This window comes from Solanum stenotomum, chromosome 4, assembly GCF_019186545.1.
Source record: "Solanum stenotomum isolate F172 chromosome 4, ASM1918654v1, whole genome shotgun sequence".
NCBI lineage: Eukaryota > Viridiplantae > Streptophyta > Magnoliopsida > Solanales > Solanaceae > Solanum > Solanum stenotomum.
In genome coordinates, this window is record NC_064285.1 from 3263405 (window position 1) to 3396696 (window position 133292).

At 34.3% G+C, this 133292-nt stretch overlaps 16 protein-coding genes and 1 pseudogene across 21 annotated transcripts in view; 12 read left to right on the forward strand and 5 right to left on the reverse strand.

Annotated features, from left to right (window-relative positions):
- Positions 1-2979: 2979 nt before the first annotated feature.
- Positions 2980-10459, forward strand: LOC125862018 (probable protein phosphatase 2C 55). Of its 4 annotated transcripts, none has more exons than XM_049541985.1 (7): positions 2980-3245; positions 3371-3451; positions 4250-5183; positions 7662-7986; positions 8075-8224; positions 8891-9181; positions 9901-10459. In XM_049541985.1, the coding sequence occupies exons 3-7, from the start codon at positions 4417-4419 to the stop codon at positions 9925-9927; spliced, it is 1560 nt and encodes a 519-aa protein (XP_049397942.1). In that variant the 5' UTR covers positions 2980-3245; positions 3371-3451; positions 4250-4416; the 3' UTR covers positions 9928-10459. The 4 variants fall into 4 exon arrangements, with proteins under 4 accessions (XP_049397942.1, XP_049397944.1, XP_049397941.1 ...); XM_049541987.1 differs by having other exon boundaries at positions 4253-5183; XM_049541984.1 differs by lacking the exon at positions 3371-3451.
- A 931-nt stretch (positions 10460-11390) lies between these two features.
- On the forward strand, positions 11391-14042 carry LOC125862639 (arabinosyltransferase RRA3-like; annotated as a pseudogene).
- Positions 14043-21364: 7322 nt separating this feature from the next.
- LOC125863017 (deSI-like protein At4g17486) lies at positions 21365-27219 on the forward strand. The gene is made up of 4 exons (XM_049543152.1): positions 21365-21702; positions 24537-24802; positions 26080-26367; positions 26844-27219. Exons 2-4 carry the CDS (start codon positions 24592-24594, stop codon positions 27086-27088), a joined length of 744 nt encoding a protein of 247 aa, XP_049399109.1. The 5' UTR covers positions 21365-21702; positions 24537-24591; the 3' UTR covers positions 27089-27219.
- A 1906-nt stretch (positions 27220-29125) lies between these two features.
- On the forward strand, positions 29126-30239 carry LOC125862562 (acyl-CoA--sterol O-acyltransferase 1-like). Its single transcript, XM_049542670.1, has one exon. It carries the CDS (start codon positions 29227-29229, stop codon positions 30217-30219), a length of 993 nt encoding a protein of 330 aa, XP_049398627.1. The 5' UTR covers positions 29126-29226; the 3' UTR covers positions 30220-30239.
- A 713-nt stretch (positions 30240-30952) lies between these two features.
- On the reverse strand, positions 30953-33468 carry LOC125862215 (protein BRASSINAZOLE-RESISTANT 1-like). Its single transcript, XM_049542240.1, has 2 exons — positions 33007-33468; positions 30953-31973 (listed from the first exon to the last, which is right to left on the reverse strand). Exons 1-2 carry the CDS (start codon positions 33319-33321, stop codon positions 31290-31292), a joined length of 999 nt encoding a protein of 332 aa, XP_049398197.1. The 5' UTR covers positions 33322-33468; the 3' UTR covers positions 30953-31289.
- Positions 33469-39411: 5943 nt separating this feature from the next.
- Positions 39412-44546, reverse strand: LOC125862002 (NEDD8-conjugating enzyme Ubc12-like). Its single transcript, XM_049541968.1, has 6 exons — positions 44400-44546; positions 41726-41839; positions 40456-40564; positions 40204-40282; positions 39979-40095; positions 39412-39900 (listed from the first exon to the last, which is right to left on the reverse strand). The coding sequence occupies exons 2-6, from the start codon at positions 41832-41834 to the stop codon at positions 39763-39765; spliced, it is 552 nt and encodes a 183-aa protein (XP_049397925.1). The 5' UTR covers positions 41835-41839; positions 44400-44546; the 3' UTR covers positions 39412-39762.
- Positions 44547-46596: 2050 nt separating this feature from the next.
- LOC125861988 (protein LYK5-like) lies at positions 46597-48658 on the forward strand. The gene has a single exon (XM_049541950.1). It carries the CDS (start codon positions 46689-46691, stop codon positions 48549-48551), a length of 1863 nt encoding a protein of 620 aa, XP_049397907.1. The 5' UTR covers positions 46597-46688; the 3' UTR covers positions 48552-48658.
- A 541-nt stretch (positions 48659-49199) lies between these two features.
- LOC125861984 (pre-mRNA-splicing factor ATP-dependent RNA helicase DEAH7-like) lies at positions 49200-52005 on the reverse strand. Of its 2 annotated transcripts, XM_049541941.1 has the most exons (3): positions 51830-52005; positions 49976-51753; positions 49429-49875 (listed from the first exon to the last, which is right to left on the reverse strand). In XM_049541941.1, exons 2-3 carry the CDS (start codon positions 51515-51517, stop codon positions 49681-49683), a joined length of 1737 nt encoding a protein of 578 aa, XP_049397898.1. In that variant the 5' UTR covers positions 51518-51753; positions 51830-52005; the 3' UTR covers positions 49429-49680. The 2 variants fall into 2 exon arrangements, with proteins under 2 accessions (XP_049397897.1, XP_049397898.1); XM_049541940.1 differs by having other exon boundaries at positions 49200-51753.
- A 1766-nt stretch (positions 52006-53771) lies between these two features.
- LOC125861989 (probable E3 ubiquitin-protein ligase ARI2) lies at positions 53772-58576 on the forward strand. The gene is made up of 6 exons (XM_049541951.1): positions 53772-54098; positions 55084-55116; positions 55208-55487; positions 55930-56413; positions 57205-57753; positions 58142-58576. The coding sequence occupies exons 1-6, from the start codon at positions 53928-53930 to the stop codon at positions 58248-58250; spliced, it is 1626 nt and encodes a 541-aa protein (XP_049397908.1). The 5' UTR covers positions 53772-53927; the 3' UTR covers positions 58251-58576.
- Positions 58577-60430: 1854 nt separating this feature from the next.
- Positions 60431-79092, forward strand: LOC125861981 (exocyst complex component SEC3A). 2 transcript variants are annotated; one of them, XM_049541936.1, is made up of 25 exons: positions 60431-60704; positions 63214-63284; positions 64064-64144; positions 64227-64294; positions 64391-64493; positions 65167-65315; positions 69758-69875; positions 70205-70309; positions 70777-70878; positions 70968-71105; positions 71652-71780; positions 71874-71954; positions 72040-72114; positions 74232-74405; positions 74539-74692; positions 74769-74833; positions 75548-75718; positions 75799-75878; positions 76762-76843; positions 77210-77307; positions 77395-77503; positions 77628-77696; positions 78116-78181; positions 78294-78383; positions 78727-79092. In XM_049541936.1, the coding sequence occupies exons 1-25, from the start codon at positions 60527-60529 to the stop codon at positions 78835-78837; spliced, it is 2667 nt and encodes an 888-aa protein (XP_049397893.1). In that variant the 5' UTR covers positions 60431-60526; the 3' UTR covers positions 78838-79092. The 2 variants fall into 2 exon arrangements, with proteins under 2 accessions (XP_049397893.1, XP_049397894.1); XM_049541937.1 differs by having other exon boundaries at positions 74539-74687; positions 74767-74833.
- A 1339-nt stretch (positions 79093-80431) lies between these two features.
- On the forward strand, positions 80432-82509 carry LOC125861993 (protein JINGUBANG-like). Its single transcript, XM_049541954.1, has 2 exons — positions 80432-80836; positions 81655-82509. Exons 1-2 carry the CDS (start codon positions 80432-80434, stop codon positions 82471-82473), a joined length of 1224 nt encoding a protein of 407 aa, XP_049397911.1. The 3' UTR covers positions 82474-82509.
- A 1177-nt stretch (positions 82510-83686) lies between these two features.
- Positions 83687-86389, reverse strand: LOC125861990 (xanthotoxin 5-hydroxylase CYP82C4-like). Its single transcript, XM_049541952.1, has 3 exons — positions 85864-86389; positions 85263-85704; positions 83687-84347 (listed from the first exon to the last, which is right to left on the reverse strand). Exons 1-3 carry the CDS (start codon positions 86379-86381, stop codon positions 83724-83726), a joined length of 1584 nt encoding a protein of 527 aa, XP_049397909.1. The 5' UTR covers positions 86382-86389; the 3' UTR covers positions 83687-83723.
- A 1280-nt stretch (positions 86390-87669) lies between these two features.
- Positions 87670-97252, forward strand: LOC125862000 (uncharacterized). The gene is made up of 7 exons (XM_049541965.1): positions 87670-87877; positions 92124-92193; positions 92426-92491; positions 93534-93648; positions 94678-94793; positions 95045-95169; positions 96783-97252. Exons 1-7 carry the CDS (start codon positions 87801-87803, stop codon positions 96904-96906), a joined length of 693 nt encoding a protein of 230 aa, XP_049397922.1. The 5' UTR covers positions 87670-87800; the 3' UTR covers positions 96907-97252.
- Positions 97253-98257: 1005 nt separating this feature from the next.
- LOC125861985 (pollen-specific leucine-rich repeat extensin-like protein 3) lies at positions 98258-100815 on the forward strand. Its single transcript, XM_049541942.1, has one exon. It carries the CDS (start codon positions 98536-98538, stop codon positions 100681-100683), a length of 2148 nt encoding a protein of 715 aa, XP_049397899.1. The 5' UTR covers positions 98258-98535; the 3' UTR covers positions 100684-100815.
- A 2718-nt stretch (positions 100816-103533) lies between these two features.
- LOC125861986 (mitogen-activated protein kinase kinase kinase 5-like) lies at positions 103534-109699 on the forward strand. The gene is made up of 11 exons (XM_049541944.1): positions 103534-104233; positions 105899-106510; positions 106586-106673; positions 106805-106867; positions 106961-107124; positions 107352-107427; positions 108029-108088; positions 108171-108296; positions 108547-108768; positions 108895-108965; positions 109138-109699. Exons 1-11 carry the CDS (start codon positions 103842-103844, stop codon positions 109304-109306), a joined length of 2043 nt encoding a protein of 680 aa, XP_049397901.1. The 5' UTR covers positions 103534-103841; the 3' UTR covers positions 109307-109699.
- Positions 109700-110944: 1245 nt separating this feature from the next.
- Positions 110945-111894, reverse strand: LOC125861997 (protein MIZU-KUSSEI 1). The gene has a single exon (XM_049541959.1). The coding sequence runs from the start codon at positions 111823-111825 to the stop codon at positions 111004-111006; it is 822 nt and encodes a 273-aa protein (XP_049397916.1). The 5' UTR covers positions 111826-111894; the 3' UTR covers positions 110945-111003.
- Positions 111895-125553: 13659 nt separating this feature from the next.
- The window catches only part of LOC125861980 (uncharacterized), an 11079-nt gene continuing 3340 nt past the window's right edge, over positions 125554-133292 (forward strand). The window contains exons 1-10 of the mRNA XM_049541935.1: positions 125554-125863; positions 127217-127579; positions 127661-127886; positions 127964-128209; positions 128314-128429; positions 129069-129167; positions 129287-129374; positions 129922-130151; positions 131260-131444; positions 131560-131759. Of these exons, the coding sequence (XP_049397892.1) occupies positions 127290-127579; positions 127661-127886; positions 127964-128209; positions 128314-128429; positions 129069-129167; positions 129287-129374; positions 129922-130151; positions 131260-131444; positions 131560-131759 (1680 nt within the window). The 5' untranslated portion in view covers positions 125554-125863; positions 127217-127289. The remainder of the gene's footprint in view (positions 125864-127216; positions 127580-127660; positions 127887-127963; positions 128210-128313; positions 128430-129068; positions 129168-129286; positions 129375-129921; positions 130152-131259; positions 131445-131559; positions 131760-133292) is intronic.

The following is a 133292-nucleotide window of genomic DNA, read 5'->3' on the forward strand; positions in this document are numbered from 1 at the left end:
TAGCCCCGCAGGCAGTCACATAGCCCTCTTAGGCATCAACATAGCTTATAGACATCTCATAGCCCTCTTAGGCAACAACATGGCCCTGTAAGAAGCACATAACCTTCTTAGGCATCAATATATATCCCTGTAGGCAACTCATAGCCCTTCTAGGCATCAATATAGCCCTGTGGGCAACTCATAGCCCTTCTAGGCATCAATATAGCCCCGTAGGCAACTCATAGCCCTTTTAGGCATCCATACAGCCCTGTAGGCAGAACATAACCCTACTAGGCATAGATCACATTCCTGCAGCTAACAACAATAGCCCAAAGGCAACAATAACAATCCAACAGCTAAAAGTGAGCAATTTAGCTATAGGCAACTTATACAATTAGCCTCTAAGTCGTGTTCAACATACGAATGTTACTGCTGAATAAGAATCCCGATAAGAGAGGATTATACGCACTCGAGCAGCCAACAATCAACAATAATGGCTACAAGTATAACAACAATAACATCTCAATTACATTGCTCCTAAGCTTTAAGGAACATGCCATAGGAAGAGAATAGCCTTAACATACCTTTTTCGCTAAATTCACGTCGCCTAAAGACTTTAACTCGTAACTCCCTCGATACTACAACAAGGTAGGACCGTAATCAACACACAAAATAAAAGATACCATGACAATACAATAAAAGATATGTATTTCCGTCACAAATTGCTATTTGGTGCTTATAAAAGCTAGAGTCGATGGAAGAAGGGTCTTACCTCGATCTTAGGTTCGTAATTCACCTCAAAACCTTTAAATATATTCAAACCCCTGCTGTCCCAACATTAAAATGTGATATGCTACGCAATCGATAAAACAAATTATACCACGATGATGGGCCCAACGCGTAGAACAACTTTCGTCAAGAACTTACGTCGAGAAAATCCATATTTTACTTGATCCTAAAAATGGGTTTCTATATTTTCTCTGTATATTTAGCTTAAAATGAAGAAAAAACTCGAAGAAGAAGATATATACAACTTTCCACCGACCTAGGGCCCCACCTCACGTGCCTGCTTGCGCAGTCCCACGAAAATGCGAATATCTCTCTATTCTGAAGTCGTATGAATGAATGGTTTGATGCGTTGGAAACTAGACTCGTAGACCTTCGATTCAATAGTTTGTGGGCCCCATAACTCTTTATAGATTGGGAGAAAACCTCCAAGACATTTGACCCAAATTTCAGAGAAATCTTTAAGAAGGAACTTACGGTAACTTCCGCCAACTTTTATTTTGTCACTTACCTAACTTCAAAACTTGAGATGCAACACTTGAACACTTAAAGTAGGACATATCACATCATTCTTAATTTATTACCCACCCTCCTTGTCTTTCCATGGAGATACAAGTTAATTTAGACGTTTTGAGAAGTCGGGGTGTTACAGGAATACCCTTGGTAATCCAAGGGAACCACCACTTATATAGTATGATGAATATATATATATATATATATATATATATATATATAGTATGAAGTATGATGATGATATGTAGTAAGTTCGTAGTCCAAGGGAACCACCACTTATATAGTATGATATAGTATGAAGTATGATGATGATATATAGTAAGTTGGTAGTCCAAGGGAACCACCACTTATATAGTATGATGAAGTATGATGATGATATATAGTAAGTAAAAAAAAATAAATAGATAGAAGTAGAATAGAAAATAGAATATAATAGAAAGAAATAGAAAGTAGAAATAGAAAATATTATATAAAAGAAAGAAATATTAATAGAAAGAAATAGAAAGTAGAAATAGAAAATATTATATAAAAGAAAGAAATATTAATTAGTCCCACGTGGCAATTTTTGATTGGTTTAATAGTAGTTGAGGAACCACCACTTATATAGTAAGAAGATAAGAAGTAAGAAGAAGATAAGAAGATATATAGTAAGTAAAAAAATAAAATAAAATAGATAGAAGTAGAATAGAAAATAGAATATAATAGAAAGAAATAGAAAGTAGAAATAGAAAATATTATATAAAAGAAAGAAATATTAATTAGTCCCACGTGACAATTTTTGATTGGTTTGGTAGTAGTTGAGGAACCACCACTTATATAGTAAGAGGTTTGATAGTAGTTAAAGAACCACCACTTATATAGTAAGAAGAAGATATGGATATATAAAATAATATACAAGTATTAATTCAATATGTGAGTGAGGTCACTATTCAATTTTCTTTATATAAGGAGACTCCATCTAGATTGCTTCAAATTACACAACTGTCTCATTTCTATTTATGATTTCAACTTTTTTTAAAAAAAAATCAAATGACACAAAGTTCAAATTTATTTTTATCAAAAAATATGTTATTATTAGAAGAAAATGTCACAACCCATACAATCTGGCATTGACCTAACTTATAACGAACTTTAGGTTACTCCATTTTTTTTAAAGGTTTTGGAATCGAATTTCACCTATATCCATTATAAAATGATATCATGTTATGAACTTGATACATAACTCAATCTGAAAATCAAGTTTAAGAAGTGAAGATTGCCTAAAACCAGATAAAAAAAATAATTCTCCTCATGCCATTGATATGGTAGTCAACACCCATAGCTGAACATCTAGAGCGTGAACAATCTTATGTGGGGTATCAAGAATTGTGATGTGCCTTATTCTGATATCTCATTTCATTAAAAACTTAAATTATTTGATAAAACACACTTTTATTATTTAATTATATTTTCAATATCAATCAACCAATTAAGAAAATTGCTAGATTTTTATAGAAATCATCAATAAATCAATAACGCTTTTCAATTTTGAAGGTGGTACAACTGAACTCAAAAAACCCAAGGGAGTGAAGTCCAATTGCTTTAACAACATGAGGAGCGGTATCCTATAATTTAATCCAAATATGTTTTTTTTTTTACTTCTTCTTTTCTCCGTTTTTAATTGCTAACCATATATGTAAACATTCCAAAATTGAAAAGTCAAAACTCTTCATTGGTGATTATTAGGGTTTGTTGGTTGGGGAAGATTAACTGAGCCCTTTAGCTCAGCTCAAGAGAGAGAAAGAGAGAGGAGAGAGAAGCCTCCAACCTAACAAACTCAAGATTCATATGAAGGCAAATCAAGAAAAACTTGGGCCATTTAAAGAACATATTATTTGGAGCTCATAAGTTTTTCTTTTTGTTTGTTTGTGATTTTATATGAATTTTGTCATCTGTGTGTTTGCTTCCTGTAATTAATATTCATAAAGGTGCAATCTTTGAACCCTTCTTGTTTGTTTTTATAATGGGTAGCTGCTTAAAGCTCTGATCTTTTTCATTTTTTATTGAAAATTGTTGAGTTTGTGTGATTATTGTGTTTGTTGTTCTCTTGTAGTTTGCATATACCTCCACGAGGTAGTGGTAAGGTCTGGTGCACTATACCCTCTCCAGACCTCACCCAGTGTGATTTCACTATGTATGTTGTTGTTGTTCTATAAAGGTGTGAAGTTTGGACCCCTTTATGTTTGTGTTTGCTTTGATTTTCGATGTCCATATTGTATATTGTGATCTCTTTCTTATGTTTAACTTCTGCCTATATGAGATTCACATTGCTGGGGTGCGATGCGTTCCTAAATTATTGAGTATTGGAATGAAACATGCCCAAATAGAGTAGAACGGATATACGAGATTTATATGAGTGATCCAACTAGATTAAGTTTAGAGAAAGAGTTTTGTACGCTGTTGGTGGTGTGGAAGTGTATTATTTGCGTTGATTGAGGACGTGGATATTTGGGATTGACCACACTTAATGAATGATGCATGTTGAGTTTCTTAGTAGTGGGAATGACAATGAGTTGTGGGTGGATTCAGATATGGATCTTGGAATTCTATCAAAGAAAGAAAAAATGTATTTATGGGAATGGATCAAGTTGAACCTGAATAGAGTGGTGTAGACGTATCATGCATATAACCAATTCCAACTAATTTGGAATTGGGGTTATCTGATAATATTATGGTTCTTTATTCTTTTTCTATGAGTGGGCTATGGCTTTAGATGATTAAGCAATAGTTTCTTCGTGCTCCTTTTATTTAATTTAGTTGGTTTTCTATTTGTGTGGCTCTTCTTGATTAGTTTTAACTTTGAGATGAGATCAAATGATACTCTTCCAAACATAAACTACATATGCATTAATGCTTAATACTACTATTGAGTACAGTTAATTAACCAAAATATTCATGGTTTCTTTCTCATAATATTCTCCTTCATGTTCAGTAGGTGTCTGGATTCTCAAAGTTATATTGGAGAAGGGGGGTAGTGCATGAGTTGATGCTTGCTACTAAATGTACTGAGCGTAATGATAGTTTTTGTGTATAGTAGTGGTGGTTGTGTTTTTTCCTATAAAGAGGTCCAAGCTAATCAGCTGTGGTTAGTAAGCCGACATGCCGAGTAACTATCTTTTTAGATTAAGCCAGGCAGCTAGACAGGGACTCCAGAAATCCATTTCTGGGAAAGAAAGTGGGCTCCAGGATTCGGTTGAGATTTTGGTTGCCCAAGGGAGATTGTTGTTTGGCAATTCAAATTGCTTCTATTCAGTACCATTTGCAAGACCAACTGACCTGAATGTGCTTGTCCGGCCTGGAACCTTAGCTGCCGCACAGACGAATTTGCACGTAGTAAACCAGAAAAAGAATATTTCTGTAGTTGGAGCTATTTCTCGTGCAGTTTCAATTCCTTCTGTGTCAGGGCCAGCATTTCACATCTGTGGCTATCACATTGATCGCGTGATATCAGACCCTGCTAAAAGTTTGTCTGACAGCGACTCTCACAAAGCACCTATGGAAATCTGTGGTTCTCGAACTTCTCCTCCTGGCTGTTCCTCAAGCAAAATGACTTCAAGACATCTCAATGGTGTTCTTTCTGTAAATAATCCTATTACCTCTTACAGCAATAAAAGCTTTGATAATTGTAGAAAAGCCAGCATGAGTTTGAGAAATAAAAATCAGCCCAACAACTTTTTACTTTTCGGATATTTCGCATACAATGTAGCAAAGAGACGGGGAAATTCTAATCTATATGCAGGCTTTGGTTTGATGGGGTTCCATACTTCATCAACTGCTTCTTCTTCTACTGGCACTGCTCATGATGTGTCATTTGGTAACTCTACGTGTGGGGTGCAGCTCACAAGTTCAGCGGATTCATCTGAACAGTATGCTTCCTTTCATAACTTTCTATTCTTATTCAACCTTGTATAGCTGAAATTCAGGGAATTCACGTCATTTCATACAATACAAAAAGAGAAATATGCAAACTACATATGTGGAAGTGAAGGAATTATTATTGACTTGAACACTATCCTCAGTAGATAGAAACTTGAAACATCTTGTTGTTAAATAAATTTAAGGAAATTGGTGTGAGTAGTGCTTAAATTTTTTAAAGTATTAGAAGTCCTTGGAATGTAGTGTTATATCCATAGTTTATACCAGAAGAAAATTCAAGAACTCAAGGGTTGAGAAAATTTGCCACCTTATGAATTTCTGCACCTGAAGTAGATTAAGAATTGAAAGAAGTCACGTGTTAGATTGCGTCGGTTGGGATAATATTTTCTTTTATTTGCCTGTGCTTCAAAACCATATATGCCAATATCACAATCTGGAAACTAAAAAAGAAAACACAAAAATGACTTGAGAAGTATTAGAATGTTAGACCTTAGATGCTCCTCAACTATCTTTGGTTGAGGCATCGTTGTCAGTGCTGTCTGTTATGAGAAAATATTAGTTTCTTAATACAATTTATCTACCACGATGAGCAAGCTACTAGCTAATTTCAAAGTTGGAACTTGAGTAAAAATATAGAGAGAGGAAGAGAGACCTACATATGGTGTTCATTGACCTTGAAAAGGCCTATGACAAAGTACCAAGGAGTGTCCTCTGGAGGTGCTTGGAAGCTAAAGGTGTCCCGATGATATATATTAGGGCGATAAAGGACATGTACGGTGGAGCCAAGACTCGGGTTAGAACGGTTGGAGGTGACTCGGAACTTTTCCCAGTTGAGATGGGGTTGCACCAAGGATCTGTCCTTAGCCCTTTTCTATTTGCTTTGGTGATGGATGAGTTGACGCGGTCTATTCAGGAGAAGGTCCCGTGGTGTATGTTATTTGCGGACGACATAGTACTGATTGATGAGACGCGGGACAGAGTTAATGCGAGGTTGGAGGTGTGGAGACAAACGCTTGAGTCCAAAGGGTTCAAGTTGAGTAGGACCAAAACAGAACATTTGGGGTGCAAATTCAGTGATGCGTTGGAGGAGGCAGATGTGGAAGTGAGACTTGCCACACAGATCATCCCTAAGAAAGAAAGTTTTAAGTATCTCGGGTCTGTAATCCAAGGAAGTGGCGACATCGACGATGATGTCACACACCGCATTGGGGTTGCTTGGATGAAATGGAGGAATGCCTCTGGAGTCTTGTGTGATAAGAAAATTCCACCTAGACTTAAAGGTAAGTTCTACAGAGTGGTAGTTAGACCGGCCTTGTTGTACGGAGCGGAGTGTTGGCCAGTCAAGAACTCACATGTTCAGAAAATGCAGGTTGCGGAGATGAGGATGTTGAGATGGATGTGTGGGCACACTAGGAGTGATAAGATTAGGAATGAAGTTATCCGGGAGAAGGTGGGAGTGGCATCTGTGGTGGACAAGCTGAGGGAAGCGAGACTGAGATGGTTTGGACATGTGAAGAGACGGTGCGAAGACGCCCCAGTGAGGAGGTGTGAGGGGCTGGTTGTAGAGGGTACGCGGAGGGGTAGAGGTAGGCCTAAGAAGTATTGGGGAGAGGTGATTAGACAGGACTTGGCTCAGCTTCACATTACCGAAGACATGACTCTAGATAGGAAGGAGTGGAGGTCGCGTATTAAGGTTGAAGGTTAGTAGGGCTAGCGTGCTGTCCTTTCTCGCGAGGGTATGGGTTGCTAGCGTGTGTAGTGGTCGTAGCCTTTCACTTGCAGTTCTTGTCTGTGGTACCTATAGCCTTATGTTGTTTACGGCGTTTCACTTCTCTCATTGTTCTAATGAGGCTACCGTCTCCTCTGTTGATTAATTACTATCTTTCTTATTGGATGGTATGTTTTATGCACTGTTTTCCTCGCCTTAACTTGGTTTTGGGTGTACTTGAGCGGAGGGTCTTTCGGAAACAGCCTCTCTACCTCCACGAGGTAGTGGCAAGGTCTGCGTACACTCTACCCTCCCCAGACCCCACATAGTGGGATTTCACTGGGTATGTTGTTGTTGTTGTTGTTGAACTTGAGTAAAAAAGTACTATGTAAAAGTTAAAATCATCTCGAAAGTTTATCAAGGCTAGCTACTGTGAGGAAAAAAAACAAAGTTCAAAGCTCTGACAAGCTTATCTCTTGTTCGAAATCATTCTTTGAGCTGGCATCCGTCTCTGTGGAAGATTAGTTGGATTTATATCATATCCCACTTATTTGTATAGAGGAAAGTGTGGCTTACCTAATACCTTTTGCTATAGAGTACCAATATTTTTGCATAGTCATTATGTAGATCTCGAACATTTTGTATATTCTCTCCTTCATGTTCTGTAGATTGCTTATCAAAAGAATATATTGCATTTACTTTTACATTGAAGTGAGAAGTCTTTCTATTCATTCCTATAGTTGCTTTGGTCCAATTGCAGGAATATCCGCATTGACAGAACCCTGAAACTAAATTCCGGATCATGTTACCTGCCTCATCCTGATAAAGAAGATACTGGTGGAGAGGATGCTCATTTTATTTGCAGTGATGAACAAGCAATTGGTGTAGCTGATGGTGTTGGTGGTTGGGCTGATCTTGGTATTGATGCTGGGAAGTATGCACGAGAGCTAATGTCGAACTCAGTGGCCGCAATTCAAGATGAGCCTAAAGGTTCAGTGGACCCAGCCAGAGTCCTTGATAAAGCTTATACATGCACAAAAGCCAAGGGTTCCTCAACTGCCTGTATAATTGCCCTCACAGATCAGGTACATGTGCAATTCTCAGCCATTGTTGGAGTATGTATTCTTTTGAGTTTGGCCATTGTTTGACTTATCATTTTTTTTCTCTTCCCAGGGTCTGCATGCTGTTAATTTAGGAGATAGCGGATTCATAGTGGTCAGAGATGGATCTACTGTTTTCAGATCCCCTGTGCAGCAGCATGATTTCAATTTCACATATCAACTAGAGAGTGGTAATGCTGGTGACTTACCAAGTTCTGGAGAGGTTAGTGATGCCCCATTTTCTAAATACTATGTAGAACTTGGTTTAGAGCTTATGTTTATCGGAGTCTGGAAAATTTGTCATACTCAAATCAAAGCGTGTTGCCTTTATTCAGTCTTCTGTTACGACTTTTCTATGTTATTAGGAGAGCACAGTGTTTTGGGTTCATTGTTTTAAGTTGTTCCTGTACAGTTCCTTGTAATTACTTTTTTTAGTTAAACATAATATGGAGAGATGCATTTCTTCATGGTTTAGTCCTCATAGATGTGAATCACGAGAAGTGTACCATGTTTTAGACATATTTTTTCTTTTTCTAGTATCAGCTCAAATTCCCCTCACGGTTCTTGTCCTCTCTTTCTTTTTCTAGTTGTGACAAATGTCATTTCTTTTCAGTTATCGATCAGAACTTCTTGGTAATGTCAATGGCATCCTGTCTTGTGATCACTATATTTCTTTTTAAAGGCATTCATCACCCCTCCTCCAAAAAAAAGAAGAGAAAATCCGTTGCTCATTCTTTTATCGGTTGAGCAGAAATCGCAGTATCAACTGAATTGTTTATGTCGGTTCAGGACTCCAATTGTTCCTTCAACTGGTTCACTGTGGATGCCTCCAATTCATTTAGTTGTAGCACAATTCTCTCTTAATCTGAATGACTTGCCTGTGCTGCAGGTCTTCAAAATACCAGTGGCACAAGGAGATGTTATAATAACTGGTACTGATGGGTTGTTTGACAATTTGTACAACAATGATATTAATGCAATTGTTGTTCATGCAACGAGAGCTGGCTTAGGGCCACAGGTGACAGCTCAGAAGATAGCTGCATTAGCTCGGCAAAGAGCACAGGATAAAAACAGGCAGACCCCTTTCTCTTCTGCAGCTCAAGAAGCTGGGTTCCGTTACTATGGCGGGAAGCTGGACGATATAACTGTGGTTGTGTCCTACATAAGCAGTGACAGAAATGTATGAGCACTCTGTATTTTCGCCACCTCCCCTCCTTTTATTCTCGACAGCTTGTAGGATTTAACTTCTTTATTTGCTTACATTTACAATTTTTTTTCTTGCATGGAAATGACAGGCATCACTTCACTTCTCTGGATGTGCTAAATTGTTCTATCATACTTCTACACAAGAAGGCAGTGCCAAACCTTTCAAACACACACATCCTCCTTTATTTCTCTCTAAATATAAACTTTACTACCTGTGAAGAGTGCTGCATTTTGTATCACTTCATGCTTATGTTGCCCTACTCTTCATTTAAGTTTGTTTTCATTCCGACATCACCTACGGAGCATGTCATCTTAATTCTTTGATGTCATCTTTAGCGCACGTTTGGTATTGTTTTAGAAGGCTCAGTTATTATGATGTGGTTGCTGTTTTGATTGATCTAAGTTTTTCTCTCAATTTTTAATGGTTTTCAATAGATATAGATCTCAATTTTTAATGGTTTTCAATAGATATAGAAAGTCCTAGTTCTTACTGTTTCATATCAGCATTTTACAAAAACTCTCATCATGTTGACTTATCATTCAACATGGATTCACTTATCAAAGCATTGTTATGAAGCACCTTTTCAACGAGTTCTGTGTTGTATTTCAAACAAAGTAGAAGCTGTAGCTTACTCTCGTGTACGGTTTTATAGAAAATGGAAACTGATGCCTCTCTTGTCCCGTGATGTGCAGGAAAGATCTAACAGCTTAAAGATGTAGTTGAGAGCTTTGGTTTCTTGCTTTGGATCGCTTGGCTTTGGTTTACCGCCTACAGGTTTTAAGCTCCATATGAAGGGGATGTCAAATCCTTATATCGTGTGAAATATCTCGAAGATCACTTTTACTTCTGATGCACTAGTCTTGGCAATTTACCCCCTCTGTCCCACTCCATGCCTTACACACACAAGCGAAGAAGGTAGATCGCAAACAACTCCCTCCCGCCCTCTCTCTCCGTCTCTCTCCCTCCCTCCCCCCCTCCTCTCCTGTTAGCGGAAAGATCATACGAGTGCTGATCATGTATATGGAATAGATGTAGACAGAATTGTACTCCTATATATGGTGCTTGATTTAGGAATTATCTTTCTGGAAAGATGTTGGTTTCCCATAGAATTGCTAGTTAGGACATACAGTAACTTGCAGCATTAAGTTTTCTTCAATTCTTGGAAACCAAATTCTGTTATCTTTTTCCAGTGTAATAGTATTCTTGGACATGATTTTCCCACTGGCTGTATATAAATGAGCATTTCTCCTTTGTTCCCTATGTTTATCTTTTTTATTTTCGTTTTCTTTGTTTAGATTCACTTGTCTAAGACTCGATCTTGATACTAGTACATACCAATCATCGCGACCCTTTGTCTCCGCCATTGTAGCATGTGTGTTGTGGTACAAGTCACAATTATGTAAAAAAAAAAAAATCTAGTCTACATTGTATAATAAGTTACCTATCAAATTGCTCAAAAGTATCTCAATTACACACTCAAAATCTACTACATTCTTCATATATTAAGTAGGAGGAGTAATACATGTGATTTTTTGGTGCAAAGTTTGGTAGTCCACCTCTCTCATTACACTTTTTGTTTCTCGGGATTTAAATGGTATGAAATTTAATCAAGTAAAATGATGTTTTGATATTAATATCACACGTTTCGATAAACTAAAAATATCGCATAAATTGAAAGGAAAAAGGTATTATTTTTTTATTTTTTAAAGAAATCATCTATATGAGTTTTCGGGTGTGTTCGATATGAAAGTAACATGTTTTTTTTACACAACTTTTTCATATTTGGTACGTAAACAAAAAATATATACAATCTAGATAAACATTATGAGAAGTGGATATGACGTAGTTGGAATGAGGGTGAGGAGATAGAACACAATGAATGTGAATAAACTATTTAAACAATCTTTACTGAATTTGATCGTATCCGTTCCCAAACTTCTAGCTCCGGCCCTCCCTCCATATAACACAATCTTTTAGTTAAATATATCTCTACAATCATAGTCAAGATAAAATTATTGGACTTTTGCAACATTTTCTTTTGAATGCAATTGCATAGAAATTCAAGTGGATCATTCTCAATCATATAAACAACTTATTTGCAACTCCATAAAAAAATAGTCTTTCCACTACTTGACTTTAACCTTTTCTTTTTTAAATCATCTCAAGAGTCAATAAAATACCACAAAATTTCAACTTTTTATGTGTGCAGTTTTGAAATTTTGCAGCTAAAATTTTACAGAAATCCAAATGGGGTCTCCAACTTCAAGAATTGGTGCAGCAATTGTAATAGGTGTTGTTGTTGGTTGTGTTTTTGCTTTCTTTTATATCTATGGATTCTTTTATCCTAATCCACCACCTAAATCTCATCCTTTGTTTAAATATGATGTTTTGGTAAGTCACTCTGCACTAATTTCTCTGTTACTTGATACACTAAGCTCTCGTTATGCGCGGAATTTGAGAAAGAGTATGACCATAATGGTCTATTGTACCTCATCGTATTATGTAAGAGACTGTTTTCACGACTCTAAATAAGTTTTTCTTTGACCATGTTCTTTTCATGTCTTTTAATTATTGTGAGTTATAGTGTTTTTCACTTTGTTTTTAAATATGTAAATTTACCCTTCGGGATGACCCAGTGGTTTGGCCTTGGGACTTTCATATTGGAGGTCTCAAGTTCGGAACCCCTTGCGAGCGAAAACAAGGGGTTTTGACTTATGGGTTGAGCTTGTCGCATCGGGCTTGCCTAGTGCGGGTTACCTCTCTTGTGTGGTTTGTGAGCTATAGCATAGGAGCGGGGGTTTTACCCTGTGCGCACCCAAAGGGTAGCGGCTGCGGAACGTTGACTCTCGAAATCTAACTGGTATCACATAAACTGGGATAAAGGTCGGAGGGAGTGCTTATTTTACATCAGATGTTTATTATTATTTCCTTTTTTTGTTGTTGAGGTGTGATATGAGATGCAGAGGTACAATACGAGACAGATTATTGAGTATTGTAGTGAAATTGGACTGAGTAGAGTGGATTAGATATAGATGATAAATATAATCGAATCTGAGTAGTTTAGGATTGAGGTCTAGTAGATCATCGATTCATGAGTTGATATGTGATTAGGTGTTGATAGTTTAAGAGTTGAGGAGATTTTGGTTATGATACTATCTCGAGCAACAGTAAAGTTGTCTCCATATAACATTATAGGTCTTGGTTTCGAGATATGGAATCAGCCAGTAATGCTGTTAGCGTAGACATCTTACATAGTACCTTGTTAGGGTGCAAACCTTCCCTGGCTCCCTGTAGGAGCGTGGGATGATTCATGCACCGAGCTATCCTTTTATTGACGGTGCATGTCTGCATTCAGCCCCATTCTCATTTCTCATCTTTCTGAAAGATGAGGCATTTAGGCATTATGTCTATATTCATATGCTGCATACAATTCTGAGTATTGACGATAAACACTCCGTGACTAGTATCTTTTCTACATGTGACATTTGGTATAACGGCCAAAATGTCGTTTGATCAGTGTTGAAGTCTTCTCTATGTATGTACGTTTTAACTTTTGACATCTAATTCACAGGTCGAGTCATGGTCGAATGAATCCACAGAGTGGATGAACATGTTGAGATCATACATTAGGAGGTTGTCGGAGAAGAATGCAGAGTTGCAGAAGCAAGTAAAAGAACTAAATGAAAAGCTTCAGATAGCCGAGCAGGAAAAAAGCCGTGCACAGGAGCAACTTGTATTGTTAGGTGAACCTAAAAAAAAGCTGCTCCGTTTGGCAAAGTCAAGAGTTCAAGAACTAACCGTCCTGTCCTTCCAGACGAATCAGTGAACCCGAGACTAGCTAAGATATTGACAAAGGTTGCGGTAGGGAAAGAGGTCATAGTTGTACTTGCCAATTCAAATGTGAAATCCGTGCTGGAAATGTGGTTAACCAACGTAAAAAGGGCGGGTATACCAAATTATCTGGTCATTGCATTGGATGATGACGTTGTAGATTTCTGCAATGAAAACGGGGAGAGACACTGATGAGACTGTCGATTTTGTTGTTAAAAGTGGAGGTAACCAAGCTATGTCAGGATTAAAGTTCCGAATTCTGAGAGAGTTCTTGCAGCATGGCTACAGTGTCCTCCTTTCTGATGTCGACATTGTGTATCTACAAAATCCTTTTGATCATCTATACCGCAATTCAGACGTGGAGGTCATGTCCAATGGTCACAACAACATGACAGCTTATGGCTACAACGACGTCTCTGATGAAGCTGAGATGGGTTGGGCTCGATACACTCATACAATGAGGATATGGGTTATATCTGTCCAACGATTCCTGCAATTGAACTCTTGGATCGCGTTGCTAACAGGCTCACTCAGGAGCCAAATGCTTGAGATCAGGCTGTTTTCAATGAAGAGCTAGCCTTTCCATCGTACCCCAGGTACATTGGACTCTATGCGTCTAGGAGAGTAATGGATTTCTACTTGTTCATGAATAGCAAGATCCTTTTCAAAATCATACGAAAAAATTCGAATTTGAAGAAGTTGAAGCCAGTTGCAGTTCATATAAATTACCTTCCAGATAAGCTTTATAGAATGAAAGCAGTTGTTGAGTACTATGTTTATAGCAAACAAGATGCTTTAATTTGGATGCATTCCCAGATGGTTCAGATTGATAGGTACTTCTATTTTAAACGACGGTGGTGTCTGGACCAGCATACGTGCACCTGGAATATTCCACTCGGTACCTACTACTTTTTCTTTTTCTTGTAATATCAATTTTGTCACTTACCTACTCGTGGTGGAGGTAGAGTACTAGTATCAGCTTCATCTGAATCTAATACTTTTGATGCACATGTATTGGTGTAAACATTTATAAAAAAGTTTTTGCAAACAAATGGTAGATACATGAATTCATAACTTTTAAAAAAATGGTTAAATACTAAAAACTTAAAAGTTAAACCTACAAAAGCTCAAATCCTGAATCCTACTCTGGTTAGTCGAGTAATACAACATAGACCAAAAGCCATCAAAGTCATACCACTAAACTAAATCTACACTTATTGACGGAAAAAGATTTACTATTACCCAGTAACTTCAAAATCCTGAATCTGTCTCTATCTACTTTGCAACAGAAGTAACAGAATCTCCTTGAGCAACCGGAGTTTCGGGATTGACAAAACTGACACTATCACCATCACCATCACCATTATTGCTATTATTATTATTATCGGGAAGCTTAAAAAATAGGTAAAAATGAGATCCATCTTTTACCCCATACTCCACAAGGGAAATTTCATCGTCATTCAACATGATTGAATCTCCATGTCCTGTATCCAACATGAGAATCAAACGATTCTCTGGAAGTTTCTCTTGATTACTTATTTCTTTTTTCAAATCTGCCACAGATGTATCTTTGGCTACTCGAATATGAAATAGTGTCCCTGTTAATATTTGTATCACTAAATTCATTTTCTTTTGATTTTCATTTCGAATGAGTGTTAAGAGATTAAAAAGAAAGAATGAAAAAAAATAAGCATAGAGATTGCATGGTTGAAGAAGTTTGTTGCATTTGCATTACCTAAAAAATAGGTAGTTGTGAGACATAAGGAGTCATGCTAATTCAAAATCTTTAATAAGTTTATTTGAGTTTAATAGATATTTGTGAAAGGCATAAGTGTTTACTATTTGAGTAAAAATTGATTCAAATTGATAAATCAAATCAAACTGATTAAATAAACTAATTTTATTGGGGTTTGACTTCGTTTGGTTTTTACATTTTTTTTAAATTAGTTAAACTGATTTGATATTGATTTGGATTTTTAGATTTTTGTTTGTCATTATATATATATTTGATACTATTAATATACTTTTGTAGAGTGTAATCAAACCTTTCGCATAATGCATCTTGATCTAGTAATGACATGATTAAGAATATCACACTTTTTTAAAAAAATTATAAAATTGCTTTAATAAGAAAATGTTTCTAATTTAATTTTCATAGGTCACTACAAAAGCGTACATAGTGAAATAATGCCCCTTTAATATTTCCATTACTAAATTCATTTTCTTTCATTTTACTCATGGAAATTATTTGGAAATAATTATTTGAAATGATTTGTCATTTTTGAAGTTTGAGATGAAAATAATTATTATTTTTCATTTACCCTTAGAATAAATCACAACGAACCTAAAAATTTTGGGCAGTTGTTCATTTTTGTTTATCGTTTTCCTTAGTTTCTCTTTGAGTGTAATTTATATATTTTTTTTTAAAGAATACACGACTATGATAAGTTGTACGACTTGATGACTATATCGTTAATTATTTAGCCTAATATTGGTAATTTCTAACTCGTACTCTATGGAAATAATAGTAATAACATCAACGTACATTTTGCGACTTCACTTTGCAGATTTTATTGCGTATATATGCATCGAGGAAGAAATAATAGATAGTTGGGAGAGGTGACAGATACGTAGCTAATTCAAAATCTTTAAGCAAATATGGAATTTAATAGGTTAATTGAGTTTAATAGATAGTTATGTGAGGTGGAGTGTTCAAAGGATAAGAATTGATTCAAATCAAATCGATTAATACTAATTTGATTTAATTTTTTTAATTTAAAACTATTTTTTTTATAGCTATATTATAATTTATTTTTTGTATTTACCAAAAAATATCTATGTTAGATTTTACAAGAACATAAGTAAAAGATAAATTTGGTCATCAAATTAATAAATTCAAATTATTGGTTGAATTAAAAAAGACAATAAAAAAATCACATGTGAAAAAGATCAAATACACTTCTTAACTTTGCGAAAGGATCAAATACCTCTCTGAATGCTATTTTTTTAAAAGGTTTAAAAATAACTCTAAAAATTATTTTCACTTTCATCAGCCAAAACAAATATATATATGATATTTGTGTAACAATAATGGTATTTATGAGCCATTTGTTAAATGATATATCAACTCTATATCGCAAAATTGAAGAGTATGTTATGTCCGTTTTCTTTTTTTTTTTTTAAATTTGAATTGGTTTAATGAAAATTTTGCCAACATTGATCTCGACACTCACATTTAATTTGACAAGTAGATATATATTTTGTTAATTGGTATTTATTTGCTAATAAATAACCATTTCTACATGACCTATCTTAAAATGTTTTAGGTTATTTGAAGATCGCACATTTACTGTATTTGTGTGTATATTAATCCCATATATTCAGTATCAATTTCATTTATTTAGTGTATTTGCAATATCTAGTGTAGTTATGTAAATAGTTACAAATTAATTTTGAGAGCTCACTGATATATTTACTGTATTGTGTGATGTATCTAGTAAATTTATGCATAAATATATCTATATGATACCAAATTTGTGATGTATCAAGTGTATTTATACATAGTTACATACTAAAAAAAGAAGAAGACGGTTATAGTTATCCAAATACATATATTTGTGTACATAGATACATGTGACTAATGTAATTATACCTTAATTAATGACACTTTAATGACTATTCGATATTCATTACATAACAGAAAGACGGAGAGAGAGGAGAGAGTGAGGGAGAGCAGAGAGTATACTTTATAGATTATAAACAAACATTTCACATAATGTATCTGTTAATGACATAACAAAGAACATCACACTTTTAAAAAAATATGAAATTGTTTTAAAAGAAAATGTTTCTAATTCAATTTGCATATTTATGACATGTTCTTTGTTCCCTTTAAAGTTTAAAGCCAAGTAAGTCATTCATCACATTGACAACATAGAAAAATATAAAATTAATTTTACTGATAGCAATTTGAGTTATTTTTTAAGGTCACTGAATATTTAAATATTGTCTTGAAATAAGTTGACATTAACACTATAAACTAATTTAAAAATTAATTATATTTCCAACTAAGAAATTAGAAGTTTTGAGATTTTTTGAATTCTAGATAGTAATAAGGACAACAATTCACAATGATAATCCAAAAAAATATAATTTAGCAATTGCTCAATCCGTTAGCCTCAGTACTATAAGGAAAACTCTATGCGAAGATAAGGTCTGTACGTTCAAATAAAACATTCCAGACCTGTTCAATTTCAATCAGACCTGTTCGATTTCAAACTCCATATCAAAGATAAATTAAAATGATTCGAATTCATTCAAATAATGTTGTACTCATGATCCAAAAGATTCAAAACTAGTAAATCATGTTATCTTTACCTTCTAGTAACCTCAAATTACATTATTCTTACATTTCAACTAACCATTCGATTAAATTTTATAACCGTATATAAGGCTATGACGTCAACTAAAGATGAATTACAAAATAATTTTCTTTACGATTTTTGTGTTTTTTTAAAAATGAAAGAAAAAATCAGCTTTCTACTCCACCCGCAAAAAGAGAAACAAAATTAGAAAAATTGAAGCTAGAGAAATATTTTAGGTCTCTTTCATTGAATTATCACTACAAAAAGTTTATATATACATACATAAACATAATTATGTAGTAATTTTTTCCAGTAATTTTTTGCTTAATTAAAACATAATTATGATAGAATCCAAATATGATGAAAAAATTTAGGACAAATCCTAACAAATGAGAGATTGTTCTCAGAAATATTTTCTTTATTTAATTATTTCAATTTTCTTATTTTTTCCTTTTAAAAAAAGATACTCAAACTTTATTTTATATATATTCCTCCTTTCTTTTAATGAGATTATTAATTACTTGACATTTTTTTTAGAAGAATATTGAATTTTTTTTTTGAAAAAAAGAATGACAATTTATTTACCATGTCTAAAAAAAGAAAAAGAAAGAAGATACTTGTACTTATGTACTGTTGTAACGTAGATCTTGTCAACATTTCACCTTTTTATTTTTCGTTTTTTCATTATCAAGACAGTGACTAAACTTAGAATAGATATATTGCAGAGATTTTTCTTTTCTTTAATTAGTGGAAAATAATGAGTAAAAAAAATAAAATAACAAAGCTAATCATAAAATTTTTCCAAAAAATAAATTCATCCATCCTTTTTATTGCTTTTAAAAAAAAAACTAATTTGGTAATCAATTAAATAGTCGAAGATTTATTAGAAACGACTTCTTTATCTTTCATGGTAGGAATAAAGTTTGTGTACGTTCTATCCTCCTCAAACTCCACTTGTGATATTACACTAGATATATATTGTTGTTGTCGTTTGTTTGGTAATCAACCAATTAATCGAGTGTGTATCGGAAACGATCAATCTTTCTATCTCCCAGAACTACAGGGATAAGGTCTGTGTATACTCCATCCTCTCCAAACTCCCGACCACATTGATGATATTACACTGGGTATTTTGTTATTGTTGTTTGTTGGGTAATCAATCAAATAGTCGAGAGTCTATCGGAAAACTATCTCTCTACTTTACAAAAGTAGAAATAAGATTTCATTACTATATACACCAACATCATACCCTATTCAAAATTTATTTGCGAGATTATACTGAATATATATTTTTGGATAATCAATCAAAAGCAATTTTAACCAAAAAATGAAAAACAGTTTTGATAAAGTATAGATAATATTTCAAGTTTAAATTAGTAGAATCTAACGTCTTTAAACTTTATAATTTTGTCTAAATTGCATTGATTTAGCATCTTTTCAAAAGGAAACGTAAACTTCACTAAACTACAATAATAATTATGCCTTTTAACAAGTTATAATCGACTATACATATAACTATAAAAAATTATCTATATTCCATTTTTGGTTAAATTTACATTAATTAAGAATACGTAGGTATTTCGAAACAACTTATTAATACTATAATATTAAACAAAAAATTAATTTTATTATTTTATTTTATTTTAATAGTATATAATTCCAAATATGCCTACTTTTCTTTTTTAGTCCTTTTCCTTTTGCTCTTGTCATTTCACAAGCTTCAACTTAGCTTGTCCTTTACTCAATTGTAACTTTGCTTTGTCTAATTTAACTTTATTCCAGCTGCAGTAAAAAACCAACAGGAAAAGAATAAGTATAAAAACAAGGCCTCCTTTTTTATTTTTATTTTTAATGTTTAATAATATATGTTAAATTGTAGAAAATGTTTTTCTAAGATGACTATTTTCGATCGAAAGTCATTACCGATGAGAGTAATGTGTACACAAACATTATCCCTATCTGGTTAGTGACTAGCCATCTTGGAAGTTAGAGAAGTTGTTTTTGATAGACTTGATGTTCAAGAAAAAACATAATAAAGTCGTCCCAGAAAAGAAATAGCAGAAGTGAGGAAGCCACGATAAAATATTAAAGATAACATGACAAAGTAAATTGAAAGTCATTATCATTTTTCAAAAGTATTAAGTAATTAATGGTTTTATTAAACTTAATTATTGTAAACATGTAATTCTAAATGATATCATAAAACATATTATTCTCAAACTTCAATTAGGGGTTGTTTGGATGTTGGTTATTCATGTATTAATTATTTTATCTTTTTACTTTGCAAAATATAATAAATAAATTTACTCGTAGCTTAATTATATTTTAGTTATGTGTGGAATTGTAAACTGGTAACCAAACATCGTACTTGATGTGCTAGATTTTATACACAATAGCTAAAATACTACTAAGCATAATGTTAAAAAAAATAAAAAAAATAAATACTAAGTATATGTTAATTATATTAATTCTAATATATGAATAATTCACTTCTTAACCAACAATCAAATCAAAAGGCAGGTGCATAAAGGTTTACTCGGCCATAAAAGGGATGGTATATAAGGAACAAATATGCTTCCAGTGAAAATAAAATAAAATGTATGTGTACATCTTATCTTAATGTATTAAAGAGACCTTTGATTGATCCATACTTTTCTTTATCTCGACAATGAAGCACCTATTCACACCATAATAATGATACACAACTTTGGACATAACTACCGACCTAATAACCTAACACCCCACCTCATACTAAAGGCCCGACATCTAGAGCATGAAAATTTTAATATGGGAGCACATAACCAATAATCAGTAAATGATAATTGAGATGAACATTTCTATGATATCACATAAAGAAATGAATTTTGATTTTGACTCAAGCCAAAAGCTAGCAATGAGAAAAGAACTGTCCAAACATACATAGAAACCACCAATTCTTCTCTTTTTTCGTACATCTGAACTCTCCAAAATATATTTTGACTCAAGCCAAAAGCTAGCAATGAGAAAAGAATTGTCCAAACATACATAAAAACCACCGATTCTTCTCTTTTTTCGTACATCTGAAACTCTCCAAAACATAAGGGAAACAAGAAGTCCCAAATTCAACACAAGCTATGAATTTGGATCTACCAAATGACAAGAATACATGAATAATAAAGTTGGGTGAGAAATGACCCTATTAAGTATAGGCCCTCTCATCTTTGAAAAAGCCATTTATGCACACACAAATGGAGTAACATACCACTTTAAAAAGTATTTTCGAACTAATACCATAATTTTTTACTTAGATAAGATGGAGAACTCAAAAGAAAAACCTTGACCACAATTTTAAAAACATTTCAATTTATTAACCATGTAATTCATAATTCTTTTCTCAATCTATTTAAATACTCGAAGATTCTATCTAATCATTTGATCATGATTTTTTCTTCATTTTTTTTCAGAGTTGAATTTTGAAAATCATATTTCTATAAAATTTTGAAAAATTCCGAAATTTACTTGTTTTTCAAAATTTGAACAACATCAAAAAATTATTCACTCTTTCATTTTAGATCGATTATAAAAGTTAAATAATTATTTCAATTTTATATTCATGATCAAACACAACCCAAAATTCTAATAAATATCATTTTTTTTAATTTTAAAATAAAAATTAATTTTTCAAAATTTACAATTTTCGTGACTAAACTAGCCCGTCCGCCACATAAAATAGAACAGAGGAATGAACTATCATGTTTTATATCCAAAAGTTTTTCACGCGAAGTCGTCTTTGTTAGGAAACACTTTATCCCTAATCTGACATTTTCGACGTGAATCCGAATTTGATTGGGCTCCAATTTGAATACCGAACACCGAATAAGGGAAAAAAATAATTAAAAAAAATCCTTAAAAAATGTTTCTTCTTTCTTCCATTAATCAAAACTCATATTAGAAAATTTTAAGAAAAAAAAAGAAGTGAGGCAGAGGGACAGAGACTTGTGTGGGCGTGTGTGTCCCCCTTCCCTTCTGTCAGTTTCTGCTTTAGCTGCTGAAATCTGTGTTCTCTTCAAAAGAAATTTTACTTGTGAGCAAAATTGTATTAACACTTGTTGCTCAAACAACATTTTCTTGAAGTTTAATTTACTGGGGTTTTGTTTTATTTATGTATGTGTTAATAACACTTGGACAGAGACACAATTAGCCTCATTTCAAGGGTGATCTGTCTTTCTCCCGTCTTCACAGAAGAATTGTTTGTGTATACATGCTTAGAGAAAGCAAACAAGCTGTTGTCTTTGCAATCTTTTTTACTAATGTCTATATGTAAGTCTTTCTTCTTCTTGAATTTTTGTTGTTGTTTCTTGAAAAAGATTTCCCTTTGTTGTTGTTGTGTAAAGATTGGATCTTTTTCTCTTAATTCTTGGCTAAAGTTTGTGTTTGTTCAAGAATTGCTTCAAAGTTTCAATCTTGCTGCAAGATCTGATGTATAACTGGTATTTTTATAAGTTTGGATTTGCTAATTTAGCCTGATTGCTTTAGTTTCCTTTTTTCTTTCATTGGGTTTTCCATAAATATGCAAATTGTGTGTTTAATGAGAAATTTTTGGTGGTTTCCTTATGTGTGTGGGGAAAATAGCATTTTAAGACATGGGGTTTGGATGAAAAGTTTGAAAGAATTGAGTTTTGTTGTAAAACCTTTGAATTTAAGCAGATGAGTTAGAGAAATAGGTTATGGTTTGAGGGGTAAAGTAGTAAATGTAATTAGCTTCGATGTGGCGGCGATTACATGTCTAGAGATGTAGTAGTTGGTTTTTGTTGAATTAGTAGTCATCCTAGAGTAATATATAATTATGTGTTTGTTTGTATAGATGTTGAATTAGTAGTAATTTATTCTGCTTGGCACATCTGGAGCAAAATAGAATTATGTGTTTCTATGGATGTTGACAATTGCATAATGATTGACATTTGATTCAATCTGTTCACTTTCCTTGCTTTTGACTTGGACTTCGAATCCTCTATCGCGGGGTAAGGATTTTATTTTAACTCTTTTTTTTGGAAAAAATTAGGTAAGAGATGTTGTTATTACCCTTTCGAAGTCCTTTCCAAACGAACATTTGTTTGGTTTTCGCATTTTCCATTTGATATCTATATTTGGCAATTTGTTTGGTTTCTTGAATTTATATTCATCTTTTGAACCAGGATTTGTTCGCTATCCAAGAAAGGATGTGAGCAGAAGGCTTCTTATAAAATTTACGTAGATCCTTAGCGTAAAGCATGTACATTTATGAGAAATGATTAATTAGGAACTTAACAGATTTTCTATTGGAACCATTAGCGAGATTGTTAGAGCTGAAGAAGAGTCAACTTAGTTTCCTTTTCTCAACTGAGTTGAATTTGACTTATGTTTCAAGGCAGTAATGGTTTATCTGGAAATATATGTTCAAGTGACAACAGTTATATTAAATGAACAAAACTGTTTTCTCTTTTGATGACAAGGGAACCCGGAGCCGCTACCCTTTGGGTGCGCATAGGGTAAACCCCGAACAGAAAGTGTTTTCTTATGCATATCTCTTCGCAATTGTAGCTGCCAGATAGTTGATTGTGCATATATGTTTCTAAATTAGCAAATTTATCCCTTATATTGGCTGATGAATAGATATTGTATTTCTCCCTTGAAATTGAACTTTGACTTTTTAAAAAACTACAAGTAGATTAAAGAAAAAAACATTACTGGATGCACGCTACAGATTATAGTATACATTAGTTGTTCCCCACTCATACATTTAGTGGACTTCTCTTTGAAGTTGAAAGAGACAAGTATCGTATATTCTATTCTTTTTGTCCCTCTCATCCTCTTTCTCCCTTCTGAAGATTCATTCTTATATTCCTTATAGGAAATTTCCTTGGCGTTGATTACCGACATTTATCCCCTTCTGTCGAGCACTTAATCTATTATTGAACATTTCAAGGTTCGTTGATTACCAACATTTAGCCCCTTCTGTCGAGCACTTAATCTATTATTGAAGATTTCAAGGTTGAGAAGTTAGACTAGGGGCTATTTCACCAGGAAAGCTGCACAAGCAGATTACTCTATATTCTCAAAGGGTCAAGCGGGGTATCACAAACCAGCTAACTTGATAAGTGAAATACACTGTTATCAAAAGAACACTTTTATACCTTACTGCAAAAAGGAAATAGAGTTTTTATATTGCATGATACTTGTTCTCAGCAAGTCAAAAGTGCTGTTGTACAATTAGTGCTGTGTGCTACCTTGCATGTGATGGTGTTGATGATCTGGTGTGAAGTTGGATAGAAAACGTCGTTTGGAAGGCAAGGCATATAATGCGGATGATGATCTCATGCTCATCAAAGTTGTTTTTTGGAGGGATGGGAGTAAAATGACATCAAGCGAATAGTTTATAGTTTAGATACATCATCTCTCTGGTTCTCTACCTTCTTATAGAATGTATCATTAAATCTCTCGCAAGCCTTATTCAAATATAATTCTAATCAACAACACGTGCTCCATTGGGTTTTGCTGATGATTACGCTTCTTCTCAAGTCTCCCTACGTTGTACTCAAAGTTGTTTAGATCAGGAAAGAAATACCAGGGCAATACAATGTCAGTGTAATGCCAAAACTTTACCTGAATAGTTTAAAATTTTGTTTCCTGGCTATCAGTGCTAAGGCACGTGATATAGCTTAGTAGTTAGTACAATAAACCAATTATGGTATGTTGTTGAATGAGAACTATAACTCACTTGTAAAATCTGAAGGAAGCTAGTAATCCAATGGTCAACTACTATGAGTTTTATTAGGTGACAAAAGTAATTTTTTTGGGCTTGTTTTAGTGATAAATGATATGATCTATAGTTGCGGAGATAAAGCACAGTGTTGTAAAGCATGTCACCGATAGTATTACATGCCTAACATTATCTAGTGCAGGGTTTTCACATTCAGCATACGACCATATTGAGATATTGTGATCTAACAGCCATGATTATTGAACTTTCCGTGGTTTCACTTTCTCATTTTCTTGTTCTATGTTCTTTCTTTACTTAATTTTATTCTGATTTTTCATTTTTTAAAAGTTTCTTTCTTCGGTTTTCTGGATTCATAAAGTTCCTGAAGTTTCCTTATGCTGCTTGGTTCATGCAGAGATCAAGAGGCCGGTGGGCCTTGAGTGAACCTTAATTTCAGTAGTGAAAGGAAAATGACCACAAAACCAAAGAAAGGATGGAAATCAATTTCGTCTCTCAATTTGAAGACCAAATCAGCAGCACATTTTTGTTTGCTCCCCAAATCAAAATCAGATCGATATGGTCCTGGTGACACACCTGTTTATCTCAATGTGTATGACTTGACTCCTATGAACGGCTATGTATATTGGGTTGGCCTTGGTATTTTTCATTCTGGTGTGGAAGGTACAGTCTTGTTAGATTTTCCATCTCACTTCTTTTTTTGTTATTCACGGCTATTTGTGTGTCAATGTACACAGCGATATCCATTTTTTGATATCGATATGTTGCTCCTATTTTTGGAGATACAGTTCTTTTGGGATTTTTGCCTTATATATTGCTTTTCCTAGTTTTGTTTGATCCAATATACTGTGGTATGTTTCATCACCCGATGAATTAATTTGTCTATCTTGACTTGTGTTTTAGCTAATTAGTAGTCTTGTGTTCAGATTCAGAAACGAAACTTGTATCTTGGATATATCCATGTAGAATCCAACCTGTAAATGTGGTTTATTTCATTCAAGAACAGATAGATGCATTTAATTAGTATTGGTAGTCTAGCTTAAAGTGGGAAGTCTAGTTCAAGTCTGAAGTTAGTGGAACATAAGTCAAGTTTGCTCTCCGTTCTTTGGTCTTAAACATATAATGTAGCGACACAGGAGCCATTAAGGATTCTAGTGCCTCACAATACATCTCAGGTGCTTTCTGAAATTTCCCATGGTTTGCTGCCGTTAATGTCCCCAAAATGATGCTACCTGGTTACATTTTCTACAAATTCTTTGAGTCGAGTCCAAAGAATTGGTAAAATTCTTCTAAAGTTGTATTGGGTGGAGTGATGAACTTCAAAAGTACTTTAAGCTTTTTGATGGCAAGAGAGATTCCTCTGAACCAAATCATGGACTCATCGAAAACTATCTTGTTATCATTAAATAACTTAACAAGTCTAAGTGCATGTTTCTTTCTTGATTTGTACGGTTGTATCAGTTTCTTTCTTGTGTTTCTTGACGGGAGGTTGTATTGGTTGCCACTAAAGAGAAGCTTTTGATGACTATATAATATCTTGGCTCCAACATGGAAACATGTAGACAATGGTCTTAAATTTGAGGGATTAGAAAGTTATGGAGTGTGTAACAGATATATTAGTTTTCCACATTTTTGTTATTCCAAATTCGTTCATTTACAGAACATCAAAAAAAAGTCTTTTCTGCATCTTATTTTGACTCCTATTTTGGTTCTAATCCCCTTGAGAAAGCCTTATGTGGGACATTCCGACAGGGGAATCCCGAAGAAGTGTTAACGGTTGACCATTGCGTCTTAATAGTTTTATGAGAACTAGTAAGCCCTATGTGAAACTTTACATGGGAAAAGGAGAACTATGAGTGGATCTGTGTCTGAATTAGTTGTATTACTATTTGGCGTCTCATATTTTTATACGTTTAGTAAAACTGACCCATACTTTACAGTTCATGGTGTAGAATATGCATTTGGAGCTCATGACTATTCAAGCAGTGGTGTCTTTGAAGTTGAACCACGACAATGCCCAGGGTTCAAGTTTAGGAAGTCCATATTCATTGGGGTTACAAAGTTGGATCCCTGTCAGGTTAGAGAGTTTATCGAACGTCAAGCTGCTAACTATAATGGTGACACATATCATTTGATTTCGAAGAACTGCAACCATTTTTGCAACGATACATGCTACAAGCTCACTGGGAAAAAGACTCCAAAGTGGGTAAACCGACTTGCAAAATTAGGTAATCCTGTCATTCCACCTCTCTTTAATTAGCAATAACTACAACTAATAGTGCCTACAAACATCTGTCTCTAGATTTATCTATGGACTTGGTCTCGGAGAACTAGCCTCATAATAATGCGCTTCATAATGACCATCCGATTGTGTTTGGTACGGGGGAGAATATTATATGGAAAATGTTTTTCTATTTTTCTATGTTTGGTTGGTCAAAATATTTTCGAGAACATTTTCTCTAGGAAAACAAGTTTCTTACAAATCATGATCTCGTTGTTGGAATAGGAAAACAAGTTCCATAAATGACATTCCACGTTGATTGTCTTCTTCCTACCCTCAATCCCCCACCCCACCCCACCCCATCACGCCCCCTCCTGTATAAAAGTTCTGAAAAGGAAAATTTTGTCTGGTTATCTCATGGTTTTCGAGCTTATTAAGGATTTTGTATGATATGCCTCATTTTCTCCTTTTCCGTGTACATAGGTTCATCATTCAACTGCATGCTACCCGAGGCTCTGAAAGTTGCCGCCATAGAACATGACCCTAATGGCCCAGAATATGTTACTGAAAGAAGAAGGCTAAGAAGTGCATTCAGCTGTCTTTCTTCAATCTCAACAAGACAAAGGCAGTTATCGACATCTTCGTTATTTCTACAATCACCTTTGAAAGGCTGCTTACCATCTTGGGAGTTAAGAAAGTCTAGCAACAGGTCTCTGAAGGAAAGGTAAAAGATAATAGACACTTTTCAATGAATCTGTTGGAACAGAAAATGTTGTTATTAAGGTCATGATGCTTAGGAAGTGGTAGTATTTGTAACATGACATGATTTCAGTGTATGTAATATGGTTTTTTTGAGCAAGTTTGTCAACAATTAGAAGTGAGTTGTTGTATCAACATGAAATGGAGATGCTTGTGGGACTAGTTTTTGAATTTTGATAGTGTCTTTTTAGCTAGAAGGATGAACAACTAAGCTTACATATCAAAGAATGTGGATTCAAAAGGCATATGTATATAATGCTTATGCCAATCACAAGGCAAATGTTTATGCATCACAATATGAATTCAAATTGTTTTGTATCAAGGGGTATGACCTAGTGATCAATGAAGTCGATTAAGAATTATGAGGTCTCAAGTTCAAATTTTAGCAGAGATCAAAACCATGAGGTAATTTTTTTCTCATATGTCCTAGTTGTGGTAAGCGGAGTTGCCTAATAACTATTGCTAGTAAGAGGTGTCAAGTATCCAGTGAAATTAGTCGGGGTGTGCTCAAATTGGTCTGGACACCATGATTAACAAAAGAAAAAAAAAGAATTGAAATTGGTTAGTATATAATGAGGGTGGGGGGGAGGGGACATGCGGTGTTTGAACATTTCATATGACTAAAGTTTAAGCATTTCAACTAGAAATTCATGCACCTATGACTAAAGTTTAAGAATTTTGTTTGTCATGTTAAACTTTGAACATGGTATGTTTGATGTTTATCGAAACTTCAAGCATTTCAACATGAACTCAAGTTCATGTACATATGATTGACGTTCAACTATTTCTAATTGGCATATTAAACTTCACACATTCTTGTAAAAACCTAACTTCAGACATGACATGTTTGAAGTTAATGGAATTTAAGCAGTAACTGGTATCAAAGTTCCGAACTTAGCCTATCGGACCGGGTTAACCCACCAAAAAAGGCCTAGAAGACAAAATTGGGCCTGGCCCCGGGCCGGGGCGCAAATAACGGACCTTAGCTGGTCCATGTTTTTTCAGCCCATTAACTTATTTGAACCAGGCCCGTTGAAGTTTTGACAAGTTACATAATAATAATAGGATAATGATAATAAAAAAGTTGAAGGGCATTTTCGTAATCCAACTTTAGACTAAGCACCTTCCTACTTATAATATAATAATAAATAATAATATTATTATTATTAATAATAATATATATATATACTCTTGATGATATGTTTTTTTTGTTTCAAGTTAAATCTCATTTTATCATAGAGGCAGAATAAGAATCGCGAGTTAATGAGTTGTGAATCATAAAAAGAATAAATTATTGAGTTTTGATAAATTATGTTAAATATATTAAGTGGATTCCTTAACACGAGTTTACGATTTTGACCGAAATTATCGTGTTCTACTAGACGTATAGCTTTTTCTCTAGTCGATTAATTAGATCATATAAAATCATATAATAGAATAAAGCCTGAATTTAAGCTTCTCAACTAACTGGTTTAAATATTCATAAATGTGCTTAGTTAGCTTTTAATACATTGAACTACTGAAATAAATGAAAAAATAGAAGTTTGGTAAGGTTATTAAACATTGTAGGATATTTATGTGTTACAATAATGAAAATATATCTAGTGTAGTTTTATAAGTTGAATCTCAAAAAATAGGACGTACATATACCGTCCTTAGTCTCTATCTTTGTGGGCGTAGAGTGGGTGTTTCTAATAGATCCTTAGCTCAAAAGAAGTGTAATCAAATCTGAATTGAAAAGAAAATAACAATGGTAGAATAACAAGATAAACGGGGAAAATAAAATTACATGTATAACAATATAATAGTGAAAAAATGAATAATAAGGTATATTATGTAAATATTAACTAATACTAGATTAGGAGACCAAGCACTGCCTCTCCAACATTAAAAAAAAATGACAACATGTAAGATAATTTCCTTAAGACGTAATAAAGATATTTGTCTGGATTATATACAAAGACTTTAATAATAATAATTTTTATTTATGTACCGAACATAAGAAATTCAACTATTTTTCCTTCCTACCAACCACACCCTTAATGCTAGAAACCCTAAACGTTGAATTCTATATAACTTCAAGTAGAATTCTCTATTAAACCAAAAAATGGAATATTACAACATTATGATCATCAAATTCTTGGAAAATCCTTTCATAGTGCTTTTCGTTCTACTTTTATCATTAAATTATTCTTATTTCTTAATTCCAAAATTCCCAAAAGGCATTCCAAGAATACTTGCACTTTCACCAATTTTTTACATTTTGTATTTTTTCCCTTGGTGTTTCTCATTTGCATTTCTTAGAGGCATTTTGTCTTTTTTCATTACATGGATTACTTCTTTCAAACTCATTCTCTTTTGTTTCAACAAAGGCCCTCTTTCCCTTTGCAAAAATCCTATTGACTTTATACTCATTTCCATTTTCCCACTCAAAATTTCGAAATATGAGATTTTCAATGAAAAATCTGTCAGAAATACTTTCAATAAACCAATTTATGACGTAAAAATTGTGGATCGAGAATATGAGATTTCTGAAGAAAATTCCATCAGAAAAATTTCTGACGAGTTAATTTCTGACCTAAAAATTCCAAGGGATGTTAGTCGGAAATATGAGATTTTTGACATAAATATTTTCAAAAGGTATGAGGTGGAGGAGATTTTTAAGCAACCGTATTTAGCTACATCTTTTCGAGATTTCTGGGGAAAGAGATGGAATCGATACTCATCGAAAATGTTGAGATTGACAATTTATGATCCAACAAATGAAGCTTTGAAGAATTTGAGTTTTTTGGGTAAAAATACATCAAATTTATTAGCAATTGTGAGTACATTTGTGGTTTCAGCTATAATGCATGAACTAATGTTTTATTATATTACATGTGGTTTATGTTTAAAATCAACATGTGAAGTAATGTGGTTTTTTGTGTTACAAGGAATTTGCATATCTTGTGAAAAGTTTTTTCATGCAAAAAATTGGGTAATTATGGATGCAAGAATTTCAATATTATTAAAACGTATTTTTATTGTTTTTTCATTTTATTTTTTGTTAGTTTTACCAGTAGTGAGGGAAGGAAAAAATACATGTGAAGTCACCAAATAATAATTGGGACTTGGTATTGTTGGTCTTGGATTAATTCTATTGTAATTGTGTTTTATTTCGAAAAGATTTTCTGAATGAAATTCTTTTTTTTTGTTGTCATCTAACAATGTTTTGTCAGATTTTTTTCTATACCTTGACTTTAATAAGTGAGTATGAACTAACTTGATAATTATAATAACATTAATTACGCTTCAGTCTCAAATAAATAACGATAAAATTTGCTTTGTACACTAACAAATAGTAGTTGACATAACTATCTTTGATTGTGTCCTGCCTTTCATTGAGTCTACATGTCTTTAAAAAGATTATAGGTCATTCGAGACAACTCCTTCCTTCCATGTGATTTTAGGTCTCGACTCAGGACATTGCCAAACCATCTCAAGTGACGTTTTCTCATTTTATTTTCAATGTGTGCTACTTGTACCTTCTGGTGAATATAGTCATTTTTAGCTTGTGTCTTTAGAGACATCACAAAATTGGAATGAAACATAACCATTTGGTTGGCCATCTTATCAGAGCCCAATCCTTACAATCTGATAACAAGATCCATTACCTCCTGCATCTTGCTATTAGGCCAAAATACAGCAAGAATATCTTCAACTAGACACAACACAAAATCTTGAATGTATAAACTGTAACGCGTTTCATGTCTTCATGATGTGCACGAAAAACATCAGAGAGACTACAAGGTACATCATCGACTTCAATTGAAGCTAGTTCCAATAGAAAGGAAAAAAAAAAACGAGTTCTAATAGACAAATGTGGATAGTTCATAGTTGTGAAGAAGCTCCATCTAGTCTACAATGAAGAAAATGATTCTCAACCATAGAAGTAAAGCATATATCTACACGAAATGCTTGTGATAAGACCTGTATAAATTTTGAAGGGGGCTTTGCAAATAAGGGGAAAGAATGTTATACATAAGGTAAATAGCAACAGAGAAAATCCAATCCATCCTAAGAAGCAATTTATGCAAGCTCTACGTTTGTGCAATATCTCACCAGATGAGGCTCGAATAATCCACTGGAATGCAAAGTGATTCATCAGTTAACTAAATCAGAGAATCTCAATCATATGCGAGCATTGCCACTTGCAAGTGTGAGTTCCAGATCATCGAATCCTACATCGTGAATCCTTTCCCCTTCCCATGCCTTGACTGATACATTTTCAAAGTCGAAGTCTATGCTCTTACCCTTGTCTGTGATCATATCATTAGGACGAAGTGGCTGAGGCACAGGTTTTACAAGATTAAATGTTGGAGAAGGTGGAACGTTTGCCGTGTACTTTTGAAAGTTGATCCACTGGCCTGAATCAATGGTAGATGAGTCAGATTCATCACACTCGGGTATAGTTGGAGGAGTAAAACGCTGACCCCTAGTTGGGCTTGCTGGGGCTGAAGCAGCAAAGAAAGGGATGTTTAAAGCAAACATTGATTCTTTGGCCAAAGTCTCTAAATTGAATGTTTGCTTGGGATGCCTAGTTGGTGATGAAAGTGGTGGCGTTACAGGGGCACTGTTTGATATTCGTAATGGAGGAAGGGATGAAGGAATGACATTATGGAGAAAAGAATATGGATGTGATGACATGTTAGCATCAGCACGGGATGGACTGGGGAAAGAAGAGGAAGTTGGACTTGGCTGATAAGATGGAATTGGGCTAGCAAAGTATGATGACGGGGGACTTGGATGCCGTGAAGAACTTGGTGTGATGTTTGTTGAAGTGCCTCCAATCTCCATCGGGGTTGGCTTGCATCCCTGAATCACATAATAGTTAAAACAAAGTCAGTATCAAAAACAGATCCCAAGTTTTGCATATTGTTAAGTTAACCAAGCCACACACTTTAGTTTAGTGATATTTGAGTTTCAGAGAGTAAATTTGCAGGATAACATGGCAAGACAGGAAATTACTCCAACGCTCAACCCAACGGGAAGATCGTATTATCCTAGCAGCAAATGTCTTCACCTCAAACATTGCTTATTGTTTAAGTTCTAAATCCCAAACCACAAAACTAATATCGACAACTCAGAAAACATTAACACAAAAGTTCTCATTAAATTTGAGTTTTCAGAGAGAAAAGCACAGCAATTGAGCTACACCTAAGGCCATCTTGGAGGATTCGACACACACTTATCGGGGGGGGGGGGGATGCTTGAACGTTCCAGTTCAATTGTTATTAATTTGGTAGTGAAAAACAGGGTCCTTTTATTTGGAGCTTTTGCGGTGGAGCTGGATACTATCACCTTAGCCTATGTTGCTCGGACTCTTCAATGTTGTACCTGTGCAGATCCTACAAAAATGCACTGATCTTGGAGGATTCGACACACACCCATCGGTATTTTTGAAGAGTTCAAGCAACATAGCCTAAGGCGAAACTCGAAAGCATCCAACTCCACCCCCAGAAGCTCCAAATGAAGACACCCTTTTCCCACTACCAAATTAACAACAATTGAACTGGAAAGTTCAATCATTTCTCCCTAAAACCCCTTCCACTTTCTAACAAAACTATACACTAGATCACTCTAATTTCTCAAAATAACCAACATAAAAGAACAATGAACAGAGCAAAACAAAGAAATTCAGCAAATCCAGAAGCTTAGCAACTTAAAATTGATGCTCATATATACTAAAATCCATCAAAATAGATGCACTGAAAAAACAATCTAGATCCAAAAAGAACAAAACCTGTAGATCTAAGCAAATCCAAGCAAAACCCACTAATGGGGTTCACCAAAAACACAGAAATTAACATAACAATCAATCAATTGAAGAGGGAAAAATCGAAAAAACCTTGCGATAAGTGGTACCATCAGGTTCAACGATCCAACCAGCTTCAGTACAAAGAGCTTTAAGAACTTCATTGTTATCACAGTGTTTAGGAAGATTATAGTTTCCTTGAGCTCTTAAACCAGTATAAATCTTAGCAGCTACAGCTCTCCTCCTCCTCTCTCTTCTCCTGTTATTCTCTCTTTCTCTCCATGATGGTTTCCTCCTCCCACCACCACCACCACCACTTTCCGGTATACCAACTCCAGCACCTCCACTTCCACCGGCTCCGGCACCGGCGGAGGAAGATGCTGGTGATTCTCCAGCTTCCCACATCATGATTTTGTTGTTGTTGTTGTTCTCTTTTTCTCTCTCACACACGCGCGCTTTCTCTTTCTCTCTCTGTCTCTGTGTGTGTGTATATGAGAAGAAGAGAAAATGGGGTGGTCCCAGGTGGGGGTAGGGTGGCGTGGGGCGGTGGGGAGTGTTGCAGACACACGTCTGAGACTATACTCACGAGAAAGACGTTCAACAAAGCAAAGAAGAATCTTTGATGTTTCTCTCTATAGGTAGTGGTGTTGTCTTGTATGTGTTGTGTACACATACGCACTTGGTATCGTGGATGAGGTTGCTCCATCCTACTCAGCGTGAATCGAATGGAGTACTACTTAATGTGAATTCAAAACTGTTAGGATATAGTATCGTGGATGGGGTTGCTCTGACTACTATCCTTCAAATTGAATCCTACTTAGCGCGAATCGAATAACGTCCTACCGAACGCTAATTTAAAATAGTAAGTATGTGGTATCATAGATGGGGTTGCTCTGACTGGTATTCTCCGAATGAAATACTACTCGGTGTGAATCGAATGACACCTATTTAACAGGAATCCGAAATAGTATGGATGTAGTACCGTGGATGGCATTGCTCTGAATGAAATTCTATTCAACGCAAATCGTATGGGGTCCTACCTAACAAGAATCCGAAATAGTCAGACTGGTATCGAATGGGAAATAAAAAAAAAGATATAGTATATAGTGTGTGTATATATAGTTTGTAATAAACAAAGGGTCGTTTGGTAGCTAGTAAAGAAACAACTTATTCACTTATTAATTTTTTTAATAAGTTATAAAAATTATTCATGTATAAAATTAATAAGATATTTGATTTGTAATTTTAAAACCTGCATGACTAATACATGCATTGATTCTAATGAAATTTGTGTATTATTTTATGTGGATGAGAAGACGAAATAATTAATACCGCATAAGTAACATAAGCATAATTAAATCTGTATAATTCTGACCAACTACCAAACAACCCCAACGGGTTGTATGATTGTTGTTAAAGAAGTGAATTATTAATGTATTACAGGATCGTGTAAATAATAAGAAGTGAATTATTTATGTATCAAACTCATGATAACTAGTACCATATTAAGTAGAACTTTAGTTGTAATGTATGAAATTCAGTATATCAAGTGATTTATTCGGTTACCAATTTTACAATCTCGCATAATTAATACATGTATAAGTTACTTATCACTTTATATTGGATAGAAAATTAAATAACTAACTATATGAATAATTAAATCTACATTATTGACCTTTATATTATTAATATTTGCATAACTCTAATCAACCACTAAACAACCCTTAATTTATCAAAGACATATAATACATAAATATGTTATTTAAATTCGCTTTTAACTTTTAAACATCACAAATAAAGGTAGTGTATATAAATTGAGATTAACATAATATATAAGTCAAATTATTATTTCGAATTTCAGTTTTAATCAAATCAAAAGTCATACATATATAATAATATATATAGTAAGATTATTTAAGTAATTGTACAAAACCAAGCACATGTTGTGGGATTATGGCCTTGTGGGTGGGGAACAATTCTTCTTTATTTCACTTTTTTTTTCTCTTTCTTCTGCAAAATGATTTGTTAGCAGAGTTGTCTCTTTTAATTATTAATTAAAATTCAGTCAACCAGCCAATAGAAATTTGCCACGTAGGAAATAATCAATTATTTGCTGAGGAAATCAATATTTTTCTTTTTTTCTTCAAATGAATATAGGTAGGATATGAAAAGAATAGTGAGTACACAGACTTTATCCCTACAAGATAAAGAGAGATTTCCGATAGACTCTCAACTCAACTAAAAACAACAGACTAAAGAAGCCAACACAAAATGTTAAAGAAAGGATGGCAATGCATATTAAAAATGTAACATTTACTATTATAAAATAACTAGTAAATACATTCGCGCTTCGCGCCGATCTCATTAGATTTATGAATAATTTTAAAAAAAATATTTTGAGTCAAATATTATTACCATTGAACCCAATAAATTATATTTCAACTTATAATCCACTACCTATGCTTTTAGTACTTTAAATATAGTTGATTTCGTATAATCTATTTGATATGTTATCTTTAAAAACGTGTAAGGAAGGAAAATAATTTCAAGAAAATTTGTTTTTTGTTTGTGCATCTTCAATAAATTCTAAATTATATTTTTAGGACGGAGTTATATTTCACGGTGTTCATAAAAAATTATGAAAAAAGTTACTCTAAATAAATAGATAAACAATAATTTAATAAAATTCAGAATTTACATTCTCTAACTTTTTTAACACGTCATATATATATATATATATTACTAAAATTCCTAGAGTGAAAATATATCACTAATTTCAAGTCATGTTTACCATATTATTTTATCTAAAAAATTACATCTTTTAGAATCTGTTGCTTGTAAAATAATAAACGGTAGATTTTTATTTTGGTGAAAATCATCTTCAGTATATTGAGATATCATATCAACACTACACAAGTAATCCAATAGGAATATCATATTTGCATTATTCAATTAATAATATACTATACTTAATTTTTTTAATCTAGTGTGAATCTAATATGAAAATCAAACATTCAAGATAAAAAAAATAGCAACATAAACGAAAAAAAAAAATGATGGCAATATACCAAAACTATTAGTATACTCTTATAAATATATATAATATATATAAAAAAAAAATGCTAATAAAATACAAAACTCTATAGAAAATCTCCTCAGAAATGGTACAAAATTACCCTCCATCCATCTATTAGCCCTAAAATACCCTTGCTATCTACCTTTAGGTCCTATATTGCCCTTTATTTTTAACGGTCTCAATTTAAACCCAATTAATAAATTCATTAATGACGTGACAATTTTCTATTGGTCAGATTTTAAATAACCTAAATTAATTTAAAACCCACCCATTCCCAAATTAGACCCGCCCCAAATTCATTCAACCCATCTTTTATCATCGTCTTCCTCACAGCAAAATGGCAAATCATAGAGCATAAAAGCTACAACCTTTTCTTTTTCTTATTTTCATCACACCTACATTCTTTGAAAAAGAAATAAAACCTAGATAATTTACATAAAGGAGATTATGATATTTCTTGAGCAAATTTTTGAGTAGAATCTATCTAATGAATCCAAAATAAAGTAATCCAAAAGATTTGGTTTCATTCTCATCAAATATAAGTGGGCAATGGTGATGAGAAATTCGTGTCATTGACTGAATTTGATTTTCTGTTTATTTATGCAATCGTTGCCCAAAAATATAGAATACATACCACTTTCTTAGACTTCCAAAACAAGTAACTAAGATCTGAGCAATGTGCTTAATTAAATAGTTAAGAAGTAAACAACAAAACTATATAACAATATTGTTATCTGAAAAAGCTAAAACCGAAACACCCATTTCACAGCATATACAGAGTCTACCATAAATTAGAGTTCCTCCAGACTAGCATAAAAAGAAAATGAAAGAACTCAAAACTTGTTTCAACCTCTTTATGATCAACCAATGTGTGTATCATCACCATGTCTAATAACAGTAACCTTTACAAAATGATCAAGTTATGCACATCTCTTATCAAATATCTTTTTAGATGTTCAAACTCAAGGTCATGATTCAATTCAGAAAGGCCTGTGAGGAAGATGGGTTTAATGAACTTGGGGGTGGGTAGATTTTATTTGGGTCTAATTTGAGAATAAGTAGGTTTTCAATTAGTTTAGATTATTTAAAGCTGGCCAATAGAAAATCACCACGCCATTAATAAATTTATTAATTGGGTTTAAATTGGGACCGTTAAAAATAAAGGGCAATATAGGACCTAAAAGTAGACAACAAGGGTATTTTAGGGCTAATAGATGGATGGAGGGTAATTTTGTACCATTTCTAATAGTTCAAGGGTATTTTAGGCCCTTTTCCGTTATTCAATTAATAATATACTATACTTAATTTTTTTAATCTAGTGTGAATCTAATATGAAAATCAAACATTCAAGATAAAAAGAATAGCAACATAAACGAAAAAAAAAATGATGGCAATATACCAAAACTATTAGTATACTCTTATAAATATATATAATATATATATAAAAAAATAATGCTAATAAAATACAAAACTCTATAGAAAATCTCCTCAGTTTAAAATTGTTACTTGTAGCAACTAAGTAAGATAAGATAAAATACATAACTTGCACATTAATTAATTTAGGGGGTTATCCACATGAAAGGTTTTGAAGTCATGAATATTTTTAATTACCAATTAAAAATAGAAGTTACAGAGATCAAGAAATGTGAATTATGGAGAATAATACTATTGAGTAATTATTTTTTAAAATATCACACCGGTGAAAAAAATAAAGAAAATGCTAAAAAGTTTAGAAAAAAGATAAATACAGAAAGGTACCACATTATCTTGTTTATATCTAATATTTTAACTTTATATATAGATAGATATATTGGTTGTAATTAAATAATTAAGAGAAAGTAACTTAAAATATTCTTTAAAGAAATTGTTATTTTAAAATTTATAATTAGAAGAAGGTTAAAAAAAGAAAATAAAATGGAAAATTAATTTATTAAGAGTGGAAATTAGAAAGTGTGAGTTATGGATAGTTACTCCTAATAAATTAGTATGTGAAGAGTTTTTTGTTGTAAATGTTCTTTCATTAATAATTAATTGTTTGTATTTAATTAAGTTAACTACTTTTACAAAAAATAGTTAATTTAAATAAGAAAAAAGGTCAAAAAAAGAGACAAAAGATAAATGTCACATCACTTTTTTTATGTTTCTCATTTACAATAATTAAGAGAAGTTAAAGAAATAACATTTTTTTTAGTTTTAATATAATTAATGTGACTAAGGGAAAATTGTTTCTTCATTCTTTTCATTAAATAATTTGTTTATCAATTAAAAGTTTTAAAAATACTAAAAAGATAATTTATTTATTTATTTATTAATTTTTTTAGTGACTGTTTTTTAATATGACAAACCATATCATATATTTTTAGGGGCAACAATATGCAATAGCTATGAGAAATGTATCATGCGTAATATTATATCTTCCAACTATGACAAAAATTAAAATATTAATTAGAACTTGACAAACAGATATACACAAAAATAAAATCGTATAATGTTTCATCTTCATTCATTCACATAATAATAATAATAAGAAGAAGAAGAGCAAAGTAAAATGAGTAAAAAATGCTAATTGAGATTTCTAATATGATGATTAGTAGAGTTTCATAATTTAATTTTTGTTGAATAACATGAAATTATATATCTAATCAAAATAAAATAAAAAAGAATAGAATAATATTAATTGAAATCAAACAATACATGAATGAGTCTTCAAAATATTTGGAAATCATTCAAACTTTTGTGCTAAAATGACCATCTTCTTGATGAAATCTTCATTCTTCATTTTGATGAACTTGTACCAAACTAATGTGAACATCCATGTGATTATTCTTGAAGAATATATCTATGATCTTTATCAAAATGAAGACCATATGGTGACATTATTAAGTACATGATTGATATAAAAGATGAAGAAAAAAAAATAAAAAGAGGGAAAAAACTATACTAATAAAAAGAAAGAATGAGAAAATGAAAATGAACATTGAACATTGTTATTTATAGATTGTGTAAACAATAAGAATAATTAGAAATAAGTTGAAGAAACATATTATTTAAGTAGGGAATGTAGATAGATGGAGGTTTTGCTGTAACTTATTAGATATAATTAGAAGAGTAAATATGATTGAATTTTTTAATTAATAAACAAATTATTTAATGAAAAGAAATGAAAAAAAAAAGCCAAAAAAAGAAGAAAAAAGATAAATAGGAATGGAGGCCATAGAGATGTGTCACATCACCTTGTCTATGTTTCTCCTTTATATATATGATTAGATAATCGAAATGCACAATGATAGGGTCTGAAAAGGATAGCAAATACACAGACCTTACCCCTACAAGATCTAAAGAAAGGTAATTTCCGATAGACTCTCGACTCAAATAAAAACAACACAGTAGTTTGAAAAAGAGCAACAACGGAGTGTAGAAGCTAAGACAAAATGTTGTAGATAGCATGACATTGTCATATAAAAAGTTACTACCACAAAATAATACAATAATCGAAGCACAAGATAACCAAAAACATAAATTCATCCAAGCAGAGGTCTCTAACACCTTCAGTCCTTGCATGAGCTGTTGCAAAGTTTACACTCATATCATACAGAAAACTTTCTGCAGGTTTTAAGTTTTGCATGTGTCTAATAACATTTTGCACTCAATCTTTTTCACAATAACCACATGTAAAAATGGTTCTTTCTGGTCCAACTTTACAGACTTTGAGAGCCTTCAACTTCCGGTATCGGCATCATCATCATCAACTATTTGATTCTGCATTTGAGACGTTACATGCAGCGTTGGAAGTACGTTTGCCCTACATATCCTCCAGACATTGCCCTTCTGACATTGGACTCGAACATGCTCGGGTTGTCACTCAACACAGCAGCTGCTTCATGATTGAGGGGATCTTCGTGATTGGGTTCCTGCAGAATCGGAAGTTATAACTACCAACTACTTAAGAGTAGTGTAAACTACATCAAACTAGAAGGAAGTTAAAGTACCGTGAACAGATGATACAAGCCATAGATTATTGTGTTGATGTTGAGCACAGGTTTCCAGTCTTCTCGAAGAATGTTGAGACACACATTTCCTTCCAAGTCAATATTCGGGTGGTAAACCTGCAAAATCCGAGTTTCCAGAGCTAATGGATAAAACAATTGGAATCGAAATTCATTCATCAAGAAATTAAAAGAGTCGAATAGAAAAAGCTATAAACCATTACCCACCTTCGTCTTGCACTTGACTTTTGGAGCCTCATGAGGATAAATGGAAGAAATGCTGAAAGAGAAGACAAAAGTTCCACCCCTGAATACGAACAAATAATACAATGTATGTTATCAGCACCGAGGAAAACTAACTTGAAGCGCACCAATTTTCCATAAAATACGAAAGCAGAAAGGTATATCCAAGTCGAAGTAAGCGTTTTTCAGGAATATACTCCATTAAAGAGAGAGAATAGTTTCAGCAAAACTACTTACATATAATATCCGTCATCAGGCCGAATGGTGACTTCAAAGTTCATGAGGTCATCTTTTCCATTAGGGAATGATATGCTACACGTTTTAGGTAGATTTAGTTCACTGATATCTACAGGGAACAAGAAAAACGTTAAGGCCATCTCACAATTTCATTGGTGTGGAAAAAAATAGAAGACAAATAAATAGTCGGAGAAAAGAACCACTCGGGACAAAGAAAAATAAATGAATCCCTTTTGTATAGATTCTTTATTATAAGGGGAAACATTCTATGATGAATCCGAAAATTGGGCAATGAAGGAAGGAACTGATACAATCATTCATGAACTTCTGTCAAAAAGTTCATCAATCAAAAGAAAGACTAAGAAAACCCCTTCACTAGAAAGTGCTTTGCATCAAGATTCAAGCAACAACAATCTTCACTTTTCACTCTCAATATATGTGAGTGTCTTATGCAGTTAGCTGTCACATATAGATGTTCAAGCAACATCAATCTTCAACAGTGGATGGTCAAACATAACACAATTTTCGCCTCTATACGAGTAAAAGGAGTCAACATAGAAATGACAATAAATCACATCAAATCTCTACAGCAATATATGGGAGATTTGGGGAAACCCGTGAATGATGAAATATGAAATTGGGGGGCACTCCAAATTTCACTGCCTTCTGGCCTCCATTTACACTAACCCTCCTCCAACGGTCCAACCTCCCACTTCTTACCTTGACTGTGACAAAGAACCACCTTAAGAGGGATCCACTTTGACACACACGTTGGATTCTAGCAATACACAGCATGGGCCTGTAAACTTGTAGTTGTAGCTGGTGGACGCACTGTTTGTGAAATACCTGAGATCAACAACTCCCACCCCCTCCAGTAAAGTACTACATTTTCTCATTTTTTTATTTTTTTTTTATCAGAAAGCACTACATTCTCTCTTGCCATTTTTTCAGCCTACCACAGTGTTATCAAAAGCGAAAAGCACAAAAATTCTCTAAGGTCTGTTGGGACTTGGGGCTTTAAGTGCAAAGCGCAAGTAAAGTGTAAGCTTTAATGAAAAATGGCACAATGGAGAAAAAGAACAAATATATCTTTTAATTCAAGATCTCTAAGGAATGTAAACACACAGCTGAAATGAAACCCTAGCTAATCAAATCTAAATTGACCAATTTGGCATGCTAAAAGAAATAAGAAATTACCTTGCATGAAACGAAATGATTAAAGTACTTATTTGATTTAAAAGATTTTACAGAGAAAGCGAAAAGGAAATACCTTTATGAAGACGCAGCTCTCCTGCACTTTGTTTCTTAATTGGTGGCTTTCCATTTGCATTTTCAGCAAGCTCTCTCTGTTTCTCCTTTACTTTAAATAACTTAATCATGGTCCCTACAAAAGCAAAATGCATCACATTGAACCATAATAAGAATTACGAGATGAGATATATGAAAAATGAATCTTCTCCATCATTTTCATTTATAAGTACAAATAACAACATCTAAGTACGTAAAAATTCCTGCAGTTGTCAACTAAGCCTCCGCCCCAAAGTATTTGGGTTCGAAAATATGAATCTCTGTATCATTACATGCTATTCAAGTTCATTTAACATTGAATAATAAAGCAAATTAGAAGTTCTCTTGAACTAAAGGTTCTTCAAATCTCACATTTATTCTTATATATAGATATACAAGTCTCTAATCAAGATAAAAGGATTCCTCACACACACTAATATTTTAATCTCAGCTAGTTGGTATCACTTGAATGGATCTTTTACTTCTAACATATTCAGCTACGCTTGTTAAATTTGAAATCTAGAGATTGTAAGTCTTCTGAATCGACTACCCTCCTGTGCTAATATGAATAAAGAATATAAAAATCATTTCTTTTTATAGCTAGCCAATGTTTCTGCGAAATGTTCCAATAACTCTTCTGAGCTTTAAAGCAGAAAAATAAAACTTCAACTTTTTGTATTTCTTTTTTACTACCATTTAAGCTTTGGAATTGGTGTTGGAATCTTATGGAAAATACTTGATCATGATACCTGTCGAGAACTCTTCAAAGCTTGAGGCATGTCAAAGACACTGTCCCCTATGACACAATAACCTCTTCTAGTATAGAACTAGGAGCGCAGAAACTAACAAAGATTTATTTAGAAGAAAATCCAGCACTCAAGAAATGGAGAAGAAGAGATTTTGTTTCTTAGTATTGACTCTTGATTTTTCACACTTAACAAAGTGGAAACACACAGAGAATATATAGGAGTAAAGAAGGGAAAAGATGCTAACATCTGACAACAAAATATAATGGACAATGGCTCACTTCTGGAAGTAACCATTTGAATATTGTAAATGTCATTCAAGTCAATTGAAGGCTATTCAAGGACTTCAATAGATGGACCATGAGAGAGGATTAACTAGAAATATTATCTCATAATAATAGTCATTCACTGGCCGAAAATCAATTTACATAATAGAATTCAAGTTGTATGTTATGGACAGGACAAAGGCGAATCTAGGATTTCTAGAATATGGTGCACCACTAAAAAGAAGAGCAGAAATTTGTATTAAGTAGGAATTGATCCCTAGTCCTCTAGATAAATAACTCAACATTCAACCAAGTGCACCATTTAGCCTTCTTGTGATGTATAGAAAAAATTCCTAGCTCTACGGAAAGAGCACAAGCTCACGTGCCCCATTTTAGGCTATAAATTCACTTCTGGTTATGGACATTAACAGTAGATCAATAATGAATATTACCTTTTGAGATAACACTATTTTTTCCAACTGTGGGTACTATCACTGAACCTATTTTCGGTCCAGAACTAAACATAAAGATCTTAACAGATATGCATAGAACGATCCTGCACCAAACTCTAGCTTGGGACAATTCCGCGAATCAAAGGTAAATTTCAGCATCAAGCCCTTTTCTGTTTTATTATATAGCAGCATTATTTTGGAAAGACACAAGAAAATACTTGAACGAAGCCCAATCGATTTGAATCGGTCAGTCGAACAAACAAAGACTATAGTTCGCGATCAAGTCGTTCGCTTCTATAGCGGTTCGGAGCTTTAACAAAACTGGAGCAATTAAATTAGGAACAACATTGTAGCTTCAAACACTTGCTCAGACTCACTATTAAGATCACAAACTGGCTATGTTGCTCAGGCACTCCTAAAATAATGCCACAATTGTAGCTTCCTACGGGTGTGCCATTATTTTGGAAAGACACAATAAAATACTTGAGCTTTAACAAAACTAGAGCAATTAAACTAGGAAACAACAATTGTAGCTTCAAACACTTAAATAGGCTCAAAAAATAAGATCACAAACTGGCTATGTTGCTCAGGCTCTCCAAAAGTAATGCCACAATTGTAGCTTCCCACAGGTGTGCCATTATTTCGGAAAGACACAAGAAAAGACTTGAGCTTTAACAAAACTAGAGCAATTAATGCCACACCTGTGTCACATTCCTCCAAAACTGCACTACTTTTTGAGAATCCGACACACCATTTTTTTTTGACAAAGGTAACAGTTCCGACACACCATTTTTGAAAAGTCTGAACAACATATCAATAAGCAACCAACATCTAATAATGCTAAATAAATAATCTTTTTTTGAGAGGGTCTCTATACTAGCACTTTTTCCACTACCCAAACTTAAAAATTTAACAACAACAAAAAAATTCAATCAATTCCAACTAAAAACAAATAAAACAGACCATCAACTAAGATCAAACACGACGCCAAGAAGCATAATTTCTGGACAAAATTCTTCAAAATCAACAAATTTATCAAAAGGGGTTCAAATTAAAGAGCAACCATAGATAATTCAATCGATTTCACGATCTGGGTAAGAACAAAACTTGAAAACAAAAAAGAAAAACACATAAAAGAACCCTTTTTATCGCTGAATCTGATAAAACTATAAGCAAATAGCTCAAGAAAATACCAAAATTATGTGAACCTGCTGCTGCTGCTGCTGAAATGAGAATCTGCAAAAAAGATTGAAGAAGAATGATGGGTCTCTCTATTTATACATGGAGAGAAAAATAGTTAGAAGAGAATCTGAGAAAGAAAGGATACTGAAAGCAAGTGTATTATTTTTTTTTACTTTAATAGAAAGGATGCACCCTCTATTGTCTCCCCCTCTTTCTCTTGTTCTTTTTTCCTTTTTTGTTCGGTGTTCGGTATTTTATATTTTATATTAAAGCTTGATATGAGTTCAGAACTTGAATATGAGATTATTTCTTTTTTAGGTTTGACTGAATTTGAATTCACGTCGAAAGATTTAAAATGTTTCTTAATAAAGATATTTTGTAGTCAGAATTTGAATACGAGATCATCTCTCTTGAGGTTTGATTAAATCTTAAATGTTTCTTAATAAAGATATTTCGTACTCATAACTCGAATACGGGTTTATTTCTTTTGAGGTTTGACTAAATTTGAATTCACGTCGAAAAATCTAAAATGTTAAGAAAACAAAGATATTGTGTACTTAGAGCTCAAGTACAAGATCATTTCTCTCGAGGTCTGATTATATTTGAGTTCGCATAGAAAAATCTGAAACATTTCTTAACGAAAATACTCCATACTTAAAGCTCATCTTATTATATTTGAATTCGCGTCGAGAATCTAAAATATTTCCTTACAAAGATACTATTTCATGCTTAGGATTCGTGTGACTTCCTTTCTCCCTCTTTGATTGTTTAAGTAATTATTTTATTCTTTTTTTTCTTCCTTATTTTGAGTATTTGAAGTTAATAGGAGTATTATTAAAAAATGATGGTGAAGATCATCATATAGTTTAAACATAAATCATGACCAATTTAGAATCAAAATGATATTGATTGTTTTCTTAAAGAGAATGATGCCTTGATTGGAATTATTGTCATATATATGAGAAAAATAATGATTAAGCTAAGTTTAATTGAGTATGAGTCTTACTATAATCAACAATAGTTTGAATTGATTTGTGCGTAAATTGAAGTTGAATTTTTTTAAATTTTCTATTGTCAAATTTTGTAGGTGAATAAAAAGCTATTTATATTAGTGGTAACAAAGTAGTCAAGTGATGAAAAATACCTTAAAGTGTTAAAATTTAATTTATAAATAAATAGTTGTTTATGTATTTAAATATTACCTTTTGTTTGTTTTTGTTTTTATGTATATGTCTTATAGGTTGATTTACAGTCACTGATAGTAAGTTCAGCATAGTCTACCTTCTTTTTTTGACCAGGTCTTACATGTATAATCAATCTACCACTTACAATATCTAATCGCGTATTTAAATCATCTAAAAATGATTCTAACTCAATGTCGGATGGAATAGGATATGTTCCTACTACTCTAGTTCCCTTTCTTCCTTTTAATTTTTCCCTTTTATGATTATTGTTGTTCTTTACGTACCATATTTTTCGAGACTAATTCAAGATTTTAAATTAATTGGCATAAAATAACTCTGTATCATTCAGTATTTTTTTGTGACGATGATTGAATTTAACACGAATATTCATTTTTCAGGAATTTTCAACTATTGATATACATACATAGTTCGAGCAAAAGTAACATGCTTCCAAGTAAAATATCTCCTTATACATGTAACGCCGTTTGAAAATAATCAAAAGTAAGTATCATTGTAGAATTTCACAATGTATGTTGTTGTATCAATCGAGTCCTGGAATTGTGACAATAAACCAATATTGGTCCAAGTAAAATATTGCTTTCACCATTTCGAGACACACATAGTAGATGAAATGTCTACTAAATCAAAATTTCTAAACTCAATTCTTCTTATGTCTGTTATTTGAGCTGATGGTCTTTCGGAAAAATCATCTCTATCTCCACGAGGTAGAGGTAAGATTTGTGTTGCATATATTTATCCTTCCTAGACCCTACTAGTGAGAATACACCAGTATGTTGTTGTTGTTGTTGTTTTCATTCTCTTGATGCCCCTTGAATGGGAACATAAGAATAATAACAATTCTTGATAATAGAATGACACATTTGCATAGTCTAGTCAAGAATAATTGTCACATCTGCATTGATTTCTTTAATAAAAATCCCACTTGACTTTGTAGTCTTCTGATAGGATGACACATTCCTCTATGTTTAAACAAATTTTCTGGATCAAATTAAGTCCGAATGAGACATAATATATACAAAATTTAATAATGTTTAACGCGTTTATACTTATATTATACATAATCCAACAAAATATATTCACAAGACCAATTCCTCCATGTTCATGTACTTAATCAAGAAAACAACAGCTATGAATTGGTTTCTGGATATTCTCTGCATACTAAACTTTCTAATTTCATGTACTAAAGCTCAACAAGAATACTCAGGTAATTCAGTATTGAATTGCAAAAACGAATACGAAACGAATTACTCTTGCAATGGAAGAAATTCCACTTGTCAAGCATTTCTCATATTCAAGGCTAGGGATCCTTACAATTCAGTACCTGGAATTGCTGCTCTCATGTCTTCATACATGTCTGAGATTGCTCGTATCAACAATGTCACGAAGCTTACAGTGTTCGCGCCAGAAAAGGAGGTTATAATTCCAGTGGACTGCTCTTGTTCAGGTTTGTATTATCAAGCCAAAACCATGTACTATATATCAGCTCTTATTGAAACATACTTTGTGATAGCAAATAATACTTACCAAGGATTATCAACCTGTAATGCATTAGTACGTCAAAATGAATATGATGAGTTCAGTTTGAGACCTGGTCTTGAGTTGCAAGTTCCTCTCAGGTGTGCCTGTCCAACAGCAAAACAAGCTGCAAAAGGCTCAAAGTATTTGATGACTTATTCAATTGACGTTGGCGATGACATCCTTAAAGTTGGCAAAAGATTTAATGTTAGTGTAAGGAACATAGTCGAAGCAAATGGATTCTTGGATGAAAATTCTGTTTTATATCCTTTTACAACCATTCTAATTCCCCTGCCTTCTGAACCGTCAAATTTAGATACCGGAAATGAGAATTACAGAAAACCTATTAGGTCCTTTTCACCTCCACCTGCAGCTAATGCTTCAAAGGGAAAATCAAAGAGAAATCTTTACATAGGTAGTGGAGTTGCAACAGGCTTTGTTCTGTTACTGCTTGTGGTTTCTTGGGTCATCCTTCTTGCTTTGTTTAAGAAAAGGGATAGAAAATTTCCGAGGAGGTCTTCAAGTCATGAAGATATCCTCGTGGAGATCGCGAACATAGATCATGTCCCTAAAGTTTTCAAGTTCAAAGAATTGAAGTATGCTACGCGAAACTTTGACTCCAAGAACCGGATAAAGGGATCTGTATACTGGGGAGGGTTTAAAGGGGAAATATTAGCAGTCAAAATGGCAATCACGGATGTATCTAGAGAAGTGAACATGCTGCATAAGATCAATCACTTCAATCTAATAAAGCTTTGTGGCTATTGTGAACATAAAGGTTGCTTCTTTCTTGTCTTTGAATACATGAAAAATGGCTCTCTCAGGGAATGGCTGACCAGAACCAAGTCTCGAGATACCATAAGCTGGAAAAAAAGGATTCAGATTGCGTTGGATGTAGCTAATGGACTTCATTATCTTCACAGCTTTACCAAACCAGGCTACATCCACAAGAACATCAACAGTAGAAACATTCTCCTCGACAGCAACATACGAGCAAAGATTGCAAACTTCAGTCTTGCTAAAGAAACAGATACATCAGGCACGACTTGGGAGCTTGTGGGGACAAGAGGATACATGGCGCCTGAGTACGTTGAGAGAGGGTCAGTGACTTCAAAGATGGACATTTATGCCTTTGGAGTTGTACTGTTGGAATTAGTCACCGGAAAAGACGCGGTAATTGTAGAGGAAAGTAGAGAAATTCTGCTTTCTGCCGCAGTAGCTGCAATAATGGAAGGAGAAAATGCAGAAATCAAACTGGATGGATTCATCAAAGCAGACATGAGGGAAGATGATGATTTGGAAATAGCATTGTTGGTAGCCAACCTAAGCTTAAGATGCTTGACTCGAGAACCAACAAATCGTCCAAGCATGGAAGAATTAGTATCATGTTTACTGAAGATTCAAGTTAATGCACATAAGGCAGAACAAACCAGTCAGAATTAAGAATATGGACATAGGAGGGGTTAAACTAACTCCAGCTTTGTTTTTTTTTGCATTTGTTCTAGAGCCTAGACTAAGGCTGTATTTTTTAAGATTCAGGCGTCTAAATTCTGAATATACACCTGTATATTAAGTTCTATTGCAATATTGAATTACTGACGCTGATCTTGATTATGCTCTTCAAAGCATCAACATTATCATCGATGTCATGACGTTCCTCAACGCCTCGTTCAGTCTGTACATCATTTGCTCCCATTCCAATACATTGTTCAAAAATGTATCAAAAGTACATTAATATGTGTATAATACAAAGCTAAACATTGGCATAATGCAATCAGGATAATTAAAAGGAAACGGCAAAAACAGAAAACTGAAAAGGTCCCTTCGAATCCAGATTTTCAGTCTTCCCCCAGACAACAACTTAATACTTTCTCAAATTATACAGTCATAGAATTATTCTTCATAGCTAAAAATTAATAATAGACCTAAACTAAAGCTCACAAGAAACAGGTTAACAATTGCTTTGTTTACACTTTTGACAAACATCCAAGCTATAATATTTAAATATGGTGTGTACCATTTTCTTAAACGACACAAATTCATAGTCTGACCTAAACAATCGCTTAACAATGCATATATAGGCTTATATTTTTGGAATGATCTTTTCCCAATATTCATCAAATGGTAAAAAATATCCAAAACAACTTAAACAACAACAAATCACAAGTAGATATCTAATGAAGTTAACACATACTAACCAAAACAGTTTTCTGTTTCATTTTATGTTCTTGAATTAATGAATCAGAATCTTACACGGAGAAAAGCATTGGCCCCAACTCTGCTAACCAGTGAGGCTCCACAGCTGTCACACACTGCATGTACTCCTTTGTCGTCAAGATTGCCTCATGATAAACCACGTAATCGGGAGTGTAACCCGATCCATAGAGAGCACTTGTGGGATGCAGGTTACAAGGCATTCTATTCCTGCAATTAACATATTCCCCAATCCCCTTCAGCATAGCTGCATTATGAAAGTATGCGGAACAGATTGTTTTCCGCACAACATCCCAATCAGGACCACAGTATGTGAGTGGAATTTTGAGTGTCTTGAGGATGTCCAGCAATTGGGATCTTATCTCCCTAGCCTTGTACAGACCTTTGACCTGTAAAAAATGGTCATTACACCAGTCTCCTCTGTATTCATTAGCTTTCCATTGCTGGTAAACATTAAGCAATGTAAGGTGATCAGATTCTGGCACAAAAAACTTTTCCCTAGAAGCATCACTTTCCGCTTCCCTATCCTTAGGTCGAAAGAAAACTGACGGCACTGAAAGCATAGAAACAATTGTCAGAACCTCACTTAAGCATTCTAATTGTTCCCCCATCAGGAGCAATTTGGCAAGGGGAGGGTCCAATGGGAACTTCACCATTTTTCGTCCAAGGTCCGTTAAATCACCAACATCGTTCAGTGCACCTAGTAACCACAACTGATACATGGAGTTAAGGATGCTATCTTGAGGAGGTGGATCCATAAAATCAAAATCCAACAAGTCCTGAATTTTGAGAGACTTGAGCAGCAAAACCACATTCCCAAGATTTGTCCGTTGAATCTCTGGCACTGGGCTTTGCAGCATTTCATTCTCATAAGCATTCTCTGTATAAAGTCGGTAACAAGTCCCTGGGCCAGTTCTACCAGCTCGACCAGCACGTTGGTCTGCAGAAGCTCGACTAATGGGGAACACTTGCAAAGCATCCATACCCATACGGGGATTGTACACCTTCATTTTACCATAGCCTGTATCAATGACATAGAAAATTCCATCAATGGTCAGGGACGTCTCAGCTATATTAGTAGCAACAATGCATTTGCGAGCCCCATCTTCAGCTTTCTGGAAAATTTTTGCTTGAAGATCAGCAGGCAGTTGAGAGTATATAGGAAGAATTAACAGCTTGGGTACTGGTTGCTTTGTTGATGAGATAAGTTGTTCCATCCTCTCTGAAAGTGCATAACAGGTTGCTTCGATATCATCCTGACCAGTCAAGAAGATGAGTATATCACCAGGGGCACCAGCAATATGGATAGTCATGGCTTGCTTAACTGCAGCTTCGACATAGTCTTCACATGGGGTTTTACTATAACATATTTGAACTCGAAAAGTCCTTCCAGGTATGTGAAATATTGGTACGCCCCCAAAGAAGTTTGAGAACTTCTCACCATTGAGAGTGGCAGAAGTGACAATAAGCTTAAAATCACGTCGCCTAGCCACAACTTTCTTGAGAATGCCAAAAAGGACATCAGTGTCAAGTGATCTCTCATGGGCTTCATCCATTAAAATTATACTATATTTCTCAAGATCGGGATCCTTAAGAGTTTCCCTTAAGAGCACACCATCGGTCATGTACTTGATAACAGTACTTGGCCCAGTGGCATCTTCAAAACGAATAGCATATCCAACTTTATCCCCGAGCTCAGTTTCCATTTCCTCACTAACTCTTTGGGCAACACTCATCGCTGCCACACGTCTAGGTTGGGTGCAACCTATGATCCCATTAACTGTATAGCCATATTCATACAGGTATTGAGTTGGCTGTGTTGTTTTTCCAGAACCAGTTTCTCCAATAATAATCACCACCTGATTTTCACGAACCACCTGCAATAACTCATCTCGCACAGAGAATATGGGCAAATTCTGTCGTTGCTGTGAAATTGTTTTTGATTTTGTGAAATCACTGACAGCTAAGTGCTGCGAGAATCTGGCTTTTCCCTTAAAATCAACCTCACCATCCTCACCCACTACAACAGTATCTGCATCAATCTCATCAACACTCTTCTCCACACCAAGAATATCTCCGAGTTTCGACCCAGCTAGCTCCCAAAATCTTTGACGAGACTTATCCCTCTTTTGTTTTTCGTGTATCTCCCGAACAAGAGCTGACCCTTTTCGTGAAATTAGTGCCATATCGGACATTGCATCCTTAATTGGCAATATCGGCTCAGCTTGCTCAGTGAAAATAACTCTCCCATCCAAAAATGGAGGCAGCTTTATATCATGAACATGAAGAATCACCTTCCGTTCCTCTTCATCATCATCAAACTCCGTCTGCACCTTGTTACCTCTAACAGCTCCAGATCTCAAAAGCTGATGATCCTCCCAGTTTTTGCCGAGGAATTTTTTTCTAGTTCGTGAATAATCATTTGTACTACCTATTTCAGAGATACAATTTCTTTTAGTACTAAAATTGTAATTTTTTGCAGGATACTTAGAAGTTGAAGATCTTACCGATGCCCTAATTGGAATTGGAGAAGGAGCCACAATGTCCCACGGAGAAGCAGCAGCAACAGCATATGAATGTTCTTCGCTACTGGTTCTCTTTCTCCTTCTCACTTCCATGGATTTGCTTCTTCTATCCCTCTCCGCCATATATGTTTGTTTGAATTTGAAGGAATGGAATATTGCTTCTCACTATTTGGTGTAGTTTTCAAATTAGATACAACTCCTCCATTTATAATCCAAAATAAATCGAGGATGCAATGTGTCTATTTATTTAATTTTTTACAAATTTAAAAATGGAATAATCAAGTTTAAGAGTGGAGTGGAGAAAACGAAAATTGAGATAATAGTTGAATGGAATGGAAGTGAAAGGCGTGGGACCACCATGTAAGGCGCATGAGCGCATACAAGAGCCCATGCGTCTTACACTTCAGGTTAGCCAATCGGCCCTTAAGGGACGAGGGCAAAGGCGAGTTTATGAGCCTTTGCCCCTTTGATTTGATTCATAATTTGCTTACTCTTTTGTTTAGGGTCCGGACTCCATAGATTTTGATCTTATTATGAGGCCTCATGGATAATCTATACAAATTGTCACGTAAGATGTTGAATAAAATATTTATTTATTCAATTCTATACACGTTTAAATTATATATTTGTTGGCTAGTTTTAATTTAATGACTTAGGCTTCTAAATTTGGCAAGAAACTTCCACCAAATATTACATCCTTGGTGAGCAAGGATTGAATTTTATACACATTATCTTCATGTGCAAATACAATAGGCACATGCTCACATGACTTGTCCAAATGATATGACCACACATTATTCTCTTTCCTTGCCCACCAAGTAGAATTGTTGTGTTTTTTATTTGGTGGTTAAAATATCGATTCAAATCGAAAAATTGAATGTAATTAATTAAATAAATTATATTTTTTGGATTTAATTTTTAATTTTTAATTTTTATAAATAATTTAATTTTGTTTAAAAGATTAAATTGATAAATTATATGTACATATTATATTAACTTTTATTAAATAAATTTAAATATTTATATTTTTCATAAAAAAAAAAAAGGGGGTTGTAATTGTGCTATCAGTTCTCATGTAAAGCATATTTAATTTGTGTTTAAGTAGATTTGATTTATTTGTTAGCAGATTTATTATAGATTCTAATTTATCTACAACGTTTTAAAATAGATTTTAATTATGATGTAATTCATGAAGTATAATAACATTTTTTTTTCTTCCATAGGATTTTCTCTCACTTTATACAAACACAAACGCACTTTATACACTTGCGTTTGTATAAAAAACGAGAGAGGCGAGGGAGAGAACGAGAGTGGCGAGCGAGATTCACCAGGAGAAAGGTGAAATAGCAACAGTTTGCTATGAGGTACAATTAAATCAAACTATATTTATAACATTTAATTTGAATTAATAGTTTGCTATTATATACAATTTTCCCTATTTTTTTTACGGCTCAAACTTAAAATTCGAAACTTGACTAATTTAAATTTGCGCATTGCAACGCCTATCTCTGAGAACACACTCCCAATCTAACTTTTTCCAACACTCAAACTTAAAACTTGACTATTCAAATTCACACATTACAAACTTATTTTTGATAGGAGCCCCTCCATCATAATTTTCTCTTGGGGCTCAAACTCGAAACTCAATTAGTCCAAATTCACAAATTGTAAACCTCTTTCTAAAGCAACATCTCCATAATAATTTTCTCCAAAACTCGAACTCAAAACTTGATTAATCTAAATTCACACATTGTAAACCTATTTCAAATGTTGGTGCCTCCGTCACAATTTCTTCCAAGACTCAAACTCGAAACGTCAAATCTCAACCATCCTTTCACAGTCCAAAAAGAGGGTGAGACTATTGTTGACCAAGCTGCATAGGAGTTTACACAGTACTGTGAACCAATATTTGACAGAATTTCACTCCGATCAAAACACCAAAAAAATCCAAAAATCTTCCTTCCCCACGAAGGAATTTCAAGAATCGACAAACAAACCTAGGGATCATCAAAGCGTAAAATTGCTAACATTTTTGGTTTTCCGTTTTTTCTCTGTGGGGTTTCAGTGTATATGAAATATTATGGAGGACTATATCTATGTGAGCAGCGATGATGATGAATGGGACAATCAACAGTATAATAATGACGATGACGACGACGACGATGATGATGATGATGGTGAATTTCTTGATGGGTTTACCGAAATTGAACAAGAGAGAAATGGAATCTCCGAAAAGGGTCCTTCATGCAAGGTAGTATGATAAAAGTGAAATTTACCGTTCAAACGAATTCAGTAGCTTTATATTTTGAAACCTAATTAAGGATTTCGAGAAATTAATTTATAAAGTTTAAATCTTGAATGACCTGTAACCCTTTTCATGCAAAGTGTTTAATTTTATTGTTTTCGAAAAAAGGCGGTGCCTAATGAATGTCCCTTTTGAGACTTGATTAGGTTTTCCTTCATATTTTCTTCTGGTTTTGGTTGTAGCTTCTTTCACACACACAATATATGCTCTGTATCAGAATGTTCAGTTTCTAGTACATCAGAACTCTAGAATGGCTGTTTAATACTGTTTCAGTTGAAAAATTGGTACTAGTAGTTCTTATGCATTTCCAGTGATTAAATATGGGAAAAGACACTGGATGGTGTAGTGGGTTGTCTCGCTATCTGTCCATACTAGTAGTCGTAGTTTGCTCATGTAGTTTCTTGCCTTCGACTTCTGTTGTTTTCTGCTGTTTCTCGTAAGTATGCTCTGTTATACTTTCACCTCCGTTGTTTCTTTTGGACTTGTTTGGACTGTTTTTTCTTGAGCTGAGGGTCTGTAGGAAACAACCTCTCTACCTCTAAGGTAAAGGTAAGGTTTGCGTACAATCTACCCTCCCCAGACCTCACTTTGTGGGACTATGGTGGGTATGTTGTTGTATACTGGATGGTGTTTTCCCTAACAAAAACAGAGGAGTTTTAATGATTTTAAAATATATGATATTATGCTAGAAATTCTTTAAATGAGATTAGCTTCTGTCTAGCAGCCTAACTTTTTGATTTTCTAAGTCCTGTGAAGCAATGAATAATGTGTGCCCAGTGAGTGCATGAGGCACAGTACAGGATATATAATTACTTATCAGGGAACACATAGGAAGCAAAAAATCACCCTGAATTGTGAAGTTTTCTGCTGTTTTCATTTTTATGATTTATGAATTTCTTGAATTCTTCATGCCTACTATTGGGTTTTGCAGGTAATCAGGAAAGAGACTCTTTTAGCTGCACAGGTGAGCAACTTTTCCCAAAGTTTCGACTTTTCCATATGGGTAAATGTTAATTTAATGACTGACATGTGTAACATTGGTATTTAACTTGCAGAAAGAAGACTTGCAAAGAGTGATGGACTTGCTATCTCTGAAGGAACATCATGCTCGAAGCTTGCTTATTCATTACCGATGGGAAGTTGACAAGGTCTTTGCGGTTCTTGTTGAGAGAGGGACAGAGAAGTTATATGCTGAAGCGGGCGTGACACTGGAAGGGAAAGATGAACATACTTCCACTCTGTCGACATCTGAAGTGACATGTCAAATTTGCTTCGAAGATGTCCCTGTTGAGAAGACTACTGTAATGGACTGCAACCATATATTTTGCAATGAATGTGAGCATCTCCCATCCCTTCCCTGAGCCTCTATCTCTGTACGAATATAGTGTTTCTCTTATCTCTTGTCCCTATTTAATCATTATACTAGTGACACGTCACTTATGACACATGATCTGGAGTTTGTTGTCCCAACATTTGAAATCTCTGTTTGTATGCCTCACATAAGTGGGAAAGCTGTTGGGATCCTTTTCGTAACTACCTAACTTCGAAATACTGATGATTTCACTGCATCTTTAATGGCATCAATAGCATTTAGAATCTGTTTCTATAGCAAACCTATGGCTTCGTTGATTTTCTTTAATGTGAAAGTGATTAGTGCATCTTGAAAAGTTGATGAGCTAGATTCACTTATTGTGTTTATTGTTGGTGCTTTCTCTTTTCTGGTCACTCGAACAAATGATGGTGTAGGCTAAAAGTTGCCAATAATTGTTCTATGTAGGTTGGACAACTCATTTCATTGTAAAAATAAATGAGGGTCAGAGTAAACAAGTAACTTGCATGGCCCAAAAGTGCAATGTGATCTGTGATGAAGGAAAGATTAGGGATCTCGTCACTGCAAAAGATCCTGCTTTGGCAGAGAAATTTGATCGTTTTCTGTTAGAGTCATATATTGATGATAACAAGAGGGTTAAATGGTGCCCTAGTGTTCCTCATTGTGGAAATGCAATTCGTATTGAGGATGATGAATACTGCTGTGAGGTTGAATGTGCATGTGGTGTACAGTTCTGTTTTAATTGTTTATCAGAAGCGCACTCTCCTTGTTCATGTCTGATGTGGAAACTTTGGATGAAGAAGTGCAAGAACGATGGTAAGACAGTAACGTGGATAAGTGAAAATGCCAAACATTGCCCAAAATGTCATAATGCTGTGGAGAAGAATGGGGGATGCAACCTTGTAAGATGTAGATGTGGACAGCCGTTTTGGTGAGACTTTATCCATGTCTGCAGTCTTATGTTCTTCCAATTTGCTGATTTATATGTTCTATTCTTATTCCATTTCTTTGCTATACCATTTTCATTTTGATATATATTTTTCTGTTGAAGTCTTTTAACTATTTATTCTGTTCCTTCTCTTTTTTTGGTCTTCTGGGAGTTTGTTGGGGGTTTTTGTTTGGGGTGGGGGTGGGGGGTAATTAGTCTTGTGATGCATGAATTACATATGATGCAAACAAGGACTTCCAAGGAGTAGAGATTGATGACTTTTAAAGCAGGAAACTGTAAAAAAAAAAAAAAAAAAGAGGATGAAAGGAGAGGAAATGCTAAGAGAGTTGATGAACAGATAAAACGGATAATCTGTCCTGATTCCAAGAATGAAAACTTGACCAAGAATTAGAAGGACAAAGAGAGGCAGCAATATTTGTGGTTGTAGTATAAGCGGGCAAAGGAAGAGGAAGTATAAGCTCAATTGTGGAGAGCAGGAAGAGAAAGTTAAAAAAGAGCATTTTCAAGGTTATAGAAGTTAAGATCCTAAGGTTATCCATCCCTTGCTAGAGATGTAGCTAGTTATTCTTTTAGTGTAGAGTAACAGTTAAAATACACATTTCTCCTTTTTCTTACCTACAAGCTCAAAGTATGGCATAGTAGTTTCTCCTTTTTTTCCTCGCTCATATTAGTTAATTCATTGAAAGAATGTTGGCCAAGCCAAATTATACCAGTACTTTCTCTTTCTCCGTCGCTTATATTTGTGTATGCAAATTTTATTTTATACTTTGTAGTTGGTTGTGTGGTGGAGCTACTGGTTTAGAACACACATGGAGTAGCATTCGAGGTCACACTTGTGGCAGTTATAAGGAAGGGGAAGAGGAAAAGACGACGACTGTCAGAAATGATCTCTTGCGCTATACTCATTATTATGAGCGCTATATGGTTCATCGTGATTCGTTGGAGGCTGAAGCAAACATGAAGCAAAAACTAAATTTTGAAGTGTTGAAACTTGAAGCAGGGGAATTGCAATCAAAGGACTTCAGCTGGGTAGAAAATGGATGTAATAGACTCCTTCAATTAAGGCGAATTCTCTCCTGTTCCTATCCAGTTTCATTTTACGTTTTTGGTCAGGCGCTGTTCAAGGATGAAATGACACCAAAAGAAAGGGAAATAAAGAAGAACCTTTTTGAAAACCTGCAGCAGCAACTTGAAATAAATGTTGAAAGACTTTCGATGTTCTTGGAGGAACCATTTGCTGACCATCCTGAAGATAAACTTTTGGAGACTAGAATGAAGATCATCACTCTCTCTGTACTAACAGACAACCTCTGCAAAGAGTTGTAAGTGTGCATCACATCTAATAAACTAGCTATGCATTAGTTATATTTGCGTTAGGTTCTTCAAGTACATTGATATGCTAAAGAAGTTGTTTACGCGGGGTACAAATCTTTGGAACTGAACTTAGTTAGGGGAACATTTTTATTCTATGATAAATGGCAGGGAATCATAGGGAACTCTCCAGAAGGTCCTTTATATAACACTTTAGTTTCAAGGGAAACTAAACTCATTTTTTTCTAAACGAGTATCAACCAAAATGCCCTTTGGTTAGAATCACAAGAGAGGCAAAAACAGTGATCCTTACTTATATTCTGTAGAAACAAACTGATCCAGATATTGCTAATGTGTCTACCAAGTGAGGCTTCATTCCTGAATTTTTTCTTTTTGCAGGTACGATTGCATTGACAACGATTTACTGCTTCCTCTACAGCAGGCGACTCATACCATAGCTCATTATAGATCCGATGGAGTGGCTAAAGCATCAGAACTTCCTAATTAACATTCCACCAACACTAGGCATGTGAGCACTCTCAATCAGAGGCAGGAAAACGATGCACATTCCTTTTCTCATGAGCTGATCTAGAATTTAATGCTAGAGGGTTCTATTACTACAACATCTAATATTCTTTTGCGACACTTCATATGAATTTAGTCTAGATTCTTAACTACATATAGTTCGAGTTGAAGACAATGTGTGCATGTTGGTTTTCGTTTGGTCACATATACTAATATCTGACTGAAGAATAATGTGACAAAATGGTTCAAACTTGATACACCATGCAGCATTGAGCAATTTAGAAAATTTTGGCATTTGGATTTGGTTCACTTTTGTGAGGTTTCATCCTTCAATATGGCAGCAGCTGTTGAGAAGAAATGTAGTGTCCTGTCTATCTTGCTTCATCACTCTCTTCACATACTTTGCATAAAGTTGTGGTTATGCATAATATGTAATAGGTAGTCATGCAGTGGAAACAACCTCTCTACGCCACAATGGTAGGGGTAAGGTCTACGTACATTTTACTCTCCTCATACTTGGGATTTATGAGATTGGCTTAAATGGAGCAACATGGACCGTGAGGGTTTATATGGCTAATTTCAACTTGTTTGAAATTCAGGTGTAGTGATTTTGTAATTCATATAATTTTGTTACAAATGGCAACACAATTATAGTTTTGCATTAAACTCACATGATATTATTGTCATTAGAAGTCACCACCTATGTCGCTCAAAACTCATTAAAAAAGTCAACAAGCGTGTGTCGGATTCTTCAAAAATAGTGTATTTTTGGAGAATTTGACATTGGTGTGTGGCATTGAAAGTTTAAGAGTTCACGCAATTTAGGTCACAACACTATTACCTTGATAACTAAATAACCATTGAATTAAAATGAACAAGGCTTGTACTCTCTCCGTTTCAATATATGTGATGTAGTTTGATTGAACACGAAATTTTAAAAATATGTGAAAATTAGAGAAAACAAAATAGATGGATGATACCCTTCTTAGTGAAAAACTGAATATAAACTTATGATAATCACATCATATATAAAACACGACCCTACAAAATGACAAATGAATATACAGATTGGGTTTCATAAATTAAAACATCCAGGTTACAGAAAGAATATAAATAGTCATTAAGATTAACAAAAGAAAGTACTCTTATTAAATATGTCTTTTAAATAAGAAGCTATTGCACAAGCATTCCTATGAAATGAGTGAGTACAAAAAAATAAAGAGAAATTTAGTATCGTCCTTTTTATAACGATGTCATTTACTTTAATTTTTAAAAATTATTATAGCAAATCGTCGGAGAAATGAAAAATCAGTTCCAAACAAATTTGATCATTATAGTAAAATGTTGTTATAGAAAATACTTGTATGAAGATTTAATAGGCATAATTAACACATTTAATTACATCTACATATCACAAGTAGTTCAAGAATGACACCACCACCAACAAAAAAATTTAAATAAATAAAAAAAGAAAATATTGGACAATTACCCTGATTTTTTTTTGTAAGCTATAATTTTATTTTATTATATAACAAAATAATTTCTTATTGATTCATCAAATTAGAGATTATTTTCTTAATTATGTGGATTGGCCTATACCCATGATCCAATTTTTTTTTTTTTTATATATTGCATTATAATTTATATTCAATGACATCTTTTACCCCTCTAAATTTAAGCTAATCAATTTTTTCCAACAATAAAATACTTCACCAGTTTCACATATTTGTCATCTTGCTAAGTTATAAACGTTTTAAAATATTAGATATTTTATAGAAACAATATGTTATCCATTACTCATTTTTTAAAAGTTTATTATAATTTCGATTATTCTATATTCATCAAGTAAAAACATTTAAAAAGAGATACAAAGAATAGTTTAAATAAACAATTAATTTAATTAGCAATACACAAAAATCTAAAACATCAACAAAAACAAAAATACTAAATTGATAATCGCTTTTCATTTATCTAAATCTTGATGAACAACGATACCTGTTATGCCTACAAACTAACTCGAACATTATAACATTAAAAAAACTAAATTAAATTTCACCCGTTTAAATTTGACTCAAACCGATTTTTCCAAGAAAAAAAGTTGAATAAGAAAAGGTTGGACTATTATTATTACATATAGTATTTTTACATTTTTCCTTAGAAAAAGGGAGGAAAAGACAGCCTCTACAACTTTTCTAAGCTGTAAACTGTTCTAACAAGTAAAATAGGAAATCTGAAATTCAGCTTCAGAGAAGAGCAAAAATGGCGAAATCGAGTGCGGATGATGAGGAGTTGAGGAGAGCTTGTGAGGCGGCGTTAGAAAGTACTAAGCAGAAGATCGTGATGTCAATCAGAGTTGCTAAGAGTCGTGGGATCTGGGGGAAAACTGGAAAATTGGGTCGTAGTCATACTGCTAAACCCAGAGTTATCGCCATTTCAAGTATGTAATCTATGTGATTTGTGTAGATTTAGTTTTAAATATATAGTTTATTTTTAGTTATTTGATGAAATGAAGAGGAAAGTAAAGTTGGGTGATTGTGTTGTTTATACTTGTGTTACTGTGTGATCTGTTATAATTTGATGGAATTGAGTTTGTTGAGTTGCTTCAAGAGCTGGAAATGAGTTTAATAAGACCTTATAGCTAGCTTAGGTGTCTTTAGGGATATCTGATAAATTTGGAACCATATAGAGGAAGGGGCATTAGGTATCTTAGGGAAGTTAGACTTGTTGTGATGGTAAATTATTTCAGAGGAAGGGAAAGAGTAATCGTGAGGTTGCGGAGTTTGAGCCCTGAGGAAACAAAAGTCTGAAAAGATCCTTTTGACTCCTGCTAGGCGGTTTTGGGTTAGTTCGGTTTTTAATTGAAAAAGGAAAGGAAAAAGGAATGAGCTTTGGTGTTTTAATTACCGAGAGAGGAACGTTGAAAAGACTGTAGCTCCTATGTAGGGGGCTTGGAGGGTGGGGGGGGGGGGGATAAGGAGAAGTAAGAACAAAAAAGAAAGGAGAAACCTGTGAGGTTAGGATTTCTAGCTACCAAGAGAGCAAAGTCCCCTTTTTGGCACTTGGGTAGGAGGATTTGGGAGGTGGGTTTTTTACCATATTAGAAAAAAAAAAGATGAAATAAAATAAGGAGGAGACCTTGTTGAGCTCATTTCTTGTGGGAAAAGCAACTATTTTGCTTTTGGTTGGAGGGTTTACCATATTAATGGTAAAGGAAAAGATCAACTATTGTTGTAGTAATTTGTCTTTTGCCAAAAAATATTGAGCAAAGTGTGAGTACAAAGCGCCATTTATGGAAGTAACATATGCCATTCTGGTAAGAGTAAGCTAACTAGTGATGCCAATATGAGCTTATAGTTGGTGCTAGATATCTTCATTTTTAATCATATCTCTTCTAGTATGTCCACGCATCCACCTCAACATCTATATTTACGCAACTTTTTTCAGAACATGAAAGTTAAAGTTCTTAACTGACCTACACTCCACCCAATACAACATAGTCGGTCTTACTATCACTCTGTAGAACTTACCTTTAATTTATGATGGTACCTTCTTATCACACAAGACCCTGAAGGAGAGCCTCCATTTTGCCCATCCCATACCACTATGATGTGTGACATCGTCATTGATCTCCCCATTACCTTGAATGGAAGACCCAAGCTACTTGAAGCATCCTCTCTTGGGGATGACCTGAGCATCAAGTCTCACTTTCACGTCAACTTCATGTGGTGCATGCATCTCTGAAGTGTGAACTTTCACTCAAAGTGTTTAGTCTAGGTCCTTCTCTGCCTGAACCCTTTTGACTCCAGGGTTTGTCTAAACCTCCATCCTTGCATTAATTCCGTTGAGTCTTGTCAATCAGTACTATTTCATCCGCGAATAACATACACCATGACACCTTGGATGTGCCACATCAAGTCATACATCACCAAGGCCAATAGAAACGGGCTAAGAGACAATTCCTGATGCAACTCCATCATGAATGGGAAGTGCTTCGGCCTTCGAGTCTCCTCCCCATTGTCCTCACCTTGGTATTGGTTCCATTGTACATGTCCTTAATTGCCCTAGTGTAAGCCACATGTACACCTCTAGCCTCCAAGCATCTCCATAGAATCTCCTTAGGACTTTGTCATAAGCCTTCTCTAGATCAATGAACACCATATGTAAGTCCCTCTTCCTCTCTTTATACTGCTCCACCAGTCTCCTCACAAGGTGGATCACTTTTGTAATAGATTGCCCCAGCATAAATCCAAACTAATTCTCAGGAAAGTTGGCCCAAACAGCACCTTTTGAAAAACAAGAAGGATTAAGGAAAAAATGAGTTGTTAGTAAATTTTTTATCAATAAATGGAACCATGCCATGGATTTTTACTATGGGCCAGAGTACTGGTTGGTAGGTACCACATTGACCAAAAGAGGAGGGAAAACCTTACGCTATATTTGATGGGTACAGAAAGTGGAACAATCAGTGGAGTGGAATCCCAAAAAAGGAAAAAAAGAAGGAAGAATTGGCCATTGGGTACCCAAATATTTTCAGGAGTTGGGCGAAAGGAGGAATTGTATCTCTTCCACATTCTGTCCGCCCATTCCAAACAATTTGAAAGAAATGATCACTTTACAACTAAGGGAATTAAGTGTGAAGTTTTATTTAGTTTAATTACTCTTTTCGGGTAAGAGGTTGTTGATGAAAGATGATCTTATTGTGACTAACACCTTCAATTCTTGAGTAACGGCCAAATTGAGTGAGAAGCTCTTCCTTCATCCAAGATTTTTGACGTTAATATTGTCAGTGAAGTCCTCTAATGATTGTGCCATTTTAACAGATAATGTTCACCTCACAAAATGGAATGGGGTTGTATGTACTTTCAGTTTTTCCTTTTCTTTTAAAATTGTCGATCAGAGTTGGTCATTCTGGTTGTTCCCTCTATCATGATGCGTGGTTTGTGCAGCAAAAGCAAAAGGTCAACGAACTAAAGCTTTTCTCCATGTGTTAAAATATTCCACTGGAGGAGTTCTTGAGGTAAATACTTCTGATTTATTCTCTTTTACTAATTTTTTTTCCTTCTGTTCAGACACTAATCTTAGAACTTATAACCAGATAATAGTGTAGTTGTCCACCCACGTGAATATGAACCTCTGACTTCATTATGGGTTATCAAAAGGACAAAAAATGAAGCTATGACTTCATTGTTATGAAAATGCCACATAATTTAACATGACAGTTTCTTTACTCAACCTTTATAATGTGCATGATGAAGCTATAATGATATATAATACTGGTCAGAAGTATTTATGTTACTGAATTGTCCTAGATATAACCAATCTTATGGAAGGCAAAACTGAAGCATAACCAAGATGCTTGGTGGCAGCCAAGGTTGAACATTACTCCTGATGCTTTGCTTTCAGGCAATCAGTTCCTTGTTTTATCTTTGAAGTTACTACTAATTGGGGAAGGGTAACTCAGTCTTGTTAAGAATAGTCACCCTAATTTGAAGCAGATGATTAGCTAAATTTTCCCTTCCATCTCGTTTTACTCCTGTTCCTCCACCCTTTTCTTTACTGTAAACATATATAATTAGTCACAAGAAATTTTGAGAAGTAGCTACTTGGCACCTTGAGCAATTTGCTTTCTGAACATTGTTTGAGTACCTTGCCTAGTGCATTCACATATTAAAACATTAGAAAGAACCAAATCGGATCTCCCAAAATCAACATATTAGACTAGCGAGTTCCATTTAAAGCAAATTGGGTCGAAATGTCATGTTTTCGCTAACAATTGTGTTATGCTCTCACATGTAGCCTGCAAAATTATACAAGCTTAAGCATCTGTCGAAGGTGGAGGTTGTAACTAATGATCCAAGTGGTTGTACATTTATGCTGGTAATATCACTGAAGTACTATATTGTCCTTACTCCTATAATAAAGATATTTAGAACTTATTCTGAAGGATTTTTTCATGTAGGGATTTGATAATCTCAGAAGTCAAAGTGTCGCTCCTCCTCAGTGGACAATGCGTAATGTTGATGATAGGTTTGTTTCAAAAAAATTATGTCTATTTATCTGAATTCTTATGCCAACATGATTTTTCTTCCTTTTGCCGATGAACTTTTTCCTTGATTGTTGTAGGAACCGTGTATTGCTTTGCATTTTAAACATCTGTAAAGATGTTTTGGGTCGTCTCCCCAAGGTTGTTGGCATTGATGTGGTGGAGATGGCTCTTTGGGCAAAGGTGCATATAATAGTTCTGCAACTTGCTTTGAACCTCTTAACAGCACATCTGTAGGCCCCGTCTCTGTAAAGTGTTGCTTCATTCTGTTTCTTATTCAAGATGAATTTTTCTGCCCATGAGCTTGCAGTATCATGATGATAATGCAACAGTCATCAGAATTAAATTGTTCACCTACATCTCCTTTTATGTTTAGTTAAATTGTCTTTGAAAAGGATATGGTCTATCTTTTGTGTGTGGACAAACAATAATTTTATTAATATGGAAATACTTCCAAATACAAGCTGTGTACCAAATTCCTTTTAATTAATATGGGAATACTCACACATCTAACAAAAAGTAGAGAACCTACACAAAACTTTGGTTCTCTACAGAAGATACCAATCATCTATTATGAAAGGGACCTCATGGTTGCACCAAAAACAAGAAAAAGCCTTGGAAGAGCATAACTTTTCAGGGAAAAAAAGGCCCTTCGAGAAGACTTTATACACACTGCTTACATCCACAGTGAACACATGCTTTCATTAATTTGGAATACATATTCGCTTGCAACTAGTTTCTTTTATATGTTTCTTTGGAGGGTATATGAATGTAGATCCCCATCACCCAACCCTATAGGAACTAAAATGGAACTTGGTGCTTTATGCAATTCTAATCTATACAAATCTATTTGTAGGAAAATACTCCAACATTTACCAAACAACATACTAATCTCCAAGATGGGCCTGTCAGTGCTGCTGTGGAAGAACGTGAGATGAAAGTAACTGTTGAAAGGGAACTTGTGTCTCAAGCAGAGGAAGAAGACATGGAGGCTCTTTTAGGCACGTATGTGACCTCTTTGCCTCTCTTGTTTTGACATTTGATTATCTCATCTTTGGCTCGAAATGTAAGCTGCTTATGTCTGCATTAACAAACCATCCCTTGGCACAATTGTGAGAGCAATTGCATAATAATGGCTAGTATGTCTCCTACAGTAATGATTAGGTGCTTTAGGACTGTTAACAACTGTAAGAATGGCCTATTTCACGCGGACTTGGGTATAAGAAGTGTTTTAGAGAGTGAAAAGCATAAAAAGAAGGTTTTTTGGAGGCTTAAGCAATAATGTAGAAGCTAAGGGTGCGCCTCTTCAATTGAAAGTGTGCAACTTAAAGAAAATACAAATTTCTTTGTTCCCCCAAAAAAAGAAGAAAAAACTTAAAACCAAATCCAGATATTACCTAAAAATATACTAGTACGTATAACATGAAAATTTGACATTATAGTATCCATTAGATAATGATTATCCATTAAATACTGATGAATATGTTAATCCCTACTAGAATTCAACAACATTATATCCTTTGTTCCAATTTATGTGTCTTAATTTTCCTTATTAAAATGTTGTCTTATTTTCCTTTTTAGTATGTCTAAAAAGAACGTCCCTTCCTATATTTAGTAATTCCTTAAGAGAAAATGGCCAAATGACCTCCCAACCTATTACCGGATTTCCACCTACACACCTATTCTTCACGGGAGTCCTATTACCCCCCTAAACTACTTTAAAATGGAATAAATAACCCCTTAAGTGCTGAGTTGGCATAGAGAGTGTATGTCACTCTCTTTGAGAGAGTGAGTTGCCTAATTTTTTTTTTTTAATTTCTGTTTTTTTTTTCTAATTTTCTTTTTTTCTTTCTCTTTCTTTCTTCTTATTTATCTATACAACTATACATTTTCACCATTATCATTGTTGAAGCTTTTTCAATAGATGTTTGATATAAAAATTATCAACAACTAATGCATTTTATGAATAAATAATTTTTCAATAGACTTATTTAGAAATCTAACAAATTAAATTTATTTTTAAAAAAAATATACCCATTAATTAATTTTTTTTTGAAGTCATGGACTCGAGTAACAAAATCAAAGTGAAGTAAAATATCTTCAAACTTATTAAAAGAAACTAAAACAAAACAATTTCTTCTACATTTTTAAAGAAGGATCCTATACGTTCTCCTAAAACCCATGAAGAATCAAAATCAAAAGCTCAAATTATAAATTAATCATGAAAATTTTAGAAGGAGAAAGAATAAAGAATGGGGAAGAGAAAAGGTGAGATGAATTTTTGTTTTTTATAAATTGTTAGAGATATAGAAATTTATTGAGGTAAAAAATGGTGTTTATTATAGTTAGGGTTGAAAAAATGATTGGGGAAGAAAGGAAGAGGAAGGAGGAGTACTTTTTTTATAAAAACATTTATTAAATGGTGAGATACACGTGTCAAGTGCATGTATTTCACCACAAGACACATGCCTGGTAATGACATATGACATTTCAGGGAGGAAATAATTCCACTTTAAAATAGCTCAGGGGGTAATAGGACCCCCGTGAAGTATAAGTGTGTAGTTGAAAATCCGGTAATAGATTGGGGGGTCATTTGGCCATTTTCTCAATTCCTTAATTCAAACATTCCACATAGCATGTTTAGGACCACAAGATTCAAAGAGCATTTTGGTACATTATACAAATTTTTAGTTTAGGACCACAAGATTCAAAGAACATTTTGGTACATTAACCTTTGTGTTCTTGATCAAACTAAGACACATGAAATACAACAAAGGGAGTAAAAAAGTAATTTTAAACAAACCTTCATAAAGGTTAAGATAACTTCAATTGCGAAGTTGATTTTCAGTTTCAATAAGTCAACCAAAAAAAAAAGAATTAAAATTTTACCAGCTTAGAATTTCTTGGTTAATTGCTGTTGCAACTGTACTGATAAGTAGTTTCAATCAAGTTAATTTACTGAACAATTAGCTTAAATCAAGAGTTGGATAATAGAAGAAGCAGAAAACACCAAGAAGCAAAAAGATCCTTGACAACAAGAGATAACAGAAGTGAAATAAACAATATCATAGGCAAAGGTAGCAAAAGGAGATGCACATGTGAAAAAGAATAAGTCATTGTGATTTACAAAAAGAAAAAGAAAGAAGCAATTCAAGAAAAATGGAAAGATAAAATCTGGAGAATCAGAGTAAAGCTTTAATAATGAGATGGCTATGGAAATATTCAAACGAAAATCGAAGTCTATGGGTTAGAGTCATTAAAGCTAAATATGAGGAGAATGATAATTGGATGACAAAGGAGGTCACTACTCCTTATGGTGTTAGCTTATGGAAATCTATCAGAATTTTATGGAATGAATTCAAAGTTTATTCCATAGTGAAAGTGGCAGATGGAGTTAAAACTGTCTTCTGGAAGGATGATTGGCATAAAACAGGCAACATGGAGACATTATTCCTAGATATTTATAACTTAGTTTTACATCAACAGAGCACAATAGCAGAATTGTGGACACCTCAAGGGTGGAATTTTGTGTTCAGGAGACACCTCAATGATTGGGAAATACCAAGAGTAACAAAATTCTTCAGCACCATCGACCAATTTAGTGGTTTGAAGGTTGGACAAGACATCCTACAGTGGCAGGGAAATAGTAACGGGACTTTTAAAGTAAATGCAGCCTACAGGAAGATAAACCAACCAAACCAGCAGATACTTCGATGGCCTTGGAAACACATTTGGAAAGCCAAAATCCCACACAAAGTAGCTTGCTTTGTCTGGTTATTGGCTAAGGAAGTAGTGCTGACACAAGATAACTTGATGAAAAAGGGGATCCCTATATGTTCGAGATGTTTTTTCTGTGGGGAAACTGCAGAAACAGTGGTTCATTTATTTATACATTGCAATGTCACGAGTCAACTATGGAGATTATTCCTATGTCTCAAAAACATATCTTGGTCCATGCCAGAGAAAATCACAGAAGCATTACACAGTTGGGAAGAAGCAGGAGTTCACGCTAAAAACAGAAACAACTGGAGAATTGTACCTGCAGCTATATGGTGGACAATATGGAAGGAGAGGAACCTTAGAGTCTTTGAGAATATGGAGAATAGTAAAGAACAAGTCAAAATGAATTGTATTTTGACTTTATGTTTTTGGTGTAACTAGATATACTCTAATGATACTGGCTCTTTCATTGATGTCTTAGATTCATTATAAGGATAGGACAGTAGATTTTGAGTGCTTTTGTAAATATGGTTTCAGTACAACCCATGTACTGTAACACAGAAATAGAAACAGTTACCTATTTCAAAAAAAAAAAGATTTGCTATAAACATTGTTGCACGGTCAAAGCTTTTTCCAACTATAAAATCTTTCATATTATCATAAATTCTAAAAAAGAAGAAGAAGGGGAAGGGTTGCTACAAACTGGAGATGCAAAAGAAGTCAAAGAGAACATTAATGTCCCCATAGAGGAACCCTGTTATTCTTCTCTTTTCTTCCATCATTGAAAGATCAAGTTCAATAAGTAGTAGCTTTATCCTTGGATTACTTTGTTCTTCACAGTCTAAAAAGTGTGCTTTTTTAAAGTCGAGCTGGCTATCTATTTGCATAACTTCTTTGCAAACACAACATTTTGTACTGGAAGATTACGATGACTGATAAGACATGTTTGATAGAGTAGATGGATTGGTGGCCTAGTGGTCAATGAAGTGGATCGAGAATCATGAGGTCTCAGGTTCAAATTCTAACAAAGACCAAGGGTGATTTCTTCCTATCTTCCCTAATCTCGGTGGACAAAATTATTTAGTACCCGTGTTAGTGGGAGGTAATAGGTACCCAATGGAATAGTTGAAGTGTGCATAAGTTGGCTCGGACACCACTGTCAAAAAGGATTTTGCAACTTCAGGTGTCACTAGAAGGATAAAGGGTCCATTATCATGGAACAAAAAGGCTGTGGGTTGTTAAGATGGTTGAAGGGTGAACTACCCCATTCCATAATCCAAAAGGTTGATTGGAAACTGCACGATAAAATTCTGTCATGTGAGCAAGTTGTTGATCCAAAGCCCTCCGAATGCCTTTGTGCTGTCCATGCAGTAGGGAATGAAGAATCATCTATAATTAAATGTATAAGGGGCGTTTTCTTCATCGTTATGCTTTGGTAGGGTGTTTTCAACCTTAATTAGATATTTAATGCCAAGTTTGATCCCTAAACTGGGACTGAAGACACTGACAAGTCATTGAAAACCTGTGTTGGTTATCTGTGTTGGAGAACACCAAGCAGTAGATAGCAGCAGTGATAGACCTTAGCTTTTTTCCCCCTTGTTAGCCGTTCTCTAGTTTGAGGTTTACTAGTTAGTTTAGTTGTAGTTGTTCTTCGTTTCCAGGTCCCTGATTTATCTGGGTAACATTTTGGTTCCTTGTCCTGATTTTGTTTTTCCAACTTCCTACAGTTATGTAATGGGAATTGGTGAAGCTGAGGCATTCTCAGAGCGGTTAAAGAGAGAGGTTCAAGCTCTGGAAGCTGCGAATGTGCATGCCATTTTGGAGAACGAGCCATTAATTGATGAGGTGACTAGTCAATATTTTTGTAAAAAGCTCCTATTATTTTGATACCTGTGCTAGAGGAGCTTTTGGTTTTATTTTCTTCCATGAGCTGCTGCTGATGTTGTTTTTGGAACAACCAAATAGACTTCTACTCGAATAGGCTATGCAGCTCTTGCATTGTTAAACTTTTTTTGTGCCAAGTGTAGTTAACAGCAAACTTTGTCTGTCCCCTTATATTCAGCTTTTCTTCCAAATCCTCCAATTTTCTATATGCATATTCTTAGATATACACTTTATTGCCTTCTCAGATTAGGGGAGAATATGTTTCTGCCTCTGAAATAATCGTCCTGCAGGTCTTGCAGGGGCTTGAAGCAGCCACCAGCTGTGTTGAAGATATGGATGAATGGTTGGGCATCTTCAACTTAAAGCTAAGACACATGAGAGAAGACATTGAATCGGTAGGAATCTCGGCATTTCACCTTTGTAGTTTATTATCTAGTATTAGCAGTAAGGAGATAAGTTTTGCCTTACTTAGTTCACTGGTTTTGTATGTGTATTCTATTATAATGTGATCAACTTGTGAATATCTTGAGTGTGAAAAGTAGTTTTGTGTCCTAATCGTTAGAGCATTATCTGATATGTAGTTTTTCTTTCCACCGCAATGACCAATGGATAAACCTAGATAATATCATTTCTTTCCTGACTTGAACCAAATTTGGTTATCTAGAAGTCTGATCTGTCTGTATATATGCTTCCAGGGAAAAAGGATGATAGTTCTATGTTTGTATGGTTCTAGTTGCTGTAAGACTGAGTTTGCTACATTGCATATACATAATTCAAATATTGAATTGCATTAGAATGTTGACAGCCTATTATTTGAATGTATCTCCTTTGCTAGTGCACTGCTGATCCTTTCTCTATGCAGATAGAGAGCCGCAACAACAAGCTGGAAATGCAATCAGTTAACAACAAAGCATTGATTGAGGAACTTGATAAGCTTCTTGAGAGATTGCGTATACCCTCTGAGGTCTCTCTCTCTATCTGTCTGTCTCCGAGCTTGTTAATGGACACTCAGAAATAAACTAATATTTTTACTTGATCATTCTTGTTTTGTAGTATGCAGCATCTTTAACAGGTGGTTCATTTGACGAGGCAAGAATGCTTCAAAACATTGAGGCATGCGAGTGGTTAACTAATGCTTTACGTGGTCTTGAAGCTCCTAATTTGGATCCTAGCTATGCAAACATGAGAGCTGTATGCCCACTTGCTCATTTCTTTCTTTCTGATTCTTTTAGTTATTTCTTCATCAGTGTTGTGCTTCATCATGTAGGGTAGAAAAGTTTAATATAGGTAAGCATACATATTGAAGCATAGCACAATTTTTTGCCTGATCAGGTCTTGGATAACTGTTGTTTCTCAGGTGATTGGGGAAATAAAACATGGTCGAATTATTGCAAATACATGGTACTTGTTGTATCATGTGATGTGACTGGCCTTGATGAACCTTGGCTTTATAAATGGATAGGGAACTTGTCCTTTCTTATTTTATTCTACCAGCTAATTCTTATTGATAAACTTCTTGTTGGTTCTTTGGGGGCTTATGATCTATTACTTTATATGGATGATAAGTATGGAAATTGTATTATTACATCTTATGTGCTTGTTTGCCAATTGAAGTGAAACCAAGTAATCCTGCCTTTCAGATAAACTATTTCTCATTGGCAGTGGATGTTTCTCTAATTTGTGTGTGGAAGTGTGAACTCACTTTTACTTGTGAAAATGTTTTTGAATCTCTTGTAGGTAAAGGAGAAACGAGCAGAGCTTGACAAGTTAAAAACGACATTTGTTCGAAGAGCATCTGAATTCTTGAGAAACTATTTTACCAGTTTGGTGGATTTTATGATAAGTGATAAGAGTTATTTTTCTCAGGTATTCTTCTGCTGGCACTTCTACTTTTTACTCAATTGTCAGCTTTCTTTTGTAAATAGTTACTATAGACAGCTGATAACATGAATTAAACAGCGTGGACAATTGAAGAGGCCCGACCATGCTGATCTGAGATACAAGTGCAGGACATATGCTCGTCTTTTGCAACATCTGAAGGTCAGACTGATTCAATTTCTTGGTTAACTTTCTATTGTTTATTTTAGTAGTTTCTTATGTCTTTTTCACTATCCTTTATTTACAGAGTCTTGACAAGAATTGCTTGGGCTCCTTAAGAAAAGCTTATTGTACATCCCTTAATTTGCTTTTGCGCCGGGAGGTCAGAAAAGTTATTGATATCAATCCAATTGTCTTTCGATAACTACTTTTACTTCCTTCTTCTTGCTGAGTAGGTTGCTTAGATTCCGTTATATGTTCACTACAGCATTTGTGCACTTCTAAGCTATTTGAATATCTGTTTTCTTCATCTCAAACCTTCAGTCCTTTGCATCAAAGAGTTGCCAAGTTAACCTGCTTTTGGACAAGTTTAATCTACTTGTAACCTATGTTCATAGCTAGACAGTTCCTGGGATATATTGTAAAAGAGGTGCAGACTTCTCTAAAACTGAGACCGAAGTGCAGGCTGTTCACTATAAGCAATAACAAGCTCTATAAAAAATGAAGTGGCAGCAGTAGAAAACCAGATAGAAGAAAATGAGAAAGATGGGAAGAGGGGAATCCAAATTCCAACTCTTTTCAAGGGATCAACACAACACTAGCCACTCAAAGACATTGATTTATAATTAGACTCAGAACTTTTAGTATACATAAAACTGGATGTGCAAGGAAAAATGAATTAGGACTCTAGGAGCTCAATTTTGGAGAAAAGAATTACTTCACGTACAAGTAACTTGGAGCCCTAGTCTAGAGGACTTCAACCAAGTTTACTTGATGCAAGAAAATCTCAGCCCTAGGGAATTAAAGGCAACTGGACTGCAGTCCTCTTGAAAAGGTCCTGAAATTAACTGAACTAGCTAATTTCTAGAATACTTAGATCTATGAACACACTTAAAAGGATAAAGCAATTATCAGCTGCCTTCTCACTCAAAAGAGACAGCTCAAAAAAGCTACCAAGGACATTACTTGGTGGACCAAACAATGTTCTTGCATGTTCTGTGGTCATAAGCTTTACAGTTGGCTAGCTGGCCCAGACACCAAAAAAATCTTCACATTGGGCAGCCAGAAGTCCAGAACTGAGAGTGTGCATTTTGCCAACAGTTTTCTTCTTTTCTGCTTGTGAGCAGAAATTAAGGGTGGGTTAATTGTCTAAGAGTGACCTAACTAGTAAAGATTGAAAAACATATTTGCATTATGCATTGATGGCTGTCTATTTTTTTTTTTTCAATTTGTGTGCAACTCTGGATGCCCTTGCTACCCGTCTCATAGAAATTTCAGTTAACCTATAAGAAAAAGCTGAATCACTGAATCATACTCCCTGCTCTATTTAGCAAAACAATACACTCCCACTCAGACACACATTGAAAACAATTCCAAATTGCAATTTTCGATGTTTGAAAAAAAATGAGAAAAGAAGAATTACTAAATGTATAGCTTGATTGTTTCCCTCAAGTTGTTAGGGTTTAAAATAATGTTTACAGATGTTCTAGAATAGGAAAGAATCATATTTACAGGCATAATATCATCCCAATGATAAGTTCTCGACTACTTGTCCACATTGATATAATGATATGCATATTAGTTTCTAACCTACAAGGCTACAACTTTAATTGCAAGATATTCATGAGTATCTTAACAATCCTATTTAAGTTGGAAAATACATATCATAGGCCGTAACTCCTAGTTTGTTGCAAATATAATCAATCTTTAAACCTCTAGGTGGTTTTGTAAGCATATCTTAACTAGTGGATATTTTCATGAGTATTAAGTAGCAGATCTCTCCTTATTTTGTGAGGGGAGTAACTAGTGAATGTAAGAGGGGGATAATGAGGAGAGTAATACATCAATGGGGGGCTGATATTTATGTGTTAGTAGAGACTAGTTGATTCCTACCCCTTAAAAAAATCATCCTAGTTGATTCCTAAATGTTATGTACAATTAAAACTCAGTTGGAATGAGAGAAATTGAGATATGCAAGATGAAATTGCTCAAAGGAGAATGTATTGAGAATTGAATCTTGTAAGCCATCTTGGCTAATAGATGTATGTGGTTTGCATTGCTTGTTCTGTTGGTTTTTATCTGCATTGGTGTACCTCCTAAATATTTTTTTATGTTCTGATGAAATATTCCTATTTATTTACCATGCCTTGTGATTCTCCTTGGACCAACCTTTAGAGTTGAAAATGGAAAAAGTTTAGGGATCACAATAGATTCTTAATAAAGAACATTTCAAGTTTGAACTTCGAAGTAATGACTCCTTAAGTATGCCATACTTTGCAGGCTCGTGAGTTCGCAAATGAGCTTCGTGCCAGTACAAAGGCGTCAAGAAATCCAACTGTATGGCTTGAAGGTTCGGTGGGTTCGAATCAAAATGTGAATAGTGCAGACACTTCAACAGTTTCGGATGCATATGCTAAAATGCTAACAATATTTATCCCTCTACTTGTGGATGAGGTGCTCCTCTACTTTCTTCTATCTCTGGAATATATTTATATAATGGGTTAATGTTGCTCGTCATAAAATATAATTGGTTAATGTTGCTTTCACTCCCAATATCAAGTTTTTTGTTTCTTTTTTCTAAATGCAGAGTTCTTTCTTTGCTCACTTTATGTGCTTTGAAGTTCCTGCACTCGTTCCACCAGGAGGTCTTGCTAATGGCAATAAAAGTGCTCATGATGAGGATGATGCAAACTATGATGATTTGGGTATTATGGATATTGATGAGAATGACAACAAAGCTGGTACTTCTTTGTCCTTTTTCCTTCCCTTGCCTAGCCTGATTTATGGTCAATTAAGGCTACTTTTCATATCTTGCAGGTAAAAACACTGGTGAGCTAGAGGCACTGAACGAATCACTTCATGATTTACTTGATGGAATACAAGTAATGACACATTTCATTCTTACAATAGCCTTGTTATTTGATTATAATCACAATAATGTGTTAACTTGAAGTGAAAATATGGCCCTACGGGAATCAAGCTAGCTTCTGTTAGTATTAGATTGAGATGCTAAATAAAATACAGATCTTAATTGTAGGTGTGTTTTTAAATTTGGTGATTCTTCTTCTGTGAGCTATGTGTTATCTACATGATCAATGTTCACACCTTCATGCTTGATTGTTTATCTGGTACAATGTGTACTTATCAACGAATTCCTGCTATAACTGTACTCATCCCAATAGAGTTCAACCTTTTACTAAGACAGAAGTCAGAACCAGAAAATTGGTTTTGCATTGTTCAGCAGACAGCTTCATAATCTTTCTTTTCTGTAATCAAAATGCCTATCATCCTCAGCTGTTATGTTCAAATTGGCAGATCTTTATGATGCACCAGCGTTGCTAGTTGTGTTCTGTAGAACCAGCCCTTAATAAGGCGAGTCATTACTTTCTGGACATATTTTATTTTTCCTTGTCATGAGGTTCTAGTGCTGGATGTTTGCAAGCAAGTTTTACCTATCTTCATGGTTCTTATAGCTTAGTTTTCTCTGTTAGTATTTTTTCTCTTTTGCGGATCAAATTTCTTTGTAGTTTCAGAGTTTTATTGTCTCAATATTCTGTTCAAAACATCTGACAAAACTCTCTTCTTTTCACGTGTAGGAAGACTTCTATGCGGTGGTGGATTGGGCATACAAGATTGATCCTTTGCGCTGTATATCAATGCATGGAATAACAGAACGTTATATTTCAGGTCAGAAGGCTGATGCTGCAGGATTTGTGCGCATCTTGCTTGATGACTTGGAATCTAGAATTTCAACGCAGTTTAGTCGGGTGAGTTCTTATCATAATATATGCTTTTGGAACTCATAAGTGATGATGTTTACTTTCTTTTCTGTTTGCTTCAATTGCAGTTTGTTGACGAAGCATGTCATCAAATTGAAAGAAATGAGCGAAATGTTCGGCAGTTGGGAGTCTTGTCATATATACCAAGGTGGAATGAGTTTCATATGTCTTTAGTTTTGTATACTTGCCTTAACTGTGGGAACAGGTTTTCTGTCAAATATGTAGTTAAATGGTTCAACTTGGGGGCATCTGAATAGTGCTTGACATACTTTGGGTGTAAAGTTATTGGCTAAGCATGTAAATTTGGTGTCAGAAGGATGTGCTTAACCAGTGGCATTGCAGTTACAGCTTTTGTCTTTTTTTTTTTTATCTTACCCTCCTAGTTTATGTGGTCTGATATTCTGATTAGTAGTGCATTTAGACATGCTAGAATATAGGCGCTTATATGATATATCATATTTTCTTTACTGAAGGATTGACCTTCATTAACACTGAGAATGACATGGGTTTGTTTCTTGGGAACATTCTTTCCCCCAGTTTGAAGGAAAAAGAGAGTGATTTCTCAATTTTCATACTGTAATTGTTACTACCAAGAAAATTACTGCTTTTGCTTGAAGAAATCAATTGCTCCAACTTTTTAACTTACAGTTTGCTCAGCTATTTTTATTTCTATTATTTACCCAATAATTTTCTTTTCAGTTAGACAGTGCCAGTTTTATATTGGATATTCCAACTTGAAGTTCGCCTTAAATTTCAGTTAGTGTATCTGAGAGTTTGGCTTTCTTCCTTCCACTCATATCCTTTCACACTTGTTCCATCTCTGTATTGCCTCTTTTATGATTAATTAGCTTCTTTTTTACCTTTTGGCTGTGAGCTTCCTCTAACAACTTTTCGATTGAAGAAATCTGTAACTGCTGGGCTTCTTGTTGTAATTGTACTTCAAAATCTGATTTGCTACTTATTTTCCCTTCAGACTACCGCCAATTGATCTTTTTGTCTTGAACAATCAGCAATTTCATTTGGTATTGTAGATTTGCCACGCTTGCAACCCGTATGGAGCAGTATATCCAAGGACAATCAAGGGATTTGGTTGACCAGGCGTACGCTAAGTTTGTGAGTGCTGTTATCGTGTTTCTTAATAAACGAGTGTGAAGAGCTATTGATATGCGAGATTATGACTGCTGAAGATTTTAAAATGGCTCAATATATAGTTGATTGGTTTTGTTTTCCTTTTTGTTTTTGGTGTTAGTATAGCAGTTGATAATTCTATTATTTGCACTTTTAATATTCTATAATAGAAACTCACATATTGCTAAAGTGGAAATTAGGGGGGAAAAGCAAAATAAAAATTAGGAAATACATATACAAATCTTTTCTCCTCTCTGTGTGATGATTTTAATACACACTTTGTTGTCGTCAGATAATACTTTTCTCCTTATGTAATGTTGTGGCGTGGCTGTTTTGGAAATTGTTTGGCAGGTCACTACAATGTTCCTTACTTTGGATAAAATTGCTAAAGCAGACCTAAAATATGAAGACATTATGCTTTTAGAAAACTATGCAGCATTTCAGAATAGGTATTGTTCTAGTGTTACTTTCAGAGCTCTATTACATATTCTATTCTGTCAAATGAATTTGAGTGCTGATGGGAAGCAGTTGTGCAGTCTTTATGACCTGGCTAATATGGTGCCAACATTAGCAAAATTCTATCATGAAGCCAGTGAATCTTATGAACAAGCTTGCACACGCCATATCAATGTGATTATATTCTATGTAAGCTTCCCTATTTCTTGCTTCTTTATTTTGTAATGGTTTCTTTGCTGCTTTTATTGTTACTAGTACTTTTTAAGGTCCAAGTCTTTCTGATGATGTACCTTAAAACCTGTACTTCCGACAGCAATTTGAGCGACTTTTTCAGTTTGTTCGAAGAATCGAGGATTTGATGTACACAATCCCGCCTGAAGAGGTTAGGTTACTTTTTTTTTCCATCTAAGTTCTCCTCAGTTACAGCATTTACTGTCTGCTCTCCTCTTAAGGATATCTTAATTTTCCTTGTTAATTAGTTTCCTGCTTTGTTATTAAGTTGATACGAATTTGAGCCACTACATGACATTAAATTACTAATACTGGAATAAAGATGTATTCTCTCTTTAGGTTTGCATTGCTGACATTATTAAAGTTTAAGCTGACACTCAGCTAAAATTTGGTTCCCTTATTTGTACCTGGGTTATTCCCTTTCCTCTTTTTGACGTAACAAAAAATTGTTTTGTTCCATAATTTGCACTTGCTTGAGGTTTCTGTTGACTTTAAATGCAAATGCTTCTTATTTGGCTGTGTCAATAGATCATCAGTTGCTAATGATATATTTCGTTTTAAATATTTTAGATTGCATTCCAACTTGGGCTGTCAAAGATGGATCTGCGGAAGGTGGTAAAATCCAGTTTATCTGGGGTAAGTCTGTCAATCTTGTCCTCAGTTGATCTTCTATTTTTTTTAACCTAAAAAATGTGTCACTTAAAACATTTCGGGGTCTTTGATAAATGTTCAAACTTTGCTTCTATAGGTGGATAAGTCCATTAGTGCAATGTATAAGAGATTGCAGAAGAACTTAACCTCAGAGGAGTTGCTGCCTTCATTATGGGATAAATGCAAGGTATATCTAGCAAAATAGGGTATTGAAAGTAATCACTTGAAAATCTCAATGAGGAATAAATTATACGGTGCCTTGTGTGACTCACATTGTAAAACTGGTGAGACAATCCCGGGGAATCCTCTGGCCATTGCCTTGTCCGAGTTCTACTATTAAAGTACTCAGTCCTCGCTATGCGATGAGATGGACAGTGAACTGGACAACGGATAGAATAGCACCATTTTGTGTTGCTTTAAAATTTTACTTTGTGCCTAGACTTTTGTTGGTCCCTTCCAATATTGATCTCATCTTCCCTTGGTTCATTTTTCGTATAGCAAATTTACCTACAACATTCATATTCTTGCAGAAAGAGTTCTTGGACAAGTACGAAAGTTTTGCTCAGCTTGTAGCCAAGATATACCCCAGCGAGAACGTCCCATCTGTCTCAGAAATGCGCGATCTTTTGGCCTCCATGTAAAGAAGCTTTTTGTGAGTTCGATTCTAGTTTTAGTTGTTAGGATAAGTGTGTTGTAGAGTATGTCTTCTGATGTCTATTTGTTTTCTGTAGAGCATTTTCCTGTATCGTCCTTGCCGCCTATTTTGTTTTCTTTTAAAGCTACTGTATGAGTTATCCAAGTTTTTATTTTCAAGTGTAACTGTGGAGGAAGAAATGTTTAATCTTACTACATATCAATTCATCTATTAGTTATTAAAGACGTGTTTTCACTAGTTATGCCTTGAAGTATTTTGTTGTTTTTCGAATTCCTACCTACAAATATAGGTTATGTAAATAGGCAAGTCATAGTTCATGGTTATCAACAAAGATTGTGGTGGAGTAACAAGTATTTTTTCGGTTTGAGTTTTGAATAAGGAATCACAGGAGTGTTTTATTCTTCGAAGTGAGACTTGTTCGTGTGAATTTAGATTAATTGAGCCTCAAAAACAGATATGGAATACTAGTATATTTGATTGCGATAGAGTGGTAAGTACTCATCCATCTTGAATTTGCTAATTTAGATTCGAGCATGGGGTATCAAGTGGTCTTTGATAGGGAGTGATTTATTCCTAGTAAGATCTTTTGGTGTGATTGAGCCTCAAAACGGATATCAAACACCGGTATATTTGATTGTAGTGGAATGGTAAGTGGTCATTTATCCTTAATCAAATATTTCATATTCGCGTCTTGAGTATCAAATCGTCTTTGAATGATAGAGAGTGTTTTATCCTTCAAAGTAAGATTTTTCAACGTGAATTTAAATTAATCGAATCTCAAAATGAATATCGAATTTCGGATGGACAGGAGAAAGAAAAAAGAAGTCATAGTTCACGGATGGAAATGCAATGATTAGCTTAATTATTTCTTAAAGGAGCTATCCTTATTGCCTCTTGTGTTTCACCTTAATACGTAATTGTATGATTTTCCAACTCCTCACCTGGCAGCTCATGTATGGTATGGAGATAAATTCCCCCCTAAACTAGGGTGACGGAACGGGGAAATAAATATACTTTTATGTACTTAAGGTGTGTAATAGGTCGCCCCATTAGTTAAAGTGTGTAAATGACTTTTGGGTACAAGTTTAGGGGGTAATTTATGCCTTTTGCCTTTAAAAAAATTCTAACTCATAAGTTCAAATCCTAGCTAACCATGGAAGCTAGCTCGGTCGATGAGCTTTATGCCTTTTAAAATTGAGGTGGACGGTTCAAAAATAAATCGTTATATGAATTTCTAACTCTATCACTATCGATATATGTGTCAACATCTTATCACCCCTTCATTTCCATTCCCATATTATTATAAATTTCATAATAATACAAATTAAAACCATTTTTTCCTCTTCCCCTCCTTTCATATTCCCTACAAAACCTCTCCTCCATTCTCTCCAAATTCATTAATTTTCCTTTCCATCTTTTCTTCTCATATTTTAAACATAAAAAAAAAATCTCTTCTTTTTCTTTTATGGTGGAAAAACAACTAGAATGTCAAATACAACAAACAAAATAAATCCATAATCCACCATAATTTCCCCCAAATTTTTTTTTTTTTTTAAATCCCTTTTATCTAATTTATAAACATGTCATCTACTATGAATGACGATGAATTTAACGTTCAAAAAAGTAAATTTTCGGCGTATGATCGTCTTAGTTGTGAAAATTCTCCTATGAATATGTCACCATGGAACCAAAGTTGTAATTTAAATGCTATAAATGATGATGATGATGATGATGACGATGCTACGAAAAATAATCATAAAATTTGTTTAATTGGTTCACTTGTACGTGAAGAAGGACATATTTATTCTTTAGCTACAAAAAATGATCTTCTTTATACAGGTTCTGATAGTAAAAATATACGTGTATGGAAAGATATGAAGGAATTTTCAGCTTTTAAATCAAATAGTGGACTTGTTAAAGCTATTATTATTTCTGGAGATAAGATATTCACCGGTCATCAAGATGGAAAAGTTCGTGTTTGGAAGGTACTGTTGAATTCTGTGACCATCTCGTTGTTTAAATTTGTTACATAGAACATATATACTGTTTTTTTTTAAAAAAAAATAGTGATACTATTATTTGTTTGATTATGTTATATTTCAACATGTTTTGTTTTATTTTATTTTTTTTGTGGGAAAAAGATGTGGAAAATCGTTTTGATAATGGATGGCGGTGAGAATTGTACCAGGACGACCTCTTGTCTTGTGTGCAACGGTGGAGCCATGTGTAATGAATTGGGGTTCAATTAAAAAAAATTCTTCAAAAATTATACCGCGTGAATAGAGTAAAAATAAATGAAATTTTCTTTGTATATACATTTTTTTTTAATCTTAATTATGTGTTAGTGATTGTTTGTGCATATTAAAAAGAAAAATATGAAAAGGTAATATCGTTTTTGTGACATATTAAAAAGAAAAATATGTCACAGGAATTGAAACAGATGGAATATATACATTTTTGAATCTCCTTGTTATAAGAGAATCTAGTAAGAAGAACCCTCTCTAAGACCGTTTTGTTTAAGGGTTGCTTGCCTTTAGAATAGAAGGAAAAAGGTAGAACATAGATTACCATTGTTCCTACATGACGTGATCAATCCTTTCTGAGGCGCTTCTTGTATGTGTCTTGTTCATCCTTTCTGAGGCGCTTCTTGTGACTCAACATGAGATAAGAAGGCGGAACTTCCTAAATGTAGTTTAAAAAATTGTTTCTTTGCATTTCTCAAATCCCTCCTTTACAAACTCGTATGACTATCTCATCTGAAAGTTTGAACTATTACGAGTTACGAGACTTTATATCTCAACAGGTACAACCTAACAACCCTAGTAGTTTCAAACCTGCTGGAACTCTACCAACATTCTTTGACATTTTCAAGGCTTCAATTAGGCCAAGCAATTACTTCATGTCAGCAAAACACAACAAAGCTTCAATTTGGATCAAACATTGGGATGCAATATCTTGTTTAAGCATGGACCATAATCATGGCCTATTATACTCTGCATCATGGGACAGAACATTCAAAGTATGGAGAGCAGACAGTTCAAAATGTCTCGAATCAGTTAAAGCACACGAAGACGCTGTTAATTCAGTCGTAGCTAGTGCTGATGGCGTTGTCTATACCGGTTCAGCTGATGGTACTGTCAAGATATGGCAAAGAGAGTTCACACCAAAGACGATACGACATGTTTTGGTTCAAACACTTTTGAATCAGGAGTGTGCTGTGACTGCTTTAGCAGTTAACAAGTCTGGTTCTGTTGTGTATTGTGGTTCATCAGACGGTGTTGTGAACTTTTGGGAAAAAGAGAAGAAGAATTGGACACATGGTGGTGTACTAAAGGGTCATAAGTTGGCTGTGTTGTGTCTTGAATCAGCTGGGAATCTTGTGTTTAGTGGATCAGCAGATAAGAACATTTGTGTTTGGAGAAAAGAAGGTTGTGTTCATACATGTTTGTCTATGTTGACAGGACATAATGGACCTGTGAAATGTTTGGCTGTTGAACAGGATAAAGAGTCAACAACAAGTGATAAAAAATGGGTACTTTATAGTGGGAGTCTTGATAAGTCTGTCAAAGTTTGGAGTGTTTCTGAAATGGCACCAATTATGCACAATGGAGATATTCAATAGATGTTGCAATTTGTCTATGTTGCTTAGACTCTGAAAAGAGTCAACGGGTGAGTGTCAGATTCTCCAAAAGTAGTGTATTTTTGGAGAATCTGATACGGGTGCGGCATTGAAAGTGATGAGTTTGAGCAACTTAGGTATGTGTGAAAAAGTGTTTGATGTGTGTTGTGTTTTTTTTACACTCATTTGGAAACAGAGAAGATTTGTTGGGGGTTATTATTGTAAAATTGTAAGATATGTACAATTAAATGGTGTGTAAATTTGTTGGCCATTGGTTTCTTATATTATATATAATTTTTTTGGTATATAATGTTCTTTTTCACATGTTGCACAAGGGATAGTACAAGAATATTCACTTGTTGTCCATGGATTACGCCTTTTAGGCTCTGGCTCACTCTCTATATGGACGAACCAATGTTTGTGTTAGTCTTTGTTTTGAAAAATATAACTAGTTTTGAATTTGATTCAAGAAAGAAGAATTGTGGTAGTTTGACATGTAGCATAGAAATAGTTTTAGTGACAAATCATTTAAATGAGGATCAGTACAAGAATATTCACTTGTTGTTCATGGAGTACGCTTTTCAGCCTGATTTTAGGCTCTGATGACTCACTCTATGTGGACGAAACTTGTGGAGAAACCCTTTGGGTTTTCGAGGGATTGGATTCTGACGAATGTTTGTGTTAGTCTTTGTTTTGAAAAATATTACTAGTTTTGAGTTCGATTCAAGAAAGAAGAGTTGTGGTAGTTTGACGTCTAGCATAGAAATAGTTTTAGTGATGAATCGTTTAAATGAGGATTAGTACAAGAATATTCACCTAGTGTCCATCGACTACGCCTTTCAGCCTGATTTTACCCTCTGACTCGCTCTCTATGAACGAACCTTATAGAGGAACCCTTTGGGTTTTCGAGGGATTGGATTCAAACCAATGTTTGTATTACTCTTTGTTTTGAAAAATATAACTAGTTTTGAGTTCGATTCAAGAAAGAGGAAGAGTTGTTATATAGTTTGACATATAGTATAGAAATAGTTTTAGTGATGAATCGTCTAAATGAATGAGAACAAAGCGGAATAGAAAAAGAAATTGCATATATTATCCAAGAGTCATAGGCTACAAGTTGCAACAATCTTGATTTAAGACATCTCCAATATCTTATACATATGAAATGACGGTACAAACTTGCATTATTATTAATAGAAAGGAGGGATTTATCGACCAACTTGAACTGGTTGATTCTAACGATAACAAATGCATCAACAACCATAAAGGTTGGCACTGAGGCGCGGAGCAATGAGAACATCCAATGGTGTTGCTTTAGGTATAGTCAACCCCGGACTCTCGGTCAAGTCAATAGGTTGACCATCAATAGGCTTAGTAAACTCAAAAGCATGAAGAATACGCGCCAATGTCAAATGAAGAACTTGTAGAGCCAGAGAAGCACCAGGACAAGATCGTCTACCAGAACCAAATGGAATGAGCTCGAAATCTTTACCTTTCACATCAACATTACTCATCAAGAATCTATCTGGATTAAAACAATCAGGATCTTCCCAAATTCTTGGATCTCTTTGGATTTTCCACACATTTACTATTAATCTAGTACCAGGGGTAATTTTATAGCCACTAATTTCACAATTATCCATTGCTTCTCTTGGTCCTAATAATGGACCAGCAGGGTATAATCGTAATGTTTCTTTAATAATAGCTTGAATATAAATTAAATTATTTATATCTGATTCATCAATTTGTCTATTTTTTCCAACATGTAGATCAATTTCTTCTTGTGCTTTTGTTAATATTTTTGGATTATTTAGTATTAATGAAATGGCCCATGTTAATGTCCCTGCTGTTGTGTCACTCCCTCCAAGAATTAGTGCCTACACCAAAATACAAGTGTGGATTTAGGATATCGGGGAGCGGATTCTCGAAAACTCAGTAATTTTTGTATAAGTCATGTATTTATATTGAGAAATCTATTAATTATCTGACAATTGTTTATTGGGAACCATGGTAACAAAGTAAGCTCTTGTTCCAGCAACCAGAAAACGGAACCTACATAAGTTTTGTTGCTCTCCTCGATGAGCAAGGAGGGTTAAATTCGTCATATACGATAACATAAATTAATTTTACACAAGATATCGCTTTAAAGGTAAATATAATATTCATTTATGATGTTACACGGTTAAAACGGTATCCATGTTGAAAAAAGGGAAAAGGTCAAAATTGCCCCTTAACTGTTGAAAATAGGACAATTATACCCTTATGTTTTGATTTTAGTTTTCAGATATATTGAGAAATCCATTAAATATTTGAAAACTATTTGCTGAGAACCATGGTAATAAAGTAAGCTCTTGTTCCCACAAAAAAATGGAACATGTGTAATCTTTGTTGCTCTCATCGTTGAGGGTTCAATCCCCCATATATGATAGCATAAATAAATCTTACACAACATGTATTCATTTATGATGTCACATGGTTAAAACTTTATCCGCATTGAAAAAAGGAAAAAGGTCAAAATTGCCCCTTTAACTCTTGAAAATAGGACAATTATATCCTTATGTTTTAATTTTTGTCCAAAGAATTCCTCAAATTGTTCTTGCAACATTACATAACTACAATAATTAATATAGCACTACAACAACTATATACTATACTAATAGTGATTGTTCTAAAAAATGTTTTAAATTCGAATTTCATCGATAAAATACTTTAAACAACATATATACCACATTAATTTCTCGATAAATATTACGTATAATCAAAATTAGACTTTTTCGAACTCGAGAACGTACCAGGCAAGTAGACTTGATACTTGTATCAGCATCATATGGAAAATTAGAGAGTCTACCTTCTTCTTCTAGTGATAACATGACATCGATAAAATCTTGTACCGCGGAATCGGTAGTACTCTTAGCTTCAATACTTGTACATTTTCTTTTCTCACGATGTTCTTTTAACCATCCTTCAAGTATAAAATCAAGTTCTTTAGCTGTTTTTTTCATGGCTTTTTCATGTCCATTTATATCAAACCAACCCAAAATTGGAAATGCATCTGATGGTACAAAAATTCCAATTAAATGGAAAAATTGATTTATTGCTTTTTGACATCTTCTAGCTTCATCATCGTTATCACACGTTGCTCCGGCACCAAAATAACGTTTTCCGGCTACCATTCTAACGATAACATTGAGTGTTAAGTCCTCGAACCACCTTTTGAGCTCTACGAGTATTGGTCTGCGAGTTTAAAGGTGTTAAAGTTAGCTCATGATATAACAAAGTACCAAATTTTGTAATGTGCATGCTAAACTAAATTAAAGCATGTTATATCATATGACTCTATTTGTTAATTTTGACTTATTTTAACTTATTCAATTTACTTGACACTAACTTTACCTGTCAGAATTGTTATCGACCCACAATTTGTATAACTCTTGGATCCCGATATCCACTTCGGACACTTGAACATACTTGAGAGCGTCAAGTCTTCGATTTGATAAAAGTTCAAACATCGCAATTTTTCTCATCTCGCGCCAAAAAGGGCTATAAGGTGCAAACCCGAAAACCGCATAACCATAGCCCATATGCTTTGCAGCCACAGTTGTGGGCCGGCTGGCTAAGGCCTTGTCATTCAAGGTAAAACATTCTTTTGCCATTTCCCAACTACTAACCACAAAGGCTCGGCGAGTGCCGAGCCTTAGATTAAATGCTGGCCCATAATTGTCGGCCATGATACCAAGCGTTCGATACAAAAGTTGCTCAGTGCCACCTAATAAGTGGAGATGACCGATTATGGGCCAGGCACCGGCTGGCTCAGGAACTTGTTTAGAAGTGGAGTGGTTTTTATTTTTGAAAATAAAATATAAGAAAATAAGTACTCCAATAATGAGTGGTAAATAGGAAGTGGTATCCATATTTTGGATTGAAGATTTTGGGAAATGAAAGAAATTAAGTTAATTATGAGGAAAATTTTGAATCAATTTATAGGTTTATTTCAACAACTTTTTTTGAGCTATATAGCATGAAGCATTCTCTTAAAACTTGATGGCATGGTGCATGTTATAGTCCTTTTCATTGACTTAATAGAGTATTTGTTTACCATATGTCATGTTGTTGACTTGTTATTTATAATTATATATATATATATAGGCACCCTTGGTATTAGGTGTAGAAACTACTTTTAAACTTCAAGTTGTTTGAGTTTGTACTATATTAGGGAATTCTTTATCCCAATATGGAACTTCTTGGTGTAAATTCAGAAGTAATCGGGCTCTAAGATGGATATTCGACATCGATTGAGAAACCATTTTTTTTTTATATTTGTGAGTAAGACTAGTTTTTACCTATAAATTCATACAACGTAGTGTTACTTTAAGTATAATAATTGTTTTGATTGTTATTTAAATTTTATTATATTGTATTGTTAAACTCATTGTTACGTAACAATAATGAAAAGTGTCATTTTCTATAACATCCAATTTGATGTGATCACGTCGTTATCTTATTTACTTTTCCTTGTCTCGCCTTCAATTATTATATAATAATTTTTTTTACTCTTTATCCCACTTTTTATTTTATAATAATTCTACATCATATCCTACTTTTATGAAATGAAATGCAATTATTGCTTCGATTCCAAAAGGTATAGCAATGACCGAAAACATGCCGTATAATCTATTGAAATGACATATTTATCAAATGAATACAATACGATACATTATGAAATAGTAAGTAATAACCATCCAAATAAAGGCGTATGTGGCCTTTCAGCTACGAATTCATCTGAATCTATAACTTCCAATACAATATATATATATATATATATATATATATATATATAACAATTTATTAAAATCTTAATAAATATTAGATCTAAGCTCATAATATTAACGCTATAATGAATTCAGTGCTAAAAATCTTAAAATTTAAATCTATTATATAAAATGAAAATCTTGAATTCGATGTATCCATACAAGCTGTTAGTAACATAATAACATCACGTGACATTCGGTAATGAGGTCAAAAGTTCAAAACAATCCACCTCCAAAATCATTCTCGTAAAATACACCCGAAAAGTGGTTAACCCCCCACCCCCACCCCCGACGCACCCACCCGCACCAACCTCCCCCTTTTTTCTTTCAAAATCTAAATTTAAAAGCCCACCTAACCAAATCAACCAAACATTGGCCCAAAAAAAGTGAATGAAAAAGCCCAAATTAAGCAAAAAAATCCACCTGAAAGACAAAAACACACACAAAAAAAAGTAGCACAACTTTGCCTTGAGATCCCCTCTACTGATCCAAAGAAGGAAGAAGAAGAAGAAGAAGAAGAAGATGACGGTTTTCCACTTCTTCAACTGTGCAATCCTTACATTCGGACCTCATGCTGTCTATTACTCAGCAACCCCTTTGTACGTTTTTTTGTTAAAAACTTAGTTTTTTCACGGATCTTTTTATATGCAATTTGGGCTTTTTTTTGGTGTCAATTCCCATGTTTTTGATTTCGGGGTTTCATGTTAAGCAATTTAATGACCTGTATTAACTTTTTTATGGTTTTCTGGCTTCTGAGTATGCACTGGATTTAGTATTTTTTGCTTCTACGAGTTAATTTGATTTTTTTTCAAGAATCGATTTTGATCTCTTTATATGAAATTTGGGTTTTGTTTTCAACTCCCATGTTTTTGATTGAGTGATTTTTGTTTGGGGTCTCATGTTTTGTGTTTATAGGCAATTTAATGAACTCTTATATGATTTACTGGTGCATTGAATTTAGTATTTTTTAATTATAGGAGTTAATGTTTAAGTATTAGTCAAATTATTCAAAAGATGTTATCTTTTATAGGTTATGATTAAACATTGTTATTGGTTATGGCTTAAAATTAATTGTGAGCAGCTGTTATCGATTCTTAAGTGTTTTATCATGATATCTGAAGTTTTCAGTGTATTTTAGTCTCGTGTTTAGTGTTAATTGGCAATTTAATGATCTGTGTTGACTCTTATTTGATTTTCTGGTTACTGGGTATGCATTGAGTTTTCTGTACTTCCTCTGTTTCGATTTGTTTGTCTGGTTTGGACTTGGTGCGAAATTTAAGAAAGTAAAGTAGGTTTTTGAATCTTGTGGTATTAAACTAATTGATATGTAGAATGTATCAAAATATCCTTTAATCGTGTGGTCTTGAATATGTCATGTGGAGAGTTACAATTGAAGAGTTGCCAAAAAGAGAAAAAAAGACAATTCTTTTTAAAAACGGAGGGAGTATCTTTTAGTTCTAGGAGTTAATGTTAAACAGTGAGAAGAGTTTTTGATTGGTAGTATTAGTCAAATTATTCAAAAGATGTTATCTTTATAGGTTATGATTAAAACATTGTTATTGGTTAACAACAACAACAACAACCCAGTGAAATCCCACTAGGTGGGGTCTGGGGAGGGTAAATAATACGCAGACCTTGCCACTACCTCGTGGAGGTAGAGAGGCTGTTTCCAGGAGACCCTCAGCTCAAGAACAACAACTCAAAGTAACAGAAGAGATATATATAAAACAAAACAGCCAATACAAAAGATAGCGTATAATCAACAAATGAGACAATAACATCAAGAAAGATAAAGGGAGTGAAACGCAGTAAACAGCATAAGGTAAGGACTACTCCAAACGCTAACAACCCAAACCCTCTCAAGGGAAGACACACGCTAGCCCTACTAACCTTCAACCTTAGTACGCGATCTCCACTCCTTCCTATCTAGAGTCATGTCCTCGGTAATGTGAAGCATAGCCAAGTCTTGTCTAATCACCTCTTCCCAATACTTCTTGGGCCTACCTCTACCCCTCCGCGTACCCTCTACCACCATTACCTCGCACCTCCTCACTGGGGCGTCTGCGCTCCGTCTCTTCACATGTCCAAACCATCTCAGTCTCGCTTCCCTCAGCTTGTCCACCACAGAGGCCACTCCCACCTTCTCCCGGATAACCTCATTCCTAATCTTGTCGCTCCTAGTGTGTCCACACATCCATCTCAACATCCTCATCTCCGCAACATGCATTTTATGAACATGTGCGTTCTTAACTGGCCAACACTCCGCTCCATACAACAAGGCCGGTCTAACTACCACTCTGTAGAACTTACCTTTAAGTTTCGGTGAAATTTTCTTATCACACAATACTCCAGAGGCAAGCCTCCATTTCATCCAAGCAGCCCCAACGCGATGTGTGACATCGTCGTCGATGTCGCCACTCCCTTGGATTACAGCCCCAAGATACCTAAAACTTTCCTTCTTAGGAATGACTTGTGCGGCAAGTCTCACTTCCACATCTGTCTCATCCAACCCATCGCTAAATTTGCACCCCAAATATTCTGTTTTGGTCCTACTCAACCTAAACCCTTTGGACTCCAGCGTTTGTCTCCACACCTCCAACCGCGCATTAACTCTGTCCCGCGTCTCATCAATCAGTACTATGTCATCCGCAAATAACATACACCACGGGACCGTCTCCTGAATGGACCGCGTCAACTCGTCCATCACCAAAGCAAATAGGAAAGGGCTTAGGACTGATCCCTGGTGCAGCCCCATCTCAACTGGGAAATGTTCTGAGTCTCCTCCAACTGTTCTAACCCGAGTCTTGGCTCCATCGTACATGTCCTTTATCGCCCTAATATAAATCATCGGGACTCCTTTAGACTCCAAGCACCTCCAGAGGACATTCCTCGGTACTTTGTCATAGGCCTTTTCAAGGTCAATGAACACCATATGAAGGTCTCTCTTCCTTTCTCTATATTTTTCTACCAGTCTACGCATAAGATGAATGGCTTCGGTAGTCGAACGTCCCGGCATGAATCCAAACTGGTTCTCGGAGATGGACACCCCTTTTCTCACTCTCATCTCCACCACTCTCTCCCAAATCTTCATAGTATGGCTCAACAATTTGATACCCCTGTAATTGTTACAGTTTTGGATATCACCCTTGTTTTTATACAACGGAACCATTGTACTCCACCTCCATTCATCAGGCATTTTCGCTGTCTTAAAAATAACATTAAACAGCCCAGTTAACCACTCTATGCCTGCCTTATCCATGTTCTTCCAAAATTCTACCGGAATCTCATCGGGTCCGGTCGCTCTTCCCCTGCTCATCCTACTAATAGCCCGTATCACCTCCTCGGACCTAACGCACCTACAGTATCCAAAATCCCGAAGTCTTTCAGAGTGTGCCAAATTCATTCTTTTACTTTAATCATGAGCCGCTGTTATCAATTCTTAGGTGTTTAATCATGATATCTGAAGTTTCAAGTGTATTTTTTTTATCAGGGTAGGATGCAGGGCTTTGGGTGGGGGTTCCCTGGAACCCAGTAAATTTTTACGTAGATTCAGAAATTCAGTATTTTTATTGAAAAGTTTATTGAACATATGAGCAATTTGTGTTGGCAGCCCGTTAACAAATTAGCCTCTTGGTCTAGTGGTAGAATTGGAACCCACTTATGCTTTGCTGCCCTCCTTATCGAGGGTTCAAATCCCTTTGGGGCACTTATCATAATTTTATATGTCAGGAACCCACAACTTTTAAATTCGGATCCACCTCTATTTTTTTATCATGTTTAAGTAGAAAAAGTTTGTGCAAAAAATGATGCATTTATTTGTTAAGTGCATAATCTAGGTAAGGTTTTTTGATACTATGATTTTGTCTGTTATGAATGATATTTTTTTTTTTTTTGGAAAGGCAGGTAGTATTGATAACAAATCTAGCACTAAGAAAGTACAGTAAATATATCAGAAAAAGTCAACCCTGGCTATCTACACTAAAGATTCTATGAATTGTAACAGTGTATCTGCATCTTCAACTAAATCCATTTTACACCAAAAAGAGACCAAAAGAATACAGTTAGACTTGATTTTCCTGATTTAGTTCCTCTGTCCATCGAAGCATCTTCTATTTCTCTCCTTCCAAATGCTCCATCATATTGCAGCAGGTGTAGAATTCCAGTCTCTCCTCAAAATATTTAGGCAATCCTTTTCTATTCCAGCACAGGAGAGTCTGTTATGAATGATATTGTAGTGGATCAGCTTTATTTTGTTCTAATAGTTTCAAGCAGGTGACTGTAGCTATCTGTTTATCTGATTAATGTCTGGTCAAGCTCAAGCATATATATACACACACCCACACATCTATGTTGCTCGGATTCTTTAGAAATGTTGACAAGTGCGTGTGGGATTCTCCAAAAGTAGTGCATTTTTGGAGAATCCAACACGGGCGTGGCAACATTTTTGGAGAGTCCAAGCAAACATAGATCTACAAATATACTTATGCTGCTAGGCTTGTTTAATCTTCTTCCCTATTTTATCTTGTTTAGACTTAAATATCTGAAACTGATACTTGATAATAATATGTTTCCTCATCGTTTTCTTATTATGCATTCAAAAGTTAGTCAAATTGGACTGTTGTTATGTATGATATAATTGTCCGTCCTTCTTGAGTGAGTCGTTCTAGTATGTTCCTTTTTCTCTTTAATCTATGATTTTAGAATCAAGTCAACCTTATCATTTGTGACACATTCCATGACATGGAAGGGAGGCCTCTATAAACCAATACCGTATTTTTAACAGAAGTTTTCTTTTTTTGTAAAGGAAATTTGAACAGAAGTTGAAACTATGATGTTTTTATGCAGGTCTGAGTATGACACACTGTGGACTTCAATAAAAGCTGCGGTTGTTTACCTTTTTACCGCACTAGTTAAGGTAACTGATTATGCCATTAGTCCATGACCATTAATTCATACTATTTTTACTTAATGGAATTAGCTCTTCCCAATAACAATATGAAGAAAAAGAAGCTGAGAGATGAATTAAGTTTTACCTTCAACCAGAAAAAATGCCTAAGAATATAAACTTAATTTCCTGGACATTACTTTTGTTTGTTTTATTCCTTAATATATTCCATCGAGCTCATTTAGATCCTTTTCCTTTTCAGCTAGTTTGTCTAGCAACATTTCTTAATGTATCTGAAAGTGAAAGCGACAATTTTGATCCATATCAGGTATTTCATTATCCCTCTTTTAATATGTTTCCTTTATCATAGTGACCATGATCATCTTATTTTTGGTAGTTTAGCTGTTGTCTTGCTGTCAAGGACGATTTTTTTTTTGGAAATTGGTAGTGTTTGTCAAGGATCAATTTTTATATTTGATGTTTTATCTATATAAGCCTTAGCTTCAATAAAGTAGGATTGCTGGCCTTTATCACACCCCAGAACCCTATTCTTTTTTCCTTAAAATCAACTGGTGACACAGCATGGTGAAAGTTTACTGTCAGAATGAGAGCCTGCAGCTTATAAACGTCTGCTTTCGTCTAGACGCAATATTTTTTTTTGAAAACTGCTCTCGTCTAAACATAATTGAATTTAAATGTCTGTAGATGACACATATTTCAAGGCTTGTTGAAGTGTAGGTTTGCTGTATATAGACTGAGCTTGAAGTACTTTTGAATCTTCTTTTTCTTAAACCATCCTTTTTCCCAACCATTTGATTTTATCCATCTAGGCTCTACCAGTCTCTCCTTTTTTTTTTATTCCTTCAAAGACCAGATCTATTCGAACAATCGCTTGAAAAACCCTCAGAGTTGGATGACATGGGAAATTGGACTTGGTGAGAAATACTCAACCGGAACCCACAAAGCTACCCATTCCAATTCTCTTTTCGTTGCTTCAACATGAAAGGAGGAATGTCTCTTTTGGTTTCTTTGCCTAGGAATTGAATCCGTGCTGATCACAATGATAAACCAAAACAAACAGGAACTCAAAGCATTAAGCCTGATTCAATTGAAACTAATGAGAGGACAATGTTTACATTGTACCATTTTTACAAAAACTCGGCTCAATGATGAATCAAATGGTCAATGTGTGTTCTCTTCATGTGGTCCATACACTAATAACTTTTCAATGGAGGTTGATCTTTGGTGTAATTTCTTGATGTCTAGAAAAAAAAGTTCAAATTTTTTTGCAATTTAATATGGTTTTGCGTTAGTATATTATTAAGAGCAAAATTTGCGCTGATCGTAAACTGCTCCTTCCCTTTTTATAGGAATTGTTGAAGGCTTTATTTGGCTTTATCGAAGTTGCAGGCCTATATTTTGCATTGACACAGTTAACCCACAGAAATATTTCGCAGAATCACAAGTTTCAAGCTGTTGGTCTAGGTGAGTATGATTTATTTCTTCCTGAAATAACATGCCTTGGTCAAATTTTGATTACTGGGTGAGTAAACCTATTTAGCATGACAAGTCAGTTGGAAATCCAGCAATTGAGAATTAGTTGTTTCAAAATGCTGGCCTACATAATTTGGCGAATACCTGTTTTCATTGGTTCACTGGATAAGGTAAAAGAGTATTTATAAAATGGAAGGCAGATAATGGGGTATCATCGCCTGACGTAACACCTTAACTGTGCTAACTTCTTCTATAACTGTTTGCGTGCTTGAAGCTTTTAGCTACATGAGAAGATAGTATGTTATTAAGTTATGGTTGGTATGACTACCTAAATCATGAACTATACTTTGTTCCAACTTCCAAGACATGAGTTGTTTAACCTGAGACCATGGGAAAACGAGTATCTTGTCTTGTACCATTGTTAGGATTAACAATGCCCACCTAACAGCTTTCCTACATGTTTTGCCAGTGAGACAGAAAACCATGTCATGATTGTTTAGCAAAGTTGTGGATTGTGAATCTGAACTGAGTTGCTAGCAAATATATCCGACTTAATAGAAATTGGATTAGTGTCTTTCTCATTGACAACATTTCTTCTTGTGAAAGTTTGTTAAAGCACAAAATTGAATAGGTAAAGTCATATTGCCTCATTTCAAATATTATTAAAGGTGCATGCATAAGTGGTCAAAGGAGTCATATGATTGAGAATGAGAGTTCCAATGGCAGTATTTGCAGCTTAAGAAGCGGACACATGGCAATAGTATTTTCTCGTTTGTTGGACATAATATTTAGTTCCATCATGGTGATCTTATTGTGGTACACTGATTCTGATAAAAATGAAATACTAGATGAGAGACTTAGATCTACCAACATTGTGACCCTTTAGAATTTTTTTGTGAAGTTAAACCAAGGAGTAGCAATTGAAACAAATGTACATATCAAAAAGAAAAAGAAAGAATATTTTCCTTTGAAATTGCTGCAACTTTCTTGCTTCTAACGTCATTGTTTTTGTGTTCACAGGGTGGGCTTTTGCTGATTCTGTTCTGCATAGACTGGTACCTCTTTGGTTTGGTGCTAGAGGATTGGAGTTCACATGGGACTACATCTTGCAAGGCCTAGAAGCAAATGCAAATTTGGTAGAATTTTATTCTTCGTGGTCAATTTGTTCGCCTTTGCAGTGTAGCACCTCCTTCCCCTCAAAATACCCGACCCTGTAAATCCCATCTCCCACACCCAAAAGAAAAGAAGGAAGAGGGAAGAGAGAACATCGCCTTCGTTATTTAGTATAATGTATTACTATGCAGCTGGAGTTGAGATGAAGTCTATCATGTCTTTCCTATTAGTTATTCTTTTTTACTTCAACATTTGGTCTTATTTCTTTCTTCAGGTTTTCAGTATATCACTAGCAGCATTGGGTTCTCTTATGTGGCTACGGAAAAACAAACCCAAGACTTTGATACCAATCATATATGCATGTGCTGGGATTGTGGCAACAATGCCAACTATAACCAGGTCTGTTTTTCTTATTATAGTAAATTAATCCGGAATGAATGCAAATATCAATTAGCTGCTTCACTGAGTGTAGAAGGGTAGAGGGGTGGGCCCATTATCCCCGAGTTTGAAATGGTGTAGTCGGTTCTAAGGGGTGACCGAGATAGATCTCTCTAAAAATTTTGAAAAAATAAGTAGCTGTTTCACATGAATGAAGCAGTGAAACTTTTGGATTGTAATAGTAAATCCTTCTACTGCCCTGAGAAGATCCTTTAGAACTAGAAAAATTGTGTACAATGATAGTGGATATGGCCAGACACTAAGTTGCTTGGACTCTTCACTTTTGGTGCCACACCTGTGTTGACACTGTGGGATCCATACCAGATCTGGTCAACCAATTTTGGGCACTTTGACCAAAAGCGATGGAGAAATTCGGGACTGATAAAAACTAAAGCTAAAGTGAAATTGAAGAAAATGGAATACCTTGTATATAGCAATTTATGTGTCAGTCCTTTTCCTTTTATCTTCGGGATTCTCCTCCTGATCAATGTTTTCTCCTTAGAATATCTTGTAAGTCTTCCATATAATGTCTCTCACGATTTAGACATTTTTATAGCTCTAATTTTAGATATTGAATTGTTTATTTGTTTTTTGCCGAATTCCCACACGTGTATCCAAACCTGGATCCATAACCCCGAATCTTAGAATTTGGATCATGAAGGATCTGATCTCTAGATCCGCACCCGAATCCGAGCAGCTTAGGCTGGGAATAAGGAGGATAATAATTATCAAAATGCATTCTGCACAGACCAAGTTAAAAGGAAGTCCATTTAGATCTACATTAGTTGTCTGTCTTTTATAATAGAAACCAACTCTAGTTTAGGAAATTTCATGTTGTCTTTTCGAACCATATAAACTTTTTAATACTCTCCAGTATCTAGTAAGTGCTCCAGTGGCATATTTTTCAATTTTTATATCATATACTAAATTGTATCACTCTTTTTCATCCCATTTAATTGATCCTCCTGTCTAACAGTCCAAATGGACCACCATCACATTTAGTTGCCTCCACTTTGGATAGTCCTTTCACCCTGTGGCCCTTTGCACATACATTGCAAAATTATGGTTTTAATTTTAAAACATCAGAAATTGCCCAAGATATTTGTGGATAAACATTTTTTTATGCTCGAGAAACTAAAAAAGAAACTAAATGACATAAAGTCCCCCAGGGTTAGCTCAGTTGTCAAAGGTTGAGGGACTTGTGTCTTAGTTCACAAGTTTGAGCCATGCGTCAAAGAAAACTAATTCCAATAGTTAAGTGGAGAAGGGTAGAAGGTGGACCCATCATCCCCGAGTTTCAAAGGTTGCGGTTGGCCCAAAGGGTTGGCTCCATACAGGTTTCTCAGTCACTAAAAAAAAAAATTAACATAAAATGGGTTGGACATGGGGTCAGTTTGCATTGCTAAGTTAGCAATTATTTGTCCAGTTTTAATTTGACATGAATTTGTAAGCTGAGAACCTGATCTTGGAGCACTAACTTCTCTTTGAAGAAAATGATTGCATGTGTTTTAGTCGTCTTTTTCATGTCTGATTCTAAAAACAGATTTGCTAAGCTACTGCTGTGGTGTTTGCAGTTATCTGAGGCGAGGCTTGGGGTGGCACCTTCCAAAAGTAGTTGGCTTTGAGCTTTTCAGCTCATTGCTAATTGCTTTTATCAGTTGGCAGTTGTTTGTTGCATGCCAGAGACCGTCTAACTGAGTTGATTACTCATTGGCTTTTCGTCATGGAAGTTGGCGTTCTTCAGCGATGAGTATGTTCTATCCGGTATTTGGACTAAAGCTTTTCATGTCCTCCTTTACCATTCACTCTGCAAGTCAGGCTTCGTAACCTTAAAATATCTTAAGAACAAATTTGACGTGGAGGGATTTCATTGGTTAGCAATTTTGTCATGTACTGGTTTATGAAAGATTAGAATATATTGATGAATCATTTGGCATTTACATGTCTGAATATTTATTACATTTCTGAGTTCCACCAATGATCCGGGAGTGTTCCTGCACAAAAGTGCTTTGTATTGATAGAGTTATTGATTCATTTTCCGCAATATGTAGTTTTTTGAGGCATGGATAGTTACAGCCTAGGTGCATTTGATTGGCACAAATTCCATGGGATTATGTTTCACAGTGTTTTAAAAGGGCAGAATTGGGGTTCTCCCCCGGGTGAGGCCACGAAGCTTATGCCCTAGGCGCCCGGACATATGCCTAGAATGCACCCTACGCCCTACACACGGAACTCGCCCCATGGTTCTTATGTAATCGTGTGTAATTAGCCTTGTAAATCCTCTTCAAAAGTTAATAATATTACGAGTAATTTAATTATTCATGGGCCTTGCGCCTCGTCAAGACCTATGTGAAACGCCTCCACTTCTTTTTTTTTCTTTCTTTTTTTTTGGTTTTCCACCTGGTGTCCAGTACCCAAATTGGAGCCCGACTAAATTTGGATTTGCGCTGGGAAGTCCCACATTGGGGGTAAAGCGCTCCCTAACAAAGGCGACTCCTTATCCTAAGGGACTCGAACACAAGATCTCTTGGTTAAGGATGAATGAGTACTTACCACTCTACCACAATCCTTGTTGGTCTTCCACCTTTTAAAACACTGATGTCCCATACGTACATATATCTATAAAAATATATATCCCTTTGACCCAATTTATGTGACTTAATATTTTTTTTTAGTCAGTCCCAAAAAGGATGACACATTTCTATATCAAGCAACAACTTATCGTTAAAAGGCCCATTTTACCCTTAATGAAATAATTTATAGCCACACAAATATGTATCACTTATTTTAGACCACAAATTTTAAAAGGTTTTCCTTCTTTCTTAAACTCTGTGTCAAGTCAAACTAACTCATATAAAATGGGACGGAGGGAGTATAAGATTTATAAATTTATTACAATTAAACAGTAGCCCAAGAAAATCATTTTAAGCCAAAGTAAATCTCCCTACTTGTTTGTAAAATGATCCATTTATTTTGTTTGTTGTTTATATTGTGAGCAATGTTAAACCAATGACTTAGAGCAATTTAAGGTTTACCTTTGTTTCCTCTATTATTCTGTGGTGAAATTTATTGTATGATTCATCACCATTGGCCTAATGACTCAATTCAAATACTGCATTGACATAATTTGACCTCATCCAACAACTATATCTCCCACAAAAAAAGTGAAAAAATCAATCTTCATTTCTTATATGATGAGCATTTCTTATCTTGAATAATTGTTATTGTGTTTAATATATAGTTCTTTTGTAAATCATCTTCCTTAGGGGCAGCCTTGGGGGTTGGTTCTTCCGAGGCAGCTTGTTAGTCGGAAATTCCCCTTAAAAAATGCAGGTGTATCGATGTTTTTTCAGTTTGTTGCTGATCTCTGCTGTTCTGTTTTCTTTCTCTTGTGCACTCTCTGATCATGAAGCATCATTGCTTGCACGGCGACAACTGTCAACACTTGCTGAAAATGGTAATTTACCCGATAACTATGAATTCGAGGTGAATGTAGAATACACATTTCCTAATTCTAGGCTTAGACGTGCTTATATTGCGTTAAAGGCATGGAAAGAAGCTATATATTCTGACCCTTCTGAATTCACTAGCAATTGGAAAGGTCCAGATGTTTGTAACTATAAAGGCGTGTTCTGTTCGCCTGCTTTAGATGATCCTAATGTCACTGTTGTTGCTGGGATTGATATGAATCATGCAGATATAGCAGGTTATTTTCCTGTAGAATTAGGATTATTGACAGATGTAGCTTTGTTTCACCTAAATTCCAATAGATTTTGTGGAATTGTTCCTGAGAGTTTTTCGAAGCTTACGTTGATGCATGAGTTTGATGTTAGTAATAATCGTCTTGTTGGCCCTTTCCCTACGGTTGTTCTGAACATGTCTAGTCTTAAGTACTTGGATTTAAGGTTTAACAACTTTGAGGGAGAGTTGCCTCCACAGTTGTTTGACAAAGATCTTGATGCTTTGTTCTTGAATGATAATCGATTTGTGTCTACCATCCCTGAGACTCTTGGTAACTCTTCAGCTTCTGTCATTGTGTTTGCTAATAACAAGTTTCATGGCTGTATTCCCAGTAGCATTGGGAAGATGTCGAATTTGGATGAGATTGTGTTCATGAACAATGATCTTGGTGGATGTTTGCCTGTTGAAGTCGGGTTGTTAAAGAATGTAACAGTGTTTAATGCTGCTGGGAATTTACTTTCTGGGATATTGCCAAAGACACTTGATGGTCTTTCACATGTTGAGGAATTGGATATTTCACATAATACCTTAACTGGGTTTGTTCCGGAGAATCTATGTTCATCGTTGAGTTTGAAGAAGTTTGTGTTTTCGTTTAATTACTTTAATGGAGAGGCTAAAGGTTGTGAAGCGCGAACAAGGAAAGATATGAGTTTGGATGATAGGAACAATTGTTTGCCTGGTAGAGCAAAACAAAAGTCTCAAAAAGAATGTCAACCTATTGTGAGTAAGCCAGTTGATTGTAGTAAGGCTAAATGTGGAGGGCCTTTAACAAAATCTCCTCCTAGTAAGAAAAATGAAGTGCCACCAAAACCAACACCAGCACCAGCACCAAAACCTCGACCTACCTCTAAGTCACCACCCACCCCAAAGAAGGCTTCTCCTCCACCAACACAAGCCGTTTCATCGCCCCCTCTAGTACATTCTCCACCACCACTTGTTCACTCCCCTCCACCACCTCTAGTACATTCTCCACCACCACGTGTCCATTTTCTTCCTGTTTCCTCTCCACCACTACCCGTCCACTCCCCTCCACCACCTATAGTACATTCTCCACCACCACATGCTCATTCTCCTCCTGTTTCCTCTCCACCACCTCTCGTCTACTCTCCACCACCACCTCATGTCCAATCTCCACTGCCACCTCTAGTACATTCTCCACCACCACCTGTTCACTCTCCTCCTTCACATGTTTCCTCTCCACCGCCACCTCCAGTACATTCTCCACCACCACCTGTCCACTCTCCACCGCCACCTTTAGTACATTCTCCACCACCACCTGTCCACTCTCCACTGCCACCTTTAGTACATTCTCCACCACCACCTGTCCACTCTCCTCCTCCACATGTTTCCTCTCCACCACCACTTCCTATCCACTCCCCTCCACCACCTCCTATCCAATCTCCACCGCCACCTCTAGTACATTCTCCACCACCACCTGTCCACTCTCCTCCTCCATCGCCACCTGTCCATTCCCCTCCACCACCACCGGTCCACTCCCCACCACCACCTCAAGTACATTCTCCACCACCACCCGCTCACTCTCCTCCTCCTCCTGTTTCTTCCCCACCACCACCCGTCCACTCCCCACCACCACCTCTAGTACATTCTCCACCACCACCCGTCCACTCTCCACCACCTCCACCACCACCACCACCTTTCGAGCATGTTGTCCTTCCACCAAATATTGGTTCAATTTACGCATCGCCACCGCCACCGATCTTCCAAGGATATTAATTAAGCAATGAATGAAGCTTCGTCTCGTTTCCACCTTTTTAGTACGTAAAATATTTAGTACATGCAGAATTACATCATCATATCTCTTAATGTAAGATTATTATCTAATATATGGTGATGTTTTTCTTTCTTTAAACTGATACAATATAATCTTGGAAAAGAATTTTGTATATGAATTGTTGTAGGAGTATTTTTTTTATTTTAACTTTGTCTTGTTAATTTCAATAGCAAAATTTCAAACACACTCACATGTTTGTGCAAGGATTTAAGAATGATTCTTGTTTTTTTCCTCGTGACTCAAATCTATAATTTTAAAATTTAAGGTGAAATATATTTACCATCTGAACAAACCATCTTTGTCGAAGTTAGAACAATAAAGTACCTACGAATTTAACACAAAATTCTTTCTTTTGTTATTTTAGCTGATCATCAATACGATTTGTTGATGTGTTGAAAATCACAAGCTTATAACAAATGAAATATAAGTTGACTAAAACAAGTACAATAACTTTTCTATCATATTCAAAATAAAATATATTTAATGATAAGGACCACAACAAACTCCTAAGTTCTAACATTATAATCACTTAATTTCAATCGATTACACAAGCGATTATATTGTTAATAATAGGGAAAAAGGTTTGAAAAATACTCTAACTTTGGTTGAAATTGCTGTTACGATACCAAACTTTGGAAAAGACCTTTTACCCCCCCTATACTATTTAATAGTGTATTTAAAGGTATATATGTGTCTACATGGACATCATAAATATTGCATCATTTTAAATAATAATGTGTCCACGTGGGCACATATATACCTTAAAAATACACTATTAAATAGTATAGGGGGGGTAAAAGGTCTTTTCCAAAGTTTGGTATCGTAACAGCAATTTCAACCAAAGTTAGAGTATTTTTCAAACTTTTTCCCTTAATAATATAACTAATACTCCCTCCATTTAAAAAAAGAACCATCTAGTATGACTTGCCACAGAGTTTAAGAAAATAAAGAAGACTTTTCAATTTCGTGGTCCTAAACTAAAGTTATATCAAATATCAAAATACCCTTTAATCTCGTGGCCTTAAACATACCACGTGGAACATAGTCCAAAAGTTATACAAATAAATAGATTAACTCTAATTAATAATTGAGAGATCACATACATACATCCTACCATAATCGTTGATAATCCTTGAATTCTTTTCAACATTTTATTCTAATTTTACTATAATAGTGACAGATTTTCCAACAATTAAGCAAGTTGACAATTGCCTAGCAAGAATTAAGAAGCTACCTAGCGTCAAATAAAGTGAAGACCAAGAAAAATTATCTATAATACGTATTAGTCTCCTGAATTAGTCTAATAGTTTCTTTCTAGAAAATTTATCAATTCAAAATTCTCCTTTACTATGTCTGGAACTAAAATAATCTTTTGATGCCGAACTCTAAAAATAAAGAAAATTCTTTCGATCAATTCAAATTTATCAAATCAGTAGATTTTTTAAAATATATACAAAATGATTCGTCTTATTTTAAATATTTTATCTGCATAAGTCATTCCTCTTTATCTCCAGTACCTTATGAACAGGTAACGCGAACAAATTTCCTAGCTATTTCATAATCATTTACAACAATTTATATTTTATTCTTTCATATATAATTATTTATTCATATTTTTATTTTAATAATATTAATATTAATATTAGTTTACTAAGTCGTCTGCCACATGGTTTGACAGAGAAACTAGTTAATTAAATTGTTTAATTAAAGCTATAACCAGCTCCAACTTGTACTTCTTTTTAACAAATAAATAATATATCTCAAAGTCATTAAGCAAATTCTTCAAAAAATTAGAAAAATCCGTACAATACAGTTGGACTATTCAATTTCTTTATTTTCTTTTTAAAGAAGAGGTGACTCATGACTGTCAATTTTTTTATTTTCACGATATTCAGTATTGCATTAAAGTTCAATTAAATTTGAATTTGTGTTAGAATGTCTCACAAAAATAACTCAAATTTGAAACAACACAAACTTTACCACTACATTGTGAAGACAAGTCGAATTTGAAACTTCTGATTAAAAATAAAATAGTATTTTTTTTGGTTCCCCACTCGGTATTCGGAGCCCACATTGGAGCTCCGACTAAATCTGGATCTCTCACTGCAGGGCCCATTCGCGGGTGACGATCCCAACAAGATCTTCAACCCAAGACCTCTGGTTAAGGGTGAAATACTCCCACAATGCACCACAACCCGTGTTGATAAAAAAAGTACTTATCACTTCATCACGACTTCCATTTGGTGACTCATGACTAGCTGACTTCACTGGCATGGCGTCTTTTTGCAGTACGTGTGATTATTAGTTTTTGTTTTCTTTCTATTCTCACACGGTGTTTAATACTTGTCAACTGTCAACCTTGACATGGTAAAGAATTGGAAAAAAAAATGTCATTTTTTTAAAGGATGTTCACACACGTATATACTGACAAATTGACTATACATCAAAATAAAGGTATCGTGTTTCTGACTTCCAATTTTTTTACATAGAAAGTGTACTTAAGATTTTCAAAATTCAAACATTTGACAATAAAAATTGAGTTTTCTATGGTTTTTTTCAACATCAAAACCAACTACGTCTTGAAGAATTTCCATTTTCATGGCCTAAAGGCTAAATCTCACAACCCCACAAGCAATTCTTGAAAAAAAATCTCATTTTTTGTCATCTTGACATGTTCTTAGTACTAATAGAAGCATAGTGTTCTAATTCTTCATTCTTGAAATAAAAATCTCATCTTTTTGTCATCTTGACATGTTTTAGTGGTCTAATTTTTTCAATCTATTCTTGAAGAGTTTCAATTAGCCTAAACCCCACAACCCCACAAGCAATTCTTGAATTTTTTTGCTCAATTTTTGTCCTTATGGCATGTTTTTAGTACTAGTAGAAGCATAGTGAAGATTTAGTACTCCATTTTTTTGAACCCCTCAAGCAATTCTTGAATTTTTTTGGTCAATTTTGGTCCATATGACATGTTTTTTTTAGTAATAGAAGCATATTTTGTATTGTTCTAATATTTGTTTGATCCTTTAAGTATATATATTGATACTCGTTCTGAATTCACTGACTCTAAATCTTGAATTTGCGCGTCTGAACAATTGAAATGCCATTTCCAAGGAAAGCATTTTCATTGCTTTTAAGTTCCTCTGCTTCTGCTTCACCTTCTCATGAGTCTCCCAAGACTTATGGAGGTGGAGGAGGAAGGAGGCTTACTCGTGTACGTAAATTGAGACATGTTGGTGATGATGAGATTGATTTGCAGCCAAATGATTTTGGTTCTCAATCTATGCCTGTTTCTCCTGATTCCTATAAGAATTCAGGATCATCAGGGTCTCAATCAACTCGGTGTCATCAGCGTTGTCATTGGTCTAAATCCGTCGAGCCACAGCCTTTGCCATTACCTGAGTTCAATTCTGTGCCAAAACAAAGTACTAGTGATGCTAATTTGCCTACCAGAGTACTCCAAGGGGATGTTTCAAATCCTGCTGTTATAAGGTCTGTTGTTTTAATTTCTTGATCACTATTTTTGCTTTTGATGAGGAAATGTTTACAATTTTGATCATTTATTTACTGGCTGTATCCTAACCTTAGCTGATAAGCGTTAGATAATGAAACGTATTTATTAGTTGTTACATGTTTGGATAGAAGTGTTGGAACTGATAATAAACAGTTGATGTGTTTTGATAGAGTATTTTTCTGTTAAGATGACTAAAATACCATTAAAGCTACTTACAAAAAATATGAAATAGAGAGTGTCTATACTATGACAAGGACAAATGGCAATGTTTCTTATTTCATATGTAACGACAGGTCGAACTAAAACACAAAACCTTTTCTTACTAGGTGCAATCCGTTGGACAAAGATCCATTTTTTCACTTTTTTGGATTCTTTGGAGCCAAGTGGACAAACAACCCTGCATCTTTTTTATCTCTCCCGTATATTATTTGTATAAGTATTTCACATTTACGATTAAGTTTATGAAAATTGACCCACCTCTTGTTATTCTGGACAAAGGCGTCCTGTCTAATTCACTAATTCGGTGGAAGATACTGTTTTGTATTTGTTAAAGATTTTTGTAGGGATCTCAGAAGAAAATAGAATGGAGTGGGAGTTCGTTGTTCTGTCTTGAAGATGGTATTTTAGAGATTACAAAAGATACTTGAGATAAAATAATAAAATTTTAGTCAAATCAAAAGTGATTATAAGCTAAAATGTCATAAGTTGAAGGTGACCAACTAATGAGTTTCGATTGATTTTCGTTAATAAGTACTTGGCTTGCAAGTGTGTCTGCCGTCTGGTGCTTACCAAGCATATATAAGCCTAGAAGTGCTCATTAGCTGATGTGATCAACTTATAAGCCTACACAAACACTTCTATATGATGTATGTCCATTTCATTCTACTCAAACCAGTTCTTATTTTTAGTTTTAGTTTTAGTTTCTAGTACTTTTAAATAATGTCTGGTAAGAAAACTGAGATGTTTTCGATGTTTAGAGGACAATCATATTTTAACAAGTTTTTCACCAGCATCAATTTAATATAACATTCATCCTCTTTTATATGGACTTGGAATTAGCTACGTGAATCTCTGGTTGGTAGAGTTTAAAAGCTTCTTTCTCCTTTTCACTCTATCCTTGCTATGTCCAGAAGGCATGTTGTAGGTCTGGTTGATGTTTAAGTTCATGCACCAAGTTTTCATATTTGTGGAGGTAACTCACAACTTATAGATTTATCATAATGAAGGTTGTTGATGGAAAGTAACTGGTCTACCTGTTTCAAAGGCATTGGTTTGGTGTTTGTCGAACTGATTAATAGAATTCTTGATCCCTTGTGCCTGACCTCTCTTGGAAGAACAATTTATCAGAAATGATAAATAGTAATTACCCTCTTCTCGTGGAATGGTGTTTCCTGTCGAACCGATTAATAGAATTCTTGATCCCTTGTGCCTGACCTCTCTTGGAAGAACAATTTATCAGAAATGATAAATAGTAATTACCCTCTTCTCATGGAACTGCAAAACTGAAGGAATATGTTATTTAACTCCTACCTAGTCTTAATAGCAAATCATGGAGGCTGCAGATTTTGTGTTTAGATAGGAGTACTTCGCGTAGAGATGATGACTAGCAATATGTCAAAACTCAAATATATTGCGCGTTGCAGGGATCCTTCTCATCAAACTCCAGTGGAGATGGCAAATCCTGTGCATAGAAGATCATCTACTCCAACTTATCGTCGTCGACGTTTCAGTCAGGACAAGAATTCTGAAGGTGTTGAAGAGAACTTCAGGCTTAATGTCCCTGCTAGAAGTGCTCCAGGCAGTGGTTTTACAAGTCCGAATCTTAGCCCGAAAAGATATAGCATGGTAGACCTTTTCCATCCTACATTTCATCAGGGATCATCACCTTCAGGCACTTCTTCGGATAGATGGGTAGGTTATTCTGCCCAACTTTTGACAGCAAGGGTTACACAAAGTGCTGATCATTCTCCCCTTAGTAGCCCGACTCGACAGAATCCAGTAAACAAAACTTGGAATCACCAAAATGTTGCTGTGCATTCACATCATAAATCACTCCCGGAAAGTCCTGTGGATTGGCCTGAAGGCAATAATGTGCACCCTCTACCACTTCCACCTGGAGTTTCACAACAGCCACAGTTACCTACCACTCAAAACAATACGGATAAACCAGATATACCATATGTAAAAGGCCAATGGCAAAAGGGGAAACTTTTAGGCCGTGGTACTTATGGAAGTGTATATGAAGCTACTAACCGGTAAGAATTAAAGTTAGCATTTTGGTAGTTCCTACTTTAGCTGTCGATGTAACACTTTCATTTCTCCTCTTATAGTGAAACCGGTGCTTTGTGTGCGATGAAAGAAGTTGATCTCAATCCAGATGATCCTAAATCTGCCGAATGTATAAAGCAGCTAGAACAGGTTAGTCCTAATGTCCTGCTTATAGGATACAAGAACAGCTATTAAGTGTTTTTCATCAGTTTATGCTATGAGATAGATCATAAAGAAACATATTTAGTTAATATACATTTATGTTTTTGATTTTGTCTTAGGAAATAAGAGTTCTCCGACAGTTGAAGCACCAAAATATTGTTCAATATTACGGCAGTGAAATAGTAAGAACATCTTCTTTCGAGCAATTTTATACCAACTATTTAAACATCTCTTTTTCAAACATTTTGATGGATAAAGTGCTATTGGATGTTCAGATGGAAGATAGCTTTTGCATATATCTGGAATATGTTCATCCAGGATCAATTAATAAGTTTGTCCGGGATCATGGTGGAGCTATGACAGAGTCGATAGTTCGAAATTTTACAAGACATATAGTATCAGGGCTGGCTTACTTGCACAGCACTAAGACGATACACAGGTAAATTGCCTGTTTTAAGAAAGGTCGTAGTGTTAGTTGATTTAATGATCCATTTACAGGCTACTAAAGTCTATATATCAACGATTCAATTTGTCTCAATTTTTGTTTCGTCTTTAGTATATGATTGAGGAATTTCATTAAATTATATTATTGACTGAAATGAATGCTTTATCTGGTTAGCTGATATGACTCTTAACTCTTATGGCTGGGATGGTTTCGCTGAATAGGGACATTAAGGGGGCGAATTTGCTTGTTGATGCATCGGGAATCGTCAAGCTTGCAGACTTTGGATTAGCAAAACATGTACGCTCGGAAATTTCTAAAGCTTAATAGAATGTTACTCTTCCGTTACGTTTTTGTAGTGTGTTTGAGTTCTCTTGCGTACTACTCCGTGTAGTATGAAATGAGTTATATGTTTCAGCTATTAAGGCTGCCAGCTTTGAATGCTTTCCTATTTATACTGCTTTCCCTCTCTCCAGCATTAATCATTTTGGATGAGGTATAAATGCTACTGGGGAGACCGGATCCTTTAGGAAACGTAAAAAAGCAAAAACCTTTTTCTACTCCAAAGTAATACAAGCACACGTGATAGAGTAATCTTAGCATGGCTCGATATCCATGATCACGAAGTACTGCACATCCTTCCTTTCCCTTATGAAAGAAGTGAACTGTAAAAGGGGGGAAACTAAGATGTGTGACTGAATATGTGACTTAATGCAATCGTTCAATTCTGTTGTCCTCGGCCAATTTCATTTCTCATGTAGAATGAACTTTATACTTGATAAAGCACTCTATCTTACAAAATTGAACGATTGCATCAAGTAACATATGGCTATACTTTACTTGATAAAACAGAATCATCTAGCATTACTGCAGTAATATGATTATGCTTCCCTTTTTTCAGCTGTCGGGTCATGCAACTGAGCTATCTCTGAAAGGGAGTCCACACTGGATGGCTCCAGAGGTATTCTGAAGCTACTTTCTAATACTGGCGAGCTGTTTTCTTTTGCTTGTTGTTAAGGTTTTCTTTTTGTCGTCTCGTGCAGGTAATGCAGGCTATGTTACGGAAAGATGCCAATCCAGAGCTTGCCTGTGCTATTGATATTTGGAGTCTAGGTTGTACTGTAATTGAAATGTTTACTGGACAGCCCCCTTGGAGTGGATTAGACGGGGTAAGCTGCGCTAACAAACTTTGAGCCTATTATGTTGCCACATACTAGCATCATAACCTAAGAAGCTATGTTTCTCGGACTCTCCAAAAATGTTGATGCACTATTTTTGGAGGATCACGACATGCACCCGACGCTGATTTTGAAGAGTCCGAGAAGCATATCTGAGAAGGAACAAGCAAGACAAAATCAAGGCCAATATTTTTGTGATTCCAAATGTGATTTATAAACAATCGCGTATTTCATTTTTTAGGTGAAAGCTATGTTCAGTGCACTAAACAAATCACCACCTATACCAGAAACGTTGTCTTCGGAAGGAAAGGATTTCCTCCGGTGCTGCTTTCAGAGGAAACCTGCAGATAGATCAACAGCTTTGATGCTACTTGAGCATTCTTTTTTAAGTAATACTAATTCGCGTGAACACAGTGCTACTGTTTCAGGTTCCTCAGAAGATTTTTCGCGGATGAAGTTACACGTGAGTACTACAAGCTCATTAATGCTCAACATAATGCTATTGATTTCTCGTCTGTTTCTGTTTCTCTGTTCTGTTCTCAAGTTGTTTCAACTTTCAATTCATTACCTTTTTTACGACATTTTGCAGAGTCCAAAGGATCTGACAAACCATAACATGGAATCGAATTCATCTAGGCACACAAAATCTCCACATAACAGGTACTAGTGGTTTTTCGAGCCCTTTTCTTTACTTTCGTGAATGTTTGGTTCATTTCAAGAGTACTCTTTAGTCAATGAAATCATCGATCATTCCAGTTAATTGGTTTTGAGTTAACCATTGACCATTATGCTTATCTTACACAACAAAGGGAACCTTGTGTTCATGTTTCAGTGAAACAAGCTACCAATCACATTCTGTAACGTGCGATAATGGAGCAACTTCTCACCACTCTCCTCGTTCTACACTCGAGATACTTCCTTGTATTTCTTCACCGGAGCTGAACCCTAGTACATTTGCACCAGCCAAGTCCTCAAATAGTATTTTCTCTCCTTGGAACTGAAAATAGAAGTGCTTATGTTTTCAAATGCAAGAAAATATAAGTACATATAAACGGCTCAGCCTGCTAGTGATATTGTCTGCTCTGGACCTAGATCCGCACGGCTTTTAAACGTGTCACTAGTGTGTAAGACCTGGTTACTTATATACCCAACGTCTCACCTATGTTTTTGACGATGTGGAACTTCTTAACTTAAGCTGGAGTGTCAGACTTCTGTACATATTACATCAGTTAGAGACTAAAGGGCACATAGTAGTTGCACTATAGTATCCTGTGTACATTTGACTATATTTTTTTGTGAAAATTGATGTTTTTTGAGCTATTAATGGCTTTTATAGACTGGAAATTGAATCATGAAAGATGAAATTTACTGTAAATATTGCAAGTTAGTACAAATATTTATTTGTTTCGTGTTTAGTAGAATCTTGTTTCATTTTTCTGATTGATTTCGAGTTGAATAAAATTCTGAATGATGTGGAACTAAAAGATAGACTTCACTTGATGTGATATTGTCCACTTTAAGTCAAGCAACACGATTTTCTCCAAAAGGCCTCATGTCATGTTAAGAGCAGCTTTGGATTGTTTTAGCCCAACAACTGATATCCAAACCGATAGTAATATTATCCATTTTAAGTCAAACAGCTATTTTTTTTTTTCAAAATGAGTAGCTTTAGGTTGTTTTCGTCCAATAATTGATATCAAAACTAATAGTGCGGTCAGATGAGTATGGAGATGACAGAGTGATGGCATTGGCGCTGGACCTGACTTAGTTGCTTTACGCATCTACGAGCCGGTTTTATATATTTACTTCGTAGCTTTGGAGACACATACACAAAAATACTGCATATTAATTATTACAAGCACCTTGGCCGGTATTAAATTAGTATCAATAAACATGTTTGCAATAATTCAAATTTGCAGAATTATTAATTCACTGGCAATTTTGAGCACATAAAACAGAGGAAAATAATTTATTTATTTCTTTTTAAAATAAAAAAAAAGACACACAAAATCAAACAAAACAGAAAAACAAAATCAAAAACAAAAAAGCAGGCGGTTGCTTATGTTTGTGGAACTAGTCCATGTTGTTCGAATAGTGGCAGAGACAAAAAATTTATAAAGGAAATTCATCATCTATTATATATACACGCATCTATTATATATACACGTTAAATATAAAAATTGCAAAAAAAATCCATATAACAAGTCAAACTAATTAGTATCACCTTGTATTCATTAACAAATCTAGAAACAAAATGAAGGGAAAAATATATACCTTTCCCTTTATGTTTTTACCTTTACTTTCAATTAATTTGGACTCGTACCGAATAGGTCCACGTTGCAAAAAAAATAAACATTTACATAACTCAACTTCGAAAGCCAGCTCTGAAACTAAGTGAAGATTCCCCTAGACCATTAAAGAAATAATCAAATCGCCCATTGAAAACGAAATTCTAACATCCTCGTACGTCCCCATATAGACAACATAATTACGATGATGAACAACCCTACAGGAGGGGTCCGACTCTAATATCATACGAAGAAATATACATTATTGAGTCTGACTCAACTTCAGAAGTATATATATTTTAAAAAATCAAATCACCCATTGAGAACACCGATATAAGAAATTCTTACATGTATATATATATACCGGATATAAGTCATTTTTCTGGAGTACTCAAACTCGAGACGTCTGATCAATGAAGTCTTACAAAGAAAATACTCAATTCTTGACTAGATGCACCATCAGGATTAATCATATAAAATGTTTCTGAATCTTTTGATCCAACAACCCTATCAAATCTTGCCCTCATATAAGTTATTTCTCCATCAACATTATTATTATTATTATTACTATCATGTACTAATATTGGACAAGGTAAAACTCCAGCACCCATTGAAACACCTCTTAATAATTGCATAACATGAGCTTCATCATCACTCATATTTTTATTATTCCTTCTTATTGAATAACCAAATTTTCTTCCATTACAATAAACAGCCCATACAAATTCCTCTAACACTTTCTTTTTATGTGTCTTAGTTTCACTTTCTAATGCCAATCTTACTATATCTGATCCCATTTCCTTATGAAAAACCCCGGTAAGCATCGGTAGCTCGATCACGAAAATGGGAAGTCTATGAGGATCTTCTTGAATTGCTAGACTTACTCTACCTTTTTTGTAACCAAATAATGTAATTGTTGTAGCTTTATCTGTTAACATTGGTTTGTTTCTTGGACGTCCACCTAGTAATGCAACCATTTTGCAACCGGTTGTTAACATAGGAAGGAGTTTGAACATTTTAAGAATGCCACCACTTGTACTAGTAGATGATTTTCTTGATTTTTTAGGGTTGGTGTTAGAAGGATTAGTCGTTGTTGTTGTTGTTGTTGTTGTTGAATGATTCGTGGTACGTTGGAGTAATGAAAGTAAAGGAGGGGTTTCGATTTGGTTGAAAGGGCTACTAGAGTATATAGAAGATGATTTAGGGTTTTGATTCTTGAATCGAAACGCCATTCTTGTTGAATGAGAGGGAAATGAGAGAGAGAGAGAGAACAATGATTTTGATATGTATTTTGTTATTTATAAAGGAATATGGGGTTGATGGCTTACGATACAGAAGAGATTGGCATGATCTGTACGTAAGAATGACATATACAAATCAAGGAATGGTGGAATTCTTTTTTATAAAGAAATATGTGAGGTTTGGAGAGAAAAGGATAAAAGAGAAGTTAGGAAAAGGCTTATTGTTGGTTAGGTTGCGATGGGGATCTTTTTTTTTTGAGTGGGGAATGAAAGACATGGCTCCTAGTTGGTTATGGCCCCATTTTGTTTTTGTTTTTGTTTTTTAGTAATTTATTTTATTTTAAAGATTTATAAATTTTAAAAAATATTATATCCACGAAAAATTGTAAAAATATTAATTTATTTGGTATTATTGTAAAAGATTGATTTTATTTGTAAATTAAATACACGTTAAGATTAGTGATAATGATGATGGTTAGCATTGATTATTGTGAGGTGCTAGATATTGAAATTGTGATTGATGAATATGAGCTGGAAATAGTGATTATAGAGTGGTGTACTCTAGAGTTGAGAGTTGTACAATTATAATGGGCAATTAATAAAGGTAATTGCTCATAGTTAATTATGTACGATGAAAGTTGGTGATAGTGTAGCTAGAATGGTGATTGGTCATATTAATTGACGATGATAAATAGGATTGCAATGAAAGTTTTGTTGGTGATAGCGATTGATAGTGATAAATAAGTCTTAGTGGTTTATAGTAATAATAATTGTACAATGATAATGGACAGATTTAATCTAATGATAAAAGGTTACCTTCACATGATTATTACATAAACATTTTAATGGTTTAAAGGATCTACATAATTTAAAACAATCAGTACATATAAGCAATATTGAGCTATGAATGATTAAATTTTATAATTTTATTAAATGAAAATAAATAGAACCTAAGTCGAAACAAATAATATTATAAATAAATAAAAGAAAAGAAAAAGGGGGCTCTTGAAATTTCATGGACATATTCTTTGGATAAGTTGTTCTTTAGATTTTTTTATTACATATTCGATTTTGGAATAATATCTTATTGGGTGTCTTTATATATCTTTTTTGCATAGTTAAATAATATTATTTGAAATTGCGAACAAACATATGCGATATTAATAAATAAAAGAATTTTTAATTAATATTAATATAACAATAATAATAACATATTCAGAAGATATCATAGTATGGTATCATAATAAGGAAATTGAAAAAAAAAAACTATTATTATGAAAAGATTGAATGGAAGGAAACATCATAGTATGGTCTTCTTAATTCAAACAAATTACTATATTTCATTTTATACAAAAAGAATAAAGTACATGTACAAATAGTAAAGAACTTACTTTATTCATTAATTATTTAAAAATTAAGTTTATAGGAGTATTACTACCATTTTTTATTTTATAAAAATGAAGTTATATAAAATCTTGCCGACATATAAATAGTTGTCATATATTCTACTGCTAAAATACTAGGATTTTTGGTCTAAGATATTTAATACAAAGTAATGGGTCACCAAGGAAAAACAAGGAGTAATTTGGACCAATAAATATTGTAATAAAACCTGATAATGAACGTAGGATTTTCAATAAAAAGATTTAAAAAATATCAAAAGTAAATACGCAAAGAATTTTTTTTTAAATCCCCTTGTGATTTTGGATGATGTGGCCTTTGTGAAAGGAACAAAAATGTCCTCCGTTTATAGTTTGACTATACTTTGGTTCAAAAATGTCCTTGCAGTCAATATTTTGGTCCAGAAATGCCCCTATAGTTACAAAATGGGTGAAAAATGCCCTTTTTCGAATAAATAATTTTTTTCTTTCTAAATACATCTTCTTCCTAATTAAAATATTATTAAAGAATACTATTCTTGTTTTCTTTCTTCTAATTCACTTTGACAAATAAAAATGTTGGAAATATTTTTTTTCTTCTTAATCTCATTTTATCAATTAAAATAGAATAACTTTATGTACCCTTTCAATAGACAATATATGGCATATATATAAGATCATATTATATCCATCATTAATTTATATTTATATAACGATAAAAAAGAAGAAGAAATATTTTCATTTTTTTTAATTGAAGTAAGATAAACATTTGCTTTCAAAAAAATATTAGAAAAAGAATTTGTTAAAAAAATAATAATATATTTATTTGGAAAATAAGCATTTTTTACCCATTAAATAACAATAAGAGCATTTTTGGAACAAAGTATTGACGACAAGAGCATTTTGGGACAAAACTACAAACGGAGGGTATTTTTGTTCCTTTCGCATAGTTTAAGGACATTTTTATTCCTTTCACACAGTTTAAAGACATTTTTGACCATTTTGCCTTTATATAATGATAGTATCATAATTATTCTACATATTGTGTCATCTTTATATTTATGAGCCATAATTATAACATGAAATTCACATAAAGGGAGATCTAATTTTTGAATACATAAACCAAACGGAAAAGGGTCAACTATACCCTTGTACTATTGTAAATAGTCTATATATACCCTTTGTTATACTTTTGGATCAAATATACTCCTAACGTTGTACTTTGACACATATATACCCCTAATTTGAGGAAAATGAATTGATTTGGAAAACATTTAACCCAACCAAACATGAGAAAATTGGAAAACATTTTCCGAAAATTGTTTTCCTTCATACCAAACACACCCTAACTCTTTGCTTATTTTTCAATTTTGCTAATTGTATTTTTTAGGGAAATTTTTGCATCAAAGTGGATAAGACAACTAACAGTAATAATGCAGTTATTTGCTCTACATTCCCAATTTCACTACACTAATTTTCTTAGTTTTTGCTTCAAAGTTAGATGGAGAAAAGAAATATTAATAGATAGTGATGAGTTTTCAGCTAGTGAATCAATGATGAGGAGAAGTTCTTATACTTAAGTTTAGTGCACCTCAAGCACTTCCTCCTTGAGTTTTTAGATAGAGAAGATGACTTATGAAAATGGGTGTGGTTCAAGGTGGGTCATCAAAGAAAATGGGTTAAATGGGTGGATTGCAAAGGAATTGGGGGTGGGCTATTTGATTCTTAAGTTGACATGTGTCCCTCCGTTATAATTAGGGGTATATATGTGCCAAAGTATAACGGTAAGAGTATATTTGATCCAAAAATATAACGAAGGATATATATAGACTATTTTCAATAGTACAAGGGTATATTTGACCCTTTACCCTAAACCAAAACACAACTTAGCTATAAGTTATGTCTTTTCGTTTCTCAGTCAACATCTAATACACATTGAAATTTTGATTTATTTAAATCCTTATTATATAGTAAGATTTACTTAAGAAAAAAACTCGCTCCAACAAAATATCTTCATAATTAAAATTCGTATTCAAAATTTCTTATTAAGAAATAAAAAATCTTATTTAGAATCTATCATAACCCCCTAAGTTGGTATAAGCCTAATATTTGATGTAATAAAAACATTAATTAAAAAGAAGTTGGAAAGTGATAAGATAGGTATATTATATGGTTGGACCCCAATTAATTAATTTCTTGGGTTCAAGAAGAAAAACAAAAGATAAAAAAGGTGTTCTCTTTTTTTCTTCCAAGTGTGGTATTTTGCATGTGCCTCTCTGATTATCACATGGAATATCAACATCAATTTCCTTTATGCCTTTTTTATCTTACTTTTTTTTTCCTCACTATTATTGGTTCAATTCATCTATCCCCATAAGGCCAAAACTTTGCTTGTTATACCCCCTCTTGTCAATTTGATACTCACTTTAATATTATATTTGACATTTTTATATATGTAAAGTGACCATCCTTTTCAACTCAATTGTAATAAGTATGGTATACTTGTGTTAATTGCTTTTTCATTATATTCTTGCATATCCCAGAACTAATAAAAGGGCGTAACTATAGTTCAATGCATAAAGTATTTCGTGTTATTGGAATTTGGAGAAGGGTTTTACCTTAAGAAATGTGATCATGTAGAAAGTCTAATCTAATGCAAGTGTTAGCAGTTGCTTACTATCACAGTTTGAATTTGTGATATATAGATTATAAGGCATAATATATAAACGTGCCTTTTAACTTAGTATGACATTTATGTCTTCTAACTTTGGGTGTGCACAAATAGGCGCACTTAAACTTGTCTATATCATACTTGACATCCTACGTGGCAATTCACGCCCAACACGACATCCTACGTGGTGTCCTACGTGTATTTTTCGCATAGGACTTGTGTGTCTACTTGTTCAATTTTAGACAACTTTAAGTGTCTATTTATTCATATCCAAAGTTGAACATGTCATCTATAGGTAAGGCATAATACATAAATATGTTCTTCAACTTGACCTTATCTGACATTTATTCCCTCCAACTGTGGATATGCACAAGTAGACACTTAAACTTGTATAGAGTGGAACAAATAGACAACACATCGTACTTGGCGTTTTATGTGTCAATTCACGCCCCACACAACATCTTATGTGGCAACCTACATGTATTTGCCACATAGAACATATAGATAGCCCAAGAAATGTGATCGATCATGTAGATAGTCTAATTTAATGCAAGTATTAGTGGTTATTGCTTGATATCATAGTTTGAATCCTTGATCTATAGGAAAGACATATAATACATAAATGTCTTCTTTAACTTGGCCTCATCCGACATTTATGTTATCCAATTTTATGTGTGCACAAGTAGGCATTTAAGCTTGTATAAAGTTGAACAAGTACTAGACACGCACGTCATACTTGGCGTCCTATGTGGCAATTCACGCACTACATGACATCTTACATGGTGTCTTACATATATTTTCCACGTAAGATATGTGAGTCTACTTGTTCAACAACTTTAGACAAGTTGAAGTGCTTGTTTGTGCATACCGAAAGTTGAACCCGTGATATATAAGTAATTAAGGCATAATACATAAATGTGCTTTTTAACTTGGCCTCATCTGACATTTATGTCCTCCAACTTTGAGTGTGCACAAATAGGCACTTAAACTTGTATAGAATTGAATAAGTAGACGCGCACATTCTACTTGGTGTCCTAGGTGATAAGTCACCCCTATATAACATCTTACATGGTATCCTACATGTATTTACCACTTAGGACATGTGTCTACTTTGAAGATTGAAGAAAATATGTTACATTTTTCCACAACTCTTAAAATAATTTTGCTATCACATTAATATGTGTCCCTTTTATAGTTGGTCCATTACATGTTATAGACACATCATGTCAAAATGGACACCATTAAAATTGATTCTCTTATTGGTAACTCAACCAAAAGTAAGTAATATTTATTTTATTATATATATATATTGACAATGTGGCCACAAATTCTTTAGTGTAACGGATCGCAATAAAATTATGGACAAACACTGGCCTACTCCCTTATCATATATCACATGGAGAGATTGAAAAGAAAAAAAGTTGGTGGTCATGTCCATGAAATCAAACCACTTTTGAGGTCGATCGCATCAGAATTTGAAGTTTATAGATTCAAAATTTTAATCCAATTGATTTTGAATATATATTAAATAAATTCTTTAAGATAAATACGCATTTTAAATAAGAACTATTGCATTCTCTATCGAATTCGCTTTCAACAATATATATAAGTGACCAAAATTTAGGTGTGAAGACATATTATCTAGACATTGGTTAGGCGTACACACATGGTTTTGAGTAAATATGTATTTCCACTATAAATATTTGTGGTTTTGAAGCACACAACATGGCATCGCGGATCAGACGGAGTTACAGTTTTACTTATATATTCAACAGAATTTAGTAATTTAATTTAAATTTTAGATTTGTATTTAAAGTTTCAATTAAAATGTATAAATAATTTATTCAAAATTCAGTAAGCCATTTAAAAAAGAAATCCAAGTTTCATAAACTTAAAATTCTAATTCCACTATGTGTGACATGTTGCCACAACATACCAGCTACTTTGTTTGGTTTCAAGTGAAATATTTTTGTTGAAAATCAATATTATGAAATAAATCTTCTTATTCTGATGATAATTTTTTTTAAAATCTATAAATCGCATCAAATCGATAAAATAAATAGAAAAAAAAAACTAACAATTATACGATCCACCAAATTTTCCATTGTAAAGCTGACATGTCTGACCACTCATATAATTGTTGTAATAATGGGTCCAATTTTCTTAATGAAAATGATGTTACATTTAACTGATCTTTACTTTAATTTGATTGAGATGAAATTTGAGCACTTAGTTCCAAAGGAACTCTAACTAATTACTTTGTATCTTTTAGAATGATTGCCCCCCCCCCCCCCCCCCCCCCCCCCCCCCNCCCCCCCAAACCCCCCAACAAGTATTTATTACGGTGTTCAGCTAACTTCAACGCACGTTGATTAATTTCATAAAATATCTGTCATTTTAAAGATAAAAATATTTTATGAATGAATAAGTAAGTATGATTAATTAATCAATAACAATTTATGTACAAAATACTTGTCAAGTTGTCATGTATTTATTGGATCGATGCAAAAATACATTTTTATCGAGTTTACTATGACGTTAGAAAAATCACAAAAGATATTTCTTTGCCTACTTCAATTATTTAGTACGTTCTTTATTTCAATTTATATGGCATTTTTTGTGCGAAATTTGTATCGTATGAGTTTAGATCTGTATTTTTGAAATATATTGAATTTATCTAATTCAATTGAGTTCAAAGGGTTGTTAAATTGAATCTCGATAATTAATAGACACACAAAAAAATCTAACATTTCACAAGAGGAAATGACAGCATGGGATAGGACAACAATTTAGCTTTTTCATGTTTCTGTTTAAACAAATTTAGATGAATATAAAGTGATGTTCAACTTTCTAATTGTGGTTAGTTGCTAACGTAATTGAATACAATCAAACCTCTTTTTAACGATGTTATTTTTAAAAATATTTTTCAATTATTATAACAAGATGTTAGTGTAGAAAACATATAACATAACATAACATGAAAGTTGATTTTGAAGAAAATTATATTATTATAATGAAATGTTATTATAAAGAGATTTGATTGTATCGTTCTTCTCCTTTTTTTCCGGTATTTTCTTTTTCAAAAATAATTTTTGGTGTAGTCAAACTCGTATGTGGGCTGAAATTAGCAGGCTTGTTGGAAGCAAAATAGTTGGGCTTCTTATTTTTACGGCCCAACATAAGTGTCAATTTAGAGCAAACCCAATTAACCACATCTTACGTCTAATCGGATGAGGAAACCGACTTGTTTAAAGGGAAATTAACTTAAATAGTCGTTCATCTAAAAAAAAAAAGTTGACTTATATGAGTGTATGAAATTAGTGTATGATATATGTATATATATTGTCTAGCGATGGTAAATAATTTTGGTCAAACAATCAAATGTGTAACCTCCCCTATTTTAAATATGAAAAATTGATGGTAATTCATTAATGAATTGAGGAAAAAAATAAACATCAGATACATTGTAGAAGGTAATTCTGATACATGACTTAACAAACCTAAACACACCTAATACAACTTTGATACATGAATTTTGATACATAACCATATGTATTGTGTCATCTTTGTATTAGGTGTGCTATGTTATGTATCTGTTACATAACAATAATCTTTCTTAGAAATATCCATTTAAGAAAAATGTTAGGTACCTCTAGAGAAAGTGAGTAGTAACTTCTCCCGCCAGGGAAAAGTATTTCTTAAATATGTTGTGATATAGTATAATATGTATGGTTTGATTGTAAAAATTACAATATGAAATAAAAGGTTGGTTTTTATACCTCTCTTCTTGAAACTCCATTAATAGTCTTAAGTGAAGGTTGCGATCTTCAGCCTTAAGGAGGAACAAAAACGAGTGAAATATTGTTCACAGCCTAAAGGGAGAACTACTGCGGTAGTAATAAGGACTGTTTATCGATCAAAGAGAAGGGAGGTATACATGCACGCTTTTTATTGCATATTATTAATTTTACAAGCAAACTATATCATATTATATGCATATTTAGACATAAATAGAAATTACTTAGTACCTACAGGAAATTTAAAATTATTAAAAAATTGTTAAAATCATGAAGCATCTCAGTGTTTTATTCATACTCATGCTTTGAAGCATATACAATGCCATGAGCATTTAATTAGAAGGAGAGCATGGAAACATCGCATAGCTATCCATCGTATCAATAGAGCCCTTTCTGTAATGGAAAAAACATATTTAAGCACAAGCTTAATATCTACAAAATTGATTATAGCAATTCATGAAATGAAATTGATTAGAATAGAAGAGCAATTTGCTTATAAAGATGCTCAAAGAATTTTAAAAAAATGTGTGCTTTTCACAACATAAATTCCGCAACCCTATTTTAATAACAGCTAGAAAATAAAACAGGGTTGCCCAGCTAGATTCTATCCTAGCTAGAACCTTTTTTTTTAGCTTAATATTGGTACACCTGGAGTTTTCAAATCCTAGGTTCACCTCCGTTATTGGGTATTGAAATATAATGAAAGTTGTCATATATAGCTATGTATCAGATGCATTAATATAAACAAGATTGCATACTGATTTAGGTTTGAAACAATAGTGGTTATGTATTAACAATAATATTTGTACAAGATACATTATCCACAAATAAGTATTTGATAGTTGAAACATAAACATGATACATAAGTAAACACACGAATATCAACCAAATACATTAGAAATTTAAACCTTGGGTAGAGAAGGTCGGTCGTATGGTAAAACCATCGACTTTTCCCACTTTTTTTTTTAAATCTATTTTCATGGAAATCATCACCATCGGAATCAAAAACATGAGGGACGAGATCTTCCATGTGGAACTAATTGGGTAAAATCAATACTAAACGATGGACCAAAATTCATATGTATCAGAAAATTTAAGATGATCAACAAAAAAATGATTTTTTTCCTCAAAAAATCCGATCTACTAAAAGCAAAAAGAATGATGAAGAAATCATTCTACCTTTTTAAGAACTTGAAATCGAAGAAGAAAACTAGAATAATGAGTTGGAGGAAACATTGATACATTGCGTCATTTTAGGCGTGAATTATTTAGGGGAGTTGAGTGTGAATCGGGGAGAAGAAGAGTGATGTATTCAAGAATATATATATTCGCCGAAATTTCATCTGCTATATATTCCTTCTGCTTCTCTATTTTTTTTCTTATATGCAGAAGAAAATTGAAGACTCGTTACTTATTTGTGATTAATTTTAGTTTAAAAAACTTGAAGAACACTATCGTTGAATTTTATTAAGCTTGTTTGTAGAAGAAAATAAATTGAGTCTTTTATTTTCTAGCGCCCTTTCTTTAATAATATTGTAAGCGACGTATTCCCGCTCGGGGAAGAATGAAGTGAAACGGATTCGGGACCGTATCGAAGCAATGATATCTGGAAATGTATAGATAGAAGTAAGAAGTCCACTTTGAATTGAATTTAATAATTTAAAATTATATTGACTGATATTATAAGACTATATTAAATTTGAAGTCAAATTTAAAAGTTAAAAGCGATAGTAAAAATGATATGATTAGAATAATATAATAATATTAATAAATTGTTTATCTTTTTATCATTTTTTTCCAAATGTTGTTGTCCTAACCTTAACCTGAAGTATGAATATCTTATTATATTAAAATTATAATATAATAAATCATTAATTCTTATAAATTGTTTACCTTTTGTCATCCTTTGTAAATGCCATGTGCTTTAAAGGGGGTTAGGGAGAAAAAAGGAACATGTCTAGAAGTGGACACAATTGGATACTTTATATTATCCTTTTAATATTGTTGACTTTGTTACTAAAAATATTTAATTAGTGAATACACAATGATTATAATTGAAATTAGTTAATTAAAGATCACAAAAGGGACATCTCATTTATTAATTTATTATTACAAAAACAAAGAGAGTTAAATGAAACTTTACTTAGCTGTGATTACAACGTTATAACCTCCACTTGAGTATATTCTCCAGAGTATTTGGATATCTAATTAAGGATTAAGATAGTTAAGAATGTCATGATTAATTAAGTGGTTACAATTTGTTCAAATAGCTCTTTTTATAGATTCTTTCTGTTAATATAAAATAATAGGGTTAAGCAAGTGTTTCCTCATTAATATGTTTTGCCATCTCTCTCATTAATATATTTATTTTTCAAACTACATGAAAATTGTCTGCTTGATTACAATCATTAGGAAGTTATTGCAAGACTTTTCACGACACAGTTAAAATATAATTTTCCCGTTCAATTTTATTTGTCACATTTTAACTTGACATATTTATTAAGAAAATAATTATTGATATAAGTATTTTACCAAACTATCCCTATTAGATGGTGTCTTGAAAAATGATTTGGAAAAGGGAAAAAGGACAAATATACCCTCGAACTATCATAAATGGTACGTCAATACCCTTCGTTATACTTTTGGGTTGTGTATGTCCTTACTGTCAATATTCTAGAACGTATATACCCTTAGGATAGACGGAGGGACACGTGTCATAATCTCAAAGGCCTTCCCGAATTTAATTTAATTTTTACCCACAATTAAAAAATTTCACCCATTTTTCATAATTTTAACTCACCCATACCCGGTTAAAAATCCTCTTCTTCTTCCCCAATCTAACCTAACTTAAAAACACTTTGGTGTCAGTTCTTCCACAAATTAATTCTTTTTCTTCTAGTCCTTCTAGTCCTGCGCATAACAGATGAGCACACACCATCTGGTTGTACACTTCTTCGGTGTTATAGCCGCCGTGCACCTTGTCAGCACAAACAACTCGTAGACTGCTTCATTCCTAGTTTCTGCTCAATCATGGGTGCTTGTTTCTGTGTTCTTAGAGGCATGAAAAGCTTCATATGCAAAAAAAGTTAGAAAAATATCAAAACTTGTGGAAAGTTAAAAGTTTTTTTCTGGTGGATTAAGTGTGGGGAAGAGATTAAGACTTGGTGGTTGTTTTATAGGTGAAATTGAATTAAGGAATTTGAGTTTCCATCATGTTTTTCCAATCTCATACATTCAAAATCAAATCTTTATGAGTGATTTCAGCCAAATTAACTTGTTGAAGTAGATGAAGAATAAGAAATTGTCTAAAGGGTTTCTGAAAAAAAAATCATGTTCTTCTTCGTTGAAAATGTTGTTCAAATTTAAATGTTTGAAATTAGTCTTTGTTGTATAAGTTAAGAAAAGAGGAATTTGAGAGATTTTATTGTCTTACCAAACTTCTCTTTTGATTTTGGGTGCTTTTAGTTACATTTGGGTCATAGGTTAAAATTGGAAAAGATGGGTGGGTTTTTGTAATTGTGGGTAAAAATAAAATAAAATTTGGATAGACCTTTAAGATTATGACACGTGTCCCTTCGTCTATCCTAAGGGTATATACGTTCTAGAATATTGATGGTAAGGACATACACAACCCAAGAGTATAACGAAGGGTATTGACGTACCATTTATGATAGTTCAGGGGTATATTTATCATTTTTCCCTTTGAAAAATAAGTATTTAATGTTGAGGGTAAAACATGGAAACAAATTATTGTCTTTTCTTGATATGTCAAAAGTGACAAATAAAACTAAAAATCTATTTTAAGAATAAGTAACAACTAAATGCGAACAGAGGGAGTATCTGATATGAAGTAAAATGTTTTATATATAATATTTTTTTGATTTATTCGAAAGGAAAATAAGTAGCATCTTACTTTTTTTTTTGTGTACATACGCAAGTAAAAAATACTCCTATGTCTCTATTTACTTTTCAAAAGTTTTCTAATTTGATTTTTCTTTTTACTTGTCACTTTTGACAAATCAAGAAGGAACAATTTTTTTTCTTATTATACCCTTATTTATTAACATTGAGTTAATGTCTTTGAAAATGTAGTGAGCAAATATATTTGGGACTCCATCAATTAATATGGTTAAAATGATAAACTCACTACACCAATCATTATTTTCTTAATGACGGAATGGTCTGATAGACCTTTGTACTTATATGAGTTTGTATTCTAGAGCATTCTACTTGATCATTTGTCAACTGAACCCTTAAACTCGGTGAAACTAAGCATTTTAAACCCCTTTCGTTGTGTGTGAACTTCAAACACTTGACAAAAATGACATATCATCATCCACGTCACATTTTAAATGACATATCACTTATTATTATTTTTTATAAAAAAAATCTATTTTTCTTTCTTTTTCACTTAATTCCTCCTTCATTCCTTCACCTCTCTCCATTTTATTTTTTTTTACATTAGAGATACCACCACGACCTTCCATTCTCACTAGTATCATTACATTCATAAATAACTAACAATTATCATTTGATTTTTTTCCGAAATTTCTTTCATTTACAACTTTTAATCGTATTTATTTTATCAACATTTACATCAACCACTTGAACCACCATAAATCTCTTTTCCCCATTGGTGTTAACGAATAGCCATTAAAATACATCAATATACTCTAATATTTGTACACAATTTTACATAACATATTTCACCTAATTTCACAAAGACATTCAACAATCACTTTTCATCTTTCTAAACTTTTGAATCTTTATTACTTTATGGGTTATAAATTACCCCAAAAATAAAAGGAAAATACAGATCTACAACAACAATACAATTTTGTTTCTATTCCCGGGAGGAAGAAAATGTGAAAAAAAGAAGAGGAGAGAAACAAGAAATTGGAAAGGGCATGAAAGGGGAGAAAGAAGAGAAATTGGGGTTTGAGAGTAGAAAGAAAAAAAGAAAAGGGGATGGGTGGGGTGGGAAAAGAAGAAAGAACTGAAAAATAGTTAATTTTCTTATTTTTGATCTTTTTATTCTATTTTTAAAAAGAAAAAAAATTATTTTCAGTCTAAAATTTGGTCTTTCACGCTCCTTCTATGCGTGACATCACACATTTGTGCCAACTCAATAATTAAGTTGCTACATAAGTTTGGTCAACGGTCCGAAGGGCTTAAAACATAGAGTTTCATTGAGTTTAAGGGTTCAGTTGACAAATAGTTAAGTAAAAGGGTCCAGAATACAAACACATACAAGTAGAAGGATCTATCAGACCATTTCGCCTTTCTTAATAGACGTGTTAAGTTAAAATCTGACAAATAAAAAGAGACAGAGGGAGTATAATCCAAAAGCATTGGATACGATCTTAACAAATACAATGAAAGGCGGGGGTGGGGTAATTGAAGCTATGAAGGTGGGGTGAAGACCATGAGGTGTGTCGGAGGGTGAAGAGAACACAAGTATTGTGAGATGCCACTTGTTGAACTCGTTTTTTTCTACTTTTACTAGAAAAATCATTTTATTCATTTATAAAAAAAACTTATTAATACATATTAAATAATAAGAAAAAACATTACATAACATTCAGAAAAAACAATAACAACAACAAAACAACGCAATCAAAGCACAAAAAACAACAGACAGTAACACAAATCGAAGGATAAGAAACTACATAGACGGAAAAATCGAACACATCCCATTTCTTTCTAGTGGTCTGTGGAGGATTGAATTTGACTTTTAAAACTTACTATAAGGTGAAACTTGACTTCCAATCAAACTTAAGGGGAAAAAATCACAATTTACCAAAGATTCAAGAACAACAGAAAAACATTTCCTTTTTTGCCACTTGTATCAACAAACAACAAATTGGCAAAACTTCAATCCATCTGTCTTTAATCCACAAAGTTCCAAATATAGAAAAATAAAAATTAATTTTTTTTCCCAAATCCCATAAAAAAGATTCAATTTTGTGTAATAATTTGTGTAGTTTGTCCTCAAAAAAGTCAGAGGAATATGCTGTACATGTTCCGTGAAAAAAAAGGTTTCTTGCAGACATCCTCACATAATAAACATTGCTGAGTCGGTTCCTTAATCCAAACATATATTTTATCCCATTTATAAGCAGACCCAAGTTGCTGTTTTTTCTCTTTCTATTTCTGTATTGGCTTTTGTTTCTTAAATTGAGGTACCATTTTCTTCCTGTTTCTGTTTGTAGAATTGTGGGTATTTAGCAGTTTACATTGAAGTTATTGTTTGGTTGTTTGATTGTTCTTTCCTTTTTTATAAGTTGGAATCTTGAAATGTGGAAGTTATATGTTTTTTCAGGGAACCCTAGTTAGTTTTGGATTAAGAATCTTTGAATTTGATTTGGGTGTGGCTTAATAAAGAAAATTGGGGTTGGATTTTCTTTGAATATCTTTCTTTTTCAGTAAAGTTTGAATCTTTATGATGGGGGTGATAAATTTTTCTTGTAAATTATTAGTGGATTGGTTATCTTTGGGAATAGTTTAATTAATGTGATATTTGGTGCACCCAAGGATGTGGCATAGTGGTCAATGAGGTGGGTTTAGAACCTTGAGGTTTGGAGTCCAGTTTCCAGTTTAGGGAAAAGATATTAGGTGATTTTTTCCTGTCCGTCTGAGCTTCAGTTGATAGAGTTATTTGGGAGTTGGTGGGAGGTAGAGGTTTCAGGTGGGAATTAGTCGAAGTGTGCATAAGTTCGCTGGGACACTATGGTTGTGAAATAAAAGGTGATCTTTGGTAGTGCAGCAAATCATTTTTTGGGGGCAGGGTTAAGGTTATGGTTTATGGAGTAGTTTCTTTTGTAGTTTCATGGAGTCTTTTGGTCCTCATAGAATAATTTGCATTTCTAATGTTTTGAAAAAAGAGCAATACATAAATTTCAAACCTGTTAGTTAATTTTTGTTGTTAAGCTTATGTTAAGGTTCAGGTGGGAATAAGGGTAAGTTTAGACTTTAGAGTGCTTCTAATTGTAGAGAATCTGTAATATGCCTTAACAGACAAGTTAGTTACCAGTATTGTAATAGAATGGACACGGTAGAGCTGAACATATAGAGTATTCTTATCACTTTACCCTTCGGGGTGGCCCAATGGTTTGGTCTTGGGACTTGGAGATCTCAAGTTCGAAACCCCTTGCCAGTGAAAGCAAGGGGTTTGCCTTTTGGGTCGATTTGTCGCACAGGGCTTGCCTAGTTGGGGTTACCTCTCCTATGTGGTTTACGAGCAATTGCATAGGAGCGGAGGTTTTACCCTGTGTGCTCCCAAAGGGTAGGTTTCCCTTGTCATAAAAAAGAAGAAGAGAGAATTCTTATCACTTTTATGCTACTATTATTGTGATGTGAGTGGATCAAATTGGTTGAATCTTTCTTGTAAACCTGGCTGAATCCCCCCCCCCTCCTTTTCTTGTGACTAGTTGATTTGAAATAGGGACAATGTATGAATATTGTAAGCTCAATGCATGCTTTAGTTGATTATTCGGATTTAAATCAACCTTCAAATATAGTTCTCTGTTTTGCAGTTGGTTCTTGGGATCTAGAATTAATCAGCTAGAACTCTTATCAAGTAAAGTGGCGTGAATCCAGGGCTGCTTAATGGGGATCGATAAGCAGCCCAGTGGTATTCTTGATACTCTGAAAATGGAGACAGTCAGGACAATATTTCCTTCATATCGCTACCCACACGAGCATTCACGTCATTTTGTGATTGCTGTGGTTGTGGGATGCTTGTTTTTCATATCATCAGATAACATGCACTCACTTATTCAGAAATTCGATATCAAATGGTGGTCTATGTATGCTTGTTTGCTTGGATTCTTTTACTTCTTTTCATCTCCATTTATTGGGAAAACAATTAAACCAAGTTACTCAAATTTCAGTCGCTGGTAAGTCATCTATTTCTATTTATGTCGTAATAACTCATTTGTCAGTAAAATCTAGCTAACAACAGAAATTCCGTTTTTCAGGTACATTGCCTGGATATTAGTGGCAGCTTTATACCACCTTCCAAGTTTTCAATCAATGGGAGTAGATCTAAGGATGAACCTCTCTTTGTTTCTGACGTTATACGTCTCATCCATTTTGTTTCTTCTTGTTTTCCATGTTATATTTATCGGGCTTTGGTATCTTGGACTTGTTGCTCGTGTGGCAGGAAGGAGGCCTGAGATTATGAAAGTCTTTCAAAATTGTGTTGTAAGTTTTGAGAATGCATCTTAACCTCTTACATAAGGTTACTCAGGTCCTTATCTTATTGCTTCATCATCTCTTAGGTTATTAGTATAGCCTGCTGTGTTTTCTATAGCCACTGTGGGAACCTCGCTATAGTAAGGGAAAAGAAATTTGACTGGAGGAATTCTATATGGTTTCCATTTTGGAATAAGGGAGAGGGGAATGCATGGCTTGTGAAATTCATCCGCATGACGGAATTCAAAGATCAAGTTTGCAAATCTTGGTTTGCTCCAGTTGGGTCTGCTAGTGATTACCCATTCTTGTCCAAATGGGTCATCTATGGAGAGGTATTATCTCTCACAATATAAGGGTTTTCATACTTTTCAGCTGAGAGATTTTGAGGACCTTATGCTGCAATTTTCCTTTTAACATTTGAATTTCACCTTTCCAGTTGACTTGCGGCGGCTCATGCGCAGAATCATCAGATGAAATTTCTCCAATCTATTCATTGTGGGCCACTTTTATTGGCCTATATATGGCAAATTTTGTTGTGGAAAGGTCATCCGGGTGAGTAGTTCAATTTTTCTTTCACATGTTAGAGCTTGTTTCCTGTTAAGGTGGATGTGGACGACCCTATATAAGAGGGTTTAGATCTGAATATAAACTATGTTAAGAGTCTTATTCTGGAAAATATCATCATCTTTTGTTCTAGAATAACTTAGGTAATAGATTCTATGCTGGATTAATATGCTGTCAAAATCTACCTACTAGTCAATTAGCTAATGTTCCATAATGGATGAAAGGATTAAGCTTGCCAGCCACCAGGGTTATCTGCTCCCCACTATGGGCTATCTGCTATCGTGGATGTTATATGGTTTACACTTTACTGAGAAAACCTCATATGTTTTTCTCGAGTCACTGTTAAATGCGATATGTCGTGCTTATGCAAACGTGCAACTGGCCTATCTTCATAACATAATTTATTAATTCCTGGCTAATCATCATATTCTTATGCTTTAAATATTATACCTGGTTGGTTCTATTTAAACATATTAATGCTTAATATGGGGAATTTGGTTAGGTTATGAGTATAATTTGTTTAGTTCTAAACTTTAGTTGGCCTGCATAGAGGAGATTGTTAGCACTATTGGCCTTATGTGATATTCCAAGGTCTGATTTTTTGTTCTAATGTGTACTTATCAACAGATGGGCTCTATCACACCCTTTATCACTCAAGGAGTTCGAGAAATTGAAGAAAAAGCAGATGAAACCAGAGTTTTTGGATATGGTTCCTTGGTATTCAGGGTATGCTCTTCACCTGTGTCTCTTTCTGACCCCTTCTTAAACTAGTGGCAACGCAGATCCTTAGGGAAGATAGTTGATTAAATTTCCTTATATAACATCATTATTTACCACAATTACAGGACATCTGCTGATTTGTTCAAGACAGTGTTTGACCTCCTGGTCTCTGTAACTGTATTTGTTGGGCGTTTTGACATGCGCATGATGCAGGTACATTATGATGCTCTGGCTTCATGCTAAAGCATTCAGCTTTCAGTGTGATATTTCTCCTTGTAAAGAATTACTCCCTCCGTTTCAATTTGTTTGTCTTAGTTGGACTTGGCACGGAGTTTAGGAAAATAAAGAATACCTTTGAATACTAAAGATGTGTTAATGTACCAAAATGTCATTTGAATCTTGTGGTCTTAAATATGCCATGTAAGATGTTGGGTGTGGAGAGTTACAAAATGTAGAAAGTGACATCTTTTTGAAACAGACTAACAAACAAAATATAAAAAGAAGGGAGTATAAGATACTTGATTGTGTTGTAAGAACCTTGACTTTTTAAAGGTTAAAGGATATGCGTCTCCTCCTACTTTTAGCAAATCATTTTCTTACGTTCACAAAGAATGATACATATAGGCAGAGTTTTAAGTGGATATACTTTCCTATAATTAAATGTGCAGTGGGAAGTGTAGATAATTATACCTGAATTGAATATTCGCGTAAGAGGATACAAGTAGGTTCACCTTAACATCCTCATCTTTCCCATTGTCAGGCTGCTATGAGCAAGATTGAAGACGGAGCTAAGCAGGATGATCTTTTGTATGATCAGTTTAGTGAAGACGATGGTATCTGGTTTGATTTCATGGCTGATACTGGTGATGGCGGAAATTCCTCCTACACTGTGGCACGCCTTCTTGCTCAACCTTCAATCCACGCCCAAAATAATGATTCCAAGCTTACACTGCCACGTGGACGCCTGCTTCTTATTGGGGGTGACCTTGCGTAAGCTCAGAGTTTTTCTTACAACATTAGTGATTTATGCACTTTACATGAGCAATTCCATGTAATTTTTTCGTATTTTGGCTCATAATAGCATCACCTTATGAGTTAAAGCAGACTTATTATCGAACAGTAACATGCTTACTTCCCATATCATTTGGCTGGGTATAATGTGACCTCTCTTAGATATCTTTTTAATATCTAGGATTAGAATATTGTGCATTGCTGCGGTTTTCACATATTCTTCTTCACTGGTACTTTGATTTACTTCTGCTATTCACTTATTCTGTCTGCTTACCAAGTTCGTGAAAGAATTTTCATGTGTTGAATAGAGTTAGATTCAGACATGAAAAATAATAGTTCAAGCTGGTGATTTGAGCCATTAGTGTCAACTTGTTGATCAACCTAATGTTAGCATATATGTGTGTGTGTGTCGATATGGTGTGCTTTCTTGTGTATCCTAGAGCTGATGGCCGGCGTGGGAGATTTGTGCTAAAATGTTGATTCATCTTCAATTTTGATGACTTCTGTGGTAATGATAAGGTGCTCTGTTGTCTTTGATGATGTTATTCAAAGTAAATGATTATTATGTGCCTGCAAATTGCTAGTCAAAATTGTTGAATCAGTTCATTTCTTATCTTTAAACCACAATATAAGAAGGTACACTTTGCGTGTGCAACAAATGTTATATATACCTAGAATGTATTAACGGAATTACATTAACATGTCAATATTTGATGCTTGAAAATCATTGTGAAGACATGTCTGAAAATAAGTAGGCGTCACATGTCATCCTCAATGCTAACACCAACCCTGGGGCAACCTTTTGTATATAATTAGTGTGAAATGCAATTTATTTCCTCTGCATTGAATGCATAGATGTGCTGTCTAATCATGCTTCTGGGATGTTACCAAGCAGGACTTTTCTCTCTGTAACGTCAGTTCTTTGGCGTCCAAATTGACCCTAGACATTTTGCTTCTTTAAGTTTTCGAGTTTAGAACATGGAAGTGTAATAGGTGTTCAAACTGTGTTAAGTGAGAGTTTAGAACATGGAAGTGTAATAGGTGTTCAAACTGTGTTAAGTGATACTGATTTTTGGCTTTCTTGTAGGTATCCGAACCCATCAGCATTTACGTATGAGAAGCGTTTTTTTCGTCCCTTTGAATATGCTCTTCAGCCTCCAATCTGGTATAAGGAAGACCATATTGCCGTTAAGAAGCCCGAATTACCTTCAGGCGTGACTGAACTCAGGCAGTATGTTGGACCTCAGTGTTTTGTCATCCCCGGAAATCATGGTTAGTCTAGTTTCTAAGCCTGTGGGCTTGTACTTCTGTCTTTCAGTGGAGCAGGGTAGCTCATGTAGGGTTTTATTTGTTGTTTAGTCGAAGTCCTTTTTGTGTACTTGTGCAGACTGGTTTGATGGACTTCAGACTTTCATGAGGTACATTTGTCACAAGAGCTGGTTGGGTGGGTGGTTTATGCCTCAAAAGAAGAGCTATTTTGCCTTGCAGCTTCCTAAGGGGTGGTGGATATTTGGTCTAGATCTTGCTCTACATTCTGATATTGATATATACCAGTTCAAGTTCTTCTCAGAATTAATAAGGGACAAGGTATCTTTTTTGTACTTTCTAGCTACAGTTGTCATATTGCTGCTTATGGAGTCACCTATGTTGCTGGATATGCCAAAATTTGTCTGACTTCTTCAAATGTAGTTCTTAACTGGACGTAACATTTTTGTATAGATGTTGGCTGTCATGGAAAACATCCTGGATCACTAGGTTAAAATGGTAAATGATAATGATTTAAAAAAAAGTTTGTATGGTCTAAGTTGCATGGACTCTTCACTTTCGATGCCCACACCTGCATGGATTCTCCAAAAATACGCTACTTTTGTAGAATCCGACATGCACCCGCTGACATTTATGAAGAGCCCAAGCAATATAGCTTATGGTAGATAATGGTTTTCACATTGCTAAACTGAGCAATGATAGATGGCTAGCTATGAAATTCCATATAGACAATTTTCTTCTGTTTTTGCAGCAACACATTTATGAGTTATATCAGTTTGATTTGTTTCTCAGCCAAGGTCTTGTTATGTCTCTGTTGTTCAGGTTTTCCTTAGCTTTCACATTTGATTGATGTCTGGAAAAAGTGATCAAATTTTTTTGTTCAACTTTCTTGGAATGTAAATGTGTTAAAAGAGTGACCAAGTCTCTTAACTACTTCATGCTATCTTTTATTGTCACATCTAGCTTAGATCTGAGTTCCCCTGACATTTGCATTCTGTTTGGTGGAGGAAAAAGGGAAGGACTGGAGAGGGTAAAAGTGGAATGTGAAATGGAAGTTTAATTATAAGGTGGATATGAGTAAGATGTATCATCTATTTGGCTAAGCTTTTGGGAGGCCAAAAGTCCCTTTTTTAAAAATGTGAAGTGTTTGGCCAAGCGGAGAAAATAAGTGCTTTTGGGGAGTAGCATAAGTTGTTTTTCAAAAGCTAAAAATGCAGCTTTCCCCGAAAGTACTTTTGAGAAAATACACTTAGAAACACTTTTTAAAAGCTTGTCCAATCACTAATTGCTGCTCAAAAGTGCTTTTCAGATTGATTAACCAAACACAAACTGCTTCTCACCAAAATACCTTTTGAAAAAACACTTCTCAAAATATGCTGATTTTAGAAGGTTGGCCAAACAGACTTGATATGGTTGTTAAAAAGAAAGGACTTAAACAAGGAAGAAGAGAAAGTGGAGCAATTTGATGCCTCTCAATATAAGCGTGTCATTCTTGTACTTCTTTGTGGATGTTAAGAAGTAAATGGGAAATGATATCACTGTTTTTTTCAGTAAAAACTGTTAATAAGACTGTCTATATTAACTTGGAAGTTTCAGTTCAAACTTCATTTACGTTATTTTCTGATCTTATTTAAAAAAATTCAAGCTTTTAGTTGAACTTTGAAAAGAGCATGGTGATCGTATTGGATAAGGAGAGAACTAATGATCCATAGATTTGGCGTTTGCAGAATTAGTATGATTCTATAATATTCATTTAGATAGCTGCAGGTGCTTATAGGTTCGTCAAGCCTTACTTGTTGTGTTCTTATAAATTTGTGCATTTACCATGTCTTCTTTTACCCCCCCCCCCCCCCC

Coding starts and splice junctions, on each gene's coding strand:
- LOC125862018 (XM_049541985.1), top strand. CDS start 4,417: ATGCCGAGTAACTATCTTTTTAGATTAAGCCAGGCAGCTAGACAGGGA. Junction 5,184..7,661: donor TCAGCGGATTCATCTGAACA/GTATGCTTCCTT, acceptor GTCCAATTGCAG/GAATATCCGCATTGACAGAA. Junction 9,182..9,900: donor ACATAAGCAGTGACAGAAAT/GTATGAGCACTC, acceptor CGTGATGTGCAG/GAAAGATCTAACAGCTTAAA.
- LOC125863017 (XM_049543152.1), top strand. CDS start 24,592: ATGACCACAAAACCAAAGAAAGGATGGAAATCAATTTCGTCTCTCAAT. Junction 24,803..26,079: donor TTTTCATTCTGGTGTGGAAG/GTACAGTCTTGT, acceptor CATACTTTACAG/TTCATGGTGTAGAATATGCA. Junction 26,368..26,843: donor AAACCGACTTGCAAAATTAG/GTAATCCTGTCA, acceptor CCGTGTACATAG/GTTCATCATTCAACTGCATG.
- LOC125862562 (XM_049542670.1), top strand. CDS start 29,227: ATGGAATATTACAACATTATGATCATCAAATTCTTGGAAAATCCTTTC.
- LOC125862215 (XM_049542240.1), bottom strand. CDS start 33,321: ATGATGTGGGAAGCTGGAGAATCACCAGCATCTTCCTCCGCCGGTGCC. Junction 31,974..33,006: donor ATGGTACCACTTATCGCAAG/GTTTTTTCGATT, acceptor TATGTGATTCAG/GGATGCAAGCCAACCCCGAT.
- LOC125862002 (XM_049541968.1), bottom strand. CDS start 41,834: ATGATTAAGTTATTTAAAGTAAAGGAGAAACAGAGAGAGCTTGCTGAA. Junction 40,565..41,725: donor AGAGCTGCGTCTTCATAAAG/GTATTTCCTTTT, acceptor TGTTCCCTGTAG/ATATCAGTGAACTAAATCTA. Junction 40,096..40,203: donor AAGTCAAGTGCAAGACGAAG/GTGGGTAATGGT, acceptor CGGATTTTGCAG/GTTTACCACCCGAATATTGA.
- LOC125861988 (XM_049541950.1), top strand. CDS start 46,689: ATGTTCATGTACTTAATCAAGAAAACAACAGCTATGAATTGGTTTCTG.
- LOC125861984 (XM_049541940.1), bottom strand. CDS start 51,517: ATGTCCGATATGGCACTAATTTCACGAAAAGGGTCAGCTCTTGTTCGG.
- LOC125861989 (XM_049541951.1), top strand. CDS start 53,928: ATGGAGGACTATATCTATGTGAGCAGCGATGATGATGAATGGGACAAT. Junction 54,099..55,083: donor AAAAGGGTCCTTCATGCAAG/GTAGTATGATAA, acceptor TGGGTTTTGCAG/GTAATCAGGAAAGAGACTCT. Junction 57,754..58,141: donor GACAACCTCTGCAAAGAGTT/GTAAGTGTGCAT, acceptor TTCTTTTTGCAG/GTACGATTGCATTGACAACG.
- LOC125861981 (XM_049541936.1), top strand. CDS start 60,527: ATGGCGAAATCGAGTGCGGATGATGAGGAGTTGAGGAGAGCTTGTGAG. Junction 64,295..64,390: donor ATGCGTAATGTTGATGATAG/GTTTGTTTCAAA, acceptor TGATTGTTGTAG/GAACCGTGTATTGCTTTGCA. Junction 75,719..75,798: donor TTTCAACGCAGTTTAGTCGG/GTGAGTTCTTAT, acceptor CTTCAATTGCAG/TTTGTTGACGAAGCATGTCA.
- LOC125861993 (XM_049541954.1), top strand. CDS start 80,432: ATGTCATCTACTATGAATGACGATGAATTTAACGTTCAAAAAAGTAAA. Junction 80,837..81,654: donor GAAAAGTTCGTGTTTGGAAG/GTACTGTTGAAT, acceptor ATATCTCAACAG/GTACAACCTAACAACCCTAG.
- LOC125861990 (XM_049541952.1), bottom strand. CDS start 86,381: ATGGATACCACTTCCTATTTACCACTCATTATTGGAGTACTTATTTTC. Junction 85,705..85,863: donor GTCGATAACAATTCTGACAG/GTAAAGTTAGTG, acceptor TTAAACTCGCAG/ACCAATACTCGTAGAGCTCA. Junction 84,348..85,262: donor GTATCAAGTCTACTTGCCTG/GTACGTTCTCGA, acceptor ATTTTGGTGTAG/GCACTAATTCTTGGAGGGAG.
- LOC125862000 (XM_049541965.1), top strand. CDS start 87,801: ATGACGGTTTTCCACTTCTTCAACTGTGCAATCCTTACATTCGGACCT. Junction 87,878..92,123: donor TATTACTCAGCAACCCCTTT/GTACGTTTTTTT, acceptor GTTTTTATGCAG/GTCTGAGTATGACACACTGT. Junction 92,492..93,533: donor ACAATTTTGATCCATATCAG/GTATTTCATTAT, acceptor CCCTTTTTATAG/GAATTGTTGAAGGCTTTATT.
- LOC125861985 (XM_049541942.1), top strand. CDS start 98,536: ATGCAGGTGTATCGATGTTTTTTCAGTTTGTTGCTGATCTCTGCTGTT.
- LOC125861986 (XM_049541944.1), top strand. CDS start 103,842: ATGCCATTTCCAAGGAAAGCATTTTCATTGCTTTTAAGTTCCTCTGCT. Junction 104,234..105,898: donor TCAAATCCTGCTGTTATAAG/GTCTGTTGTTTT, acceptor TGCGCGTTGCAG/GGATCCTTCTCATCAAACTC. Junction 108,966..109,137: donor ACAAAATCTCCACATAACAG/GTACTAGTGGTT, acceptor TTCATGTTTCAG/TGAAACAAGCTACCAATCAC.
- LOC125861997 (XM_049541959.1), bottom strand. CDS start 111,825: ATGGCGTTTCGATTCAAGAATCAAAACCCTAAATCATCTTCTATATAC.